The sequence below is a fragment of the Epinephelus lanceolatus genome, chromosome 21, assembly GCF_041903045.1.
Source record: "Epinephelus lanceolatus isolate andai-2023 chromosome 21, ASM4190304v1, whole genome shotgun sequence".
Taxonomy (NCBI): domain Eukaryota; kingdom Metazoa; phylum Chordata; class Actinopteri; order Perciformes; family Serranidae; genus Epinephelus; species Epinephelus lanceolatus.
Genome location: NC_135754.1, coordinates 22,973,759 through 23,117,937, shown reverse-complemented (window position 1 = coordinate 23,117,937; position 144,179 = coordinate 22,973,759). Strand labels below are relative to the sequence as shown.

The window sequence follows — 144,179 nt, the reverse complement described above, 5'->3', positions numbered from 1 at the left end:
ACTCCACAAGTCACTGCCCAAGCACTGGATTTCAACGATTTTGGAGTGACACCGGGCTGAAAATAAGTGTTAGCAATAGCATTGACTTCATTCAGTTATATAAAAAAGGACTGCTACCATTGCTGTTCTTTACATGAGCGTAGTGTTGGTGCTCTCAAGGTATGCATCAGAAAATAACCTGCTCCATCCCCAAGGCTGTGTCACATAAAAACAAATACATTATCAAGTTTTCTGATGCTACAGTCATGCGCAGGATACTGACAAAAGATTCAGACCATGTGGGGCAAACAGAACTCCACCACTGACCCAAAATAACCTCATAAGACACCTTTAAAACACTCAAATTCATCGGATTTACTAACAAAAATCATGCAAACAAGACAATAAAATCCCAGGCTGAGTGGCAGCAGGAGCAGCAGTCCCCACAGCAGAAGTCTCTCACCCCTGCTGCTGGCTCAGATGCTCCTGAGCACCTCCTCCCCATGCCAGGTGCAATGCACCTCGTTAGGCAATGCAGCACACCTGAGTAGATCTACAGAGGGAAGAAGGACAACCGCACAGAACACTTACGGCCTAAACACATAGGGGTAGATTATAGGGGATGCAGGGGGCATGTTCAGTATTTGGAACTCGTACATTTGCCGCCTTAAATAATAAAAAACATGAGAATAGCAGACTTTTATGTTGACGAACTGCTAGAACATGACTCATAGAAACAACAATGCCTCCCTTAAAGTAGCTGATGGCAGTGTGCCACCTCAGAGGAGATGATTGCTATCTACCATGAGACAGAAAGAAGATGACACAACTATGCACAGTTGAAGCAGGAAGCAGACATTTCTACCATAGATTGATGCAGAAAACACATAAATCGGTGCATAAAAATTCACCAGAGCGCAGGAAATGAAGGGTTTGACGCTCAAAATTTCTTGGGAGACCCCCAGACCCCTTACGTAATATGTGTCCCTCCATGTGTTGAAACAAAATCTACACCTCTAGACATTGCTATGTATAAGTCAGAGACAGGAGTTGTGGGTAGTAGGGTGGTCAGCTGGCTGGCAGTTTTTCTCCAGTTTCCTTTCGCAGTCTAAAGACAAGCAGGTCAGGTGAACTGGGGACTATAAATTGTCCATAGATGTAAATGGGTATCTGATTGTCCGCCGACCTGTCAAGGGTGTACCCCACCTTTCACCAATGTCATTCAGGATAGGCTTTAGGCCCTGTGCAACTCTGAATAGAATAAGCGGTTACAAATCAAATGGATGAGAAGAAGTTGTGCAATGGTGTGAGGGGCCCAACCTAAAGTTAAACGTTCAAAAAACGAAATAAATGGTCATCAATCTGAGGTCTGTTGGTGACCCCAGCCTTGCAAGAATCAACAGGTATTAACTTTGATTTTCAGTGACAGTGGACGCACCAAGTGAAGTATGTATGCTCAATGTACAGTAGATGGAGTGGATGAAAACCATTATGTTATCGTTGTACAAGGCAACCACTGAATCTATTATTCCTTATGGCATCATAACATGTTGAGAGAAATCAAATTACAACTAGAAAACCTGATCAGAAGGGCTGGAGAAAATAGCTGACATGCTGCTTCCAACGTCTCTCCAGGAGACATGGATGAAGCAGGGCTTTAAAATCGCCTGTGATCATGTATCTCTTACAGATGGATAGAAATGTCACAGCTGAAATGGGTTTTGCCTGTTTTCGCTGTCTAGTCTTATGGACATGTATGGAGGATTATTAAGAAAAAAAAACGGACCAATAGGGTATGGCGACAAATAAGTGAGGAGGCTAGCCCGCCAGGTGTGTAGCCAGTTTTGTGAAATAATTTGTTAAAAGCCATATGAACCACTTTGCATGTACTCTATATGTTACACAGCTAGCATGCTACCAACGTTAGCTAAATATACCATCGAACTTTTCACTTCACTTAAAATGACAGAATGAACTGAATGACATAAAGTCTGTTTGCTTATTCATTTTTATTCATTTTTCTGACATTTAACTTCCTGTGGCACACAGTGCATACAGTCTGTTTGAAATTGTCTGCAAAAGTTCAAAATTGTCAGCATACTCGAGACAAATGCTGGACCAAAGAAAAAATCTTTAATAACTCTCTGTGTTAAACAGCTAGCATGCTACCAAACTTTCCATTGAGAAAAAATGTAGCCAAGATATAGAATTAGTTCAAAGAAATAGCCTGTTTGCTAATTTGTTTTTTATGCTAACTTCGCGTGGCACACAGTGCATACAGTCTGTTTGAAATCGTCTGCAAGAGTTTTCAACATATTCAAGGCAAATTCTGGAACAAAGAAAAAAAAAACACGGAAGGAGAAGTTTCGTAAACACATCAGAGATCACAGTGGTACGGAGCTATGTGGAAACAAAGCATTACGGTTAGGGTAAGTCTCCAGGGAAATGAGTGTAAGTCAATGTAGCGTCCTCTAAAGTGATAATGATACTTATCATGCTCAGGCCATAAGAGTTCTTTCACACCCTGCCATTCCCTCCTTGCATGCATGCTCACTCTTGTTCTCTAGCTGTCATTTTCTGGGTCTGTCAATTGAGTCATCAGCTGATTTTACAATCAACCAATAGCACAGCAACACACGTTCTGTCAGCCTATCATCTTACTGCTCCTCGTTTTAAATATGGTTCTTTCTCTGCTGTAGTTCTTTCTTGCTGCCATCATGCTCACCTTCCACCTCCCCACCACCACCTAGTCTTTACGAACTCATCAGCCCCATCTGCCTCAGCAGCCATCATCCTCAGAGTCATCAGCCACCACCACCAGTGTCTAAACTCCATGGGGGGATTTATCCTGCTGCAGCTCAGATGTCCTTCGGTCACAAAATATCTCCCCCTGGTTTCCAATCGCCAAAGACTTCTGTTAATCTGTACACACATATTCCATATTAAATATTATCTTGACTTCATTCTTCTGTCTCTCCTGATTGAAATATTCTTGGTGTGAATTTTCTGGTGTATATTGATGAGTGTGTGTGTTACTGAACATTAATTGTACATGTATACAGATATATTGTGTCTATATAAAGAGGCTGTGTGCTGTTATGTCACCTGTCTCTTAAGACAACTTTCTCCTAAGGGAGACAATAAAGGCTAATCTTATCTTATGTACTGTAAATATATAAGAGGCAGTCAGTTGGGAAATTCATTGCCATGGCAACAAGTTTCTCTTCACAGTGTTGGCAGTCAGTAAGCATAGTGTGCATGCATGTGTTGGTGTGTATGAGTGCTGAAGTTCGAGGAAAGGCAGCTGAGGTAAGAGTACGAATTCATATGCAAATTTACAACAAAAAGAGACAGAGGGAGAGATGATGTTTGCTGCGTGTAGGTTAGCAGTGATGTACTGCTCTGATAAAGGGTATCAAATGATATCTGCTTTTAGTTTAGTATCAGTATAACAGCAGATAATATGATGGAGGTGTCTGACCACATGTAGACACAAATAACTGCTTCATAGTGTTGTAAGGAAAGTGTTGCATGGAGAGAGGAGGAAGAGGTGGTGCGAGGATTGAGAGAGGAAAAGGAGGGGGAAAAACAGGCAAGTCCTCATGGCTTAGTAAACACTTTCTCTCAGCTCTCATGCGGTTCGATAAGAGAAGCAGCACACCCTTCTGTACCCAGTGGGTCCTGTGTTTTGAGCCGCCCACAGGTTCACCCTGTACTGAAGTGAACTTGAAAAAGGCTCTGGATGTCTGCCAGCTCCCGGGAGAGTTGCTACTGACAGCACACTCAGACCTGCTGTGGGAGGTCTTCGGATTAAAAGTAAAACTTCCACCGTGGAGAAATGAAAAAAACACACAGCGTGTCTGTGGCTCGGTTCACTTTCAGTTCACCTGTTGTCCTTGAAAAAAAAACATACGGACTGTTTATGAGCACTTGCAGCAGTATGTACCTCACCTGAAACAAGGTGCAACATGGGGGTTGAATGAGTGCACATAAATGCACAACATCCCATGTTACAATCAATCACTCAGACAGCATTACATAATCTATAGGATTACAGTATTATCATCACAAAAGATGACTGTAAAGTGTAATCCATCAGTAATGTGGTGAGCACTGCTGTCTTTTTTAACTCCACCACTAGGAGGCGACAACCTTTTCACAACAGTCCCTCATGACTGACTGCTGTATAAACAGTGTTGGAAGAACTATTCAGATATTTCATTTAAAGGGCACCACACCCATTTTCAAAAATTCAACCATGTGATTCCCATGGTCTAAGACAGTCCAAAAATATTAGTAAACATGAACAACTCTCTTCCAAATCCTAAAACTAGAGTGCTGAAACTCTCATTTGTGGTGTCATCAATAAAAGCCTGGAGCTGCTCCATAGACAATGAATGGTGAAAGATATTCTAAATGACACCAAGAGCACCCAGGCGAATGTTCTGTTCATTGAAAGGACTAGATGTTGCAATCCCTCTTGTAGCACCACTTCTAATTCATGGGAAGTTCTTGAAAGATGGCTGCTATGAGGCTTTACCGCCGGGACACATCGTCAGTTGTGTACCTCAGCATCGACGGGTGTTTCAGCCATTTAACACAAGACACCCTCCACTGAGGCAGGCCCACCACAGGTTGATCAAGCCTGGGTGTGTGTCCGGGGGTTAGCTGTTTGCCTTAGTGGCCCAGATGGTGTCGTTTCTCTTGGGTCCATGTCATTGGTTTGACAGCCCATTGGTTCGACATCCCATTAGTCCGACTGTCCGCGGTGCTGAACGGCTCCCGGCGGGCGTATGGTGCGCCGCGACCGGCTTGAGGCAGAGCAGGCTCACGGCTTATGTGTTTGTCACTTTCTTTTTCATTTTAACCCACACCATGATCTTTTCCTGACCCTAACCAAGTGGTTTTTGTGCTGTGGAACCAAGGGGCAGTTCCCGTTTCTCTTCAACCACAGCCAATGACTCGTCGTCTCAGCAGTATTGGCCAGCTCTTTAATGGCCTGTCTGTAAGCCTGTCCCCTGATTCCAACCTCCCTAAGGAGCTTTGCTGTTGTACTGGCTACAAAGCCCCTGCATCCCACCTCGCGCACCTTTACTTTCCAGCCTCTGTCCTCTGCCTCAGCTGCTAACATGGAGTACCGCAGCTTCTTGCGCTCATACGCTTCTTCCATGGCGTCCTCCCAGGGGACTGTCAGTTCAATGATGTAAACAAGCTGGGAGGAATTAGACCAAAGGACGAGGTCTGGTCGCAGGGTGGTCATCGCGATCTCTTATCCCCCCGGAGATCGCGACAACCACCCTGCGACCAGACCTCGTCCTTTACGGATACATTTTCTGTTTCATAACTGAGAACGCTACAATAGAATAAACCTGATTTAGCTTTATAAAAGAAAACAACCACTCTTTGGGTTCATAAACTCCGTCTCCCATTCATTGTCTATGGAGGAGCTCCGGACTGTATACTTGATGACATCACAAGTTTGAGACTTACTTCCCTGGTTTCTGGCTTTTAGAGAAAGAGTAGCTCATGTTCACAAATATTGCTTGAGCCTTCCTAAGCCATGGAAATAACATTTGCAATTCTTAATTTAGGTATAGTTGTAAAAATAGTAATACCACAGTGTAAAAATACTCAAGTACATTACAGTACAGGCATACATCTGTGTGTCTGGGCGTGGCTCTCATCAGTCCCGCTACTAATCAGCCAGCTCACGTGAAGGCCATCCACTAATCAACCCCAGCAGCACAAACACCTCTGCTCTGCAGTCCAGTCTCTGCCACATTGTTCACTCTACCTATACTATCTACAGCCTACTTGTTGCTTACTGCTCTTTTTCCTCTTGGTTTTTTTGCCTAAACCTTGTTTCTCTGTGCCTCAGATCCACACTCACTGGTCACTTGTTTTGCCTGCCAGACTCTCTCCAGCCCTGCTCAGTCTGCCAGCCCAGTTTCTCCAGAGAACCTTGGATCAACCCAAGACACCTCATCTTGCTTTATTGAAAATAAATCCAGTTTAAACTGAACAGCTGTCTGAGTTCTCTCTATACTATACAACACATTATACAGAGTGGCCCATTTGAAATTAATATATATTATATTATTGAACTATAATTAGGATTGCAATAACATGCACGTATCTTTAATGTTGCAGCAGGTAAAGGGGATATTTTTGATTAGATACTGTTGGGCAGCTTAATCCATATCAATACATTACAATTCATTAGTTGTTTTATATTTTGTGTAAATCTGCTAAGTAACTGGTAACCTAAGTTTTCAAATAAATGTCCCACAAAGTACAATATTTGCCTCCAAAATGTAAAGTAGAAATATGAAGTATCATTAAATTGAAATGCTCAAATAGTGTACTTGAGTAAGTAAGATAAAGATAAGATAAACTTTATTGTCACAAACGGGAAATTTGTTTTGGGTACATAGTGCGACATAGCTGCATAGCAGATATATAAATGTACTTAAATACTTTCCACATAATATTAAATAGTATTTAAAACCAAAAACAAAAGCAATGAAACAACAGGTATATAAACTCTGTAAAAGTTCATGATCAGAATATACAGAGGATGGACAAGTCTGAAAATTCTTGTGGATAATATATAATTAGACATGTTTCATTTTATTTTGTTGTATTTTTTAAATAATGTATTTGTTCCTGAGTAAAAACATGAACCATTCAGGTAGCTTACACTAGAAAACAACAACAACAACAACAACTAGGGAACCAAGTGTCACACAATTGAGGTAGGTCCAACATTTCAAATAATATTATATTACTGTCAAAGGTCTGTAGATAATCCATTGATAGATACAGGTGGTGGGCTGAAAACAATTTTGGAAGATGAACCAGCATATTGTTGTCACACACTCATTATTACTAGAAAATGTATCATAGACAAAACAATATCTACATCACCTTACTATACAAGAAGAAATACTGGGGAATACTGAGATAGTTTAACTACATTTTGTATATATTCATATTGCATAGTAATTCCAGTAGTTAGGTTATTTTTTGCCATTTTTTGTGTAGTTAGGGTCCGGGCAGCTAAGCTGCCAGGACACTATTGTAATCCTAGGTATTCTTCTTTCTTTTTTCTTCTTTCTTCTTCCGAGGAAATCATACTTCCCATGGGTGAAAAACTCACCAAACCTTGCACAAAGGTCCAGTCTCATGCCAGATATCCTCAGCTGTAAACTCAAGCCAATAGTCCTGATGGTGGCGCTACAACAAGCGTCTAAAGTTCTTAACTTTGAAAATTCATAACAAATCAACCATACGTGCTACAACTTCACAACTTTCATCAAACTATAGCCCTACTACTGAATGAACTTTTGTACATTTAAACCTATTAAAAATTATGAAGTTCATCGCTCTGTTTTTTTTAAAAAACTGTAAAACTTCTTAAACCTATCTCCTCCCACAATTTTTGCTCAATTGACACCAAACTTGCTACAGAGCATCTTCAGACTGTCCTACAAAAACTACGTTTCTCAGATTTTTGATTTATCAAAAATTGAGCCTACAGTGCATCAAAATGTTTGACTGTAAACGGTACTGTAAACATATACATGCAAATTCTTGCTAAATAAATCTTCAATGTTCATGAAAAAAATGACAAAATTCTAGAGTCATGGTAGATGATGTGTGGCAAATTTCAGAATTGTATCTCAAAAACTGAATTTTTGACAGCATTTTGAATTTTGCTCTAATGTGAACAATTGGAGTCAATGTAAAAATGGCAATTTTAAACATCAGTTTTTCACTTATGGAGCAAATCAATCATTGTTACAAACAAATTACCAACATCTCCATGCTGTCTAGATGCAATATGTGTATTTTCAGATTTTTGTCTTAATAACTGAATTTTTTACAGTGGTTTCAAATCTGCCCTTCCATGCACGGATGGCTGCTTTCCTACACAACAGTGAATGGCTCACTCAGTTTGTGAAGCCACTGTTGAGTTGCTACTTGCCAGTTAGCTCAGAGCAGTAGATGACCGTCTTAGGTTCTGGTTGCTCAGAATTGCCTAAAAATGCCCAGACCCGACCCATCGCTGCGCAGCAGCTATAATTAACTACTGAAACTACAAACAATTTTGGGCCATAAAGGGAAAGGAATGACTTTATTTTTTACTTTACCATTGCTTCTCTATTGTAAATGAAGCCCCTCTGACCAAAATTAGCCATAAATGTTGATTTTTGCTATTTATTAACAAATGTTCACAGAGGTTGTTATGTTTTTTTTTTTTTGATATACTTTATTAATCCCCCTGAGGGGAAATTCAGTGTTTTCACTCTTGCTGTCAATTACACACCGGTCCGAACACACACATGCACAAACAGGACGTTGCATGCACTAAGTGGAGAGATGTCAGACTGAGGGGGCTACCTTGGTCAGGCGCCCTGAGCGGTTGGATTTGGGGGGTTTGGTGCCTTGCTCAGGGTGTGCCCAGGAGGTGAACTGACAACTCTCCAGCTACCAGTCCACACTCCATATTTGGTCCGGACAGGGACTTCAACAGGTGACTGACCCCCCCCCAGCCCAAGTCCCTACGAACTGAGCTACTGCTGCCGCTGTTAAAAGTCACTCAGTAATCCTGCTTTGGTGCAATACACCCACCTGGACTCTGTGTCTGACTGATGGACACTGTACACAAACCGAAGCTGACAATCCTTTCACTTTCTCATGAATAATGGGGTATTTTATTGTTTTGGTTTATATGTGACCTTTGAACAAGTGGGTACTTTTGCAATAAACTCAAATGAGTGGCATTTTTTGCTGACATGTGACTTTTTTTGGTCAATTTTTCTAAGTAGCTTTACTTAATTAAACTAGACTTCTCTCAAAGTTTAGCTGTAGCAGGGTCTGCAGGTCCTTAAAAAGTCTAAAAATGTCTTAAATTTTACAACAATAAGGCGTTAAAGTCATTAGGCTAAATAGTCTTAAACTTGAATTTGTGAGGTCTTAACTTCTACGAACATTTTATCTTTTTACATTTAACCATTTTTTATATTCTTTTTGTGAAAATGAGTGAAGCCTTTCTATGTAAAAGTCCACATTTCTAACGTCACAAATCCTTAACAGACTATAATACTGTCATTTTACTTCATACTTGTGCTTACACAATGTGGCACAATGTGGATCAACCTTACTCACTATAATAAACATATTCCTACGTAACACCTAACTCTGCACAAGACCACGTGATTTGTCCAAAAATCTGTCGTAAATTTGGTTAAAATTTGTCTTTAAAGGGTCTTAAAAAGCGTTAAATCTAACTGTCTGACACCTGTAGACACCCTGGTGTAGCTCACTCCATATCCACTTCAATACTGAGCAAAAGAGTGACATCACTCTCCATCATTTTTCCCCAAGACCCGCACTAACCTCTTATCACCACTAGATGTCACCCACACTTAGTTTGAGAAAGCCCATAAGCCAGAGCTCTGCTCCTGTGAGAGCTCAACCATACACCTCACTCACAATGTACAGGGCACATTATTATTATCTCAGTGTTACATATGGAATCAAAGACGAAGCAAGTATGACATACATTTTAAATTTCATACTTGATTTGCACCTTAAAACTCATCTTGACCTCAACATGCTTTGCTTTAAATTAAGCCAATCAAATCCAATCTGGGTAAAACAATACAACAAACCAGACTCTCATATAGGCCCTGGTTTTAATCTTAATTAATCTTTCATCAGTGGTTGGTATTAATAATACAGAATATACAACATGATAAAGAAAGCCTCAAAATGACAAAACTAAATCATTATATTCAAATCATTTTATTGGGGAACAGATTCACATCTTCAGCCCCTTATTTGACGGGTATATTTTTCAGTAATGACATACTGTATGAAATAAAGTGCCAGCTTTTCTGGTTAGTATTGTGTTTATATTATATTAGACTTAGAAATGAAGAAATGCCTCTGATAATATATGAATAAAGATGAATCTTTATCAAATCAGAATTTGTTTTGTTGAACAAATGAGCTGAATTAATCATATTTACTGTTCATTCTTTACATTTGTGTCCCTCAGGCTGATGACACATGAGCACCATGTTGGGCTCTGACCCTATAAGTCTCCACCTGGACAATCATGACCATAAATACATAGATCTATAATCAATCAAACAGTTTGGGTTGTTTCAATGAAAATGTATCAGGAGCCAATAAACATACTCCACCAACATCATGGTGATGATAAGCCTACCCCCTTTCTCCTTTTTCTCCATTCTTATTTCCTCCCTCTCTTGTCCTGCCCCATCTTCTGGCCCCTCTGCGCAATCTGTGCCTCTGCCACCTTTGGCACCAGCCCGCCCACCGGCACCTGTGCCAAGCCTGGCAACCCAAACCAAGACGCTCTGCTTGGCTCAGTTCAATTGACTCGTTTAGGCAATTGCACCCTGACTCTGATCTTTATGGCGGGTCCCTTATTTATCCCAGGCCTTTGTGTGAAGGCAGTTCTCTGGAAACTCTGCTTATGATATTTCTATAGGGATCTAATTGTTCTATTGGGGTGATTATTATAATTGTATCATTAAAATATTCAATACATTTCCCCACAGGGTTCATGCGGATTATTTGTAGCGTTTCCTTATCCAGCAAAATCATTAATAATCCTCCAACAATCCAATATTATTTAATGATATCAGTGTAAAATTGGTCATAATAGGATTGCTATAATTATTTCTCGTAAGGGGATTGTTTTCCTAAACCTCCTATATGAGATTAACCCCGTTTTCTCCCAAAGATGGAGGCTAACAGAAGCTGTTTGAATCCAGTGCGTTTTTTTGTGCCATTCACTCCTTATTCCATTTTCTCTTTCAGCTCAGTGACAGATGGCGAGTCCCTCTCCCCCAGGGGAAGCCAGTCTCTGTGAATGCGGCCGCATGTCAATCACCGGCTCTCATGTGATGGCTCTTGCCAATGACGTGCCAGCCATATGGGCCTGGCATCAGAGCTGGTATGTAACCCACCCAGTCCTGCCTCTGAGGTGCCACACGGATCCCTCCACGCGTTTGGGCTGGGGATAGCAGCAGCAGCAGCAGCAGCAGTGAGTAGCAGTGAGCAGTGAGCAGCAGCATCAGCAGCAGACAGAGAGACGGCAAGGAGAGAGGAGAGAGAGGTGTGAGAGCTGAACACAGCGCGTCGCCTGCACAAGCATCCGTGCAGGGCGTGTGGATGTGATGCCCACCCGGAGAGAGATGGTGTAAACAAACCCGCTTTGCCCCGTCACTGAGCTCCACCACGGAGGTAGGTTGCACATTTCTGAGCAGATATGAAGCCATCAGATATGGATAAAGATTTGTCTTTGTGTGTTAATGCATTGTGAGGGAGGAATTACAGTGGAAGAGTATTTATCCAAATATTTTCTCGCGTCTTTTTTTTACGCATGCGACGTGATCAGGCAGCTTTTAATCTCTTCCTCGGGCTCTTATCTCTGCTATTATCGAAGATTTTGCTCTAACTAGGTTTAATTTGATAGATTTTGTTTAAATAAATGTGCAAATTCACATTTATCCTAAAGCAATAAGCAACTTAGGCACCTTTGCTTTCATAATTTGCGTTATATTGCGTTAGAAAATGCGCACTGGAGAGTGTATTCTAATATATTTCATTAAAAAATCGTAGAATAGAAACCCTAACGCTGTGTGTGTGTGTGTGTGTGTGTGTGTGTGTGTGTGTGTGTGTGTTCGTTCCCGCACGACGCGCGTCAGAGCACTGTGGGGGTAGAATTCTCTATAGAGATGCACAGGCTAATTGACAAGGTATTGGTTGGCATTAATTACATTGTGCTTACAAGATTAGGAAAAAAATAACGTCCTTCGGCTCCACGCGCACAGCTGAGCTCAGAGTCCGTGAAGATTTGGGGATGTTGCAGCTTTTTATTAAATCATGCTTTAATAAATAACTTGTCTGTTTAGGCTGAATTATTGGTCAGTGTGAAACCATGGAAAATGTCTCCATAAAGTAAGAATTCAAACGGATTATGATGATCAGATATGACATTTAAAACAGCTTTGATTAATATGGAACTCGCTTTTTGAATTGCAGAAAAGAAAAGCGTCTGTGAAATAAAAAAGACAGTCTAGATTATTATCTAAATCTCATTACATCGCTTTTCTTCCAGGCATGACGGACCAAAATTACTAAAATGTCAGATACTGTTTTTTTATGTGGCCTCCTGTGCTGCCTCATGACCCTGCATAGTCTCAGCTCTTAAAGGCGCATTTAAATATCATTACTATAATTTAACTTTATGGAAAATCTCCGAATATTTACGCAGAATTGTGCGTATTTTTCAATCTCAGAAATCTTCTCATGTTGGTCTCTTTTTGGACCGGATTGTATAAAACCCTGTTAATTCACAGACATGACATTTTTGGGGACCCTGCGGTCCGGTGTGGCCCCTACTGTGCTGGAATTCCTCCAGGTTGGTAATTTATAGGATGGAGGAGGGACCCGCACCCTTAATGCGTCCCTGGGGTGCTGCTGGAGCAGGCCAGCACCGCTCCCTGTGCCGGGCTGCTGGAGGGCACAGACCGAGGCATGTGTGAAGGCCGAGGGGGCGGCCCACACTGTTGCTTTGTGCCACTAAAATCATAGGATGATATATATAAAAAATAAAGTGTCTCCATTAATTTGTGGGATATTGCTTAACAAAATAAAATCAGACAGATGATTGGTGTTTCAAGGCCCAGTTTTCCCAGCTAAGCCTCACAGGCTGTTAACTGGATTCATGTCAGAATAAACATGCAAACTGCATTTATAAAGCACACACCGTTTCATTTGTGTATGAAATATTCACGGAGTATTAATGGCAGTGTATTTAGCCCTGAGTGAGGGACGTATGCAGCCTACGGCCTTGTAGGGGCTCACTGAATCTGTGACAGCTCTGACAAGGTGCAAAGATCCAGGTAAAGTGTCCACTGTGTCTCCTGCAGGTTGTTTGCCACGATGTTGAGCCGCCTGTTCAGTGAGGTCCTGCCGGACGTCCAGAGGCTCGCGGCTGACTGGGTGGAGGACAACGAGAACGACGACTGCAAGGACAAGGCCGAAGAGCACGAGCCCTGTCACCTCGGGGACGACGACCTGGACGAGCCGCTGGAAGGCAGCAGCCGAGCTGAGTCCGAGATGGCCGGCGACGACGATGAGGATGATGAGGCCGAGGAGGAGGAGGGCGACGACGAGAACAGCGGAGACAAACCCAAGAAGCGCGGCCCAAAGAAGCGCAAGATGACGGCGGCGCGCATGGAGCGCTCCAAGGTGCGTCGGATGAAGGCGAACGCGCGGGAGCGCACGCGCATGCACGACTTGAATTCCGCGCTGGACAATCTGCGCAAAGTCGTGCCGTGCTACTCCAAAACCCAAAAACTCTCCAAGATAGAGACGCTGAGGCTGGCCAAGAATTACATACTGGCCCTTGGGGAGATTTTACGCAACGGGAAGCGGCCAGATGTGGTGACCTACGTGCAGATGTTGTGTAAAGGCCTGTCCCAGCCCACTACCAACCTGGTGGCAGGCTGCCTGCAGCTCAACACCAGGAACTTCCTGACTGAACCGTGCTCAGATGGAGCCCGCTTCCACATGCCCAGCTCTCCTTTCTCCGTCCATCCCTACTCCTACCGGTGTTCCCGCATCTCCAGCCCGCACTACCAGCCCGGCAGCGGGGCGCTTAACTTGCGGGGCCACTCCTACGGTTCTGGGTACGAAGCCGTGTACCAGCCGGGCGGGACGTCCCCTGACTATAGCAGCCCGGACTACGAGGCCGCGCACAGCCCGCCCGTCTGCCTGAACGGCGGACTGTCCGGGAGACAGCAGGAGTCCTCAGAGACAGACAGGAACTATCATTACTCTATGCATTACTCCGGACTGACCACGTCTCGGCCCGGCCACAGCATACCTTTTGGGCCCTCGGGAGCGCGCAGTGGCGGTGCGCACTCGGAAAACATTCCACCTTTCCACGACGTGCACTTGCACCACGACAGGGCGCCTCCATACGAGGACCTCAATGCTTTTTTCCACAACTGAGCCCTTACAATCAGTGACCCTTTAAAGACAATCCTATGATGTGTAATATTGTTTGGGAACCAAGAGAAGCTTCTGGAAGGATGCGGCAGAAAGAGTCCTCTGATTACCTTCTGTATTCTACTGATGTCATCCCTATACTGTTGTACATCCTATCGAAGTGTGTCCAGTAATATCCTGTATGCAGAATGAGTGCAATTGACATAAAAGATGTATAGGCCTAAACATGTTATGACACAAACAACAGAAATAAAAAAATGTTTTATAACTGTCTGACATGATCCAACAGCTCTTCTTCTCAGCATCAGGGGGTGTGTGGATGTGGAGGCCTGCAGCCGTGGCTCTGGCGTCTTCAATAAATAAACTTAGATTAAACAATATATACATATAAAAATAAAACCTGGGTTTAAAAAACGCGTCCACACAAATTTTAAAAACGTGACTGAAATAATGTGATTTGGATTTTTTTTTATAGGCATGTCAAAATAATCTTAAGATTTTCCTTTAAAAAAAACAACAACATTTAATCGTTTTCAAAGAGTTTAGCTTTTAAGGTTGTGCAGGCTTTAGTATTAATATGACATAAATGTATATAAAAGTGATTTTGCTGAGCTTGGTTTTCTGATAAAGATATTTAAATTAAATCTAAAATGTACCACATAGCATAAATGTGAAATCCTGACCTTAATTCTAGCACTGCAAATTAAACATTTATAGGCTTAAACTATATAAAATTAAAAGGTCACAGTCATGGATGCCAGGTGGAGGCACAATACACACAATATTATATCATTTTAAATTTATATTTGAGTGTAAATTAGCCTTTGGTATTTAAAATCTCTGAATAGTAGGACAAATAAACACTGATGGACAAAAATATGACAGTGTAGGCCTGCTGTGTCATCCAAAAACTGGAGTTATTAATTAAATAAATCAAGGAAACACCTGATATTGATACAGAAATCAATTAAATATGTTAAAGAAATTGACATACCTGGCAAAAAGGACACAAAAAATGAAATCAAAGCCTGTGATAAAAGAACCAGAGTGTATTTTTAGATGACGTTTTGTTTGCATCTCACTGAGGTGGACTTTATCATAACAAATGTGCAAAATATTTGTTTCCTCTGGCATCACTTTGGCGTGAAAGTACTGAAATAGTGAGATTTAGATGCAGATTATTCAACTGTTGGTCATGCACAGCAACATGGGAATACATACACATACTTTTTAATAAAGAACAAACTATGGTCATGTAAAGTATATTTGTAGATCTGTTTATGAGCGAGCTGCTACTAAGGAAGTGAAATATTTTATGTTTAGTTTTCTAGTTTAACAGAATGCATCAGAGCCACTCACACACTCAAGAAAACAACTGAATGTAGCAGCTGACCAGCTCATCACATGATTTCAAACTCTTAAAATCCAGTTAAGAGGTAGAAAGACATAAAAGCAATTAGACATTTTCCCCATTTGTTTCCTTTGACTCTCAGCTTTCAGTACATTCAGTAGAGTATTAGATGTGTTACGGGAGCAAAGGGCCTCAGCCACCAACATCACACACTTGACACACACAGGACATTTGTGTAGCTGCTCTGCACAGTGAGAGTGGACGCGGGCCTGTCACAGCAGCATCAAACCAGGCACCTGTCAGACTTCCCAGGTGAGTGTAAATAATACAGTTATCTTGTCAACAAGTCACATATTGATTTAATAAAATATCAGCAAATGAAGGACTGCTTTATAAATATTCTAGTTTCCTCCTGCTTAAATGTTTTAGTTTAAAAAAAGCTGTGTCTATATTTAATATTTTAGATACAAAAAAATCTATTTTAATTTCAATATTTGCCACCTTGAGTTTACACTGGTGAGGTCACATTACTGGTGATTTCTCAGATCACTAGTGGGAGCAGGCTCCATCTTTGGACCGCTGCCCTGGGTCCCATATGTTGCTGCGGACATCCAGGGGAAATCAGCACCGGGCACCGCGGGGTGGAAACTGTCCCATCCAGCACTGACCCCGGCACAAAACAGGAACAGAGGAGATGTAAGCAGATTCTGCTGCTTCTGCCACACTGATACAAATATCTATTTATTACACCTGTAATATTTTCATTTATTTATTCTTTAAACATTTTTAATTTGACTTCATTGTTGCCTAAAAGGCCCATCTGACTCACCACATCAGTAGAAGTGTTGGGCAGGTGCAAAATCAGGTGAGTCAATGGCCCGTTGGTTTGAAATGAAGAAGCCCAGGGATGGCATCATGCACACTCTCTCTCTCACACACGCACACACACACACACACACACACACACACATATACACACACACACCTCACAGTCCAAATGGTTATCAGCAAAAATAAATAAACAGACAAATAAACAAATTTGAAAGCCTGGTGTAATAATTGGAGAGGCTGTGAGTGTAGTGTTCGAGGGCACACAAGCAAAAAATATCTATTTTGATCTGATCTCAAAAATAATAGGTTTGCTTTCTCTAACATCAACAGGATGTCCTTCAACTGTTTAATATTGGAAGGGTAAATTAAATCAAAAGGTTTCAAGTGCAAAAATTAGCATCTTGACTATGCTAATTTAATTTTAACAATAATTTAGAGGGAATGAATAATTTATTTACACCACCAGTTTTTAAAAGGTGATTTTTTTCTAGTTATGGAGGCCACAGGTTGGTAAAATTAAAGTTTTGAAAATAAACTTAAGTTTACATTTCTTTCCTCAGATGGTGGGCATGCATTTACTTAAAAAAATGACATCATCCATTTACCAAAAACAGCATAACTCATAAAAAGCAAACGAAAAATCCACTTGTATGAGTGGCTGGTGCAGATATTGAATATTTAAACCTCTTGGTGCATTGTATAGATTAAAATGAGGTCCCTATATGATCTGTATCAATACAGCAGCTTCTCTTTTTTCCCAGCATCCACTCTGTTTCATGTTCAGTCCAGTATTTCCAGTGCTGTGTGAAGGGCAGGCCTCGGAGGACAAGGTGAGAGACACCTTTCTGATTGGACTTTCCGCTCTAAACCTCTCAGTTAGTTTTTTTTTTTTTTGTTGCTGGTGATGAGGAGGGGCGGCGGCTGGCAGAGGATTTGATGGCGGCGCGCGGTGCCAAGTCGCTAAATGTCTGAGCACCAGTAAAGCCAGAGACCAGTAAAGCCCACTATCACCAACCTCCGGTGCCAGCTGCGCCACGTGGCAGCCAGGCGGCCCCTGCCAAAGTGGCCCTTGTGGGAGGGACCCAGTATTTCTTTCCTAATTCACTCAGCATCTGTTCATTATTCTCCGCCGTTAAAGGAGGCTGAGTGTCCACGCGCGGCCCCGGACAAAAAGAGGAGGGCTTTTTTTTTCTTTTCTTTTTTTTTTCTGGTCACGCACTTTTGCACGAGACTGCAGAGAAACTAATGGCATACTTCCGCGTGTTAAACTCACCTGTGGGTCCAGACTCAGATAGAGAATCCAATTTAACCCAATTAATTATGCGTAAAAGTCACTATTGCTTTTAATATTATTATTATTACATGAATAAAAAACGCAAAAACATACATTAAAGTGAATTAACACTGCGTGAATCTCTGGCTTAACGAATTATTTTATTAATTTCTTACACAGCTCCCAAGTGGGCGCACAGCATCATAATATAGCCTAACGCTTATTCTAAATATCTATGGCAAATTGGGTTTAACTGACGTAACCAAAGCCCATAAAATCAATTAATTGGGATCCCATTCAAGCGTAATTGTCCGAGTGAGTGTTTATAAAATACCGTGCAATTACTGTAATTAAATAATCTCCGTTCAACTGCTTTAAAAAGCATCAACTGATCCGCTGAAATCGCAGCAGCAACACTGGAAACACACGACACACAAAGTAGGCCCAGGCCTCAGTGCACACAAATCTCCATCTGGAGAATTTGACTCCCATTTATCAGATTAGGTTAACATTTATCGGATTAATTATTTTGGGATTAATCTGGAGAAGAAGAAAAAATATTTCACGGGACTAATCAGAGTCATAATTATAACACAGGGGGGGGAGGAAGGAACCGGAAATAAAGCAGAATGAAAACAGCAATTTGGATATTAGAGGATGATGACACAGTCCTAGCAGGGTGTGTGTGTGGGTGTGTGTGGGTGTGTGCAGGCAAGGGTTGTAGGTTTCATTTCAACATTAGATATGAAGTAAAATTTTGAGCATGCAACACTTTATTTTCTGCATTCTGCTGAATTTTTATCCAATTTATAGATTAGATATCTTTAATTCTGTCAAAATAAAAGCCCTCTGCTACTTTAATACTTTGATTTGATGACACACATGCACCCGTTTTCAATATTGAAGTGTGTGTCCCCTGCACCCTCCCTTAAATCAGCACTTATGTGTGTGTGTGACAGGAGAAACCTCCATGATGTATATGCAACATGTTTTAGGTGTCACACACTCCCCCTGTTTCCCCCCACACACACACCAGTTGAAGAGAGGTCAGTAAAAACAAAAACCACCACTTAGACGAGCTTGTCCGGGGTGCACGGGAGGCTAAATTTGGGAGTCACCTCCACGGCAATGGACATCGGGTGCCACTGCATCATGCTCACCCACCCTCCCACCATCGCTGCCACCCTGCCAGCCTGAGCGCCACGCCCCGGCTCTGTGAGGAGAGATGGAGCTGGCATAGGGCGAAATTCCACTGCATCTGTGGAACAATGGTAGAGTGTGTGTGTGTGTGCGTGTACTCCCTCAATGCCCGTCCCTTCTTGTGGCTCTTTGTGTGTTACAAGGGGATAAAAAACACGCAGAAGGTGTGAAAGTATCAGACCTCACTGTGGGTTTTTGCACACACACACACACACACACACACACACACACACGCTGAAACACACTGAAACCACTCACAGACTTGCTGTCGAGTATAAAAGCACACATGAGCCCATGAGTGAGGATTTGTCATGTTTGATGTGTGTGTTTGCCCCAAGTGTGTGTGTGCAGTGTACAGTCTGTGTTGTGCATGGTAGGGTATAGAGGTTGTTGTCACTCTGCACAGATGGTGGGAGTGTTTTTTATTTATTTATTTTTTTGGGGAGGTGGGGGGAGAGAGTGTGAGGAAACGAGTAGGGGAGGGAGGTGGAGGAAAAGGGAAAGGAGAGGCGAGGCAAGGAGGAGGGTTGCGTCTCTGATGCTGCCATGCCACGGTCACGCGGGCAGCAGTAATTGGCCTCCATATTGAGGGGTTTTGCGGTGCTGCGGGGTGGGCAAACTCCCAGCTGGACCTGTCAGATGGTATTCAATCCAGCTCATTGCCCTCGCTCCTCTGCTCCTTTCTCCTCTTTTTCCCTCTGTCTCCTCTCCTTCTCTGGCATGTTCGCTTCTTTTTGTTCCCCTGCAACCCCCCCTTCATCCTTACACTCTCTGCTTCATCCCACACAGAAACTTACTCCCTCTTTCTTCCATCACACACACCCATCACTTATCTCTCTTCTCACACAGCACTTCTTCTTCTTCTTCTTCTTCTACTATTTTTTTTTTTTTTTTACAATCCCAGCATATCACTTTTTTTCCTCACCTTTCTCTTCTCTTTACTTTCTTCTCTCCAGTTTTTCTCACTCATGGCACATGGTCACTTTCTATCTAACACGTTCAACTTCTTAAAGTACATCACACCCTCGCCTGGCTCCGCCATCGCCGGTCACCCACATGCACACACATACACACACATACACATACACACTCTGTCTTCACATAAACACACCCCGGAGACACACAGAACATTCCCACCCCTGCAATTGTGTGTGTGTGTGTGTGTGTGTGTGTGTGTCTGCCATCTTAGAGTAAGTTTGACTGAAGTCACACTGCGGTCCAAGAACTGTTGTATAGCATAGTGTGGTAGAGATGTCTCGCCAGATGTGGATGCAGGTCAAGTTAGAGGTCAGGAGAAACAGCTGGATGGCTCGCCAATTTTTTTTTTTTTTGCATGTAAGTATTTCTAACATGCTATAACTGGCATATATGTTCATGTATGTCTCTGTGACGCTGCCATCACGCTTCTCTGGGATGTAACAGTGCGAAACGGTCGCCATATACTGTATTAGTCATGTACAGTCGATTCCCAGGCTCGCTGCCAAGTGTGGTGTTATCGGGACATATGGATGATAGTACGGACGGGCTGATTCTCAAAGGTGAAGCGCAGAGGTGGTAGCAGTAAGGTTAGAGAGGCGATTTTGTCACCGTGGGTTTAAATCTCCTCCCAGCTGAGAAAATGTGGGAAAGTGAAAGAGGAACATTTTCTCTGAATCCTTTAAAAGCATCAAAGTGCCCCAAAGCTTCTAGATTTGACCTCAGCTGCTCCTGCATTGAACACAGTGATGTCCAAGATATAAGAAAGAACTTTATTTATCCTGAGGGAAATTGTACGGTGCAAAAAATACAGCTAGCTAATGGTCCAGTGAATCTAACTTGCAGAAAATGCTATGGTTTCTATTGGTCCTAATACCCTCCTGTGTCATATATTAAAAGTATACCTTCATGGATTCGGTGGAACTTTCTTATTTCAAGGTCAAAACAAATCAACATTTTACAGTGACATGGTCTGAGCGAAATGATGTTAATATTGGAGGGTCTGTGTACACCTATCTAACATATTTGGTGTCTTTTCCAAATTTTTTGGGATCAATCTTTTCAATAAAACACATTCAAAGAGGATAATCTGATGTATTGTACCTGTATTTGAAGCACTACTACCCAACAACCATTTTTGTTTGGCCAAATTTTCCACTGACAGTTTGTGCCACACTGCTCCTATGGGTGTATCTGCATCTAAAGTGGGTATAAATTATTCTGTATGTCTTTCATATCTATTACGTCATCATTCATTGTAAGCTTGAGAGTGATGTGGGGGACTGTTGTGCAGAAGGGGTGAAGGGTCTGGTGGACGTGGAGATACAGAGTGTGTGTGAGCTGACTGGTTCTATCAGCAACTATTCTATTAGCATCTTTACTCTTATTGTCATCATCTTATTTTTTTTTAATTCACTTTAAACAATTTATTTAAATTTATGGAAATTGCAAAAGCAATATGGAATTCTGTGTGTCATGATGATGTACCAGAAAAAGATGTCCTGCACATCTTAGATGGGATGTAACAGGAAACACATATTTGTTACGGTCCAAAACATTATGGGAAATCAGTGGTGATTGTGTTTTACGGGTCCAGTCTGTGGTCCCAGGTCAGAACTTTAACTCTTGGTACCACCCAAGTGGCAAATTCTACTTTAGTATTATGAAAAAGTCTTTATCTCTAGGTGATATCTCAACATAATAACCCTTCCCAGTTAGCAGCTTAGTCAAAGATATCATCCTTCAGTGGCACCAACAGTCAGACCAAAGAATGACAAAGCTGAGGCATGTTCCAGGTTTGGTCTCATTTAAGGTCTCAGTCTGAGTGCTGAGTACAAACTTGTATGTGCAGAAAACTGAATGATAATATGCTTTATAACCTAATTTCACTGACGTTTCTGACTTTGTTTGGATTCAAAAAAGGTTATTTTGGGGTACAGGTACCCCCTAAGGTCATATCTGATGGTTGTGTGTGAAAGAACATCCTAAAAAACTAATGTTTAAACATACAGTAAATTAGATTAAAATGTCATGTTCAGAAGAAGAGATATGCACCTCTTTGTGTGATGCTGTGACATAATGGCATATGCAGTAAGCCATATATAATGGTATACCTTTAATATGTTATTTGGGTGTCACAAGAGATCACAAAAAGCCTTGAGTGATCACTATTGCAGTGTTCCCTGGGTCATTGGACTATTACAGACAGATGCAAATAAGGTGCAATACAATATATACAATATATATAATGTCAAAAACAGGTAACCAGTGTAGATGATAAATAAAGAGAGGGTGCTTATTAGTATTTTTTACAGTGTAAAAACTGAGGTAGTTGGTGTGAGAGGCTTCAAGTGTCAGTTGTATGGTTATATGTAGCAGCAGAGCTCACCAAGATTAGTCCAGACTGACGTGAAGCATTTGGAGACAAACCCCAAATAGTAATTTCAAATTTAATATCCACAATTTACAGTGAGACTAACAAAATTACTACTGGATGTTAGGCCTGGGCCATATGTTGAAAATAGAACATCGCAATATTTTGACCACAAACCTCAAAATTGCTATCACAACCATATTGTAAGGTTGGTGCTTTCACAAAATATTTACACAATGAGTTTTTTGATAATTATGGTAATAAATAATGTGGATATAATGACTAAGTGGGTAAAAGCAAATAAAAGATTAGCTAGAACTTGAAAGATTTTCTCCTACTGTCGTCCCTGGGCCAACGAGTTGAAATCATTATCTTATTTGAACAACTTTAAACATTTATTTTCCAGAACAGGTTAATCTGTGATATGCAGGAGATTATTAGAGAGATGTTTCGCATGTTTAGAGAAAAACAGTTTGTTGATATTTGGTATAAACCAAAACTACGAACTTATTGTCTCATTAGAAACAGCTACAGTGTGTAACCTTACGTGAAGTATAATCTAAACAAAAGACAAAGATCCCTGTGTGCACAGTGGCACTCAGGAATGTTACCATCAGCCTTAGAGACTGGAAGGTTTAACACCACCACAGAGAAGGACAGAGTATGAGGTTCGCTTCTTGTTTTACTGTCCTGTATATGAAAACATAAGGGATGTACTTCTCTGTAAAATGACCTCTTTTTACGTTGAACTGTTTTGGCTGGATGATCGTGAAAAAATTGAGTTTAGTTTCAGGAAGGGAAGTTGTAATATTGCCTCAAATGACCAAAAAGGCTTTCATTAATTTACACCATATATGACTTTTCTTTAAATTATCTCCACTGATTATGATGAAAGTCATGATCAATCTGCTGCTGTTAGCTGTGAACAAATACAGTTACTTTTTCACATGAAGGTAAAATGCCTTACACACACAGTAGGAGCACTGCGTTCACAGGTTTTGTGTCTTTATGCTCTGACTCCCAGATGAGTTTCCTCGCAGGAATTTGATGGAGGGGAGAAGTGAAGAGAAATGAAGACAGGATACAAGCTGTCTCTCAAATCGTGTTTCTTCAACTCTAATATTCCTCTGTTTGCTCTCACTTTGCACATGAACTCTTAAACGTTGTTACATGTTTTCTGGGTTGAACATTTCCATGCAATGAGACATTATAGTTACTTAATTTAATTTTTTTCACTCAATGTAGTTAAAGTAGAACATTTCAATGTATGGAAATATTTAAGCCCGACTACAAAAACACATCATCAGCCCCTACAGGGATGTGAATATATACAGTGCACTGGGGCCTGTGGGGACAGTGGGCCCTTGCAAATGATTCAGGAAATACACCTGCGTTCAAAGAGGAGCGATAAAAAAGAATGTAAGTAAGTTAAAAATGGTGCAGTTTGCAATATAACCTCAAAAAGGCAACCCAGTCTCCATCATGGTTTCCTTTATTTTATTTTTAGTTTATTTTACTTTTTAAAAATTTAATTTAATTCTATTTTTTAATTTAATGTAATTTAATTTAATTTAATTTTTTAAAATAGTCCATAGCAATCTGTAACAAAATTATCTGCTTATTCATAAAAACTTTAAACTCACTATTCAATAATATTTTCTTTCTTCCTTTGAAATAGTGTCAGAAATACAACAAGGATTGCTACGTAATGTGCATGTTGTTGTTTTCCAGTGTCGAGTCTTCATTTAATCATGTGATGAGATGATACGTGCATGACAGCGTGCACTAGGTCCGTCATAATAGCATACAGTGAGATACATTGCAACTACCCTACGCCACTGCTCAGGCCTGTACTGTAAGTACAGTACGACAGGTATGTGCCAGGTGTGAATATTTAATTTAAAGTTCAGTGGAATAGACCCACGCTGGTCACTGTCCATATGTTTCCATAATGTCCCACTCACACACAACAGACAGCCCCCAGATGCACACACTGCACAGCAGATACAACAGTGAATTTAACAGTATCAGGAGAAAAGGGACAGGAAAACCTCCAATTATTTTAATTCCCACTAGATTGCATACGATGACATTTTGTCTTCTTCATAATAATCTGTATAAGAATGAGAATCTGTAGCATAAAGACAAACAAAACAAATATAACTGCCAGGTTTTCCGCAGCGATGAAATGTGTCTTGTCCTTCCCGTGGAGTTCGTGCCATCGTCTCTTTCTGCTGGTGTCTGCTGCTTTGAGGAATCAGCAGTGTGGGGTTGTAATGGACTAATGAACAGCTGTCGCTGAATTTAAACACTCTCTCACACATACAGAGACTACCACGGTGTCCCTCACACAGATGCTCACAACACACACACACATACACACACATGCACACACACACATGCATCTCTTTAGTCGCTGGCCTTGACTTAGCAGCCACCCACAGGTTTCGACTTTGTGTGGGTCTGACCTCTAAATGTGCATTTGGCCGTGTGTTTATTTTGTGCATATGTGACATTTGTATAGTGTTTGATGTAAAAACTGGTGAAGACTAACAACTTCAAAATGATTCATTTCTATGTGGTTATAGATCTGTTTTTATCTCACTATTAATACGAGCTTTATATTTAACATTTAGAGGGAAATGACATCATGTACACTGAGTTCAAATGCAGAGGTCTGACAGTGACTTCACACATTCACATGTTTCTTCAGCACATTTACAGTAATATGTATTACAGCTATAATTTAATTGACCATTTTTTCCCATTGACATCAGTTTTTGGTATTTCTATTTTTGTTTTAGTTGTGACTGAGTCATATTACGTGATTTATACAGCTGATTTCTGAGAGCTTTAGCGAACGGTTTGGTCTATAGTTGTAGAGGAGCAAAAATGATAAAACAGACTGACTAATTATGCATGACAAAGGCTACGGTTACATGATAGCTTCTCATTCGGAATGAAATAAATCTGAATGAAATCATTTGGAATTAAAGTCTTTCCAGGTAGTTTACATGGGAAATATTCATTCCGAATGAGGGTTTACATGGGAGATCAGTTCAATCGCCTTTATTCAGGTCTGTGCAAGGTTTGGGGCAGGGAAGGTTTCTGATTGGATAGGGGGCGGGGCGGATGTTACGTGTTTACTTTACCGGAAGAAAGCACTATAGTCCTCACTCCAGATAACAAGATGTTTGACGACGCCGTTCTTAGTGCCTTTTTCAGGCTTGTTTTGCTTATATTCTTGAAGCAGCAGTACGACAACAACCTTGTTCTGCTAATGCTTCGTCTGTTGAGGAGGAGAAGGGAGGTAGAAGGTCGAAGAAGGGAGACAGAAGACCGTGCTGTGGCGAATGGAAACCGGTGAGTGCAACAAGTCCGACTGCTCTATCTCAGCTTGTTGCTATGCAGCCCGTTGCTATGCGCGCTATATACGTCATCGCACCAGAAGGGCAAGGAAACGAGCATGCGCAGAAAGACCGGAATGAATTTAAAGAGGAATGAGTGTATACATGCACACAAAATTCTTTCATTCGGAATGACAAGCGAAATAAACCACCCCCTTTAATCGGATTTAATTTTCAATCGGAATGACCGTTTTTCAATCGGAACGACCGTTTTTCAATTGGAATGACCGTTTTTCAATCGGAACGACCATTTACATGACCACTTTTAATCGGAATGGCCTTTCATTCCAATTAAAAGTGGAATTAAACTGTGCATGTAAACGTACTGAAAGAGCAGTTAAACCGAAGAAAATAATGGAAGTTAATAAAAATCTTTTGGTTATTTAAGCACCAAGCTCACCTGTCGAGAGAGACACACACATTTGTGTCTACTGGTGTCCATATGACAAAATTATGCACAGGTAATAGTCAGGCTCATTTTGTAAATTCAGCTTGAAATAATCTACTGTATCTTCTTGTTCTGCACTGACTTTAAAGGGACAGTGCACCCCAAAATCAAACATACATATTTTGCTTCGTACCTGTAGTGCTATTTATCAGCGTAGATTGTTTTGTTGTAAATTGCCCGAGATATCGACCGTGGAGATGTCTCCCTTCTCTCCAATATAATGGAACTAGATGGCAAAAAATACTTTTTACGCAACAGCATCTCCTGGTTACTAATGTAAGAACTATTTTCTTTCTACCGAACTACATCCACCAACCATTTTAACAGCAGAAGGAAGCGTGCATCAGAGTCCTGTGCTCGCTGATACCTGCAAGTATCTGGCAGGTGACCCACAAATAAGATGATTTGCTAGTGGTGTTTTGTCTTAATTTTATGTCCGGTTTAGATTCTGGGATAAAAACATTAACATGCAGGTTGCATCGCCGGTGTTGGATGACAAATATAAAATAAAATGAGAGGAATAATGATTTTATTTAATGTTTTTATCCTCTGATTGTTGACCGTTATTTTAATGTCTTCTTCTTATATACACATATGCCACCAGCCTGCCAAGGACTGCAGATGGATATGGCACATTTACGTGAGTTAAGTGATCAAGTAAATTAATGTGCACTGTCCCTTTCTAAATAAAATAAACATAAACACAAACTTTGTGTGTGGGCCTTGTCTTCTGGGCCAGCTGTGAGAGCTGCTTCAATCAGGTGCAGGCACGTTAACTGTGGAGATGTGCAGCTCAATATTATGAGAATAACCAAAAAATGTATCCATTTAAATTGTATTTCTTGAATTACCTTTGTTTTAAAATGTATTGTCAAAGTTTGACATGTATGAAATATCACTGTCTAACCACATTATTTGAACAGCTCATCCTTATGATAGGATTTGCAGTTTCGGGAAGGGCCGCAGATCTTTTGTCAGCAGGTGAGGTCGGGTTGCGGATGTAATTGGTCATATGGGAGGGAGAGGTGAGTTATCACACGTTGCAGTTCTGGTTTGCAAGCAGGAGTTAAAAATCAGATCTGTCCATCTACTGCTAGCTTACCTATCACCACTAAGCTAGCTAACGTTACAGCTCAGACGTGACATCTCTGTCTCTTCTCCATGAGTAGATGCACGCTTCCTTCTGCATGGTGATATGGTTGGTGGATGTAGCTCGGTAGAAGGAAAATATTTCCAACATGAAACTGTTCACAACAAGGTCTGTGGATTATCTTGAGTAACCAGGCCATTGTTTCTGGAAAGAGACATTAATGTTGAGTTTTTCAAATGTATATTTTGGCACTTTGAGCACCACAAGCTGAGTGCCATTTAGTTCCATTATACTGGAGAGGAGGCAGACACCTCTACAGCTGATGTCTCCAACACTCGGCAACTCACACCAAAACAATCAAGACTGATAACAGCGCTACAGGTAAAAGGAAAGATGTGTATTTTTGAATTGGGGGTGAACTGTCCCTTTAAAAAAAATCAAATCTATAGACATTGTAGTATCTACTCTAAAGTTGTCTGCAACAGATATACTTGAGACAGATATATTTGAGAGGTGTTGTATGTTTTGTACTGTATGTCTGAGCCTGAAACAAATGATAATCGTCTCTATCGTGGTTTTTGATTACATAATCCTGTGTACAGATATGGGGCATTGTGAGGTGATGGCTGTTAATAATCACTTTTATCCTGATTATGATGAGTTTGCCAAAGCTTGATAATTGGAGCTGTGCTGTATTATGTAAAGTAGCAACTGACAAACAACTGGCAATCATGTTCTGATAATTAGTTGGTATTAACATAACTCTCTCATGCCGTTTATCAGAAGTCAGATATATGTCACTGCCTTTCCCGTGGGTTAGTGCCCACTTTCTCTCCTACTCTTCTTTTTACATCTCTCTCTCTTCGCCTTTCTTCCTCTTCTTTTTTTTCTGTCTTGCCGATCCGTCTCCCTCGACCCCTCTTTGGATGCAGAGAAGAAGTAAACAAAATGGAGTGTGTGTCCCTGTGGCAGCCTTGAGACGAGGTATTGACATAGCAGCCCACGCCTGCTTTCTCAGATTAAAAGAGATTATGAGAAGAGGAATGAAGAGCAGAGCTCTCACTTCCCATCACCGCATGGGGGGAAGGAGAGGAAGGCAGGCGGGGGTTGGGGGGGGTCAACCACTGAATTGAAGAGAGACTTGAGGGTCGTATAGAGACATGTTGGTATGGAACACATGCTCATGCATATGCACAGATGAATGCATCGATGTGTATGCGGACATAAATACTAGCAGAGGACTGGTACCACTTCAGCTGCGAGTGAAGTATCAGATTCTCATGATCCAATGAAAATACACGTTTAACAATGTTCAATCTTGGAGCCCATCAGCTATCGGTCTGACGACTATAAGCCTCTGGGAGCAAGGGCCAATATTCCAGGCTGATCAGATGTAGCCAGCAGATATCCAAGCCAAAACATCCTCTTCCATGCGTCAGTCATTTTGGCTAATGTCCATAAGCAGATATCTGCATAAGAATGCAGATTAATTAAAAATAAATAAATAGATAAATAAAAATAAATCACTATATCATTGTCTGACAATAGTCAGTGGGTTCCAAGATTGCTTTATGGTCAGTGCATTCCACCTTTCCACATGGACTGTTTACCTGCTGCTCAAACGTGATGAGTCAGTACCTCTTGGGTTACAAATAGAAACCAGAACACTTTCAATACCAAAATCTTGTCCCGTTGCATACCAGTTCTGCATACATTTGCTGTTTATAGAGATGAATCTATGTCATGCAATAAGTAGTGATGAAACATAAGTGGATATAGGTCATTTCATAAGTCAACATTTTCTCACTCTCAACTCATCAAATACTAAAGCTTGGTCAGTGACCCTTAACTTCAAACTATGATGCTCTACATACCCCTCTAGTATCAGTTTTGTGTGTGTCAGTTTCCACAGTTTTACATGCATAGTGTCTTGAAAATAGACCTCAGTGTTCACAGGAAGTACTTGGTTAGGTTTAGGAAATGATTATGATTTAGGTGAAAATAAGGATGTCATGGTAAGTATGTCATGTAAGTTAAGTACATTATGTTAGCGAACTTAGATACGTAAGTTAAAATAGGTTAACGTTGACTTTTGGTTTCATACGGGGCATGAACCACGGTCTCTTAGGTGACAGTCATATGTTTGTTTTCACCCACCACAACCTCCTCCTTACGCAGACTTTGTTGCTCTTTACACTAAATCACCTGACTTCCTGCTTTGCTCCTGTCATTATTTCTACAGCTATTACTACAAATGTTACATAAACCAGAGTATATTGCAAATTTCTTGGTGGACTATTTGTAGCTACAGATTAATACACACTTGGTGCTCTAGTAAGTACTCATGGCAAAGGAGGAACAACTGTCCTGCTAATGGGGGGCGTCAGATCAAAAAATACTTGTATGCATTGTTCTAGAGGCCATGTACAAATTACGTACTTTGTCATTAAATCTGATGGACATTACCCACTTCAAATGTTATCAGCCCATTAAAAGGCTGTTATCAGTTGTCAATGGGAGCAGAGATTGACCAAACCAAAGGAGGAAGTCAGGTGACACAGTATAAAGTGCAACAAAGTCTGCATAGGAGGAAGTTAAATGGATCGATCAAACAAACCCAGGACTTTCACCCAGGAGAGCGCCGTTAGTGTCCCCTGTGAAAATAAAACTCTACATAATGTACCTAATTGATGTTACTTACATAACATAAGTTAACTTACACGCATAATTTAAGTTGCGTAACAAACATACTTACTAGTCCATGATCTTTTCCTAAACCTACCTGAGTTTTGGTGCCTAAACCTAACCTACTACAACTGTTTCACAATAACCATGTGTTGAAAACGTTTTGTTGGATATGAACCTTCTGGCCTACTGGTTGGTGCAGTTTGCCCCATCCGAAGGTCCAAACACATGAAACTGGCATCAAAAAACTAGTGGTGACGAAGGTGGACTATTATGTCGCCTCACGTCCCCCATGTCTCAGCCAAAATGTTGCACTTGAACACACTGCAAAGACTACAGCCAATGGCCAACTAGCATGTACGTTCTGTGCCTGTGTGAGAGGACATAACTCTCCATACCAGCTGGCAACGGTATTCGTCATTCAAAAAGGGAAACTGGAAGGCCAACAGCACTGATTCAAGATGCTAGTTAGCCAGTTAGCACATTAACAACACAACCTGATGTTGAAAGAACAAATGATATTCACCGTATGCTAGCTAACAATAACACAAACAGTTACAAATTGTTTCTGTCAAAGAGTTTAATGGCTAAGGCTATTGGTTAATCTTACCTAGTATAAAAAGGTTGTTTTGATATCAAGTCCTCTTGACTTATTCCATTTGTTTACTTTCCTCATTTCCGTTTCTCTTGTCATGTGCTGAGCTGGTGGTGGCAGTGGAATTTTTCTGACAGATGGGCTCATCAACTCCAATGCTGATTCAGCATGCTACTGCCAATGGTGCAGGACACACCACAAAAACTACGACGACAGACACTCACCGACAGTTGACAGGGAGTACGTTTACATACACAGTTAAGTCAAGCTACGGTTATAGTTTGACCAGGCCATTTAATTAGACTACTGTCTTTGTCCCAGTATACAAACGGGAATCGATTTATTGACCGAAGTATGTCTGACTCTGCTATGATAGGTGGTGATATGACCACTTTCAACTCATTAGTATCGGACCTGTTTCTGGTTGACCTATTATGCCACAGACTAAACAATCTACAAACAAGTTAGCTACAGTTAGCTAGCGGCAAACTAGTACTTTGGTGGACAACTTTACAGCTCTGTACATTTTGTCTGTCCAAAAATGCATGGCTGTGGATGTAGATTTCACCATGTTGTTACCGGCTTCTTCTTCTGTTACGCATTTAATAGTATTCAACTTCTGGGTCAAAGCCTGGGGCAGAAACTCTGGAGGGCACCCAGGCCGTTGGTAGTGTTAGTCTGACTTTCAGAAATTTAATTTAGTACGATTTCAGTTGGACTAACACAATAAATCGATTTCCTCTAATGATGTGTGTACTGTATGTACGGAGTGACCAACAGCTGACTATTGGTTTAGTGTGTCAGTCCTGACGCATTATAATGGTAGTGATAACAACTGATAACGTCCATTTAATGGGCTGATAACATTTGAAATGTGTGACGTGTTATAGCAGCAGGATGGTGTATGCCGGATTGACTCACTACTCACTACAATGCCAGTTTTCCTTGTGATGAAGAAACATGTCATCATCTAGTGCAATATTGTGGCTCATTTATGTGCTTTCAATCGTTTTTGGACGATAATGCTGCTTAATGGCAAGAAGGAATAACTTCTATCTGACATTTCATAATTCATTATTTGGTTGTATTTTTTCATGGGATTCAGTGATGATGAGAAAAAACAGAAAACATCACTAGACTTACCCTTTAACATACCCTGTGATGAAAATAGAGAAGCACAGCGGCAGCCCCAGCAGCAGCCACATTTCAACAGTGACACGGTTTGAAAAATGAAAACCAGTCAGCGAATGGGCAGCCATCACAGTCAAACATCAGAGCGAATGAGGAAGTGCATCAGCATCCACCAGGATGAATAAATCAACACTTTCCCCTGAATTAATCTCTCTCAAGTTGAAATTTTATTACAGATGAGCTTGGACATCTCCATGGTAACAGGAATTCCACCGCCATTCCCAGGTGGATTCACAACCAGCATGTATGGACTGACAGCGTGACACGCCGCATACACCGTACACCTGCGCAGACATACAGGAGGCACACACACATATTCTCATCTTCCACCTAAACACGCTGGACATTTTAGTCATTTTTAATGCTGCTGAATAAAATGTCAGATTCTCCTCTTCTTCTGTTCTTCACGAGGAACAGTCACACAGATTGACAGCTCAAGTTTTGCAGCGTTGTGCTTATTCAGGTGCACACACACACTTCCAGACACACAAAGAAACAGTCCACTTTGAGTCTGCTGTTTTCTTGGTCTTTCCAGTTGGCGGTGGCCAGACGCGGCAGAGTTGGCACAGCCAGAGTCGAAGTGCCAGGGGGAATGGAGCGCCACATGGCACGTTCATGGCAGGGCCAGCTGGGGGGGAGGGAGACAGTGAGGGTTTGTGTGTGTATGTGTGTGTGTGTGTGTGTGTGTGTGTGTATATGTGTGTGTGTATTGGATAGGGTGGTGGTGGAGGGGTGCTTTTGCATCTTAAATTCCACAACATCTGTTCAATAGGCAGCATCATATATACCACTGAAGCTGGTGTGTTTACAGGCAGCCACTGTAATTGGGGGTTGGTGTGTGTGTTAATGTGCATGTGTGTGAGCATGTGTGCCGTCTGTGCATGCATAGGTGTTGTCGAAAGAGCGGAGACAAGAGGAAGGGGGGGAGCAGTTCACCACAACAACTGGGTTACGAGCAATTTCAGAATCATCCTCATACAGACTCGTTGCCTGTGAACTAGCTGTGTACTGGTGCGTGGGGAGTCATCACTCTGTTCTCTCTTCTCTGGAAGTCCGCAGACAGACACTGAGTGGGCATGGAGCACCGGGGCAAAGGCTTCTCACCTCACTCGACGAGAAACTCAAGTCTGAATATGGCTCTTCCTTCACACATGGAGACGCAGGCACGCTCGTGCAAACACGCAAACACACACACTCATGCAGCCAGTCCCCCTCCTCGTCATCCCTGCTGGCACTTTGGGGAAAAGTACCCCCTCCCACCCCCATTTATCTGCCCCCACTCCACCCCCCCCCCCCCCCCCCACCCGTGGCAGCCGACGTCCCTCGCAGCGTGGCGTACCATCTGTTGCCCCCCCTCCCACCGCCCCACACCATTCCACCCTTCTCCCCCGAACCTCCTCCGCCTTCCTGCGCCATCCTTCCATCCTACACCTCTCTAGGCTGGCTCCACCAAACACGAGGATTTTAAGCCTCACTTTTAATGAAATTACACACACATATATACCACTTCAATACACTATATTTCGCAAACAGCTCACTCATGCTTCAGTACAGGAAATTACAGTAAAAATAAAATGCAAGTGCACCACTCGACGGCGTAAATCTACACGAACGTGACGCTACATGCAAAGCTCAGATGAAGTTGTACAGCAGGAGAGGACACATAGGGTCTGCTGATTGCTCTCATGAATGTTTAATCTGCGAGGCTCTAAAAAGGGATGAAGTCTGTAAAACCTCCTCCAACACCTCCAGGCTAAAAGTGAAGCCATGCCAAAAGCCTAATTAAATGTTTTTTAAACCTTCCCCCTTGGAGAGGACACAGAGTAGTTTCACCCCAAAGTGTGTGTGTGTGCCACTGAGAGGTTGGTTATTATGGACTGTGTGTATCCAGCCAGCTTCAGAGGGGCAGTTCATGATATTGTTGTGTACCTGGGTATGCTAAATGTGTTAATGCTCCCTTCACTACATGATCTTTATCAGCGATTTTTGAAGCAGGAGCAAAAATAAAGTGAGTATTTGATTTTCTTTGCTGGATGCAGAGCTCATTATTATTCACAACATAATTGTTTATGGGCTCTTTTGTGGTTGCTTTTTTTTAAGAGAACGTAGTAAACACAATATGTTAAATGCATGAACTTAAGCTTAACTTTTTAATGATTTCTTATATCGTGATATCCTTTCAAATCCACATAAAATGTCAAGCTGATTAAAAACTTTTCCAGGGTTTTAGCAGCTAATTCACCACAGTAGAACTCAAGCATCGATAAAGCCATGCCTGAATACTGAGTGCCGCCGCTTGGTTGTGATTTCCGAAGAGTCACGGCCTGAACAATATGCCAAAAAACACTGAAGTCTGCGGAAAGACGCTGGCAATCAGGCGCAGGGTCATTCCAGTTGATTCAACTGATTAAAGCGACAAATTAAAATTTATACGCCGCATTTGCCAAATTAAAAAAGTGGAGAGACTCCTGACCTTCGTGAACAGTCTTCCCTGTCTCTGACACATGGTTTGAAAAGAGCTGGAAATATGGACTGGGAGAGTTGACATTCAAATGTGCATGTTTGGGCGTCAAATTTAGACGGACATATTGATTTGACACTGAGCAGATACTGGCCTCTCATCAGTTATTGCCCAGTCTGTGCAATCTACCTGCATTATAATGCAGATTCCTCCTGTCATCACGGTTTAATAATAATAATAATGATGACAATTTGTACGACTTAATTCTACTTTTGAAGTCCTTATTTGTGTTTTTATTATTGAACGTACAGTCGGTTATCCCACTGCCAAGCTACATCTCATTGGTTTCCCATGTTGTAAATGATTTTTTTTTAAATCATTCCAGCAACAATACAAATCCTGGGAAACACTGAATCCTCGCCAGGTTTTTGGCATTAAATGGTCAAATCAAAAATACAGCTAATGCTGGCACAAAATGCTGGCGACTGGCAACTTGAGTCTAAAAATAACGGTATTAGTCTTCAAAAACTCATATCTGACGAGCCCCTTGTGTGTGTGTGGGCGGCGGATGAGTGTGGACAGCAGAATGTATCTAAACAGAGGAAGATGGATAGACAGCGAGAGGGCCACTGCTGTTTGTCCATTCATCTCAGGTGGACGTGGAAGAGCTCAACAATGACAGCTCATCCATCAGCCACAGGGGTACTACTGAGCCTCCTGGAACACTCCCAAAAACCATCTTTATCCATCATGCATCACTTCTCCTCTTCTCTTTGGTCTCATGTTTTTGTCTACACGTTTTGTAGAATATTTAATTTTTTGGAAAGGGGGGTTAGTTTTGGGTTTGCTTTTGTGTCTGTGTGTGTTGCTGACAAGTGGCCAAAGCTCAGCTCTAATGTGTGGAAGGGAAAAAAGATTGGATATAGACAGAGAGGAGAGGCCCAGGAAATGGTTAAAGTAGACGGAGAAACAAAAGTGAGAACCCAAGGGAGCAACAAAGACAAAAGTGAAGGGTCAAGGAGTGAATTGAGGAGGAGAATGACAATAAGAGTGTGTGAAGAACACGTGTGTGTGTGTGAGGGAAGGAAGGGAGCGAGCGAGAGCAAGGTAAGCAGCGACACAGCAGCTGTCGACCTAATTCCTTCTTAACGCAGTGCTTGTGCTCTGATTAAGAAAGCGATCTGGCCTTTAATTTCCTCCCGACACCGGCTAATGCTCTGTATCTCAATCGCCTTTCCTGGCCCTTCCTCTCAAGACTGCTACACAACAGCCTGCATCAGCCTGCGTTCAGCCAATCAGTGTAAGAGACACAAAAAAGGAAAAAGCAAAAATGTAAAATTATGATACACATATTTCCAAAACATAGAAAGACATAACATGGACGGAAGTCAAAACAGAAGTCCTCCGTTAAAGGGTGAAATATTGTTATGTAACGACAAATTTTAACCCTGATAACTAAAGGTGTCAAAGCCACAGCAGTGTGATAGCAAGACAGATAACATCTTAACTGTCTTCTGGAGGGAGAACCCATTGAGCCTGGTAATATCTGGTATTAACGTGTGTCTTGACACCATGTCAAGTTCTCTTCTTTCAAGATACACGTCCGTTTTCACAGGAAATTTACCGTTGACATACAGTCTCTTTCAAAATAAACACACTACATTGGTACAACACTGCAAATTTACGCCTTTTTTTCCTTCAACAAAAAAAACACGTGGTTAGGTTTAGGAAAGAAGAACAGGGTTTGGCTTTAAAATCTTACGGGACACGAATACTGATCTCTCAGGTGAAGGTCGGTGTCTGTTGGACCCATTCACCATCTCTCCTACCCACCCTACTCAGACTTTCGCTGCCTTAACTTTCGTCTTTGTCCTGCTGCGTTTCCCCCTAACGCCACCGGACGCTGTTATGCTATAACAGCAACCGGATGCGTATCATGCCGTCGTTAAAGGACGCCTTTTTTCGTTGGTTTCTGACGCCGCAAGTAACTGCCCAATTGCCGGATTTCGACGACTTCGGAGTGAGACCGTGCTCACTAAATACAAGCGTTAACGAGATCAAGATGCATTCGGATACGATCACTCAAACCACTTGCTGAGATGGTCTGGGACACATTTAACCACATGTTTTGTAGCGTAAATGCTAATGTGTTCTGATGTGTCACCCACAAGAACTATGTCATCAGAGCAGGATGTAGTGATTGTTTTGGTCACTATAACTCAGCCATTTTACAACAAGTTGAATGAAGTTTTTCATGACCTTTTGTCGTTTTGCTCTGTGAAAAATGGACATAATTACTGGGACCCTTCAGCCCTCAAGCTTAAGTGATGTTGGCAGTAACAAAATCTGAACACAAGTGGTCAGGGGAGATGCATGACAGACAATGGCGAGCCTGTTTATACCAGGTATAAACAGGCTCACACTCTCTTCCATGTAAACACAATCAGTGTCTCCAAAAGTGTAAGAGTTGAATCTTTTTCTTTGGCACGAGTAAAACTAAACAAAACTCAAGAAAGACCTTCGAATTTCAAAGTCATCACATGGTTATCAGTGTCAGACCATTAGCTGGTACCCTCTTGCACCAGTCGAGTTACACAGTCACATTAAATCATAGTGTGGGTGGGCGCAGAGAAAATTATTTAGTCCAGACTCATCTAGGACCTTTAGATTGTCAAATGCTTGCAAAAAGTAGTTACACAACATGCTTGCACCACAATTTACTCATACAACTATTCACCGACTAGATGACCTTATTTTGACCCCACATGTGTTGAATACTTGTGATTGGGTGGGCCTGATTTTTCAAGTTGGATTGCCCAACCTTCAACCTTAAGTTACACAGCAATGCATGAATCTGCAAGAACCAGTAACCAGTAACCTGGTCACTTTATAAGGTAGCTACTGTGCTTTTTATATTGTATTTTGTACTATGCAGTGTGTACATACCACCTCTATTATGCTAGGCACATTGATTTACTGTAGTCTGACATTGCACCTTGAATTTTATTCTTATTTATTGCGTCTACTTGTTATGTGTAGGACTACAGATGTAAGTGATTAATGTCATTGCACATTGTCCTCTTAACTAAACTAAACCTGCACAAATAAGACAAAAAGAAACTGTGTAATTCTCATAGCCTCTACCAAGGGTGAAATGCACCCATAACTGCGTTGCCAAGTACATAGCATCTCGGGGTGCCTGCGCTATTTACACGTATTTAATTAATATGTATACATTTGGCACAAAATTAGCCCCATTTTATGCAAATGAGTCTCACTGCAAAACCAGTGCAACTCACAAAGATCAGTGCTCACAGGCATTTATAGTGAAATTCTTAGTGTTTTCAGAGAGTTGGTGTTAACTGAGTAACTGGTAATCATGCCATCTTCTTTTATAGTCTGACGGTGTGCGTTTGAAAACACCAACAGCACTGACAGACTGGGATATGAAATCCCAAATACAGTTTTTCTGTTATGTCCTGAAATTTTGAAAAATGCTTCAGCAGCTCATCGGTCAGGATCTGTTGATCATTGTCTAAAACATTTTTTTTCTCTCTGTGTCATTGTTCTGCTGTAGTATATTGCTGAACTCCTCTGCCCCTACTCCAACTCTCGATCTCTTAGAGCCTCAGAACATTGTCATTTAACTGTCCCGCGATCAAGGCTGGTGGGTAAGGGAGATCACGCCCTTGCCGTAGCTGCTCCAATGGTTTGAAATAGTCTTCCACTCTCAATCAAATCCTCTCCCTCCACTGACACTTTTAAGACAAATCTTAAAACGTACATGTTCTCAATGGCCTTTGGTTGTGTAGAGTGGTTTAATATCTTAGTACTAATCATCTTTTTTACGTACAGTATATAATTGTTCTTACTGGTGCTATTTTGTTTTGTTTTAAATTTGTGTGCATTTTATATTGCTATATATTTGTTTGTCATTCTTGTATTTTGTGCAGCGCTTTGGTCAACTGCAGTTGTTTTTGAATGTGCTATATAAATAAACTTGATTTGATTTGATTGTTCGGTCTACTTTGTACTGTGTTCACAAAGACAACATCTGAACCTTGATACATGGAAAAGTGTAATCAGATGCAAAAAAAAAGGGGCAAATTGCACTCAGTTGCAAAATTTTATGAGCATGTTTGTGCTGTAATATCATTAGATTAATATATTTTACTAATCAGACCTTAACAGGTAGCGGTAGCAAGTGATGTGCAATTCATGGTCAGTCTTTGTGGTTTCATCCTATTTTGTATAAAGTAACCAACTCCTACAACACTCTGACTATGTGGCCAGCATGTGATATCAAATTTAAACAGACTTAAGACGCCACAGCTGAAGAAGAGACAGAGAGACATTCAGCTCGGTTAGCCAAAATCCAAAGAGGTGTTAAACTTGTGCTTCTCACCACTGGAACTGAAGAACATTGTTTGAAATACAAGAAAATCCATGCAGCACACACACATTCAGAGAGGAAATGTCTACACCTGAGTCATGGGTATGGTGAAAAGCAAGTTAGGGCAAGAAACATGTCGGCCTGTGTGTGTCACAGCACAATGAGTGAAAAATGACAGAAGAGTTTGCTCGATGAGACTCACATATCCATGCTACTCTATATAAAGAGAAAAAGTGTGGTTGAGTGGACAGCCCAAAGAGTGGAAAGATAGGGAGGGTTACTATTAAATACAACAAAACAAAGGGACACTTCCACCCTTCATGCAACACAACATTGTGTTGCCTAATCACAGACAGGGAGGTCTCACTCTGTTCAGACAGAGGAAGAAACTTGCAGCCCATCAAGCTAATCCCTAATGCCACAGAGCACTTTCTCAGTTTATGTTCCTGCACAGTTTTGCATCCTCACATGGATGCTAAGGACAAGAGACAGAAAAGATGCTTCAAAGTAAGAATCAGATCCTGACTTGGCCGGCAACGAAAAAATGGAAAGTCCACAAATTTACAAGAGAAACAGCGTATCATGTCCAATTCTACGCAGGGCCGCACATTAGGGGGCAAAAGGGGAAAGCTTTCAGGGACCCAGATGCAAGGAAGGGCCCATGGAGATTGGTCATAATCATGTTCATCCTAAAGATAAACAATGATAACTAAATTTTATTTTGATCCAAAATATTCACCACCACTTTTTAAGCAACAAAAATAAACATTGTATTTATTTGCATCTGTTTGTGGAAAAATGTAGGCAGAGAAATTTACTGTTAATCGGTAAACTAAGTGAATTTCCTTGCTATGCAAGGTCCTGCACATAAATCAGAATGCCAGAAAAAAAGATGGAGCTGGATAGATTGTCCAAAACTGTAAAACATTTTTAGAGAATATTAAAAATGAGATAACAGTCATTTTAGATGTTGATTTACCTATGAATCCACTGAATTATATGTTCACTATAGGGGTAATTTGTAAGGGTGCTATACTACTATTTTCAATTGCAAGGTAGATTATAACTAGTTCTCAGATGCAAAATCAACCTGTGGACACTGTGGACTAAGAGACTGAGACAGGTGTACGTAATGGAAAAAATGACTGCACAACTGCAAATGCAAAAGGACATTTTTGTACGGAGTTGGATGCCTGTAATTCGGTATCTGACTGAATCGAGGAATACATCTGCCTTTTTCAATTTCTGTTCTCTCCTTTTTGCTAGTGCTATTTTCTTGAAATCGTGTTTTTTTTCCCTCTTAAGAACTTTGAATTGAACATGTTGAATGAGCTTTGTTGCCAAGGAACATCTGAGATTGTATGTGATCAATGTCATCTCTTGGCACTACATAAAATAAGTTTAAAAAATAAAAAGAGGAAGCGGGAAGGGGCTTTAAAACTAAATAATAATGTAATGACCAACTTATGTCAGTCAGCTCAGAAAGCTGCCCACAGCCAGGCTAACGAGGTGAACGATAGCAAGGAGGCTAATGCTACAGCTAACGTTACTAGCAAAGAGGTAGCTAGCGTCACGTGTGTGTTTCGTAGGAGAGACAGAGTATGCACATTTATTGATATGAGTAGAGCAGAATTGGGGAGGGCCCATTCATTGGACAAGGTCCGGTAAATCCAGTCATTTCTGTGGGCAGGCCTGAGACTATAGCAGGGCTTGATCGTGAAATATGTTTAAGTTTTGAGGCATCAATGTATTACTGAACAGGGACCCAAAGTGTCAAGAGCCCCCTTCTGGCCTGCGAATTGTCACTTGAATTAACACATGCCAACCAGGACGAGACTCAAAATGACCACAAAGAGATGTGAAGGAACTGCAAAGAAACATTAAATAACTACAAAGACACACAAAACCACAAAAAAGAGGCAAAACCACCACAAAATCTGTGTCTTGCTACTCTACAGAAGAGGTGGTGGGGCCTTTTGCGTATCTGTGCACAGAGGCCCACTGTCTCATAATCTGCCCTTGTCTTGAGGTGCATGTTTCTTGTCATCTACATAAAAAGAGAGAGTAGCTATAACTTCTAGGTGATATAATAGAATCATTTCTCCTGTGTTAGCATGGAAAATCAGCTGCTTTAGATGCTTTGGACTGTCAGTCCTCCATGGAAATGTTCACAAATGTCTCTCTGATGAAGTAAGGAACATTGTGAACACCTTGCAAACATGTAGCCTACTTTCTGTGTGTATGAAGCATCGTCATCCCAATAAGTGACAGCTAAACTGTAAAACAGGATGGGAAAATTTTGGGACAAGACTTTTGAGACATTTTCGTACATGTGTAATAAAACTACAGACCCAGAGTTGCAGCTGGCAATATATGGTGTCTCTCCCGAGCCCAGATCCCTGCTTTCGCCTTTTTTTTTTAATCACTGCTAGCAAGACGTCTCTTTCTGTACAACTGGAGGTCTGACTTGCCCCCTCTGTTTGGATGCTGGGTCAATGATGTCATGGCTCACTTTAAGTTGGAAAAGCTCAGAATTACCACTCCAGGATCAGTCATTGAATTATATTCCTGGACTATTATAATGTCTATACTTCAGGAAATGTGATTTAATGCCTACGTGTGCCTATTCTAGTATTCTTCACTTGTTCGGGTCCATTCTGTTGCTGTTAATTCACTTGCAATACCTGATTATTATCATTAGACAATCTTGACTCTGTATATTTTGTATATTCATGTGAATTAAGTGTATTTAGCTGTGTTCATTTGGGTTTAGAGTATATATGCACCATGTTTCTTGTGTCTTGGTTGTTCTAAAAAAAACAATAAAAATAATTGAATAAAAATAATGAAATTGTAAAACAGCGAAAAAATGGGAGGATAATAATGAAAATGTGACAATTTTAGGAGCTTAAGCATAAAGGAAATGCAGAAAAGTCATTTGAAATGCACCTGTTTAATTCATAAAGCAATATTCCGAACAATAATAAGAGTAATAAAGGGGATAGAGTGAAATATAATTGCCTCTCTTAGCCTAGACATTATTTTGTTCTGCTTAACGCTCTGAGACCCACAGTAGACCCATTGTTGTCTTGTTTTTGGGGAGGACAGGTAATCTTTAGGGGGAGATAGCAGATCAACAGTGTCTGCCGTGTAGAAGTGATATACATCACCTGAGGGCCGGGAACCTGAAGATTCATTTGAGCTGCATTTCAAGTTTTTCTAGTACAGGGGCTTAGAACATTATGATGGAAGTATATGATGGCCGTTTCCATGTTTAATTATGTCTCACAAGTTGTTGCAGCAATTGACACCATTTGTTACACAGATCTGGTGTGAAGTTGAAGCGTTTCTGACCACTCGAGAGTTGATAAAAACTGTCAAAAATCCCTCCAAAACACCACATTAAAACAAGAGGTGTATTGTATTGAGACTCAAACTGGAACAGAGCGGTATCGAGAGCTTACACGGTTATTGAATTTGTCATTTTTCTTTTGTTTCCTCTCAAAGTGGCAGAATAAACATTCAGCTTATACGCTGTGGACCAAGGATTTATCTCAGCACAGACACAAATATAAGAGTGGCGATAAAGCTTTGGTAAACACGAGGTGTGTGTGTTCAGTACACACACACACACACACGCATGCACACGCGGCATTCGGCCGGCCATGTGGAGTGTATGTGAGAGAGGTGGCGTTGCTAGGAGCACCAGGTTGTGTGCAGACAGTGGTAACAGAGTAGAGACGGCAGCAGCAGCCTGGCAGTGGAGAAGAAAGGAGTGGAGCAATGCCAAGAAGATTCCCCCTGAGAGACTGTAGGACGGGGAGAAAGAGACAGACAGACAGAGAGGGAGAGAAACACGGAGAGGGCACGCTGATATGATCATCCACTGAGTGGTATAAGAACAATTTACCAAGGCAAACATCTGATGGGTGATATCCCTGCACTCTGACTTGGATATAACTCTAAAACGGTCATTAAAAAGCCAAAAAAAGCCCACTTATTATGGCATGGATGCGAGGAAATGGTGATGGCGGAACAGCAGGAGGGGGAAGATGGCTTACAAGGTTGACTGGAGGGATGAGAAAGAGAAAGAGAAAGAGAGAGATGGAGTCAATCTGTTGGGGCTCATGTTCGCCGTCCCTCCTCGTGTCACCCATCCGTCAGATAAACTGTTAGCCTATTTCCAACCATGCCCACGTCACTTCCTCACCTCTGTGTGTCACCCTGCTGCGCCTCTCCCTTGTTTTCTATTTGTTGTCTCCTTTTCCAATTTCTCTCTTCCCTCTTCCTCCTGTGCTCTTCCTTCCCTTATTTTGTCTTTAAATGGGGAGTCGTGTGAACAGGCTATGCAAATGAGATGGTTATTACCCCACTGCTCATCAAGCCGCGCAGAGGAGACATTAATAGGCTGATGAATATGCATGTGAATTTGTTAATTAAGTTAATTATTCTGCTGAAAATGCATTCGTCTTCCAAGGACATCTTCCCCAGGATTTCAACCTGCTCCACTCATTAGTCATGCGATATTTCATACACAGAGTGAGAAAGAGAGAGGGAGGCAGACAGTGGGAGGGAGAATGAAGGGGAGAGGAGACAATGCTGTTTTTGGAAAGTGGGTGCCATGAACAGTTGGGGTTGTAAAAGTATGGGGTAAAAATAATGTATCTTAATGTCATCGGTGCTCACAATGGGATGTGCAGTAACTACCCATAATAGCAAACCACATCCCGCTTTCCAGATATGGCACATTATTCCCAAACGCTGGAGTTTATACTTTCAGAGTTTTCAGCATCTTTTTTCGCGGCTGCTGCTACCTCACTGGTTACTTCTCCCTAATTGCTTATTAAAACCCTCTTAAATGAACTTTTTGTGCCAACTTTCCAACACATTAATTAATTGTTGTAGCCAATTAAGTGCCGTTGTGCAAATGAGCCTCATCACAAATGGTCCTATAGGGCCGACCCCTCCTTTCTCTCTCCCGCTCCCTCTGTCTCTTGCACTTCCCTCCCTCTACCACCCTCCCAGCTAGTCTTCCCAGCTGCCCTTGCACTTCAAGGCACTCGGTGCCAAAGAAGCAGAAACTGTGTCCTGATAATGCTTCACTGTTTTCTAGACCGTTTCCAGCCTTCAGGGCTCACTGATCTCCAAACTTGTATGATAGGTGAAAAGCAAAAAAGGCTCAGTGTATTCTTTCTGTTTGGCACGTTCACACAAGAATCAGCTCAGTAAAAAAACTGCTTGTAAACCCAAACCGGCAAACCATATCTGTTATTTTCATTGTCTGGTTAATTTATCTGCCATCCATGCATCATCCAGGAGGCAAGTATGCATCAAATAGCCTGTTTTTTTTTGTTTATTCACATCAGGTAAAATGTGAGTTCACCTAGAGAGATGGTGGAAAAAGGAGGGTAGTCGACTTCAAAGCGCTCAATAAGGTTGCCAAGCTGTTCACACGTCTCCATCCCCTGTGTTAAAACTGGAAACATGCAGAGGAAATCAAATACATGTGTTCATAGAGATGTTACACAGCCGTCTCCTTCAGCACCATACGATTTGACAATATAAGGAAGTCAGGAACAAAGGACGATCAGATCTGTTTGTCCATCTATGCACAATATGTAGGTGTATGTATATTCACCAGCACATATTGTTCACATGTAGGTGTATGTGTGCATGTATTAATTCACCATTTTACAGCCGGGTCTCTTGTGTTGTGGTATGATCAGCCATTTTTATCTGGAGTAAATTCACAATAGAAAACAATGTAAAAATGTGCTATATGTAAGAAAATGCGGTCATGTAAAGGCTCAAAGTAGCAATCAGCGTAATCACAGAATTCAGACAGCATATGGTGCAAAATGTGACGGACAGATCGGCCTAATTCTGTTGAATTATTTCCAAAGCTATAAACAAGAGAGCACTAAGAATGTCCAGGTGATAGAGTTGGAAAGACACCATGTTTGGTCAGTCAACATTCCTTAACTTCTTTTTTTTTTAATGAGAAGCTGTGGCGTTATTAATCCGTAGTTAGGTAATATTACAAAGCTGTAGCCATTGGAGTCAACACCCAACCCCACCTACTATATGATATTATTCATCAAAAGCATGCACAGCTATACAGTATATTATAAATTACTCATACGGCGCAACATAAATGACACTTTGCGCAGACTTCATGTCAGCTATCTGACAAATATCACGTAATAAAGGCATTAATGTTAGTTGAATACGCCTGTTCGCTGCATTTTTCTGGGGTACGACAACACCACTCTGACAGAATTGCAGCACACTGTAAAACCCCACCAGTGTTAATAATAATGGCAATTTGTTAAGTTTATTTATGATTATGATTACATTTGCTAATGATTATTTCTGACAGTGGTGCGTGGTGCCTGCTGCAGAACAGTTTCTTTTGTTTGTATGTTTTATCAATATCTTGGGAGGGTGTTTGAATATCTGGGGGGATTTGTCTCTACATATGTGTATATATATATATATATATATATATATATATATATATATATATATATATATATATATTATAATTACTACCTTGTGATGAGGGTTGCAGAAATTCATTGAAATATGATTCAAATATTACTCATATTCATATACAATCATATTCCAGGTGTAAGGGAACATGTTTATTTGGTGCAGACCCCAGCAAAAATCACATCATCATCATTTTTTCAGTGAAAATAAAAAGCAAATATTACAATTTTCCCCTAAAATTGCAGCTCATGTCAAAATATATGCTTAAGTAGTCCCAATATGATTTTTCTTTGCATATCGTGCAGCCCTACTTCACATTTCTACATCATGATGTTAACAACATGAAGTGACACCTCTCTCAGAATAGGGGCTGAACTTTCTTTTCTTTCCCCTCCATGTCTGGCTCTGCCCACTCCACTGCCATTCGGACGTGGCACTGATACACCCACCAGGAGGATTAGGGAAGGTTTAGCGATGGTGCCAGCCTCGCTCCCTGTGCCACCCCTTCCCTCGGCACAGAAGGGGGTCCCGCTTGGCATGGCAAGGTGAACTAGCCTCTGATTGATGGGCATGGTTTCAGCCCGCTACTGTGCTCCCCAAGGCCCGTGCCTCCCTTTCCTTTCTCCTACTGCTGTCTTGGCAGCGGTGCCCACCTCCTCTTCCATGCCAGGCAGCCAGCTAAAGCTCCTGGTGGGCACATCAATTACATAGCGGCACCTCCCCTCTTTTCTCATGTCTATCTGTGGGTCTGTCTACTGTCTCAGACGATGCCAATCTGGTCCCTCTCCATCTCCACTGCTGTCTATAGCTATCTCCTGTATGTGTGTGTGTGTGTGGTTTTATACCCATGTTCACAAATATATCTTTGCATATGCACAAATGCACATGTATTCATGCACACACTCGTGCTCTCTCTCTCAGGCAGGTCATAATGGTTGGTGGGAAAATCCTCCCCAGAGAGCACTCATTGCCACAGGCTCAGCTGTACAATAGGCTCAGGTGTGTGCATGTATGTGCATGTGTGTGTGGTTGCCTGTGCATGGCTGCTTCTTGCTGTTTGAAAATGTCTTTATCTGCTGCTTCATTATCTAATGCCTGTGATTTATAAATGAGGGTATCAAAAGTACAAATTGTAGAGGAAAAAGACAATCATCATGTTCAGACTCTGCTTTATTCTGATTCTGGAGTCGATTAGCATGAATATTTCAACCTTCCTTTGGATTTTGGCGGCTAGTTGCTCTTGGCATATCATGAATCATTTACTCGCGGCGATCGTACGCCATCTGGAGTCTTCATCAGATCATTGTATTTTATTTTAAGCAGTGAAGTCAAGGGATTTGATTTGGTTTTAAAGGCATAAAGGCAAAGGCATTTTTCTCTTTAAATTATATTGATTAATAATCAGAATTAATTGCAGAAACGCTGCAATTCGGCAAATAAAACCTGCATTATTATAATAATGTTCGGCTAAATTAGTATATTGATTAAATAAACATATATAGTGAAGATAAAGACACAGTTATTGACAAATTAGCTGGACTTTAGTGGAAACACATTAGCAAGAGAAACGCGTTTGTCACTCACCCGTTTAGGAGTATGGTACAGTACGGAAGCCCGGACGGGGAATCTGGGAATCCGAAGCGGGGAAACTGAAACAGCTAGCGGGGCACAATGGCGGCGGGGCCTGGTGTTTCTATGCAGAGCGGCAGCCCGGCGAGAGAGCTTTCTCTGTCGGTGCAGCAAGCAGGGAACCAGACTCATGGAGAGCGGGTCAAACCTGAAGATATAACAGGTAAGAGGGTGCTTTTATTTTGTTTGTCTGACTCATTTTAGTCGCAACAATCTAACTTGTTGGATTCGGCGACTTAAGCTAACGGTGGCTAACAGCTAACGTAGCCGAATCTTTAACGTTAACGTTTCCTGTTACGTGTGTTTTTGACATATAAATTAGGTGACTTTACATCACCCTGTAACTTATATATTGGAAACGCTGTATCAGTGAAACAAAAGACGACAGCTCTGGACAAGGTGTCATAATTTGGTAAAGTGGCAGCTAGCTTCTTGTAGTTAGCAAGTAGTTAGCAGCTTGCTAACATCAACTTTGCAAGACACTAACATTAGAAACCTAATAAAGGTCTCTTAAAGTAATTTATTGGCACCAAACACGTTTGCCGTACTTCAACTAGAGACTAGTTAGTGTTGAACTAAGAATACAAGTCGGCTAACCTACCCAATTTGAGCTAACAAAGCTGTAGCAATGTAAATTAGTAGCAGCTCACTATGACAGATCATGATAAACAAAACATTAGCCTCTGGTTTCTTAACACCTTTTGTAGTTTTAAGTGATGAATGGTAAGTGTTGCGGTTTCGGGATGTCACGTGACTTGATTGATACATTTATTTATGTTTAGTTTTGATTTTCGGGTTGTACTCATTGCGAGAAATGCTATTAATGCCCCCGATAATCACAGTTTACGGACACATAATTATGAACACACACATGTGTGAACTGTACTGAGAGAAACGGTGGTGCCTTTGTTTTGGTTTGTGGAGTAACCAGTCATGTTTAATTGCTGCTCATAGCCACCCTTCATTTACGTTACTTACTACCTAATAGTGTGTAGTTTGGATTCACTCAGCTGGGATTCCTGCACTCAGTTCAGTTGCTGTTTTAATCAAATTCTATAATCATAAATAAATAAAAAAAAAAACTAGAAACTGCATTTCCTGAGTTGATTGCCCATGTAGCACATTATACACTTAGTTCAGTTTATATGGTACACCTAGCTAAACTTCATGCAGTCTAGCAATCCTGCAATAAATCCAACTTTCACGAAGGTAGTAGTGTTTTTGACAGGTGGTGATTTAACTTGATGATCATTGTGGAAGGGATGTAGTTTGTGGTGTACCTATTAAACTAGCAACTGAGTGTATTTTGTCTACAGCTGATTAAAAATAAAAGTACTTCTTCATATACACATACTGTATAGGGTATATCTGTAATGAGATGGTTGGTTGCATCCTGTATACTTGGTTATGTTTGTTACAATAACGTCTTAGAAAAAAAGTGCTGTGGATGAAGAGTGGCTGTCAGTCTGTTACAGTTATGTTGTTATAGCATGATTAGATTTTCTGTAGAGATGTTTATAAGATGTTTGAAACTTGTGATCAACAATGATTAATAGTTCATTTGAAAAGCAAAGTGAAATTAACATTAAGGGAACCTGCATTTAGCTCTGAGCGTAGATCATCCCCCAATGTATTTAGTTTAAAAGGACTGAGATGGAGTGGTATTTTGGGGCTCGCTGTGAATATCCTTAAAATTTAGCACAATCAATGTGTCAACTTGGGTTTTTGTGTACCATGTATCTTGTGAATTGCATCTGCTTTCAGAGGCGGAGAGGCAGAGTCGCATGGCTGCTTTGCTGGAGAGGCTTCATGCCAAACACAACGCTTCACGACCATGGCAGGAGACCTGCAAGGTCGTGCGTCAGGCCATGGTGAGACAGAAGCATCTTTCAGTGAGAGAATGATCTGTTTGAGTCACAAAGCTCGTCTTTAAGACTATGACATGTTTCAGTATTGAACATTGCCTTAGGATCTGTATGCTCCTCAGATGGTCAGACCTGAAATGACAATGTGAACTTTAACAAACAGCAAGCAGGGCGGGGAAAAAGGTCAGCAGGGTTGCAAGATCAAGCTGCTAAAGGTGGCTTGCTTCTTACATTCTTTCATCATGAAAAGGCAACAACCAAAACTTGATAAACAAGAAGTCTCCCCCACACATTCTCACTCCAATATTAGAAATCAGATTAGCTCTACATAAGGTGAAATGTACAGTATCTATTCACGGTAGTATAGAAATGCTGTGTCTCCCCTTCATTGAAATACATGGGGACTGATTCAACCTAAGTTTTATTGGGATCATAGTGGCAGGTACTACAGGTAGGTCACAAACTTAAAGAAAAAGGTTTTTGTCATTCCCTTGGGGGGGGGGGGCGCGCACTTTTCCTGCACCAAAAATAATAAATCACTTCTGTTTCTCCTTAGGTGAGTAAAAACATTCACACAAGCACTTTCTAAAGACCCTGAAAATGCCATGAACACACATATAATATCCATAATTAATCTTTAAAAGGTGTATTTGACAGTCCCTCATCAGTACCCATGAGAGACTCACCACCAACCTGTTCAATAGACATTAATATCAATTTATCACTTAAATTCACAAACAAGTTTTTACTTTAATAACTTAGGTGCTGGGCCTCTGAAACTAAAGTAATGACATTTAAATCCCTGAACTATAGTGCTGAGTAAGGCAGTGAACAAAACCTGAACATCATCTTGTTGATAAAGCACTTTTGTTTTGTCTCAGCTATTATCTTATGCCTCTGTTTTTCCTCATGGTGTCTCAGGAGAAGCGCGGTGCGATGAATGCTGCAGGTCACCAGCTCCTGCTCACCTGCTTGGAGACCCTGCAGAGAGCGCTGAAAGGTGAGGCTGTCAACTCAGAAACATAAAGGAGAGCAGGGCAACATTTTCCGTTAGAGTGTGTGTCTTTGCATCATTAGACAGGAAAACACAGCTGTATTGAGACTGAGATTAAGTGTTGAACATTGTCATCAAACTAACAATGTAAAAGTAATTTCTTATAACGAATTACTGTTAATTTAAAGCAGCACGTTGTGTTTGACTTTTGCTTCAAATGTTATGCATGCAGGCATGTCGTGTCTTTAGACAGAAGGAAAATAAGGCAACAATTTTATGACAGTCTTATTACATGTCTAGAAATTATCGTTCTTCTCTGCCTTCTTTTTCAGTCTCATCTCTGCCCTCCATGACAGATCGTCTAGAATCCATCGCCCGGCAAAACATGTGAGTTCTTTCACTTTTGATGATGTCTAGTCATCCTCTCCCCCTGTTCTCTTCTATGAAACGATAGCCCTTTTTATACAGCAATCATGCGATAGAGCTGCTGTGAAATCCCTTTTTTTACACTACCATTGCTTTTTTTTTTTTAAACACAGAATCAATCAATGGTGGCATCATGCCGCCCTAGTGTGTGATATAGATAGTGTGCCGGTGACACAACAGTGTCAGCCTCTACTGTGACATATAACATACGTGTTGGCAATGCGTTCTAATCATTAAAAATAGCATAACATAGCTATAATAATCATTTACCATCCCTGTTATATGGTGGTTAATCTCATCCTCTGCTCGAAGGGTAGGAGGAGCTCCTGGACCTTATTATCGCCCCAGTTTTCTGACATATTTTGCTGCTGTTCTTCGTCTTTAAGTTAATTGCTAACTGCTGTTTGCTGCACACACACATAACATGTCGTCACAACCTCACCCTCGTCCCATCCTGCTCTTTGTCCCTTTTACACAGATGTCGATTCGGCACTGTTACTACCTCCTCTGCCAGCTTAAAGGCGAGACAACTCTGTTCCCTATTCTGCGATCATTTCTTATATAAATAACAGTGAGGCAGAGTAACGGCGCCTTGAACACGCAGTGTAAAGGGGGCTTGTGACTGAGTCAGGCGGTAACCCTAAGTACAGGAAATAGAGGCAGATGGAGGATGGAAGGGTGTTTGAGTTCAGTTTTTTGTCGAAATTCAGATTAAAATAGAAATAAAACACCTTACTGAGGATCCTCATAAAACATTGTAGCTTGTTGATGTTGTCATTTGTACTATTGTCCTTGTAATTATCCATTTCGTGGACTCAGTCAGCAAGAGTAATTACTGGCATGTTAGATACAACAAAACCTACTCTATCTCTGTCGTTTTCTAATTTTTTTTTTTGTCTTGTGCGAACAGGCTTGGCTCTCACCTCAGTCCATCAGGAACAGAGTGTTACATCACATCAGACATGTTTTATGTGGAGGTGCAGCTGGACAACACTGGCCAGCTGGTGGACGTCAAGGTGGCTCATCAGGGAGAAAACCCGACGGTCAGTTTACTGTAAATTCCATATGGCTCTATGAACCTGAGAAGAAGTTATCAAATGTGTGTTACATTATTCTTTTCTTGATTTGTCGGTCACAGAGTTGTCCTGAGCTGATTCAGCATCTAAGGTGAGTAGAAATCACACACTTGACTTAACGCTCCCGCATGATAAACAACACAAACTGTAGTGTTTTGTGCAGTGATACAGGCCCCCATGGGAAATACTTAAATTTGTCTGAAAGCTGTCTAAACCACCTTCTCTCCTGGTTCTCATCAGGGAGAAAAACTTTGAAGAGTTTTCCAAACATCTGAAGGGACTGGTTGAACTATACAAGCTCCCCGGGGACAAGTAAGTGGACTTGTAGGTTGTAAGGATTTCTGATTGAAGCTAAACTAAATCCTGTTTAAAGACAGCTGTTTAGTAAGACACTGATGTCACATGTCTTTTTGATTATTAATGTTTTCATGTCGGTTGTGTTTGATGATTTTACTTAATTTCTGTGTTGCAGTAAGCTGAAAACAAAGATGTATATTGCACTGCAGTCTTTGGAGCTTGATCTCACCAAGATGATGCACATGTTTAGGTACGTTCACAAAATCAGTTTGTTGTTGTACATTATCCTTAGCATATTTGGGCTTCTAGTGTTAGGCATATCTATTACACGGGTTAAAGTTCTCCGGCACAGCGCCGGACTTCCAGCATGGCGAAGTTTCTGTCCGGCACGGGCAGAAGTGCTCTACTGTGCGAGCATTTCACTCACATTTGCCCCTAAAAATATATATATATGTGCAAACCGGGAAAATTATTTAGGCGCACAGTGTGCGAGTAAACACAACCTACTCTTTACCATAATCGGCATCAGACGTTTTTTCATCAGTAATCGATCAAATAAATTTATTTTAAAAGTCGCTCCTTTGGCTCTGATACAGCCGTCTCCCTACCTGCCTGCAGTCCCCACTGCACTGGGCTTTGTAACAATGTCCTGCCTACAGCCCCCCTCTGATTGGTTACACGGCACAAGTGATAGCCAATCAACACTGACGCTTGTGCATGCTTTCACATCATGTCACATTGAGACAAGGAGCACAGACGGAGTGGGAGAGGCTCCGGTAAGCCAGCGGTAATTTTGAAGGTAAGGTAACAGAAACCGGACAGAAACGAAAGTTGCAATAAAAATCCTCTATGCTGAAGTTTTAAAGTCACCACCACAGCATTATATGATCCATTTCAATGATGACATGCTTGCCCAGAGGTGAAATTTCGACGTAACTGCCTGTTTAATTCACATCAAGCGCGATACAATTTTGCAAATAGCCTAAATGATTTAGCTTCTAAAAATAAATAGCACCAAGGCAAAAAAGAGATGTAGGTGCTATAAGTCAAAAAGTCTGTTAACCACGGAAAGTTTTATCTTTATTTATAAACTCATTATGCTATAAAAGTGTAATCTGAAAAGTAACTACTAAAGCTATTAATGTAGTGACCAAGGTTCCTGCCACTCTCTTTATCTCTTAATCAGGCTGGATCAGATGCTTTTGGTTTATAGATAATTTAACGTATTTATTAAAGGCATTTCAAGTGAGATTTGTGTTGGAGTTTGTGTTGAGTTGAAGTATCAGTCAAAATAATCAACAATTAGATATTTATTCAAAATCATGCCACCCTAATTAAAATCCTACTACCAGCTAAATTTACTTAAGGTATTAAAAAAAGTACTTTTTTGTAGAAAATGGGGTGGTCACTGATATGTTAAATAACTCAGTACAAAGTACATTATTAATATTGGTAAGTCAGTGCACCAAGCCCCCTGCTCCGGAAAAGATTTCAGATTTCAGGCACAAATTTTTTTCTTGCTTTAACCCCTGTATTACATATATGTTTAATATTGTTAATGGGCATGATTGCTGATTTTGGAGTGTGTACTGTTAACAGAATCTAGGCTAACCAATGTAATACATTTTGGAGTGAAAAGCGTTTTTTTTTTAACATAATAACCTTTTGATTGATGTGTGTTTTCTAGGTTAGCAACCAATGCTAATGCAGTGGAGACTATTCTTCATGGCAGTGTGGGCTTGCTGACAGCCAGGAGTGGTGGCCATCTTGTTACTCTTCAGTGTTACGTGTCCCCATATGACATATTTGAGGAGGGACCAGGCACGCAGCTCAACTTACAAGATGGCAATAGTAAGTACATAGATAAGGTGGATTAATTCATAAATATACACGACACTAGCGATGTGATTGACTGAAGGATCCTTGTGTGACCTCTGTCACTTGTCTTTTTGTCTGGACTCAGTGTGAAGTGTAAAAAGAATGAGTTTCAGACCTGTATCAGGAAGTCAGAGCTAGTTAAAGGCTAAAGTGAATAGATACGTTTTTAGCTTTCTTTTAAATATATTTAGCGAGCTAGCTTCCCTGATATCTATAGGTAGTGTGTTCCATACCTTTGGGGCGTAGTTGACAAATGCTGCATCCCCAATCTTCTTCCGGCTGTTGCTGGAAACCTCCAATAAACTAGCAGCAGATGATTGCAGTGTTCTGGGTGGCAAATGGTCAACAAGGGAGTTAGCAATGTAGCATGGACATGGCATTGTATATAAAGAGGAGGGCTTTAAAATCAATTCTAAAAGTAACAGGAAGCCAGTGCAGAGCAGCTAAGACTGGCCTGATGTGCTCTCTCTTTGATTGTCCTTGCAGTTCCACGCTCTCTTGGTGTCAGTGTTTCTGTGACAATCGAGGGAACCTCCGCCGTCTACAAGCTCCCAATTGCTCCGCTCATCACCGGATCCCACCCAGTGGACAACAAGGGGTAAGACAGTGTATCTTTATTTATCAGGGAACTTATAAAATCCTGCAGTGAGCAACGTCTAAATCTGTGGAAGAACTATTGTTATGCAAGAGAAAATAGAGATTTATAAAACATACATAAATGCACCACTCTTTGACATAATGAGGTAATCATCTCATCATCTCGACAGTTTTAGTGTCCCAGTATAGATCTTGTACAGAACACAGTGAGACAGCTGATGAATTCATTGTGGTGTATTTCAGGACACCTTCCTTTTCCACTGTGACCAACTCCAACTGTGTGGACCTGCCAGCCTGTTTTTTCCTCAAGATGAACCGCCCCATGCCTTTCTCTCTGTCCTTTATTCAGAGGCTGGGAAATGCTACTTGTGCGTATTTTTAAGTTATCTATAGACAGTTAAAGGGCAGTGCTTGTTTCATTTGTGATAATGCTGACTTCAGTGTTTCTCCACTTCTTTCACAGCGATCCCAGTGTTTGAGAGCTCTCCCAGCCTCTCGCCTCTCTACCAGTTAATTGTCCAGAGTCAGCTCCAGCTCCTTGAGGAGGGCGGCTCCACGCCACCGCCCCCACACAACATGCACTTCTACTCTGTGAGCAGAAGCACACATTACTGCCACACACGTCATTAATATGATCTCTTTGTATTCATTTTTTACAACATCCACATTGTTGGACTAAGAGTCTCATCCTACTTTCCTTTCATGTATGTGTGAGCTCAGTCCTGTGTGTTCTTAAATGAAGCAATAGGAGAAGATATTCGGTCTCAGTCAATGCAGTTTTATTAAGCTGTAAAGGAATAAAATTTCAGAGCTCTGGGTCTTTCTGTCAGTCCCTGACAAGCAACAAGTGTGTCAGTTCACGAAGTCTGACTGACTATCTCTCCCTGACCCAACATGTTTACGCGTAACATGAGTCATTGTGCATGGAAGGCGTCGTCCTCTTCTCATTGGTTGTTCCATTTCCTTCTCTGCTGCACCACGCCCCCGCCTCGTGTTAATCTGACTCCTTCCTGATGACGGGTGGGGCGTGGTTCCTGTTTTGTGAGACAAGAGAACAACAGCACCTCCCTACACCTGCAGAACTCTACTATCTGTACATCGTTCTTTTTACTGTATATGGAGCTAATTATCTAAGTATTGCGATATGCACTCATCTGTCTCCGTGTCTCTTCCTCTCCTGTACTTCTCCACTTCTGCAAAGCAAGCACATTTTGATTAGCCGAACTCATCACAGTATTTAACATCAAGCCATTACCTAAAGTTCAAATAGCAAACACATTAAAATCATTATATTCCAACAACATCTTGGTTGCTCGTGATTATGGTGCCCTTTTGGAATTTAGGCCATCAAGTAAAAAAGCTAGACACAGCCAGAACACCACTTTATAGATTGTTAATTCACAAAAATCATTGTTTACTCAATAAAACTGCTGTCTTTATGCTTTTACAGGTGTTGCCAGATCAGCAGCATTGTTACTTCCTGAATGGTGACGCCCCAGTGCAAGACGGTCGTTCTCTTCAAGGAGCATTGGTGTCTAAGATTCCCTTTCGCCACCCAGCACAAGTTCCGCTGCTGTTGGATATCATCCGGCACCAGGCAGCCTGTAACAACTTGATTGGGAGCTGTGTGAGACGAACTACCATCAAAGAAGGTCAGTGTCTTTCCTCTGGTTTACTGTATTTGGTCAATCAACAGCATGGATTCTGTCATTACAGTAATTATTATATTTGCTGTTGTTCCCTCAGACACTGCAGGCTTGCTGCAGTTTGAAGTATGTCCTCTCACCGACTCAAGTTTCAGCGTCTCTTTCCAGCATCCCGTCAATGAGTCATTAGTCTGTGGTGAGCACTCACTTTTACTAAATCTCAGTTATCTATCATGTTGCTGTTACTTAAACTGTATCCTTGGATGATGGTGATATTACAATGTGTAAATTGTGGAATGTGTTGCAGTATCGATCTTTTGCTTGTCTGAGTCCTGTGTCCTATCTGACCTTTTTCCTTCAGTGGTAATGGAGGTGATTGACTCCAGACAGGTATCCTGCAAGCTCTATAAAGGACTGTCAGACGCTCTGATCTGCACTGATGAATTCATCACCAAAGTGGTCCAGAGGTGAGTTTGTTAATTCCTCCTCAATGCATAAATGTGGATAGTTTTTTTTTTCGTATTCAAATTTTCCAGGCCTGGAGAAGTCATAGAATTAGTAAAAATCATTAAAAGTTGTGGAAACCTCTCAAACATTTTGTTGTGTATAATGAAATTGATACAGTAATCCACCATGCATAACTTTCCACATAATGTAACGTAACACAAAATTTATTTCGTTAGCTGACAGGGTAATGTGGCTGTAATGTGCGTCAATGTGACAGCATTTTGTTAACCATCACATACATTTCCTCATTGTCTCCTCACATTTCGTGTCCCTCTTCATGTATGCCTGTTAGATAAAGTTATATTTAAATAGTTGGAATCTGATATGTTTGAAAAAACATTGAGTGAGTAGAACAAAAAAAAATTATTAGGGTCCTTGAAAAGTCATGGAAAAGTTATGAAATTTTGTCATTGGAAAATGTGTGGGAACCCTGTTTATAGTCATTGTTTTCTTTCCACCGTAGATGCATGTCCATTCCTGTAACAATGCGGGCCATTCGGAGGAAAGCAGAGACCATCCAGGCAGACACTCCAGCCCTCTCACTGATTGCACAGACAGTGGAGATCATGGTGAAGAATAACCTGCCGCCCTCTGGTAGTCCCTCCTACACCATGGCAGCAGGCGACGCAAGTAATCCTATGGGACTGCCTGGGCTTACAGGGGGCAACACACCTACTGGAGGAGGACCCCCTGGGGGGCCTAATTTTGCAGGTCCAATTACTTCTCTGTTTGGGGTTTCCCGAACAGAAAGGCAAGTCCAAGGAGGAGACTGTCTAACCCAAGGAGGGGTGGCTGGCCAGCAACAGTTGCAGCAACAGCAACAGGCCGGTCAAGGCCATTCAGATGACTACAACAAAGTCACCCAGAATCCCATACTGACTAGTCTGTTACAGATAACTGGAAGTGTGGGTTCTAGTCCCAGCTCCCAGAATGCCCCACCACCCCACCAAACTCCACCCCCGACATCCTCCCCTGCCAGCAACACCAAGAATCATCCTATGTTGATGAACTTGTTAAAAGACAACCCCACACAAGATTTTGCCACTCTTTATGGTTCTAGTCCATTAGAGAGGCAGAATTCTTCATCTGGCTCCCCACGGACTGAGAGCATGGGTGGAACCTGCCCTGGCGGTAGCACAAAAGGGAAGAAGAAGCGCCCACGGGGTACAGAAAAGGGTGCCGCGATGCCTGGAACCGCCGCAGGTGGTGGAGGTGGTGGTTTAGGCATGAAAGCACAACAGGGATCTTCCATACCGCAGCACCACCAGCACCATCAAGTCTCACATGAAGATGACTTCCATCGTGAGCTCCTCTCTATGGATGTGGACGCATCTCAAAATTCTATTTTCGATGTCAACCTGACTGGTGATGGCCTAGACACGCCCCATAGCATCACTCCGGCACCTAGCCAATGTGGAACACCACCCTCTGGCCCCGGCATGCCTTATTCACAGTCTCATGTCCAGTCTCAGCAACAGCAACCACCAGGTGCTGTACCTCCCCGTATGGTGCGCCTCTCTAGCTCTGATAGTATCGGACCGGATATCACAGAAATCTTGTCAGATTTACCCGAGCAGACAGGCAAAGGAAGCGGTGGAAGCCATGGGCAACACCCCATGGGTAGTGGCGGGGAGGATGGAGGCCCCCTTGGGACCCCCATCCGAGACTCCTCCAGCTCGGGTCAGGGCAGTGCAGTGTTTGACTCAGCAGACATTTTCAACACCAACAGCAATGAGAATCCTTTTACTGATGCTGCTGACCTGATAGCTGAGGCAGCTGCAACTGCCGCCACGCCCACCAGCGATTCTTCCTCCACCAACTTCTTCCCTGATGCTGCTGACTTCAACCCTGACCTCCTGACCTCAGGCCATGGCTTCTCCCAGAACTACTTTGATGATAGTTCTCCAAGTGCAGATGGAGACATGGATCTTGTCAAGGGTTTTGGGGGAAGTAGCCAGCAGAATACCCCGTCAGGAACACCTCAGAATCCCACTCCACATGGGCAGAGCACCCCGGAGCCCTCACTGAAGGACCCTTTTGATATGGGGATAGTTTTTGGAGGCAATAGCGGTGGTGGTAAGCCGCTTCTGGGGCAAGCTCCTGATCTGGGAGATACACATGGCGGAGGGTCCCAGAGCCCCCTCATAATGGGTCTCTCATCAGCGTGTGCTGACTTTAAAAGTGCAGAACCCAAAGTGAAACAGCAGCAGGGACTCATGCGACCAAAGGATGAAAATGGGGGTAGTGGAGGAAGCAGTTCTGGGATGGGGATGGGGAGCAGTTCAACAGAGGGCAAACAAGTGAAACGTAGTAGAACCCCATCCAGTGAGGGAAAGTCTAAAGAGAAGCCTCCCAAACGAAAAAAGTTGGACCCTGATGGGAAGTCCCCCTCTCACAGCTCAGGGGGACGGCCATACACACCTCCTAGCGGTGGCTCAGGCTCTGGGGGAAGCATAAGTGGAGGAGGCTCCAAGTCTCCTGGTAGTTCAGGACGCTCGCAAACTCCTCCCGGTGGTGCCACACCTCCAATTCTCAAAATCACAATTCAAATCCCAAAAGGGACCATAACTGGTGGAAAAACATCATCCCATAGTGGCTACACCTCCAGCAGCTCAGCCACAAGTAGCACAGGTGGAACAGGGGGAACCAGCAGCAGCAAAAGCCATCATTCTCACTCATCATCTTCTGGGAAGATCAAGTCCAAAGAAGGCTCCACAACACAAGGCAGTAGCTCCAAACCAGGGAGTGCAGGAATGGGGACTGGTGGTGGGCCATCTCAGTCTAAAGGCTCCTCCCAAGGAATGGGTGTTGGCAAACCGGGATCATCCCCAATTACCAAACATGGGCTGTCTGGGCCTGGAGGTAGTGGCAGTGGAATTGGAAGTGGTAATAAAATGAAGCCTCAGGGGGGCAAGCCCTCTGGGTCTCTTATGAATCCCAACATAAAGCCCAACATCTCCCCTTCTCACTCCCGCTCCAGTAGCTCTGGTGACAAATTGTCCTCCCCTATGAAAATGCAGCAGTCCCAGGTTCCAGGAACACCTCCTTCTTCAAAGGCAAAATCGCCAATGGGCTCTGGAGGTGGCAGCTCCGGAGGGTCCAAGTCTTCCTCTGGTGGAGGCATGAGCTCCCAGAAGCCAATGGGTGGAGGCTCCTCCTCTGGTTCCGCATCTTCCTCATCATCCTCCAGCTCCTCCTCGTCATCTGGCTCCATGACCTTCTCAGGAGGCTCTCAGTCTCAGTATGGGAGTGGAGGAGGTGGAAGTGGAGGGGGAGGAGGGGCAGGGGGTGGAAGTGGAGGCAGTGGTGGAGGGGGAGGAGGTGGAGGAAGTGGGGGTGGAGGTGGAGGCAGTGGAGGGGCTGGTCAGAACAATGCAAACAACCCCAATGCCAAAGGGAAGTCTCCCAGTCGGAACAAGAAACCCTCTCTTACAGCAGTTATAGATAAACTGAAAAGTGTCGGTGGAGGAGGAGTCGGGGAGGATGGTTGTGAGGTAGGGCCACCAGGAGGGGGAACTGGTTCGGGATCTGCTCCTGGTAGTGGTGGTCCTGGAAATGTTCCCAGCAGTGGACCTTCAAGTATGGGTTCTTCCAAGCATGCCCCAAGTGGGGAGTATAAGCGGGAAAAATCTGATAAAGAGGCAAAAGCAAAAGTATCTGTTTCAGGGGGAAACAGTGGGGATAAAAAGTTGATGGACCCAAAATCAGGAGGGGGGAGTGCAACTGGGCTGGCCAAAATTATCATTAGCAAACCTGATGGCGGGTCACCAAGCATCAAGGCCAAAGTGACCCTACAGAAAGCAGGGGAAGGGTCTGGTGACTCTATGCGTCCCCAGATTTCTAGCCTCAAAGCTTCCCCCCTCTTCAGTGGCTCTACTCCCAAGCATGACCGCTCCTCCCCGAGCCACAGCCGCTCGCCAGGATACACCCCGCTCAACCATGACAGCGAGAGCGAGTCGGGCAGCAGCTCAGTGGCCGAGAAGTCCCACCAGAACAGCCCCAGCTCGGACGACGACCAGGCCATTCGCCCGCATCCTCCCCAAGACTACATGAGCTCCATCCCTCTCAGCTCGGGAGAGAAGCACAAGAAACACAAGAAGGAAAAAAAGAAGCAGAAAGAGAGGGAGAGAGAGAGGGACAGAGACCGAGATCGGGACAGGGACAAAGAGAAAAAGAAGTCATCTATGTCCATGGGGCCATCCTCACATCCCATAAAAGCAGACAGCTGGTCCCGGTCCCCCATCTCAGCGTCAGATTCATCTTTGTCCATGCTGGGTTCAGAGCGTCCATCCCGGCCCAGTCCAATGTATATGAGAAATGAAGACGATGACCTCATGGACTCAGCCCTCACTGGCAACATTTAGTTTTATTTTTCTTACTCATGTTTTTAACTCATGCCTTTTAACATACAAAGTAAACCCTTATTTATTTAACTCAAGCCACAAATTGGAACTGGATACATGAATATTATGTCTCTCTGAGCGATCACTGTCTTGATCGACTTGTATTTTATTATCATATTTTACTGTTTCAGTATCAGTGTATAATATCTGGGCTTTGAGGTGACAGTGTTACATTAAAGTGGTTGCCACACTGTCATACAGATCTGCCCCCAGAATACCAACTCTCTTAAAGGTATTCAGATACTTTAAAGTGGGGCTGGGTGTAGAGTACTTACTATAGTCAGTGTATTTTACAGAAGATGTCATTTGGCACGCCCCTATTTTGGAGAAGCAGCAGGAGTGCTGACAGGGAAGCTAAGTAATGTACTGCTATGGATTGGGGACAGCAAACAAAATGTATTTTAGCCACCTAAAACAGTCTCACCTAAGAAAAATGATAGCAGTATAAGTGAAGTCTACCTTTAGAATGTTTTCACAGTTTTACCTTGACGCAGACAGCCTGTTCAGACGAGGAAGCTGGTAACAGCTTCAGTTCACCACGCCCTCATCAAAGCCAAAAGACTCCATTGACCAAAACGATAATTTTAGCCCCATTTCCACCAAACACTTTTGGTATGGTACCTTTGGAACCAAAAGTAACCCTTCAGACAATACCTAGACCCTAGGCCCATTTAGCGTTCCCACCACAGTAGTACCCTTACATATGGGCAGGATTGTTGTCACTCACTGCTCCCTCCAGCACTCACTGTATTTCCTCCTTTGTCAGTCTGCATTTAGTCCTTCTAAGGTAAGCTCAGGGGTTTATTGTTGCTAGAGCCCACAGTAACGGAGCTCGACAATTCTTTTTTTTCCTCTGAGGAATAAAGATTGCTTAAACGCTTTAAGATTCACTCATTACTAAAAGTCTATGTCATCCAAGAGAGACAATAAAGACTAAAGTAATGGTCGAAGTTGTCACATTGAAATTTAAGGTGTGGCTATGGATTCTCTTCATCAACTCACGCATGCCAGCAGTTGGCCCATGAATTAAGATATTTTTTCTTCGTCTATAGCTGCTGCAAGAGGCCCCAAAACATCATTTCATTTTATAGTTACAGTTTACTAATAAAACTCTCCACAGTATGAACACTGGTTACATGAGCCTCAAAACCAGCCACAACTCAGCCCTGAGCAGAGTGACCGTCTACTATTGACCAATCAACAGACTGCAGTGTTCACAGCTCCACCTTTTAGTACTAGCTCTGTGTGCTAGGTACCCCAACAGAGGGGGGACCAAAAATGGGGTCAGTACAGAACAGTTCTATTGGTACCATCCACAACTTTTCACAGTGGAAACGGAAAAAAAAGTGCACTGAACTGAACTGAACTGTACTGCTTTGTAGAAACAGGGCTTTTGGCTCGCTCAACATGAGAGCTGCTATTTTGCTGTCTCAGTCATGTTATTGTGTGGCGTTTGTGACTGAGCTAATCCTTTTAAATGCTAAAGTCACACAATACCACAAATAAAATAACTGATTGAGGCAGATGGAGATCAGCAGCTCCTGTGTTTAGCGATGTTAAATCACTGTTTTTGTCAATGGAGTCTCGCTGTACGGCTTCATTTCCCTGTTAGGAATCACTGTCTGACAGTAAGCTAAAGCAGTGAAAATATTCTGAATAAAACACACAATATATGCTTAACCGATGTTGATTTTTTTTTTTTTTTAAAGGTGGTACTTTTTTAGATGGCTAAAATTAGTTTTGTTGCTGCCCCCATCCACAACAGTACAGTGCTTAGCTTCCATGTCAGACTCCAGCCTGCTTCTCCAAACTGGGCGTGTGCCTATCAACATGTGCTTTATGTAACACACTGACTGTGGATAAGAACCTCATACAACCGCACATAAAATGATCTGAACTATCCCTTTAAGCTTCATTAAGAAAATGGCTTTAAATAGTATATTTTCAGACAGACATTATTTTTGTCTTTCCTGTGACGTCAGAAGGTCTTTTCTTTTCACATGTAATACATTCGCCGCTGTTCATATGTTATTGTTGTTAAAAACATACCAGATTGCCACTAAATAAATATGTCTGTTTTAAAAAAAGTATTGTAAAGCAAGAAGGGTACAGTGTTCAGTTGCCTTGTTTTTCAGATACAACTGGGAATTTTTAGATTTTGATATATTTTAAACAGTTGATGTGTAAATTAGTGTCTGTAAAGAAGACAGAAACTGATGAAGATGATAATGGAGGAAAAAAAAGACATGCTGGTAATTTTCTAACTGTAGAAGTTTTGGAAGGTTGAAATAAACATTTCACTTCTGGAAAAAAAATTACTGTCATGTTACTGTATTTTAAGTTTGTATCTCTTTTTGTGCATCTCATGTAGTAACCCATCTGTCTATGTTGATTTAATGTAACCGTTATCTGAATTTTGATCATTTCACTTCCTAAATGTTGAGTGAATGGGAAGATGTGTCAATTATGTATATGTTTTTGGTTGCTAATGACTCAACCACAAAGTGACACTAGATGGCAGCAGTGTATCAGGATGCTCTGTCACTGTTAACAATATCACATGGTGCTTTTGTGCTGAGTTGCACACTCCCAGAGGTAATGAACAGAGGTTAAGTGAATTTTCACGCCTTTGTTCACAGGTATTAGACAAGAAAATTTGTAAAATGGTGATGCAATAAGAGGGACAGAACAGAAGCAAACAGCTAGAGATGCACAAAACAAATCAGTTTGGATGGTCACAAGGAATGTTGTCATCAAATAAAATAAAAAACAAATGATTAAGTGATCTCACTGTATCATCCAGGAGACTTTACTGTGTGGGCAGACCAAGATACAACAGGGTAGTAGTCTAAAACAGCGATGACAAACTCATTTTAGTTCATGGGCCACATACAGCCCACCAATATTGGGCCGGACCAATAAAACCATTGCACAATAACCTTTAAGGAACATGAGCTCCAATATTTCTTCTTTTTGTGTGTAAAGAAGCTGCTCTTGATTGGTCAGAATTTCCATGCGGGAAAAATCCAGGAAGTAAACAAAACGTTGAAGAAGAGTACACTTGCAAGGTAAATGTGACACTTTCTAATGTCACAATGGAGGGACAACTACGCAGGTTGATTTTAGCGCTGCTCATCGTGGACTATATTGCTGTCATTGTTCATTTTAGTCAAACCATACAGTTTGAAAACGAGGCGCGGCTCCAACTAGAAAACAATGTTTTGATACATTGGATGTGCTGAATGTGCATATTAATAATCCTCCAGGACTGTAACATGCTCATGTTTAACCCAAACAATGTGTCATGTGACTGCAGTTGGTTCAGATCCAGGTCGGAACACGTTCTCACCACAAACGAACTGCACCAGAGTTCGTTTGTAACCAGACATAGACCATCTCTACAAGAAGGTCTCGATCCAGTTGTTTTGGTGTGCACCTGAGTGCAACTGCTGTGTTCACACCTGCCCAAACGAACCGCACTTAGGGGGCAAACGAACTTGAGTTCAATTGAACTGAACTAAATTGGGTAGATGTGAAAGCACCCATTGTCTTGTCATCTAGTGGACCAGATTGGACCTTTTGTGGCTGGTTCTGGCCCCCAGGCCACATGTTTGACGCCCCTGGTCTAGAAAATCATTAAAAACACATTTGTTGAGACAGCCCAATAAGGATATGGTGGTTGTATTGAGTGGCGTGCAACCTGATGTTACACAGCTTTGTAGTACAGTGGTGATTTGGTTGTGAAATTTAAAGTCCGTTTTTAAAGATACTTCATTTGCTCCTTGTAATGATGTAGACATAATAACCACACACATTATGCTTATGTCAGAAAACTGGTCACAAAACCTAACTCCTTACATAATGTCTGCTCAGGACTCGTCTTCACGTCTACCAGTTGTGTTTATCCACAGAGTTGCATCGATCATTTTCAGTGGTAAACATAGTCTGAAAAAATAAGCAAATATTGGAGGAAAGTCTGCTTTCATATTCTGTTAATAGCTTTCTTAACCTGCATGTTTAAATTAACTGGTTTAGATGGGAATGGTTGTTCCTTGTCGATACGTACAGTCAGAAGTGGAGATGAAATGCAAGCATTGCAGTGTAGTAGTAAATCAATAGAATATTGTCCTGCACAGGCAGAAAATTGACATTCTAACCTTTGTCCTTTGTCTCCCAAGTGAAACCATACGAAACCAAATGAGACTCCAAGGCTCCCAGTCAGCTGATCTCCTGACCCATCGCCTCTCTTTCCTCCAGCTCTGCTGACTGGGCTGTTTTCTCCCAGCGGCCCCGCTAAACTGCTTAGCTGGCACTAATGAAAGGAGTCTCTTCATATTAAAAATAATATTTTACTATGGAGTCTTCAGAGAAATGTGACATTCAGCTCAAGTGGCACAAGTGCATCATGAACCGTGTGCACTTTAATAGGTGGCAGCTCATTTGGGGCAGCTGCTTAGTAGTTGGTTGGATTCCCAGCAGATTCCCGAAGCTCCCAGCTGAAGGGCCCCCGAGGGAGGTCCTCTAACCCTTTGTACTGTATGTGTACAAACTCGCCCCAAGGATGGATGCTGAAAAGTGTCATATTCAGCTAAATACTATACAACAGCCCTGCAGGAGGTTGCTTGAATGTCACTGCCATTGTGGTTTAATGTGTCCTTGACAAAACACATCACACGTCTTCCTGCTATTGAGCTGCAGCACAGTCTGCTCCTCGACTGTCTCAGCTTTTAAATAACCTTTTACGTTTGTACCTTTTTACTTTACTTTAACTCGTCGCCAATTATGTTGTAGAATAAAGAGACTCAAAACACAGGATTGGACATTTGACACCTACAGCTTTCCAATGCAATTAAAAGGTGTTTCCTGTCACTTAAGTGACTGTTTTTCAATCACTTTCCTGTTATTCAGACAACCAGCTTCACCTCACATAACCAAATTTGGCCAGAATCAGATCATTCAGCTGAAGTCACATCAAGCAAGTTGCGAATAATATGTTTATGTCAGGTCATGTATACAGTATATTCACACAATAAGAGTTTATGCCAGGTCATCTACACTATAGCTTACACCTGTTTCTTGTGATTGGTATGAATTCAACTCTTGTGTTTTCTTCACATTGACTATACTTTGTCATTGTTTGGGGGGTCCACAAAAATTAAGCCAGGCTTTGGCAACCAGTTTTTGCTGCGAGATCAAGTGTGCGTTTTAAGGTGTGCGGTTGAGTTCATGCTAATTGGCTAAAAAAAAGAGGCGTGATAATGGGAGTGGCCTATCACAAAAAGGCACATAACTTCCAAATAGATTTACAGACTTGCACAAGATTTTGTGGCAACACATGGATGCATGAGCAGATGTGGCCTCAGGCTGGGTTTGCACATTTCATCAAGGTGGCAAATTACATTTTTAAAAAATGTTCATAGCTGTGTTATTGCACCAATTACGGAAACGGTGCTGAACCTAGCACATTCAGCGCCCTAGGAAAGCTTCCTTATAGGAAGATCCACTACTGTAAGGACATGTTTTATGTTTTATATGTTGCATGAGCTGTGCATGAACAATTATACGTTCCTTTAGCCCCGTTTCCACTGCACAAAAATCAAACAAACGCCTGGCTTTTTTATTTAATGGGAAAGGTTATGATTGACATTCACTCCCGTATCAAATGACTCTGCAGTAGTCACCGTTATTTATTGACTCCAGGTCTGATCGACTTCAATTGGCAGTGATAGAAATACAGCACCAGGGTGGATGCTGTAATTGTAGCCTCTTTGCTGGTGCTGCCAGAAAAGATGTCCGTTTACACTCAAGCAGCACCCAGACATTGTTCCAAATTAGTCAGCACCAAGTTTGAAAGAGAGACTGAATAAATAAGTGGTATAAAATTAGAAGAAGCAAACCTTGTATAATTTTCACTGGCCTGCATGCTGTAGACAGTAAAAAAACAACACAGAAATTCCTACTCATCGAAACAAAATTTGGCTCCATTCCAACTTACAAGGTTCACCAACAAAACAACTGTCTTATACTAAACAGGTTTTTCCAAACAAATACAACATGCTAATGTTATTAGCACAAGCCTATGGCATTTTACATTGTATAAATTAGCCTAGCGACAAGCAGAGATTTTCTCTACTCATATGAAGCCAGAATAAATTACACAAAAGACTTAAAATGTCATTTTGTGGAGGCTTAATTGTGAGTTTATGGTGAGTCTGCATTTCTACCACCTACCACCACATCCTCTGCTCCTCCTGACCTTAAACGTTAGAGGTTGCAATGAACAGCGAGCCCTCTACAGGGGACCACACAGTTCTAAAATGGTGCATGAAAATTATGCAACACAGCCTCTAAATTCCAAACTGAATCAATAATTCACATGAGGGTTTGACTTTGTCAGCTTCATTCAATCACATTAGTGGAATAATGTTAGCTGAAAAGGGCTTCAGGGGAAAGAAGTACACAAGACAGGTAGAGGTGATCCCAATATTTCTCAGTCCATTTGCTCTCAGTGCAAACGCTGGCGTACTGGAAAAAAAGACGGCAGAAGAAAGTAACATGGAAGCCCTTAAATATTCTTGATTTTTAAGTTAGTAGGCCTTTCTGACAGATGACATGCCACTGCAGGAAAAGAACAGGTGTTAATAAGATAACTGTTGGCTGAATTCCATTTAGCTGCTTCTGAAAGGCCTACGTTACCCTATGTTGTTCTTTTTGTAACACTCAGATACCACCAAGCACTTCATTACAATCAGTGTACTCATTCCTGCCAGGCCTTTCGAACCAATTTGCCAAATGCCAGGAAAATAAAAGAAAGCCTGAGACTGCAGGCTCCTCTCCTCGTCTCTCCCTTCTGTAGCTCCTTGACTCTATTCCCTGTCAACCTTTTCAAACTGCTGAGCCTCGCTTTTCTTCAGCACGGCTAATTTCTCTATTGTCGACCCTGCCACTCAAACTTTCTGCCTGGCTTTACGCTCAATCTTACTGCTTGGAAAATATCCATATTCCTTTTTTCCCCCCCTCTCACATCCTTTCATCCTGTGCGTACTCTTTCATCGTTTCTCAAACACAAGCCCGAGGCTGACTGCAGGTTTCTCTGATGTTACTGAGCAGTTTTAGATCTACTCGGCTGACATACATACCGCTTTTTAAAAATACTTTTTAATAATTTCCTCTATTTTAAGTCCTATGATTTTATATGGATCATCACTTCTTTGCTCTTGGCAAAAATTATTTTCGAAATGTCTCGACTGCTTATGTTTGTCTCGTTGTTTAATTCTTGCTGTTTAATTCCACTTTAGCATATTTTAGCCACGCTAGCAGCATGGTTCTAGGAATCCCCATGTTGGTCTATCCACCACTGTGGTCCTGGACTGAAATATCTCAACAACTCTTTGATTAATGGATTGCTGTGAAACTTTGAACAAACACTCATGGTCCTCAGAAGATAAACCCTGAAGAGTTTGGTGACCCCCCTGACTTTTTTTCTAGTGCCACCAGCAGCTTTACATTTTTGCTTCAGTATGAAATATCTCAACAATGATTGAATGGATTGCTGTGAAATCTGCTGCAGATACTCAGTGTCCCAAGAGGATACCTTGGAATGACTTTGGTGGTTTGTCTAGTTGTCAGAGACTTACCAATGTGCCTTAGCAGCCGTTTGTGTTGCATGCTAATTAGCAGTGTTCAGGGGTAACGCTTCACAAAAGTAAAGTGTTACAATAGTATATTAAGTTTTAGCAATGTGTTACCAGCAGGATTTCGGGTAACATTATTACATTTACAATGTCACGAAACATGTTACCATCCAAAATAACCAGTTTATTGTTTTCACTTATCCACACTGATCCATACTTCTCCACTTCCGTCAGTGCACTGCCAGAAAAAATATCATCCAAAGTTAGTTGTGTCTTGTCATTACTCTAAAGGTATTTTTTCAGGGGGGTTTTGCCTTCAGTTGATAGGACAGTTGTTAGTGTGAAGGCGGGGAGGGGACCAACAAGCAGCAAAGGGTTGTAGGAATTGAGCCTGCAGCAAAGACAGTGCCTTTGTGCATGGGGCATCTGCTCTGACAGGGGAGCTAATGGACACCCCTTGTCATGTCATTACAGACTACATTAAAGAAGGGTATCAGTGATCAGCACATCTGGGTTATGCTGTACTGTGCGTTATCATGTTCAGTGTGTTTTCATTAATATACCTGTAATGTCTACAATGGATCCCGTTCTGCTTTTGCATCCTAAGGCTGGTAGACAGTAGCTGGGATAAGGGGGTGGCATCTGGTTTGTGTTTTCTTTGTCCCAGTGATCAATTAATTCAATTTCAATTTTATTTATAAAGCCCAATATCATAAATCACAATTTGCCTCACAGGGCTTTACAGCATACAACATCCCTCTGTCCTTATGACCCTCGTAGCGGATAAGGAAAAACTCCCCCAAAAAAACCTTTAACGGGGGAAAAAAAACGGTAGAAACCTCAGGAAGAGCAACTGAGGAGGGATCCCTCTTCCAGGACGGACAGACGTGCAATAGATGTCGTACAGAACAGATCAACATGATAAATTAACAGTAATCCGTATGACACAATGAGACAGAGAGAGAGACAGAGAGAGATGCAAGACAGACGGTGATGACAGTAGCTTACAACAACATTAATGAAAGTAATAATTTTATAATTATAGTTCTGGCTACTGTGGTACAATATGTTGAAAGTATATATTAATATCTGGCAGTATACCTATGTGACAATAATCATAGGTGTATAATAACAGTAGAAGTATGATTAATGACTAATGATGGCAGCAGCAGCAGCAGGAGGCATCTGGCAGGACCACAGCAGCAGCACAACCACACACGTCATGCTGTCCAGGCACCGCTGCGATATGAGTTAATCTGAGAGACAGTGGAGCACAAAGGCTCCAGAGAAGAAGCCGAGTTAGTGACATCCAGAATGGCCGAGTTAGCAAGATGCAGTAATAGAATATGAGAGAGAGAGAGAGAAAGAGAGAAGGTGCCCGGTGTATTATAGGGGGGTCCTCCGGCAGACTAGGCCTAAGTCAGCCTACTAGGGGCTGGTACAGGGCAAGCCTGAGCCAGCCCTAACTATAAGCTTTATCAAAGAGGAAAGTCTTAAGTCTAGTCTTAAATGTGGAGACGGTGTCTGCCTCCCGGACCGTAACAGGAAGATGATTCCACAGGAGAGGAGCCTGATAGCTGAAGGCTCTGGCTCCTGATCTACTTTTGGAGACTTTAGGGACCACGAGTAACCCTACGTTCTCAGAGCGCAGTGTTCTGGTGGGATAATATGGCACTATGAGCTCTCTAAGATATGACGGAGCTTGACCATTTAGAGCTTTATAAGTTAACAGTAGGATTTTAAATTCAATTCTGGATTTTATAGGGAGCCAGTGCAGCGAAGATAAAACAGGAGAAGTATGATCACGTTTCTTAGTTCCTGTTAGTACACATGCTGCTGCATTCTGAATTAGCTGGAGAGTTTTTAAGGACTTACTAGAGCTACCTGATAATAGAGAGTTACAGTAATCCAGCCTAGAGGTAACAAAAGCATGGACCAATTTTTCTGCATCTTTCCGGGTCAGGATAGGCCTAATTTTCGCAATATTACGCAGATGGAAAAAATGCAGGAAAAAAATGCAGTCCATGAGGTAATCAGCACATCTGGGTGATGCTAGTATATGTTGGGTATGTTTCCATCCACATCCCCTACAACTGTAGAGCAACGCCGGCACACAGTCCGGTTCTTATGCATAACTCTCTCTCCAGTGTTGATGATGGCCTGACGGGCACACTGTGAACTGGCAAGTGGGTCTTCTAGCTCCGGTGTATTAATTTGCACTCGTCATAATCACAAATATTTTCTTGTTACTCTGTGTTACTCCGTATTAACCCAGATTAAAACCAGTCACAACCTCTAAAAGGTTATCTGTTAGGGTTTCCTGTTTCCCCTTCCTTGGCTCTCATTTTTGTTTTCAGTCTCACTCTGTATGTTTGCTGGACGTGGCCTTCCAGTTCCCTCCTCCTGCCAATCCTCCTGAGCGCCAGCAGCTGCTGAACCTGCACACCTGAACCTCATCTACAATCACTGCAGTATAACACCCCGGCTCAGATATCCAGACTCTGCCCGATCGTTCAGTCAGCTCTTTGGTAGAGACGCAAAGGTAGTCTTATTTTTGCCTTCTTCTTCTGCTATCTCAGCTAGATCTCAACTTTCTTCCTCCATTGGCAGCTTTAGTTTTGCCCCACAACTTACTTTAAGCTTTTTTTTTTGTCTTCATGGATCAATGGAGCTGAAGTTGGCTATTATGAGACACAGCCACGCTCATCATTTTCACTCGCCAGTGTGTTTTACAGTCTCACCACTTTCTTCTCCAGTCATACAGATTTATTACATTTCAGGCATGCGAGACACAAAAGATGCAGACAGTGAGTCAACTTTATGTGTCGACACATAAGGAAAGGCTGCAGCTCATGACTGTCGATGAGCCGTATAGCATGGAAATAACCTCCCAGCTTATCCTGTAGATAAGCAAGCAAGAGGAGGCAGTCATTTGCCAGTTAGTTAAGCTTTATAGCTGCACACAGTTAGCTTTGGGAGGCAATGGATGGAGAGGGGGGAGAGCAGGGGGGGTGAAAAGAAGGAGGAAGTAAGAATAAAAGCAAAGGAAGGAGGGAGGAGAAAAGAGTGTGGATGTATTTTCAGCCTGAGAGTGCTACATCCTTAACTAAGGATATTATTATAGCGAGGAACTCCAGCTACGCTCTCTGGAATAAGGCGGCAGCTTACAGCATGAAGGCAGCGCAATGTTTTATCTTTGCTTTCTGAGCACACCGAGTCTTCAATTTATTAACAACTACTGAACAATAATAGAAATTCAATGGTGTCACTGTGCCACTAATTTGTATATGCGTGTGCGTGTTCATGTAGATCGGCATCCAGCGCTGAATAATGATTGTTCTGACAAGTAACAGCAGCCACAGCTGAATGGACTGAGACTGAAATTTAATTTAACACACTTTTTGATTTACAACTTCCTGCAACTGAAGCATGAAAATTGCAGATTAATTTGTTGATGTTTAATGTATTCCTCAAAGGAAAATAATTGCTTTTGTAAGTTCATCGGCATTTTCATTTTCCTCTGATATTAGAGTATTAAAATAACTCTCGTTTGAACTGGAAGAAAAGTGGCATGTTTCCTTTGCGTGCTTTGTGGGAACGGTTTATGGTTTTGTGGCTTTGCAGATCTTTTTTAAAATGCTGTGCTGAGGCAGGTTTCCCTAACTGCATCAAGCTTTAGAGTTATGCTGAGGCAAACTGAAGTAAGTGGCTGTAAAACTGTATTGCTTGCGAAACATCAGCAAAAATGAAGGAAGTGAAGGTACACCTAAATTCATGGCTGTGAAGTGTCAACACTAAGCATTTCACTGTAGTTTCCTTTCAATATTTTGAAAGTAAAACCATTGCAACGCTTCTTAAAAATGAAAGATGTAGCCAGAACATGTGATATGAACACATATGCATGGCTGTTAATGTTACAATATTGTTAATGTAAAATGTGTGAATGTTTTAAGTTTTTTTGTACTTTGCAGGACTGAAAGTTTTCACACCCTTTACTAACATGAAAGCTTATTTCACCTTACACCAGTTCCTTCAGGATGTGGCAGGCTTATTTTGGGATTGTTACAGCCTGAAGTGTCTGATTCATGGCAACTTTTCCAAAAAACTGTGATACATGTGGAGGTTTTTTTCAGCCTTTTTGCAATTAATTTACAGGAGCAAAGTAGCTGTGATTTTTGATTTGTGATTTAAACACTAACAATATAACTTACCATGCTTATTCAGTGTAGGGGTGCTTTCACAGCTGCCCCATTTGGTTTGGTTCAATCAAATTCAAGTTCATTTGCCCCCTAAGTGTGGTTCGCAGGTGTGCGTACCAAAACAACCAGACCGAGACCTTCTTGAAGAGGTGGTCTTGGTCTGGTTACAAACGAACTCTGGTGCGGTTCATTTGTGGTGAGAACGTGTTCCGACCTGGATCTGAACCAACTGCAGTCACATGACACATTGTTTGGGTTAAACATGAGCATGTTACAGTCCTGGAGGATTATTAATGTGCACCTCCTCCTGTACTGCCTTAATATGCACATTCAGCACATCCAGTGCATCAAAACATTGTTTTCTAGTTGGAGCTGCGCCTCGTTTTCAAACTGTATGGTTTAACTAAAATGAACAATGACAGCAATATAGTCCAAGGAAGGAAATTCACTGTACTTAAAAATGACAGTCAATGCGAGTCACTTGTGGCCCATTCAGAATGGACCTGCGACCCACTTTTGGGCCCCAACCCACCAGTTGGGAACCACTGATCTAACTCACCTTGATTCTTTCATGATGTGTAATGGATCTGGTTGTGACAACCTCTGTCCTGGTGATTTATCTTGTCAGTTGTCCACATGTTCCAGCCATTGACTAAGAGTGTAAATCAATGTAACATCAATGTTGTTTGTGCTCCACCACAACATTGCGCACCATGCAAAACAGTTTGACCCCGTTTTCGTGCACAACATCAGGGAATTGTCTTGCACGGTCTTCAGCGGTAATTTTTATTGGTCAATTTTATTGTTCGCTGCCAGCACCTAGAACACCTGCAATGTTTATCTGCGCACACTGCGATGACACACAGCTGGTTGAATATCAGCAAAGTTTCTCTGCTTCCCTTCACTGGTTCCTGTACAGCAGGGTTGGTCTTTGTTTCACTGTTATAATCATTAAAAATCATTTCCTTGTACAAGATGTTAAGATTGAGGGTCCATAGCTCTTCTAATCATAAGGTCCACTCACTTGTTTTTTCCCAGGCTTTCGGCCACATCTCATGGCCTTCATCAGTTAAGAGAGGTTGCTCAAACTGATAAGCAAACTACATCTTCTCCATCTTGAAAATAAAAAACAGGCAAGTGGACCTGTGTTTTAGATGCTGTCAGGTGATTTTATTTACAGCTTATCATCTCCTAGAAGTGCCCCTGTGCATTATGAGAGGCCCTGACATAAATAGCACAAGGGCACGAGAAAATTCCATCATCCTTCACTTATTTTTATGCAGGAAATTATTTTCTTCACCTCTTCAGGGGCAAGCAAGCGATCACAACCTATATTGCAGTTACCTCATGTCCAAAGTAGGGATGGACTGTACCAAACTGTTTTTAAATTCTATATGATACTGATTATTTCTTAAATGACTATGTGATTTTTCAATAAATGGCCATTAAAAAAAGATCATAACCCTTTATCATTAACTCATTACAGGTACCTTTTTGTCCCAGTGCATCTTGCTCTATTTTTTATCTACAGGTGAAAAGTGGCACCACACGACGCCACCTTTCCTTCCTGCCATTCTCACATGTTGGATGTGGAGGAGTGCGACTGTGCATGGCTGCATGCTGACACAGGTTTCCACAGTCATGTGTCACAGGCCAGCTAATTATGCCAGGGCTATATCGGCACAAAAGTACCACCTACGTTTTGATATCTTTTAAAGGATTCGATACCAAATGAGATGCTTGTGGTTGCTGAGGTACCGATCCGCCCATCCCTAGTCCAAAATAAGATGTCAGAGCACAGGATATAGATCCCCTTAGCTGTAGAGATGTCTAAACCAAAAGTAATTGTGGGTAGTAATTTAAAGTAACTGGCTTTAGTATCTGTGGGTCATTTGGCCTGTGTCCTCCACTCGTTTCTCCTGTCAGTAGCTGTTTTCCCGCATGATGATATGTCTGTAAGGCTATCTGTAGCACTCATTAAAAAGAAATGGAGGTCTGTTGTCCCTATAATCCCCGTGGGGCCGGGGCGTGAGTCAGCAAATGGCAGAGCCAACCTCTTTTGGCATGTCCAACGCAAACCCCAATGTCATTCTGGCCACCTGCCCATCCTCTCTGCACCCCTCTCTCTTTCCATCTCGCACACAGAATCACCGCTGCTGATAATCCATCTTTTTCTGAAGTCTCTCTCTGGAAAAATATCACTGTATTACTCATGTCGACACTTACAGAGATGTACTGTGAGTGTGCTGCTTCGTCGTGGGTTTACAGAGACTTTATTGTTCTTTATGTCTCCTGAGGGTCTATTGTATTGCTCCTAAGAGGATTTTAGTTCTGCTGTAACATTTGTGTAATATCTTAAAATGTAGTATTATTATGCTAAAATTGACTTAAAGGTCATAGTGATGTCCCCCAAGTGTTCTTGAGATATAAGTGAGCTTTAGCGCCGCATTTCGAAGTGCTACCCATTTAGAAATTGAGAAATTTTATTGTCTTGTGGTGTAAATGTTTTGCCTTTTAGTTTATTTTTAATTGGCTTTGCTGACAGACAGCTGGCTAGCCGCGTCAAAATGCATAAACAGTGCCCACCTCCAGTCTCAATTGGTTAGCTAACGTTAGCCTTGGCTGCTCTGCTCTGCGCACCACCTAAGTCAGCTAGCGTAGCTCATTACTGCGCATAATGCTAACCCGGTGGTGGGCCAAAGTTGCTGTGGAAACATGGCGGCCACCCTCTGGTCTCCCTCCAGGTCACCCCACTGAGTAAGTTGCTTCATTTTGAGCCACAAACCCCTCTTAGCATTGTTAACTATTTTAGCACTAGCCCTGCTAACACTGCTAACAGTGCTAACAGAGCAGGGTCGGGATAGCATTACTAGCAGCAAATGAGCGCGCTGCTAGCTAGCTCCCACCAGACTTGACTGGTGCCCAATGCAGAGCGGAAACCAAAGCTAGCTAACCAGTCGAGAACGTGGGTGGGCAGTGGGCACTATGTTTCCACACATTAATGTGGCTGGCTGTCTGCCTCCCACCAGATCTGGGGGATGCGCAGTGCAGTAAACTGAAGAGTTGCACCACTAACCTAGACTATAATCTGACGTGTATATTCTCTGCAGTTAACTGTTGACATCCCTATTTACAATATGTTAAAGGGTTTTTACCCTATTAACTATAACACTAATGATGACTATTATAGTAACTATAGCTTGTGTATATTGTTCTTTTAAAACGAGGCTTAAGACTTTTCTGTTTACCATCACCTTTCATTCATTCATTTTCTGCATCTTCTGTAAGCCCAAGAAGCACGACTGTCAAAAAAGTGGGAGCTGTGGTCACTCTAGTCGCTCATCACATGAATCATTTGAACGCTCGATCGTGCTTGTCAATTTAAAGGAGCCACAAAGCGGACTACTGGCTTGAAAGCAGTGTAGTTGCTGTTTGCTGTTGTCCAGTCAAAAAGTCAAATAAAATGCTTTGCTTTGCAGTATGTTAACCCATTCAAACCAAGCAAGAAAGACTTGCATGCTACGTCGCAACATTAGCCTGCGATTCTCTCCTCTATTACTAACATTACACACTTTAAAACTCACCAGACCAACCAACTACCTCCGCGTCGCGGTCCCAAGCCCCATTCTTTTTATTTTGGTCTCTATAACTGAACAGCGACACATTATAAAGGACTGAGTGGGCGCTAACGCAAGCAATAAACTTCTTGATATCCACTGTTGGAACAAGTGTGCTGTAGGAACCAAAGTTACATGGCTTGTTTTTTGGGACCCGTTTCATCGAAGCATGTCAGCATGACGCGTGATGACCAGGTCGCCCAAGTCACCCAAGTTGGCGGGCTCTCATTGGAAATTAATGACTTCTGCCGTTTTGGAAACTCTGGTCGCTGTTGGTTTGAATGTACTGTTAGGGGTCGCTGGAGCCTATCCCAGCTGTCATTGGGTGAGAGGCGGGGTACATCCTGGACAGGTCACCAGACTATCACAGGGCTGACACATAGAGACAGACAACCATTCACACTCACATTCACACCTACGGCCAATTTAGAGTCACCAATTAACCTGCATGTCTTTGGACTGTGGGAGGAAGCCGGAGTACCTGGAGGAAACCCACGCTATGCTGAAGTGATAATTTTGTGGATGAAGTATTCCTTTAATGCCTTTCATACCTTATGTAAAGCAGTTTCGATTTCCCCTACTGTTGAAAGGTGATATACAAGTACGTTTGTCTATCCTGTACGATAAAAATTAGTCTCTAAATTGAGCTCCTTCTCTCCAGGCTGTCAGTGGTTTACATTCAGTCCAATACAATATGGAAATTATTAGATTGTAATCAGAATTTGTTATTGTGTTATCCAAAATGAGAGAGTGGCTGTAATTGCGAATATGGTCAGTGGTCACTTAGATTTGGCCTTGTTCCGTGTGAGTAGACACACACACACACACACACACACAGTTTCCTCAGTAAAAACATTAGTTTCACAACCTTGACCCTATAATGAGTTCCTGGTCCTCAGCTCTTAAAGCAGTAAGGACCAAACCAAACATCCTGCCAAAAAGACTGAGTTTCCAACTGGCTCTCAGAAGGAGAGAAAACAACAGTGCGTGTGTTCATTGGCATCCAGTAGTCTTAAGTTTAGCTCCCAGCATTTACCAAAATGATGACAAGCAGCCACACGCGTCGTCAGAGACCGACAGTCTGTGAAAAGACACCACTTGGCACAGCAGATCTGCCTCTGGAGCTAAATATAGCTGTCACATTTGCTGAGCAAATTATTCTGACTTTGGCTCCACAAGTGAATCAAGATATCTGTCTCATTTGTGTCAAAACTTGCAAATCTGTATCTGCAGTGGAAGAAAATCTGTCTCCCTCTGAAATGTAGCAGAGTAACACTCAATGAAAGAACTGTAACAGGACTTTTTTGTAGCCAGAAATACCTCAACAACGGTTTCCATGATATTCTGTACAAACATTCTCATATCCCAAAAGATGACTCTTAATTACTTTGGTGATCCTTGACTTTTCCTTTAGCACTCTCATTATGTTTGTTTTCAGTAAAATCTCAACAACCATTGGATGAAGTGTAGGTGAGGCAAAGTGGTTTAGGTGTGATAGTCATTACCAAGGTGTGTTGATCAAACACAGAGGAGGCAGAGCTTTCCTTTACCAGTTTATAGGCAGGCAGGTGAGTGTGTGGTCCGCAGGAAACAAGCACAAGATCCACAGAGAACAATCAGGTTACACCTTGTATGCAATCATAACCCTACAGACTTTAACTGACCATGAATTGGGCAAGCACTTGGAAAATGTGGTGAGTTAAGCCACCAGTTACTCTCCATCAAAATGAAGTTTCATGACATTAAAGCTATCTCCAGAGAAATGTAGCAAGCTATGCTACGAGAAAATGGCAAAGGTAGCTTGCTCCTCTAAAATAAGGGTTTTCTAAGTACTAAAAAAGTGCATCCAAAAGTGCTTCCCTCATCCCTCGTACCATAGAGAGCATGTTAGTGCACGTTCAACCCAGTCTCACTCTGAAATCCTCGAAATCCAGCGCTTGGGCAGTGACTGAAGAGAAAAGCTGCCCTTTAACGTCGGCATGATACGTAGCTGGTTGCCGTCATAGTGTCACACGGTGTCCCAGAACATCAACAACCAACACACCCAGGGTACCTTTCAGATTGTATCTGGACGTGGAAAGTCCATTACCAAACTTCGATATGTGACGAGGTCGGAGTGAGAATGTGTTGACATGTTAGTGCACGTCCTGTGAGGCTGTACTCATGCAGATTATGGAATCTACATTATAATAATGTTAAGTGTTACTGGCATTGCTAACCTGAAACAACACAGCAACACAAGGCCTCTCCGACTGATTTCTCCCATATATGTACAGTATAAACACATAACACATAAGGGGAGGTGTGTCTTGTATACAGAGGCCACATGTTCTCCTGGTTAACCACATTATATTCATCTTTGACTGCTCACTGAGCGTGTAATGATGCATGTTATTTAGTGTGAGAGGCAGCATGTAATATGTTTCCTTACTATAATCAGGTCAGAATCATTTGGATGTAATCAGGTTAAGGTCAGACGATTTCATTTGTTGTTGTTATTACGTTATAATCATTTTATTTTCTCATAATGAGGTTAAAGTGTGGGTGTGATCGCTTCACCTGCCACTGCGTCTCACTGTTTGCTTCAGCCCCAGAACACAGACACACAGGAGACTGGATCTTTTGATTTATCTCACCATCAGAGGCTAGCATCTGTTGTTCAAAGGTAACACTCACACCTTGTCTTTGATGTTCACAGCATTTTGTAAGTTTTTACTGCAGAGAAATGTGCTGATCTTACACTGCATAAATATTATTTAACATAGGCTACTGTTTTTAGGAATATGTGACTTTGCTTTCCATATATGGCTGTTTAACAAAACAAGAAGTATCTCCTTTGACTTTGGGGGTTTTGGCTGATTTTAAAAAGCAGATTAATTTGCAAACGTTAAAGGTCTGGCTCAAGGGCGTAGGTTTCATCTCAATATTGGTGGGGACACATGAAACAGGTGGTTTGGGGTCCTCTGGCAGAGAATTTTGAGCATCAAACCGGTGTTTTCCTGCGTTCTGGTGAATTTTCATGCACCAATTTGTGCCTTTTTTGCATCATTTTATGGTGCAAATGTCTAATCTTGTCAAAATATAAGTCCTCTGCTACTTTTATGTTTGTTTGTTTTTATTGGGGGAGACAAATACACGTGTCCTAACAGCCTGGTCTCACTCCCAAATCACCAAACACCGCTACTGTGTCACTGGCTACCAGTTAAGCGGGATTTATACTTGTGTGGCAGAGCCTACGCCTTAGCCTACACACGCCACTATGCCGTTGTGAGCATGTATACTTGGGCGGTGGTGTCTGTGTCACTCTGCAGTTCCACCTCCAAAACACTAGTCGGCGACAGAAGTTTCTGTGAAGTGCTGTAGATTCAAAACACACCCAAAACACACATTAAACATGGCTTAATAGAGACAATTTCAAACACAAGTACACAAATTAGCTTAACTATAAGTCGCAACATTCACAGACAAACACTTGTCTTTATCTGGACACATTTTCCCCACAAATACAACATGCTAACGTGATTAGCACGAGCCTATGACATTTTACATTGTATAAATTAGCCTAGCAGCTAGCGACCTTTTCCTCTTCTCATATAAAACCAGGAACAACAGCAACATTTAACAAAGGTAACGGTACATAATTTGGCTCCATTACAACTCACAAAGTTCACTGACAGAACAACAGTCTTATACTAAACATGTTTTCAAAACAAATACAACATGCTAATGTTATTAGCACAAGCCTAGGGCATTTTACATTGTATAAATTAGCCTAGCGGCCAGCAACCTTTTCCTCTTCTCATATAAAATAACAGCAACATTTAACAAAGGTAACGTTACAAAATTCGGCTCCATTACAACTCACAAGGTTCACTGACAAAACAAATGTCTAATACTAAACTTGTTATCCAAACAAATATGACATGCTAATGTCATTAGCACAAGCCTATGACAATTTATATCATATAATTTAGCCTAGCGACGAGCGGAGATTTCCTCTGCTCATATGAAACCAGGATAAATCCCCAAAGGATAAATCACGACTTAAAATGCTATTTTGTGGAGGCTTTATTGTCTTCACAATTTATTGTTTCTTATATGTGAAATTAAAGTAAATAAAAGCTTTGTTTCCACTGAGGGATAGTTCCATTTCTGGGGAGGTGCACACAAGAATGCGTTGGTTCTGAATATTGAGGGAGACGTGTCACCTTTGTTCCCCCAAAATATACACCTGTGGTCTGGCCCCATGGAAATCAGGATTTCTATCCCTCTCTTTCTTCCTCTGGTCTCTTTTGCACTAAACTCTCTCCTCATATTTTCCTGACACCCTGCAGGCCTTGCCTGTGCAGTTATTTCTGCGATATCTCACACCTTTGCATATTTCATAATTCACAGCTAACCTGGTAGAGAGGCTCTAACATTAGCTGTACAATGGAGACTCAGTTTGCACATTGTCATCAAATTCTGACACAGTGTAAAATGCCTCTGTCTTGCCATGAAAATACAGAAACACACAAATGTCTGAAAGTTTTTTTAAAAAGCAACATGGATCCACCACACAAACAGATCCATGCTGAGAAAAAGTGGGCCATGTATTCCACAAGGAGCGGGCTCACCGTGAAAAACTCTTCAAAGTAATAAATAAAAAACAAGGCGGCTTTCGCACATGAGCAAACGTTTGCTTGTTACATCATGAAAGAGATTTGTCTCCTATCAGGAATTAGTAGGTTAACGTTTGACCCAGATACAGCAGGGATCTGTGCATGTTCGTTACATCAAAGACTTTAAATTAAGCTTTCTCATTTAAATAGAAAAGGATCTTTAAAATAACACGCTTTTTTTTCACCTAGCGGGCTCACAGCTTCAAGCGAGGCTGAGTGACTTGAAGGTTTTTGTCGTCATGAGACAAGGATAAGTCGTTTCTCTTCTTTTCTCCTCTCATATTCAGATTCTCAGTAATCTTTAAATTCGTGTTGCCCTTGAAACCTACTGAGCCTGAGTGCCCAACATTGATATTTTATATCATTTTACATTGTGCAAAGACAAAAAGAGGAACATTATATCAGCATGTCAGGTGTACACCACACATTTAATGACTAGTCTTGTTTGCATTTCTATCAGAAACCAGCTACACCTACAAGATCACATACATCTGTCAAGATTCCAGTCAAAAGTTCACATCACAATGGCGCTGACAGCTCCGAGGCTCAGTCAGGAGGCAAAGGATTTGCATCCTAAACCCTGCTGCACACCACAAGATAACATGTGGCGACTGTCCGCAGTGACATGGCCGATTTTGCACAGGCCAGCTCACACTCTCCAAGATCTTGAAAATCTGTTGTTATGGCCAACTCAGGATTATAATCACAATCTGTATCATGCAGTGTGTGACATAAAGAAAATGTGGGTGCTGCTATGCGCGTCTGGCACACATGACCAAGACTGAGAGGAATCCATTGGAATGTAGCTGCTGAATCACATGCTTAGTTTGATCTTTGACAGGGCGCTCCATCAATTTAGGATTGCACTTCCATAACACTGTCGCACTCACGATGGATAGTTTTAGAAACATTAATGTAGCAGAACCAGAGATATTGTCTTTTATGTTCCCTGCATTCTGGTTCTGTGTCAAAACCTGCAGCCTACATGACCCATGAAGCCAACTGCCAGAATAAATGTTGGCATTGTATGTTCTGAAAACCATGGATACAATACACTTGTAAGGGATATATTGAAACCTCACCACAGTTTACATGTGCCTAGGTTTAGGCACAAAAAACACTTAGGAAAAGATTATGTTTTGGCTTTAAATACCCGGTTTTGGTGGTGCAATTCCAGCTGGAAACACAGCATGGTCTCAGTAGAAAACAATCCCCTTTCATGGCACTATCCCTGCAGGAAGCACAGGGATGTCTCAATAAAAAAACAGCTTTTTGTGGCCACTACTGGCAGGAAATGCCTTGGTAAAAAATGAGTGCCTTTCATGGCACTATCCCCGGTTTGAAACCCTGCGATGGGTTGCTAATAACCGCCTCATGTTTGGTGGCGAAAAAGCCGCTGAAAATGTAGCAAAGACTCACTAAACACTTGAACAGTGGTCTGCAGCTTGCCAAGTGTCTCCCCTGGGTGTTACACCATGTACCATCCCTTTCCAACCCAGTCTCACTACGAAGTCCTCGAAATTTGGTGCTTAGACAGTGACTTCCGGTGTCAGGCACCATCGAAAAAAGCCGGCCTTTAACGTCAACGTTACTGTTACAGTTTAACAGTGGCCAGCGGTTTCAGGGGCAAATATCGAGGGACAAGAACAAAAGTTAGGGTGGCGAAAGTCCGAGTAGGGTAGGCGGGAGGGGTCGTGGATGGGTCCAACAAACATCGACTTTTACCCAAAAGAGCGGTCTTTGTGTCCCGTAAGATTGTAAAGACAAACCCTGTTCTTTTTTCCTAAATCCAACCATGTGTGTTAGCTGTTGAAGGAAAAAAACGTCAATTTGTGCTATTGTACTGACATAGTGCATTTATTTTAAGAGACTGTATCTAAAAAATAAATTGCCTATGAAAACAGAAGTGTATTTTGAAAGAAGACAATGCATGTAACAAGCAGAACTTGACACGGTGTCCCAGAACATCAACAATCAACACACTCAGGGTACCTTGCACATTGTATCTGGACGTGAAAAGTCCATGACCAAACATCCATATGTGATGACTGGGAGGAGGTGAGAATGTATTGCCCCTCCACCTCCCAATAACAAAGTCAGAGCATATACTACGCTTTAGAAACGTTGATATGATACGGATGAAACATACAAATGTAACGTATCTGTGGTTTCGGAAACGTAGAACACCAACATTTTCTACTGGCGACTCAATGGGGTCAACAGCCAACAGTTTGGTTAGAGATTTGTGTAAATCATGCTTGTAGCAGTGAATGTAGCTTTGAGCTGCTAGCCTGAAGCTGAAATGAGGAGTGGACTACAGAGGTCTGGTTGACTTACTTCTTTCTAAATCTACAGCCCTAAATTATTTTAATTTTCAAACTTCAGTCACAACTGACTCAAGTGACATCACTTGAGGCAACTTATCATTTCACACAGCTCTCTCTGGAGCCACAAAAAAGCTTTATACAGCTTTTCTCATGTATCTCGTACTCCCCAAGACCTCTAAACAGACTTTAATGTTGAAGAGTGGTGATTTCTCTATAAACCACCAACTCCCCATGAAGACTGCGACTAGACAGAAAGTTACAGATAATAATCGCTTCTAATCATATTCTATTTGTTTAATTATTTTACATGGATTTGTTTGAGGGTTTAATCAATTGGTCTGTATCACATTTATATTAGATTATTCTGTTCAGTACAGCCTGAGGACATACCCAAAACCCAAGACTGTGGGTGCATTAAATGAATTAAATAACGAACATAATGATCAGATTTTTCTTTTACTAATTCGGTCATTGGTTTTGTCATGTAACATCCATGAGCCAAAGCTGCCCTCATCACTGTAGTTCTTTTTAGTCTCAGTATATGGAAATAAGCACATTATGAAAGACTTTGACTTAATTACTATTATTACCTTTACTTCCACAGTTACCTTTACATTTCACACTTTGTTGCATTTTAAGAAGTTGTTTTTTTTCTTCTGAGACCAATAACACATTTAGTTCGACAAGGTCAGCAGCTAACTGATGCATTTATCACAACTTAATGTTCCCCAGATGAAATCTGCGATGTACTTTTCTTTAATAAAAATCTGTTGGGCACCATGCAGAGAAGATCCCTGAGCCCTGGGTTAGATGTGTGCATACTTCATTTACTTTCCTGTACTTCCTTTAGAAGTTGGGGATAAGATGATAGCGAGATAACATTTGCATTAGCAAGGTCATTTCCCAGTATAATCTTCTAATTATGGCCAACGTGTCCCTTTCAGTGGAAATGAAGAAGGATAAAGCATTTGGATTGTGCTGCTGCAGCATGAGAACAAGCCACCAAAGTTACTCAGGGGATGTTTGGTTTATGTAATAGTTTTATGATTAGGCCTATCATAATGGTGGATAAAGTATCTGTATATGTATGCAGCTAAAGCACAGGTTTCACAAATCTAAGATAATCAGCATCACCAGCTCTTCCTCTATTATTATTGTGGAGAAGGATCTGTGCTGAATTGTGGCCAAGCAGCACCACATGGGAACCTGTCAGATTCCAGATAAACCAGGCAGAGCTGAAACCAAAGCCTCCCAAACTAAAATCTCTGGCCACCCTGCGCTGAGAAACAGCTGACGTCAGCTGTCTCCCTGGACCACCTGCTGCGATATGGCTCCTTTTCCTCTGGAAATAGATGAGAAACAAAGTTGGCATAGATGACGAGTGATAACAAGCGAAAACGAGTAGGGGAGTGTGCGGAGTGATGGATTTTAAAAATGACAGAGGAGAAGAGGATGGAGGATAGATAGAGTAGAGAGGGAGTAGTTGTTGACATGGGGGAAGCGTAGAGAGAATAGGCCTATTCTCTCTACGCTAGGGTTATGCTAATTTGAGCGGATGGGGAGATTAAATGGAGTCATATCAGGTCATGTGCCTTCCAGAAACAGGACCCTAATCCCCCTTGCTTGCTCCTTACAGCTCAACTTTACACACATACAGTAAACACACACACTCACTCTCACACAAATGCATGATCCTGTACTGTAGATTGTGTGCAGAGGATGGTGCAACATAGATTTCAGGTGACAGGTGTGTAAATGCAGCTGATTTTTGTTTGCAAATGTCTTCAGAATGAAACATTTCCTTGAGTACTGCTCTTCAAACAGAGTGGTATGAGTGTGTGTGTTATAAAAGAGACAGAGAGCGAGTGAGGGAGTGAGTGAGTGAGTGGATGGAGGGTAGCGTATCGCAACTAGAGCGAAAAAAGTTCCCCCGAGCAGTTAATAAAAGATGATGCTGCAAAATGGATACCAGCTAGTGCTCCGACATGACATGAGAGAAAAGGATACGACTGTTTTTCCTTCTTTTTTATCTGTCTTCCATGTGTTTTGTTGTGAAAGATTGATGCTGTTTTTGATGTTTTTCAGCGACCAGCAGTTATGAAACTTGCATGCATAATACACAAATGGCCACCGGGCATCAATATCTGAAAACACCCTACAGATAATCACTAAAACATTGTGTGGTATCTGCTCGAATGGAGGGATTTGCATAAGAGGAATGCAAGATGAGAGCAAATTAGATCAATAACAGGCAAAGAAAACTGCACCACTTTAAAGCATTACGACACAGTGTATAATACAGTATTTATATGTAGTATGTATATTTATGTATGTGCAGTAAGGTCACACCCTGACACTAGTTACACCGAGAAGCCCTTGACAAGTCCTCATCAGCTTTATCATGTATTTATGATATAATAATACAGCCTTTCATTTACATAATTACCTGTTGCACCACAACACGATATTGTTTCACTGATGGATAATGGCAGCAGCTTGTCAACCTGTTCAAGGCCAGCCATGATTGTTTCAGACAACCGCCACTAAAAAGAAACTGGGACATGATGTACAGAGCTGCCTCTGAGAGGAAAAACCGCGCTCAACAGAGGAAAGAAAGATGTGCTTGCATTTTGCTTGTGACACTCCCATGATGATATGCTAATTGCAGGTAGACTATATAGATTTCTGCTCATGCTTAAGGATGAAGTGGTATTTTGATATCCATTGCCCAAGGCTGAATTTTAATAGACGCTCGATTTCCACCGTCTGCCTTGTTACTTCTCAGGCCACAATTGTCCTGTTAAAGTCACATTATGTGCCTGGGTGAGAGGCAGGAAATAAAAATAGTAGTCAGCATCTTTGTTCTAAGTTGTTTCTATATTTAGCTCAGGGTGGTGGAAGACACATACTGCACACAGGCTGTTGATACACCAACAGAAACGGAGTGATTAAGAATAAACACAACATGCAGGGAAGGCTGATAAATAGTCTCTCACGCACACACAAAGGCAGGCAGGCAAGCAGAGAGGAGCTGTCCTTGGTGCTGAATCAGCCACCCGTGCTTGGCTGCTGGTGCTCTATGTAGACTGTTGTGTCTGTCTGGTCGCCTGTGGCTCTCGGCGATTGTGTTACACACCAACATTGTTGGTTTTTAATGTTTTACAGTGTGCTTTTAGCTACTGTTAGATTCATTTCAGCACCAAAAAGAGTAGTAACAGTTATATCCTTTGATTTACGCATAGGCTAAAGTGTCAGGGCCCCCACCTGGCCTTCACCTGCGAAATGTCACTCAAATTAACATGTACCATCCAGGAGGAGACTCAAAATGATCACAAAGAGATGGAAAAACACTGCAAAGAGATGCAAAGGAATTTCAAAGAGACAACTACGCAAATGGGCAAAACAACCACAGAGAGACTCAAAACAACAAAGAGACACACAATGACCACAAAGAGACACAAAACAATCACAAGGAGACACGAAATGAAAACAGAGACACAGAACAACCATGAGGAGACACACAATGACTGCAAAGAGACACAAAACAACCACAAGGAGACACAAAACAACCAAGGAGACATAAAACGACAACAAAGAGATACAAAATAACAAAAACAAGTCAAAAATGATCTTGCACAGACACAAAATTGCCTCAGTAAGTCACAAAATGACTACAAAGAGACACAAAACAACTATGAGGAGACACAAGATCACCCATTGGGCCCATTGTATCATAATCTGTCCATGAAGTTACTGTTAAGTGCCTACCAGATTTAGATAGTTCTTTCTTTTGCTAGTTGTTTGTTTTGTGAGAATTAAGTGGAACTGTTACTTCCGGTTGCAGCATTTATGAGTTCTTTGTACTATTGTTTGCTTGCTTGCCGAGGATGAATAAACCAAAAATAACAACAAGTAAAGACAATGGATGCATTTGCTTGTATGTAATTAATTCATTAATTCATCATAAGATAAGATAAGATAAGATAACACAAGATAACCCTATTGTTAGTCCCATGGCAGAGACATGTGCATCGTTACAAAGGCAAAGGGAATACTGCAAAACAAGAAGCATCATTAAAAAAACACAAAGCAAAATAATAAGTAAACATCAGTTTAAAAGCACAAACAAAATACAAACAGTAGAAAAAAAGCAAAATATAATAAATAGACAGGCTCACTGGCGAAATAAACATATGTACAACATAAATGTGAATCTTATTATTTATATACCTTAAATTAAAGATGTAAACATTTACAGAGCTGCATCACAAAAGTTACATACTGTACAAATCCATCTTCAATCTTGCACCGCCCACTTCTCCCTCTGGTGTATTTTGAGCCGTCTGGACCAATCAGAACGAGCCTCGCACTCCGTCACGGCGAAATCAAAGTTCTTGTAAGAGCGCGTGTGTGCCCCGGTGGATGAGAGAGGCTCGAGACATCGGAGAGAAGTGGACAAACCTAACGGCTGCGGGATACTGGATATTTCCTCCCGGTGAATTAGTCATTGTTACCCGTTTCTGCGTTGATTTAGAGTCTTAAATTAGAGTTAAGAAGCATTTTTTCCGACGGAATACCGTTTTACACCGATGAAAGATGACTTGACAGTTGAAACTAGCTCTACCTCCTCGGACTGTAGCGATGTTTAAACCTGTACGTGCGTAGTTTCCCACCACCGCCACCGCCACCATTCCTCTGTCACCGTGGACTTATCAGTTTGTTTCGCTTTTGCTGTTAAGGAACATTTTTTGAAACGAAATGACGGAAATCAGCGAGAAGGAGAATGAGCCACAAAACCGGGACCTTCACCGACCACAGGCTACCGTGCCCAGCCAACCTGAGTCAAAGGTAACAGCACACCTGTGTAATTACGGGATTTTTTTTATCCACTTTGAAACATACAGCACGGGTAATGGCAGTTGGAATTAAAGCAAGGGTGTCTCGGAAGTTGTGGTGCTCATTTTTAAGTAATGTTTTACACCAAGTTTGATCCTTATTTCTATTTTGGACTCCTTTAACCGTTTGTTAGAGTGTGTTTTCTGGCTTACAGGGCTAATAGTGGCTGCAGGTGTTGCATAACAACTCTAAGCCGCTTTAAGTCTCCTAACTAGCCTGACTTTAAAGTTAGCACAGGGCAGAGATTACACCAAGGTGTGCGTGCAGATTGTGTCTGATCTTTTTGTGGCATGTATGTGAATGCACGGAATTTGCAAGAAAGAAAAGATCATGTTTCTTGCAGGTTATTCAGTGAAAGTTAAATGAGATGCAGGTAGAGGCAGGCAAGAAGGGTGCTTTGAGACGGCGTTGCTGTTTGGCTTCAGCTTAAATTAAAGGCAGGCATCCAAAACAATAAATGCTAAGAGGTGCAGCGTCCAAGCAGAGGAGTTGTAGATCTGTTGATAAACCCAAGGCATCACAACACAAGGGGTGGCAAACATGGTAGAGGCATGGACAAATTAACCTGCTTTGAGGCTGCTGGTCACCTCTATTAACTTCACATTCCTCCCCTTCTCTATGCAATGTACATTTTTTCATGTGCTTTCTCTGCTGGAATATTATCTGCCCCCAGATCTGCTGCAGGGGTAGTTTAACCCCTTCAATTATGTTACACACCCATACTGTAATGGTGGATTTCTACTCTAAATGCACTCATAAATTATTTCCAGAAATAAAATTGATTAGGATACTTTATGAAATATTGTTGGAGCCATGATGTAGTTTTTGCTTGTTTTTTTCTATCCTCTAAACAAGGTAAATATAAGTGTACACATGCATTTATGAAACTGAACACAGGGTGAAGCATTATGTGAAGTGTATAGGTAAGCTTCCGGTAATGGGAATCAGTTGTGTGGAACGGGAAGCAAACAGTTTTTGACTGTGTTATGGAAGCATGTCAAAAAGCAGGAAGTTTTGGCATGTAGAACTGAATTTGCTGAATGTATGTAATGATTACATATGGACAATGCTTTCGCTCTTCTGTATTGTGGTGAGCATGTGTAAATTGTATTTAGAATAAATGGATGGCCAAACCCAAAGAGATAACGCACACTGGACATTGGGTTATTCTTAGTCCAGAACACGCGTCTGGAATAGGTTCACCCATTCGCCCCTCAATGGCTTGTTTTGGTAAAAGTCACTACATCTTATTTTATCTGTCCATTCTGATTAGAGTTGTAGTGATATACCAGTTTTGAGGTATACCGTGATATAAAAGTTGACGGTTATCATACCGTGTACATTTTCTTATCTACGATATTGAAAGAAATGCAACTGGATGGAGAACCTCCCCTTTTATTTTAGTTATTTTCAATGGAGAGACTCTTTACACACACTGCAATTAACAAAATGGTTTCAAGTTTCAATTATAGTAATAAAACGTTTGTTTAACCAACAGTAACCCACCATTTTCATTCCTTTAAGGGTCATTTTGATTGATAATAATATAAATTCTGTAATACTGTGATACCATGAAACTGCAATCTTTTTTGAGACGATTATATTGTGAAAATCTCATACTGTTGCAACCCAAATTCCAATGGAGGAAGACTGTTTACATAGAAAACGCATAATTGAAAAAATCACAATAAATAGTCTAAACAGATATTTTTTCAACAAAAGCATGAGTTTATTTATTATGAGTAGTTACCTTATATCAATTAAAACGTGATGCTTGTGAAAACACATTACATTTATATTATGTATGTAAAATATCCTCAGTTTCGGAAGTATCTCCAGAAAGCAGTATGTTAAAAACCTCCAGAGGTTGATATTCTGTGGACAGAATCGATTTAATGAGCTAATTTTATCATTAGGAAATTAAATCAAAACAGTATTTCCCCTAGATATGTTCCGGTGACACTGATCTGCCACTGACCTGCCGACCATTCCAATGGACAGATATTTTTGAAAAAATCCAGAGTTAAAGCTATAAATCTTTCATATGATTTTTTTGACAAATTATTTACTTTACAACAATATGATTAATAGACTGAAACTTTCAGGACTGTTGTAAATTCTTTGGTAAATTACTGCATTGTTAATTGTCACTGTCACTTAACTTACTGTTAGGCTTGTTTTAGCATTTTTACCTGTAAATATTGTTCTTTCTGTTTCTGTTTTCAACCTTTTTATGCTGCAGTCTTGGCCAGCCCCTCATGCAAAATAGACTGCAGCTAACATTCCTAACTCCATAAATACAGTGCAAAGCAGCTGTGATGAGCTAGAATATAGCAGAATATCACAACAGCGAGATTACTTGCAATAAATAAACAGATACTAAAGTGTACTCAGTTTGGCCGTTCTGCTGCTGTCAGTATACTGCTGAGAAACAACAAATTGCTTGATGAATTTTGAAAAAAGGAAATTATGTTTTTAATTGCCAACATTCTTTTTCAAACAAATTGAACATTGAACTGAACACAAAAGGCACCAGTGAAAAAAGAACGATCATTGCATGTTAAAGTGCACTTTTCGACTAATACTATCTTTCAACTAACTCCAGAAATCCTTGAGTGCAATATTGAGGTCCTTTGTGATGTGTTTAGTGCACAAGTTGAAATTGTGGTGATGCTGATGCTCAGAATGTTACATACATAATGTTTAAGGCATTTATCATGTCGTCACTGGTGCATTTTCCCAAACATATTTTCAATTCTACTGGCACAAATTAATATACAGTTTTTCTTAAAATCTCGGCAAGTCAGAGGAGTATAATAACCTCAGTCTAATCTCAAAGTATTTCTTAAAACAAGGTGGACTTGTTGTTGCTGTTTGATCTTTTTTGACGAAAAGTGGAGCTGAACTTCAAACGGAGACGATAAATTCTCACTTACTGACTTGACCTAAATCTCCTGCATCACATTTACTTTTTAACATTTTCCAAACACGCTTCAAGAGCAGCCTTAATTGCAGCAGCAGTCAAAACAGTAAATCACATTATGGCTGGCTTTTGTTGGTCATCACCACAGGGACCTGGAACAAGCCCGGCAAGATGGGCCTCTTGTTGTTTCTATTTGACTACAGACAAACACAATGGATGGTGGGTGTTGAGGTGCTGTGTGGATTTACGAGCCAATCAGCTAGCAGATGTTTGCTGTGTCTTGCTGGGGGCTGGGTCATAATTCACACAAATGGTCGGCCAGACAAAAAACAGAACTGGGAGGAAGCAATCCTCCAAGCTGCGTCAGCCTTGTAGCTTCTGTGTTTGCCAAGCCCCTGCTGGCAGCCGTGACCGCTCCACATCCCGCAGAAGAAGAATGAATAGGAAAGAAAGATTAAATGTACGTTACAACTGCGGGGTCTCTTTCAGAGTAGTCTGCTCGAGGGGATCTCTAGAGCTTCACGTCTCTCTGTCACTGTCTGTCTTCTCACTTCTGTATATTGCTGTATTCATTTCATTACAGTTTCCACTCTTTGTTTTCCCTCCTGCCTCCATGTCTGTCTCTTTCTCAGCTCCTCTTACCGCCCCTCTCTGCAGTCTTTCTCATCTCTTCATCAGCTTTTTCTCCTACATCTCTCACTCTCCATTCCCCCTCTGTCTCCCCACCGTCCCTCGGCTCTCTAAGTATTTATTACAGTGATAAGTGGGCCTACCAGCTTTTCTAGAGTGCTTCTAATAGATGCTGTGACAGAGCACGAATAGTTATTCCACCTCCAACACCTACGGGCAAGGTGATAGCTCCAAAACTATTATTATTCCTCGCTAATCACTTGGAGAGTATGCCACTCAAGTGTCTCGCATTAGTGAGGAACGGTAGAGGAGATGACGAGGAAAGTTAGGAGCAAAGAAAGACAAGCAAAGGTTAAAGGAGTAGTTACACATTTTGGGATACAAGCCTATTCACTTCCTTGCCAAGAGTTAGATGAGAGGATGATACCACTCCAATTACTGTACACTTAGAGGTACACTATGCCGGATTATCCGAAAACAACAATGTGTAGTATGAAACACAAGTAATCTCTCAGTCATCACTTATGGCCCACTAGAAGTGTGTGGCGGTGTACGAAAACTGGGGACACAGTGTGGAAGAAATGCAAATATAGTGGGAGGAACCACCAAGGGGACAAAGCATGTTCCAAAACGAGAGTGACTCTGGGGTTGGCTTTCACATTTACTCCTGCAGGTGAGCACTGAAGGAGAGAGTGGGGCTAAAGAGCGACATGGAGTAGGTCTGTTTTCCGTTGGACGGTTTGGTGCTGGCGGTCAGCGTAGTCAGTTTTGTGATCCTGCAATAGTACAGTAGCTTGCAGTGTACAAACAAGCAGTGTAGGAAGGGAGGGGCCAAGTTTGAATGCTGTGTTTAACAACAATTCCTGTGTAGTATACCTTCATTATGAAGTTACAGCCAGCAGCAGGTTAGCTTAGCTAAGCATAAAGATTAGAAACAGGGGGTAACAAAATCTGTCAACTGGGACCTTTAAAGGTCACTAATTAGTATCTTATTTGTTTAATTTATACCAAAAGCTAAGTTTGATACAACATGCCATTTTCTTGGGGGTATGTGCCAGACTGTTTCTTGGCAACCATTAGAGACGCCAAAAAATTTACTGGTCTAAGCCAAGAAACAATCTGGCACCTAATCTCAAAGATATGGCAAACTGTCATTTTTACATTTAAGTTTTTGTGTATGTGTTCATTTATGAGCTTTAAGCGCAGTTAAGACCAAAGATTTATGACGAGACGAGTTGAAACCTGCAGCTACTTGCAATACACCATTCTGCAACATCCTGAAAACCTAGCCTAGTCAGAACCATCATGATGACGCAAGCTTAACATTCTGTTTTGCTTGCTGTATCAGTCGGGCCCCGCTGCAGCCCCAAAAACTTTCAGTTGGTGGGAGTACTCAACTTGAGAAACTCCTTTAGCCAGTCAGTGTAACACAGGACTGGGAAACATTTTCAGGAAGGAAGGAACAACGAAAAACTTCTTTTCCTCAAAGAAACTATGTGAGTGCATACTTCTGTTCTTGTTTAATTAGTTCTATTTTTACTTTTTATCACTGTTCTGCAAGCTGCTGCCTGCATTTTACGTCATCAACGACAATGCAGTCCCTGACTGGTTGCTTACGTTGTCAGCTATGGTGTGCATCCCTGATTGGCCTCGATTGGATTATACACAGAGAGCAAAACACAATGTTGAGCTCACTTCATCAGGATGGTCTTACCAGGCCACAAAAACCTGCCAGTTTACACCAGTGCAACTACATAAGATGGTGTATCGTCTACATAGCAACGACTGTAAATACTTGTGTTCCAGGTTTATACGCTTATTTTTGTATAATTTGTAGCTTCTTAAAATATGAATGAGGAAAGTGATAGTGAGATAATTGTTACAGTTGCATTTCTAGTCGTGATGAAACAGCGAAAGCATAAACAAAATGATCTGTGCTTTAGATGGACTGTATTCATAATAAATATGCCACAATATTTTAAATAACCAGCGCCAATTACTTGTGTGATGCATGTGTGTATAATATGTGCACATACAGTGAGCAGCAGCAGCAGCCCACCGTCTAACCCGACACATTGTGTGGACGGAGACCAATGTACGTGTCATACATGACAAGAGCTGCAGGAATGTAAATGAGTTAGACTTGGGCTCAGTGGGGACAGAGTGCTGTTGTCAGAGGATGCCACAGCAAGCAAACGTGCCGTCTGCTGACAGTTTGTAAATGACTCGGTCAGCAGACTTTGCCACAAGCCAACTGGCTGTTAAAACAGGTAACATGCTTAATGTTATAAAGCCAGCCACTGGCGACTGGACAAGCTAAGTTGTACATGACACCATTAGCTGGCCTGAGTCGAGCTGAGACAGGCCAGTTCACACCTCTGCAACTTTCCCTGCAATGTTCTGGCTGTTTTCGCCTGTCACCAGTCTTTATGCAAAGCAGAGCTAACTGGCTGCTGGCTGTAGCTTCATATTTACCACACACACAAAATAGTGGTGTTGATCTCCTCATCTACTACTTGGGCATAAAAAACAAATATTTCACAAACTACTCCTTTAAACTCTACAGTGTTTATCAGTGGAGAAAATGAGCGCTCTGCTCAGAATCAGCCGCTACATAAAGTTTAATATTCACCAAAGACAGTGGGTGTAAATGCTGATAATGCAAGGTGGTGCTGTGCCCCGGTCCGCAGGGCCTCCACACAGCCCATCGCGTTCTCAGCCAACACAAAGACGTTTTTATGTGGTGAAATGATGGCAATGGTTTCTCTCCGACTTTGCCCTTGACACTCACTTTCTCAGCGTTCTCCTCCTTCTGCTGTTCTTCTCACTTACTTCCTTATCAGCCCTTTTTTCTCCTCTCTGCCTCTAATTAATTTCTTTCTGTCCATTTAGAGTATGTACTTCCCTGTTCTATTGACTGTAGCCCTTTTAAATGAAACCCAAAACCTTGTCTTTTTCCTCCCGCACTTCACTCCTCCTCATCTTTCTCTCTTTATGTTTCACATTCCTCCTTCATTGTCTTCTTTCTCTATAGCTCTGAGTGTCGGGCTGTTGATGGTTGCCTGAGTGCTTGAGAGGATAAGGATGATTTAAGAATAGGATAGCAAGCCATAGGTCCTGCAAGAAATTAGAGAAACAGAGAGAAAGAGGGGGAAAGTGAAGTACAAGTGTGAGAAGAGAATGCCAAACTAAGACAAGAGAGGAAGAGGCGAGTGACTTTGAACAGACACGTCTCTTCATTTGTCTGAGCATTACATAGGACTTGGGTGGCCAGTTCAGTCAATTAAAGCAAACTACAGTGCACACTCTTTTTTGATTAAGACCTCTCCACTTAAAATTACCTGTCATAAATGTGTCAATATGAAAATTTATTGTTACAGTTGATAAAAATGATACTGTTTTATTTAATTAGTTTTGGATGAGTTTTGACATTTAATTTCCTCGGTCAACTTCTGTATTCCTATGTCAGATGGTAGCTAAACTTCTTTAATGAGCTTTCTGATGTGTACCAGCACGCGTCTGTGCCATTCATATGATTATACCGTGTGTAGATGACATATCTGAACAAAGTGTGTTCTGCCTCCTTGTTTGTTTCATCCGTATCGCTTTTAGCAGGAGGATACATCAGTCACTTCTGACAGATCATGATATGTTTGTGTTTCTCCTGCCAGAATGATTGACTTGTACCACTGACCTTTGAAACAAACTATGGTCTGCACTGAAAACAGATGAAGGGTTACAGAGAGACAGACACACAATGAGGGAGACAGGTGGAGATGGATGTTCATACAGACAGAAACACACAAAGAATAAGACATCAGCACTGTCTTATCTGTACATAAATGCAAACCAGCTTTTCAGTGTCACTGTAGCGCTCATGTATCCAGTGTTGACCCAGCGCTGGTTTGATTAACGATGAAGTCATTAAATTACTGTCCTTGATTGAGTTCTCAAATGCTGCTGATCCAGCAGAGTCCCATGTGCAGTGTCAGGGTTGGAGTGGAGTCAGTTGGGAATAAGTACGGACGTTATTTAGTCCTTTGTATAGCACTGACCTTAGATTGCTGCTTCAGAGATGGTGGACTTCTGAGGTTACTTTGTTTCCCCAAAGGCAAAGCTGTCTGATGTAATGGAGTGGAAAAAATAAAGTTTTCTAATGATAGTTCTGATCTTTAGCTCTGAATGGCAGATTCACCTTGAAAAGAACTCAGGAAAAAGTACACATTTGACTGCATCGAATACTTAATGCATCAACAAAGGATTATTCATAAGGAGCTTGGGTTGCTTGGCAACTATGATGTAATCTTATTATTAACTCTTAAAGAGTGTACTGCTCATAAGTTACTGGCATTTAAAGAACTTTTGAATATTTAAGTTAAAAGAATGAGACGCTCTTCACTGCAGTTTATTAACTGAATAATTCATCCCTGTATTTTTCCCTCTACATTTGTCCCTCATTTATCTGAAATGAAGATTTCTGAACTGACCTTAAGTCCATAATGATGGTTATGCTTTGAATATGAATACAGCAATGTTGTCCTGCATCCTGCACATCTTACTGTTTCTCTCTGCCCTTTAATTTGAATTAGGAATGACAGTTTCTGTTAATTGTCTTTTGATAGCCCAGCCTCCATTAATCAGTAACAAACCAGTTAATTCTTAAGAAAAAAATGGCAATGACATGAAATATAAGAATCCTTTCCTTTTTGACTCAGTGAGCTTTAGCGCCACATTTCAAAATGCTATTCATTTAAATATTTTGTGCTGTAAATTTTTTGTCTTATTTTCTGTTGGCTTTACTGACAGACAGCCAGCTACTCACATAACATGCAGAAACATAGTGCCCGCCCTCTGGTCTCCACTTGTTAGCTCGCCTTAACTTTGACTGCTCTTCACTGTGCACCATCCAGGTGCAGTGGGAGTGGGCTGGTAGTGACATTCATTCAGTGATTACCGCTGGTGACACTGCCTTGGTGGTTAAACGGCATTGCTCCAGAAACATTGTGCCCACCTTCCGGTCTCCCCTCAGGTCACGCCACTGAATAAGCAGCTTCATTTTGAGCCTCAAGACCTGTTTTATCATTGTTAACAATGTTAGCACTACTAGCTATGCTGACACTGCTAACGGTGCAAACAGAGCTAACAGTGCTAACTTGGTTAACAATGCTAGAGGGGGTTCAACACTGAGCCACTTACCGTTGTGACCTGGAGGTAGACTGTAGTTTGGGATGGCGTTAGTGGTGGTAATTCCCAAATGAGTGGCACCACTAGCTGGCTCCAACACACGGTTGGTATGCAGTTAACTGAAAAGTGGTGAAGATAACCTATAGACCAGTGGCTCCCAACTGGTGCAGCCACGGGGTCCAGATTTCTCCGTAGTCATTAGTTCGAGGTCCCACAGTTTAATATGTTCACTGTCATACTTGTGTTTGAACATGTCGTTGAGCTAGTTTGCTGTCCGTCAGTCACTCACTTGCTGCGGAAAACAGCGCTTCAAAATAGAAGCTCTGTGCTGAAAATGTACTTAATATAAAGTGTGGGGGGTTTTTTTGTTTTTGTTTTTTTTTACAAACTTGACACATTGGTGAGTAGGGCTGAACGATATGGAGAAAATTTCATATCTCGATATTTATGCCAGATATCTCGATACCGATACGATATGATATGACTATGGGTTCAGTGAAAACTAAGCATTCTTTATAAAAAATTAAAAAAAAAAAAAAAAAAAAACGAGTCTGAACCATTTTCTGGAAGCCCTCTTTAGTGACTGAATACACGGGAATCATGTGTAGCAATATGGTACGTTATAGCATTTGTAATGTCTTTGTGCCTGCTGGATTAATGGCATTATGCTACTGAATGCATCGGCAATCCGACCTTGCTTGGGCTTGACACAGGAGGACCCAGATGTCCCTGCCGTATCTTTTAATGCAAGGCACTGTTCATACAGTCCTCGGTAGTGTTGTCACGGTACCAAAATTGGGACCCATGGGACCATACCAGTGAAAGTATCATGGTTCTGAGTAGTATCACGATATCACAGCCAAAATGAGGCAGATGTGCCTTTTGTCATTTATAAAAAGATAAATCACTTTTCTATAATACGTCAATGATATTTCAATGGAATAAATTACTTACTGACTTATTCATACTTCAAAAACAGCATCAATCAGTGATTAACATAGGGGGGATCAAAATAAAATAAAAAAATAAAATAAAAATCAACCAGCCACCCTCCTCCCCTGACAAGTAAAGAACAGTCCCTTCATAAGTAAAGAACAGTCCCTAAAGTGCGGTGAGGTTTGTGGAAATGTTAACGGTGTTGCACCGAAATCTGTGACCGTCGGACTCTGTGACCGCAGGGGGCGATGTTGCACATTGTCTGCGTGTGTGTGGCCATCAACAATGGCAATGGAAAGTAGATAGCCTTAAGGTAGATGTTGTAAATTACTTTTATTATAACAACGTTTTGTGTGATAATGTATGCACTGTTTAATAAATGAGTAAACATCGACACACGTGCTCTGTTATTGCCTCAATATTTGGACAGATGTATTTTCATTTCAAAGTTCAACTGTAAAGAGCTAGATGCACATCAGAATATGTGACCTCACTGAATCTGCATAATAATGAGTTTAAACCTCAAAATAACTGTTTTCAATCCTTCTGTCATCCTCTCACATTAATATGGACACATATATTTGTATTTGGGATCATCACAGAGATAGAAACACAGAGGTCACATATTCTGATGGCTGTACAGCCGTCACAGATTCCGACGGTCACAGATTTCGGTGCAACAACAGCTCGTTTCTCCTCTGACACGTCACATACCTGTGTGCCGCTATGGCTCAGCTGTTCCGGTACTACTGAGCAGTCATGACACCAACTTATTCACCTGGAGCCGGGCTTCTCGGTCGCCGATAGCCTCGCGTCACCAGGCTCTTCACGTACGGCGAAACGCCGGTAAACCACATTATCTTGCGGCGGCCATAGCGCTCCGCCGTATTCCCGTCTGTGACCCCCGTTCAACCCACAACCGGTAAGTTTCGCCTTTCGTTTCTGCTGCTGGTTGAAATCTGTACTCACACAGTGTGCTGACTGATTTAATTTGCTCGAACAAAACTATTTTTAGTCGCAAATGTGTTGTGTGTACTAGCAAGTTGCTAGCAGCAGCACGTCTCCCTCGCTCAAGGGGATGTTTGTGATTGGCTGGCTTTGTTGTCAATCCAAGGCAAGCAGGAAATGAGGTTTGTGATTGGCTGGCCGTAGCTGTACATTTAGGGCAAGCGTAAAAAGGATGTTTGTGATTGGCTGAGCTGTACATGCAGGTCAAGCTGGGGAAACTCATGGGGAAATTATATCGTCAATATCGTTGCCTTTTGGGATATTAATATCTTGCATGTTCATATCTCGGTATAGATACGATAACGATATATCGTTCAGCCCTATTGGTGAGTCAATTTTTGTCCATTCAGAATGGGCTCTTGACCCACTTTTGGACCGCGGCCCACCAGTTGGGAACCACTGCCAGCGACTGATATGTGTAAGGGGTCAAAATATTCTAGGCAGCTAATTATTTATAAGTTTACTGTTGACATCCCTAATTTGAATTGTCTTATAAAGACATACAAAGGCATTGACTTACAGTGAAACAAGTTACTTGACCTACAGTACTGATTCATTTAGATATAGCCTACACAAAAAACAGGATGATATCAGTCACTTGTCTTGCTGCATGGTGGTTGATGCAACCAGCCACCCTATCAGGGCTGATAGGGTGGCTAAAATCCAAATATCTCTTAGTAACCAATAGGCCTTCTTTACAATTACCAAGTATATAATCTAGAGGATCACAGTTTAATGTATTTAAATGTAAGACAATATAGCCGTAGTGGGCAATCAAAGGGTAACCGAACTGTTATGAACAACACAATGACTGTTTTTCTTTCACCACTGTGTGGAAATCAAAGAGCCATTGTGGCAGTTACCTAATGCTAACTGCAAAAGCTCCTTGTGCAGTTAAGCCTTTTAAACGGCTGGATTTGGAAATGCAAGCTTCTTTTGCTGCACACTCAGGCAGGCAGCTTGTGAGCTGGCGAAGACTTTGCTCGCAAGAGGCTCATGGAGCACTAAGAAACAGCCCTTCAATACAGCCAGATATTTGGGAGCCACACACAGAGCTGTGAATGTGACAATGAGAGGAGGATAGGAGAATATTTTTTCTTGATTTACACCTTTTTCTTTCACCTAAGGTATTTATATACAGTGTAATAGCTCATAGAGACACGTCTGGTTCTTAGCTTGTCCTTCAAGCTCTGAGTTTGTAATTGCCTCAATCTATAATCTCTTTAGTGATAAAGTTTTGACATGACAGTAATTTGGTAAGTAATACAGCGGTAATCAAGGGAGCCATATGTTTGATTAGGAGAATCTCTGAAGTGGCTGAAAAATGTTGGACAAAGTTAATGTGATTACATCTGAATGCTTTTACTAAGAGCTTCACCTCTCATAAGGACTCTTTTATAGCGAGTTCCCTCCTAAAATCTGTAATTAAACGATCAATTCTGCACCATTCTAGGAAGTTTTCAATTTGTTCCAAGCCCTGTGAAAGCAATGCAGCTTGTGCAGTGAGGCGTTAAAACTTTCCATTCGCACAAAAGGTCGTTTCAGTAGGTGCACTTTTACCTAACAGGGTGCAGTTGGAACAATGCCTAATGAGGTCTCCTTTAATTTAAAGCTCAGGTCACTGCAAGAGGAACGCCAAACTTAATCAGGTTCCTGTGTGTCCAGAGATGATTTTTAATATCATGAGCAGCCAGAGATGTCCAGAGAAAAACACTGCAGTGGGCATGTCATGTAGAAGAGCTGGTGGACATTAGGGAGTAAGTTGCTCAGCTCATAAACAGATGGAAACTGGTGCACTATATTTACACTGTCATCTAAACTGCTCAGTATGTCAGTATGTAATGAGATTAGGAAGCATTTTGAAATACGTGGGAATAACAGGGGTCTAAATCAAAAGTTTCAATGCAATGCGATATTATATTGATTCTTTGGACAATGATACAGTATTTGCTGATATCACAAAAAGTCTGCCACGATTAGATTCAGGGGTCTGCAATCAATATGAGATGACGTCAGTGCATATCCTCATTGTCTTTTTCTTGGCTGCTTGCTATTATCAGCCTGGCACTAGGTCACAAACAATGTTTAGGCAGGAGGTGAGCTTGGATGGAAATGATGACACAAACGTGCTGTGGGAACTTCAAAATAGAAGCATGTCTTAAAGATGACAGTTACACACATAGAAAATAACATGCACAAAACACTCTACATATTATATTGTAGGATTTAAAGTAATGAATTTTGGACCATACAGTGTATTTGATCAATGCATGTTTCATCAATTAATAGTCTGGTACAGCTTTCAGCATATAGTGGAGCACACTGCTGTGTAACGGCTGTGCACAAGGACACAGAGGCAGCTTTGGCACTGCCAAGGATGTCAGGTTTGGTGCCAGACCAAAGGTAAAACAAGCATTTCTTACCCAAGCCAGGCTTTTAAACCTAATGTAGTGAGTGCTTTTTTTATATTTCTATGACTTAAAGTGTTTTTATGAATTCTTGTAAATGCAAGATCAGACCACCAGACGAGATGTGCAAACTATTTGGCAGCTGAAACAACTGGCAGACGTGTAGTGACAGGACTGTTATTATTTTCTATTATTATTATTATTATTATTATTATTATTATTTCTGTAAAGAAACCTGTAATTTCAGTCTTACAATACACCATGAATGGTTTGAATCCATGTATAACTCCAACTGGCACAGTTCTATAGACTGAATTACTGTGATGTTGCACTAACAATAACAATCACCTCCAGGTAGAAAACTGGCAATTGATTACAACTATGGACATTTGTGGAATCAGCGAACTTCTTGGTTACCGTTGTTGTTTTCAGATGTGGTGTTTAAAGATTTGTAGTTGTGCTTATTTTATGTACCGTGCTGCTTTCCAACTGTCCGCCGTTTGAATATGATAATGTGCATAACATGAGGATTTTCTATTGTAAATAAACATTGTTTATCACATCATTTGGTCTGTAGCAGCTGCAGTTTCACTGACAATGTTACCTCCACTATTTTGTCAGATCTGTGACCATGCAATTGTTAACAAGCTTCTTTAATCTACTCCGCAAAATGCCCTTGTTGGAGCATTAGCTGTAGGTAGTCTTTTATTATTTGTTGTTTTTGGATTAATATTTATTAAATATATTTTTCCTGAAATCAGTTTATTGCTAACCAAGCTAGCCCAGGGTTTCCCACACATTCATTTATTTATGGAAGCCCGCCACAATAACATTATCTGCTGCCACATATTGATTTTTTATTTTTGGAGCTGGACAGTTCGTTATGATTGCTGTTGGTATGTATACAGATTAATTTTTTCATTTGCTCCACACCCTCGCAGTGCAGAGTGTACTCTGGGCACAGACAGAGCAGCAGATCGCCAGGTGCGGTAAAAGTGAAGCCTAACTGTACATTGCAGTGGGTCTAAAGGTTTGCATTCACTAGCGTCTGTAGCAGCTGCTCCTCTCATTCATCGATCTGATCTGATCAGCTGTGATCGGATCGACTGCTCATATCCACCCCGCAACTTAAAACTCCACAAACTGCTGCTGTGGACAAAAATAACTCATGAATAGTACCCTGCTGCGTTCACGGACCCGCAAAAAACTCGAATGATACAAAGACACTAAGACACTTTGCTAACGTCATTTGTTAAACATTCTTGTTCTGGAAGTCAGTCCCCAGCATCCCCTTCCTGATGACCTCATATGTCTGGTCGTAGACCAATGTGTAGTCTGTCATGTCTCCAAGTAATGTCAAGATTTAATGACTCTTTTTTGTTTAATCGGATACAGTGACCATTGTAACAGGCAAAAATATGGTGTAGTCTGAACCTGGCATTATACTCTTTGCACTCTTACTGGTGCGGACTCTGTATGTTTATTAGATTACTCACTGTCTTGTACTTTGGGAATATAATGTTGATTTTTCACTAGTGATATTGTGCTAATTATTTCTACAGTACCTTTAGTGTAACTATATAGTGTATTGTAATCTAAATTGTTGTCAGTGCTGTTTCTAGTTTAGATTACAATACACTATACAGTAATCTAAATTGTTGTCAGTGCTGTTTCTAGTTTCACAATTGCGCAGATTAAAAACTATTAACCTTTTACTGAAAGAGTTTTTAGCTCACTGCATACCTGTGCACCTGCACGCTCAGCGAGGGCAGGAGACCACGTTTACAGATTGATCCAAAGATGGAGGACACTGTGTTCAGGTTTAGAAGGTATAATCCTCTCTCAGCAAGATTGCAGTCAAGAGGTTAGGAGTGTTTGTTTATGTGTTTGACAACAGCAAACAAAACATTATTACTGCAGTATTAAACTTAAACATGTGTAAATATGTAGAACTGTTGGCTGGGAGAGTTTTCTCGGGAGATTTTTCCTTAGACGCCTCTCTTCATCACCTCTGTGCTGTAAAAACAGACAGTGTAGAAAAGCATGGGCGTTGGGACTGTATTGTAGTGGCAGCAGGATGACTTTTCGCCTTTCACAGGCATCTTGTGTGAACGCCCACCCCCCCACTTCTTAATCATTAATTTATCCAGGCATTCCTCACAACAGCCTATTTATAGAAACCTTCACCAAACATCTCTGCGCTCTGTGCTCATTTTCAAACGGCCAAAGAACAAGGCTGAGACGTCTGTTCTGTCTCCACTGTAACATTTGTCTGTCAGAGGGGTGATAGAAAAAGGCCCTGGTGCATTGGGCTTTCAGAGACGGAGGGGGGTTGATGGTGGTGGTGGTGGTGGTGTGGTATTTTCAGACTATCTGTTCTCTGTTTCACCTTTTTTTTCCTTCAATTTCTTTGACTGCCCTATTATTTTTTATTCTTTGCTTCATCTTCCTCCTCAAACACCAGTCTGCTCTAGTACAACACACTTGGACTGTGATGAGCTAATTGCCGTCAGTAGTTCAGAGTGTGATGGGTCTCCAGTTCTGTGATCCATAAATAGACTTTTCAAAACCTTACAGAGAGACACAAGAGTGCCATGGAGAAATGTAGAGATTTGCATTCATTAGAGCCCTGCCTTTGATTTCTGTTCTGTTTTCAGCAGAGGATGTTATGGCATATAAGAAAACCCACCAGCAGCTATACTTACACACTTGCAACATAAAGCCACACATATATAATTAGAGTACCATTAAGGATATGAGATGCTTAAGATAGTGGTGTATGTGATGCCCTGCAGCTCTCAAATTTAGAAAGCTGGGGCAGCTGCTGTTATATTGTCATTGTATGAGTACTTGTACTGTGCACTGATAACAAATTAGATTGAATTTGTTTAGTGCTTCTCTCAACAGACTTAACTGTGTTAAGACAACACCAGCTTCACCACTGGGAATGCGTCCACCAAACTCCTTTGGTAGTGATGTACATGCTGTATGATTATGACGCTGTTAATACAAACCACAGTGCAGTTATTGAGCCGGTTGGAAGACAGAACTTGTAAAGAGGAACTGACCTTGGTCCTGAATATGGAACCACTTGTGTGTATGGCCCAAAGTATGTGCAATTCAAGTATGTGGACACCTGAACTTTAGAACATGTTTTTATTATTGTTAAACAATTCCATTCAAAATCAAAGACATACCATCTGCTCCTCTAAGGAAGGCTTCCCATAAGATTTTGGAACCTGGCTGCAGGGATTTGTTCCCATTCAGCCACAAGAGCATCAGTAATGTTGACCATTAAGGCCAGCTCGTAGTCGGCATTTCACTTGTATGAGGTTGAGATCTGGCCAGCCAAGTGGGACCTCTCCGTGTGCATGAGGGCTTTGTCATCTGAAACAGGGAAAAGAGCCTTTTCCAAACTTTTTCCACAAAGTTAGAAGCACATATTTGTCTAAAATATCGTATACAGTAGCATAATATCTCCCTTAATTGGATGTAAGGGCTCACACTCGTGGAAAAAAACAATGCTAACTAGAACTATATAGGGGTCTTAGGCTCGTCCCCATCGGAGAACCCTTTTTGGTTACTTGTAGAACCTTTAGTTTCGTTTCCAAGAAGCGGTACGGTTCAGTTCAGTACGCTTTTTTTCTGTTTCCACTGTGAAAAGTTGTGGATGGTACCAATAGAACCGTTCCGTGCCGTCCCCATTTTTGGTCCCCCCTCTGTTGGGGTACCTAGCACACAGATCTGGTACTAAAAGATGCAGCTGTTAACACTGCAGTCTGTTGATTGGTCAATAGCAGACGGTCACTCTGCTCAGGGCTGAGTTGTGGCTGGTTTTGAGGCTCATGTAACCAGTGTTCATACTGTGGAGAGTTTTATTAGTAGACTGAATGAAATGGTTGTTTTGCTGCCTCTTGCAGCAGCTGTAGACTAAAACCTTAAAATACATTCCCAGACAAAAGTCATACAAATTGACAAAGATGTCCACATACCTCTGAGCAGTTAGTGTGCTTCAGCTTGGCCTCATGCCAAACTGTGAAAATGCCCAGAGTCGTTGCCAAGCTGCAAAAACCACATTGCATCTTTTGTACATTTTGGTCATAAAACACTTTTTCTGGATTATTTCTTTGACGGTGCTTTCGCTTAACCTTTATAGGACAGGGTAAATGGGATAGTGTAGATATAGAAACTGCTGAATAACAGATCCACTGATGAAGTGTTTAAAACCACACACTTAAATTTTATTCATTCAGCAGTTATTTATTGCTTTCATTAGTGCAGGTCAGTGGTGGACGATACAGATTTTAATGGAAGTTAAACTGAGTGTACACTGAAACACTGGAACATGTCAATATGAAAGTCCGATTTTCATTACTCAGCCCTGTACAACTACTGAAAACTTAGCTTTTATTCTTTTATCTTGTTTATTTCTGTGTTTCTTTAATCTTGTAAAAGTACCAGGAGGTATATTAAGCTATTGATTATCAGTCATGTGTTGCCTAGTTTGTGCCCGAAGGAAATTGTTCTTCTCCCCACGGAACTGGAGCAAAGAAAGGCGTTTACCACAGGGAAGATTAACAAAGTCAGACAAGTTAAAAATCTAATACAGAGGAACATCCATTACAGAATGGGCCACCAGTCGAGCCAAGAAAAGGCCATTAAGGAAAACATGGACTCAGCTCCCTGTAGAAAACATTTACGAGAGGCACTCGCTAATGGGTCAACAGAGAGGACGCTTTCATCACTCAAACTAATTGGCATCTGTGAATCTGTGGCTTAAGGAAGAAAAAGAGAAACCTGCTCAGTGTTATTGATGGGATTTGCTGCGAAGGAGTGCGATGGGCCATGCGGTGGCTTTCAAAGGTACAATAGATGTAATGAAGGTGCTTCTTTTCCACACATTTTCCACTTTTTCTAGACTCTTTGCTACATCTCTATAAGATAAAACATGTTTATACCACAAAATAAACAAAACAGTTAAGAAGTAAATAAACTCTGTAGAACTTAAAAGTTTAAGGCGGCACTCTGGTTATCGACCCAGTCGCTAACACAGACAGATAATGAGCTCTGTGTAAATTGAGGAGGTGCTCTTCAGTCTCGGGGACCTTCTTGTCCTCATTCTCCAGGCCATTCTCTTGATATATGAGTTCACATGGTTATTATTTCCATATATTGGATCCCATCACTCCTAAGTCCCCGTAATTGTTTGCCATTATCAGTTCCTCTTTATTGTAGCCAAAAGCACTCGGTGGCAAGCTAGTGGGAAATGGGGGCCGGCAGAGTAAAAGATAAACACCGTGTTTGCCGTGCATCACTGACTGCATCAAATGCGAAGGTGCAGGCCGCTCAATAAAACTAATCAAACGTGAATTTTAAGGGGTATTGACTCGCTTGGATTCACAAGGGATGGCAAATTTGTGAACTAAGGAAAAGGGGGGAAAAGCTAAAGACGGGAGATCAGAAGCCAGCCTGGCAGGGCAAGGACAGTCAGAGGGTAGAGCTAACAGTCTGTTTGTTAACAGACTGATTTCTCAAACACTGCATATCCCCTCCAGCTGGAGAGTTTTTGTCATTTCAGAGGCCACTTCTATTGTTCCTATTTGAAAATTTCACCCATGCCACAAATAAAAGAACGGGTTAGTCTTTTAGTTTTTCAAATGGTAATCAATCATCACTGTAGAACTTTTAACAGTGTTTCTGCAGGTACAGTACAGGCCAAAAGTTTGGACACACCTTCTCATTCAATGCGTTTTCTTTATTTTCATGACTATTTACATTGTAGATTCTCACTGAAGGCATCAAAACTATGAATGAACACATGTGGAGTTATGTACTTAACAAAAAAGGTGAAATAACTGAAAACATGTTTTATATTCTAGTTTCTTCAAAATAGCCACCCTTTGCTCTGATTACTGCTTTGCACACTCTTGGCATTCTCTCGATGAGCTTCAAGAGGTAGTCACCTGAAATGGTTTCCACTTCACAGGTGTGCCTTATCAGGGTTAATTAGTGGAATTTCTTGCTTTATCAATGGGGTTGGGACCATCAGTTGTGTTGTGCAGAAGTCATAATACACAGCCGACAGCCCTATTGGACAACTGTTAAAATTCATATTATGGCAAGAACCAATCAGCTAACTAAAGAAAAACGAGTGGCCATCATTACTTTAAGAAATGAAGGTCAGTCAGTCCGGAAAATTGCAAAAACTTTAAATGTGTCCCCAAGTGGAGTCGCAAAAACCATCAAGCACTACAACGAAACTGGCACACATGAGGACCGACCCAGGAAAGGAAGACCAAGAGTCACCTCTGCTTCTGAGGATAAGTTCATCCGAGTCACCAGCCTCAGAAATGGCAAGTTAACAGCAGCTCAGATCAGAGACCAGATGAATGCCACACAGAGTTCTAGCAGCAGACCCATCTCTAGAACAACTGTTAAGAGGAGACTGCGCCAATCAGGCCTTCATGGTCAAATAGCTGCTAGGAAACCACTGCTAAGGAGAGGCAACAAGCAGAAGAGATTTGTTTGGGCCAAGAAACACAAGGAATGGACATTAGACCAGTGGAAATCTGTGCTTTGGTCTGATGAGTCCAAATTTGAGATCTTTGGTTCCAACCGCCGTGTCTTTGTGAGACGCAGAAAAGGTGAACGGATGGATTCCACATGCCTGGTTCCCACTGTGAAGCATGGAGGAGGAGGTGTGATGGTGTGGGGGTGTTTTGCTGGTGACACTGTTGGGGATTTATTCAAAATTGAAGGCACACTGAACCAGCATGGCTACCACAGCATCCTGCAGCGACATGCCATCCCATCCGGTTTGCGTTTAGTTGGACCATCATTTATTTTTCAACAGGACAATGACCCCAAACACACCTCCAGGCTGTGTAAGGGCTATTTGACCAAGAAGGAGAGTGATGGAGTGCTGCGGCAGATGACCTGGCCTCCACAGTCACCGGACCTGAACCCAATCCAGATGGTTTGGGGTGAGCTGGACCGCAGAGTGAAGGCAAAGGGGCCAACAAGTGCTAAACACCTCTGGGAACTCCTTCAAGACTGTTGGAAAACCATTTCAGGTGACTACCTCTTGAAGCTCATCGAGAGAATGCCAAGAGTGTGCAAAGCAGTAATCAGAGCAAAGGGTGGCTATTTTGAAGAAACTAGAATATAAAACATGTTTTCAGTTATTTCACCTTTTTTTGTTAAGTACATAACTCCACATGTGTTCATTCATAGTTTTGATGCCTTCAGTGAGAATCTACAATGTAAATAGTCATGAAAATAAAGAAAACGCATTGAATGAGAAGGTGTGTCCAAACTTTTGGCCTGTACTGTACTTAAAAAGTCTTTTAATGTCTTAAATTCAAGTTTATAAATATTAGGCTTTAAAAGTGATTCAGGCTTCAGCGTGTAGGATTTAAGGGGGACACAGCAGCAAAAATGGGATATAACTGCTTTCTTTAGTGTATAATTACCTTTCGGCACAGATAAATCCACGAGATAGCACTAGAGGGAAGGGTCAAAAGCTTCAGACAACCACAAATGCGACGGTGGAGGAGGTCATTATATTGTGCCTTTTAACAGAGGCAGCACTGTAGACAGCAGTGGCCTGTGAGGCCATTAAATACACTGCGGTATGTGGATGGAGAATTCTTTTTGCTATATTACTGATATGTTCGTTCTGCCATTAGTTGAAATTTTTGTTCATTTCCTGCGGTCATCTCTCAAGGTCCAGGGGCCTCATTTATAAAGCTTGCTTACGCACAAAACGGGGCTTGGAAGTGGCGTACGCCACTTCCCACGCAAAGGTTGTGATTTATAAAAATAAACTTGGTGGGAGAATGTGCGCACCTGTAAGCAAACTCTGAGTCATACATGCGCACATTTTGGAGACACTGAGAAGTGGCGACACAGACGGCGAGGTGGAGAAGGGGAGTCAGATTTTTATTGATGTCTCACACAAATTTAATGTCACGCTATATCCACCTTAGATCCATGTTATCATTGAAATTAAATCCAGCAGCCTTATTTTGCGCTTGGAGTGAGGGATAATTGTTTCATAAAAACGTTGTAAAATCCAACTCAAATCCTGAACTGAAATTCTTTCTAAATACGTATTTAATCCGCACTGCCTCTAACGTCTCATTGTCCACTCTGTGAGCGCAGGAGGGGGAGAATATGGCGCGACTGCATGGAATATATTTATTTATTTAGCTAAATATTTCCAGTGCATTTATCATGTCTCGAAATACAGCCATTAAGCACAACTGTTACACTCATTTCATCAGCCCTACTTAGACATTTGCTGTTCATGACAAAACCGCCATGAAGAAACGTGTTCGCCTATTACACTTTCATCTTTGAATTGTATTTCAAATTACACGTTGTATTTTGGGACAGGAATACCACTGGTTCATGCTGTAATTCAGGCCGGGTGTCTGATCAGACTAATTGCCATAAACATATAAATACTGTGGTGACCCTCGTGCGTTTTTTTTCCTCTGTCACTGTCCATGCAGTCCCACAGACACAGCTGACAGCATCAGCAGCATTGATGTGTTGCCACTTTTTTTTTGCTTTCTTTTATTAGTGATCCCGCTGCTGTGGCCACCAAATAAAATCTTTCTTCAGTCCTCCACCTCCCATTAAAGGGTCTCTAGCTCAGTCTCCGTTTTTTGGTTCGTTTCTCACACCTGTCGCCGTGACTCACACAGTGAGAGAACACTCGCATGCCGGCTTATTTATATGCAGATTGCATTCATGAGGTGATTTGCATGACCATTTATGGTTGAACTAGGGCGTGTAGAGGGCGGAATATGAGGCGGATCTGTGTGCGCACAACTCCAGGAGGTCTGTGATTTATAAAGAGAACATTGCGTGCAAGTGTGCGTGCGCACGGTTTTATAAATCAGATTATTTTTTGGCGCACGCCATTTTCAGCTTTTGGGCGCATGTCAACTTTTAGTATGAATCCTAAGCACTCTTTTATAAATGAGGCCCCAGATGTGTAAGCTTTGAAAACGGGCACAAGTAAAGACGAATCAAAAGTACGGACAGAAGGCTCCATCTGTCTCCTTATACATATCTAACGTTGAGTATAAATGAGCCCTTAGAATAAGCCATTTATATCTACATAGGGAGCAGGTCCACTGAGTTGGCCATGTTGTACTACCATGTTTCTACAGTAGCCCAGGCCCCTAGACAGGGCCATTAGCATTTTCATGTCGACAGCCATAGTCAACAGTCCCTCCATTACGAGCTGAACAGTGTCGGAAAAATAGGGATTTTTAATGTGAAACTGCTTTATTCAGTGTTTTCAGCGGTTTAAATCAGCCGTTTGTTTTATAGAGGAGGAGACCTCTGTGGATAGTTTTGCTCCTGGTAACAATCTCATGAACAATGAACACTTAAAAGAGAGAAACACTGATTTGTAACATGAAACTGCCTCTTTGTTTTGGAGAGGAAGAGACCTCAGCAGATAATTTGGCTCACATTTAAAACCTCCTGAACCATGAGCACTGAAGCAATTCTAACTGGTAGTTCATGCTAACAACATGGGAGAAGTTTTATCTGGTTGTAATCTGCAACCCTCACTGCTTGATACCACTAAATCCTACACACTGCTCCTTTGAATAGTCTAAAATTAGAAAGTGTGAGGTCTTCAGTGTCACAAAAAATGTATCTAATTTTATTTATCCATCTTTTAATTTATTCTTGTCAAAATGAGTCCACCTCTTCCGTGTAATAGTCCGCATTTCTGATGTGACAAATATTTAAACCCCTGACCTAATACTGTCTTTTTCCTTTATACTTGCACTTACCTTGCACCCTAGGTGGATGTGTTTGCTGTTTTTAGTTAAACAGTAACCCATTATTACTGAAACTGGTTATAATTTCTTTTCCCCTTGTTTGTCTTTCAGTTACAGCGGTTGAAGCGCTCCCTGTCCTTCAAATCAGTCATGCGCAGCAAGAGCATGGACAACTTTTTCCAGCGTAGTAACGGCGAATCCCGCCACCCCTCGGCCCTTATCACCACACCTCCACCCCAGCTGTCTCCTTCCCCCATCCCTGAGTCCCCCCTGGCCTATGATCGCTCTCCGTCCCACTCCCCGTCCACCAGTCCCAACCCCTCATTGTCTTCACACTCACCTGCAGTCAGCCCCTCTCTGTCTGTGACCTCCAAAAGCCAGCAAAAGTCTCAGGCCCAGCCGCTCAAGACCCACTGTTTCCAGGAGCACGTCTTCCGTCGGCCTACCAGCTGCCAGCGATGCAAACACATGATCCAAGGTAGGTCAGTTTTGCCAGTTACTTCAACAGCATTTTTGTTACTTTCCTCACTCCCATGGAGGACATGAATGTGTTCAGAGGGGAAAACGTCAGTGGTTACAGCTGAATGCTTTAGGCAAGCATATTCATGCTTAACCAGGGTTTAGTCAATCTACTGTATCTAGCTGAAACAAGGTGCTCCTCATCAGTGTGCAAAGATATCAGTTAAAAATAGGCTTGGTGTAACATCAGCTTTAAAGGGAGCTGCAGATATTTTGAGTTTATTTGCTGAAGTGTTTCCACTAAGAATCCTGCCACTTTACCCCAAAATAATGAAGCAGTGTTTCTGGTTCTTAAAGGATGAAAAATCAATACTCAGGATCATCCACAAATCTTACTGTGAATCGTTTGCAGCGGGTCTATTTCTTCAGCAGAAAATTGTCTCAGGGAACATTATTGACAGCGAGCTTTGTGGTCCAATTCTGTTTCCATGCCTCCCCTGGGAGTTATATTCCCTTTTCTTACAATTAGCATGCTGACGTTTCTCGGCCATACCTTTCATATAAACCAAGTCAGTAGGACGGGTCAGCTGGTGTACCAGAATACTCAGCTACTGTTACAATTAGGATGGCCAGAGTGATTAAACAGAAGTCACATTTATTACAGTATATGCAACAAAGCCTTGGCCAGTCAAGAGCCAAACTTAGAATTATAATCATAGTGTGAACACGTCAACTCACAGCTTAGAAATATTTTTAAGAACCTGGTGTAGGATCTGGTGTAGCGTTCACATCAGCTGATTCAGTCCTCTGGCTGCCTGTTGATCAGGATCAGTTCAGGATTGTGATAATTGTGTACAGGGCAGCGACACATTTGTGAGCTCTAAATGCTTGATTATTGGCAAAACTGTTTGGCCTTTTGACCACTCTGGAAAGCACATTGACCGGCCAGGACCAGGATCTTAAGTGCTTTCATCGTTGTGGCTCATGCTTTACGGCTTAGACACACCCAACCGTCATGAACAAACTAGTGGCGACGAAGGCTGACTGTGTCTCGGACAGACGGTTTGCCTCGAGCACACTGCAAAAACTACAGCCAATGGCTAACTAGCATGTAGCTTTGCTTTTGCTTGCAGGTCTCCATACCAGCAGGCGACATTAGTCTGTATTCATCTTTAAAAAAGGGAAACGGAAGACCAACGGGATCGATTCAAGATGCTAGGTGGCCAGGTAGCACATGAATAACGCAACTCGATGTTGAAAGAACAAAGCATAAGCACCTTGCAATAGTGAGCAATGACACAAACAATTACAAACCATTTTTGCTAAAGAGCTCAACAGCAAAAAACATAATCTTACCTCACATTATGAGTTTGTTCTGATCTCACACCCTCTTGACTTAAAGGTGCCGTATGTAAGAATGTGGCCAAAACGGATACTGCGCTCAAATTCAAAATACTGACGCGGGTCGTGTCCGCCCCCCCCTCCCCTATAGATTCGAGGTTGCTGGACAGCGGCACGCTGGAGACTGATTTGTTTGCCCACGGGCGGCTGCCGTGGCAGGGCCGCATCGCCGTGTCCTTGATCTTTGGTTTTCCAGCGGACCGTTCGAGCAAGTCCGGCTTCTCTGCTGCTAATGCTGCTGCCAGGATACAGCTGAGGAGGAGCCGGCTGCTAATGCTATGTACCGGCACACTGCTAATGCTGCTGCCAGGATACAGCTGAGGAGGAGCCGGCTGCTAATGCTATGTACCAGGACACTGCTAATGCTGCTTGCCGTGCTGCTGTAGCTCAGTCATAACTGTAACTGATGCTGAGACTCTACTGACTGTGTGACTGGTAGACGGCGGTGGGTGGCGCAACAGGCCAAAACACAAATTCAAAACATAAACATGATTTGTGGACCGTAAAAATGTTTTTTAAATGCGAATATTCTGGCTGTACTATTGTTGTCAGTGTGTTCAGTATGTTATATGAACATTATTCCTTAGTCTCTGTGACATATTAGGCGGATTTTACGACTATTTGCTTTAGATTTCTTACATATAGCTCCTTTAAGCAGTTTGTTTGCTTTCCTTACTTCAGTTTCTCCTCCTGTGCTCGCAGCTCAACTGCCAATTAGAGTGATTTCATTCACAAACTTCTGCCTCCAGCGCTGATTTAAACTGCTGAATCGACCAACAAAAAGCTGACAATGGCTAACTAGTGCCAACACCCTGCAAAGGGCCCTTACATGAGTTTTCCTGTAGAAATTACCATAGTTACCAACGTGGACTGTTTTTAATTTATGCATAAAGGTAATCTCTCAGTGACAGTGTGTTAATTGTGTGTGAAGAATGTCTGTCTGTTTTTAATTTCCTTTATCAAGTAATGTAGCACTTTGGGACATTTGCTCAAGGAAGGAGCTGCACCAATACATTTAACATGCTGCACTTTACCGTTTGACATACATGCCACTTGACTGAGAACATTCTGCCTGCAGAGCATGAAGCGTGTGATTGTCAGAGCTGGTGTTTGACAGTTTATTTAAAACGTGGGCTGTGCGTTCAACATGTGAGGCACAAATCTGGTGCACCTAGTTTTTTGCTAAAATAAACTTGGAGCAATTCAGATTCAAAATTCAATCAAGAAGCATTTCTGAAGAGTCTTTTGAAATATTTGAAGCACCTACCATTGCACACCGTACAGCTCAAAGAAAGGAAAAGAGACACAAAGCTAGGGAATGTGGCTTGTGAATACTGTTCATGAAAAACTGGCAAAAATGCAGCCTTTCCAATAATCGGGTTATATTTTACTCATGAAGTATGCAAAAGATAAAACCACTCTCCACCACTTTTTTCCCCCATCTTTGTTGCCATTACCTCACCCTCAATACCCATTACCTGTTGGGTGATAACAGAAATATTGACACCTGTCTTCAGTCTACTCAGTAGTGTTTAAGTGAATTGTCTGGTGTCTATACAGGGAACTCCAAGCAGGGGCTGCGTTGTAAAGCCTGTAAGCTGGCGGCCCACCTCTGGTGCTCGTCGGAGCTCTCCCAGCAGCCCTGTAACGGCAAGGTAAGAATTCCTTAGACTGACCTTTCATTAAAGGGATACTTTGCTGATTTTCAACCAGCTTTGTGTCATAACAATGTGAGAAGTGTGTGTAAATGAACTGTGGTAAACTTCCCTCCATCATACCTGTATCCAGATCTCCCTGCTCATCTCTCTCTAGAGCTGTTGCTCAATCGACAGATTATACTTTAGCATTTTCATATGTCTGACACCACAGACACAAAGAGTATAGAAGCAGATCAAGAGAGACAGCTGCCCCTTTTTCTCCCTGAAATCAGATCAAACGGTAAAACTAAGCAGTACTGATCAAATATAAAACAAGATTCTGTCACTGTATTGCCTATTTCTAACCTAAAATGTCATCAGAAACATATTTTAGTGCACCGTTTGGTTGTAATATGAGAATATGAGAATTTGTGAACAGGAAGTGGGCGCCATACTGTGTTCTGTAATGTCAGAAAAGGAGGCTGAAAGTAATCAAATTGTAAAACTAGGCAGCACTGATCAAATATAAACCAAGACTCTGTTACTGTGTTGGCTATTTGTTACTTAAAATGTTTTCGGATACATATTTTAGTTGACTGTTTAACTGTAATTCGAGGTCATTTGTTACTAACTAGCTGACATATTATATCCTGTGTCAAAACAGTCTAGCTTGCATGTAATCACGCACCAATGGGAGCATTTATCAGTCTGGTGCAGTGCATTGCATTGTGGTAGTTGTAGGTTTTCTGCCCTTAAACTTTTTTGTCCACCTGCCCCTGTGTGCATATATTAGCAGCATTTGAGTGATAGCTTGTGCAAATTTCAAACCCTGTACCTCTTGAGCAAAAGTAAATGCCACAGCCTTTCTCCTCTGTTTTCTCTGGTCACCAATTTCAAGCATATTTGCATCTTTCTACTGTATGGACAGCTCAGTTTTATGAGGAAACTATTTTTTCAGTGGTGAAATACTTCTTTAACTGTAACTACCACACACTATGCACCTTTTATGAAGCAGTTACACCTTCCTGCTGCATTTGCTACCTGGGCAGTGAACCAGCAGAGAAATACTGTATGTGTAATCAACATTATTATTACTACATTGTTATATTTTCTGTTTTCTCATGATTTTGAAGCTCTTATTTGCCTTACTTAAAAAGGGACATTTTTAGAGTCATGTTATATTATTGTAGTTTCATTCTATTTTCTTGTTGTCCTGAAACCTGTCCCTGACTTGTGAAAGTGAACAATGCCACTCTTTAAGAGGCTCTCATTAGCACAGAATGCTTAATTGGTGGTCAGGGTCACTTTGTTTTAATTGATGACATTAAAGCTAATATACCCTTGTTGCTTTGCTCATTTGCTACAGTTATCTCTAGTGACAAAACAAGTATTACACTTTTTTGTATAGCGGTGCATTACCTAATTTAATTTCTCCCTCTAGAAAGTAATTTACAGTACTCCACAACATCGCCTGAGACGCATTGTAACGTAATTGCCAGTTAACAATAGTTTAATGTTAAACCTCACGTATGCCCACATATCCACAGTTGTATGACCTGCACTTGTATACTGCTTTTCTAGTCTTGCAACCACTCAAGTGCTTTTACACTACAAGTCACAGTAACCCATTCACACACACAGTCACACACTGGTGGCCAAGGCTTCCATACAGAGTGCCACCTGCTACTCAGTAACCATTCACACATACTTGCATACCGATGAAACAGCAAACAGGAGCAGGAGTTCAGTTTCTTGCCCAAGGATACATAGACATGCAGACTGGGGGAGAGGGGGATCGAACAGCTGATCTTCCAGTTAGTGGGTGACATGCTCAAAATGAAACTATGAAACTATAAAAGAGGATGGCCTCCTAATACTGCATAGTACAAATACTTATTGCCTCAAAAATATATTAACAGGCCTAAATAAAATAAGAGACGAGCCTTCCTAACATTATTAAATGATGACAGCCTTAAAAAGGAAACAATGAACTGCATTCAACAGGCCAGACACACTCACTGGAGTTGCTCACTCACCAAACCATGGCCTTATAACTGACTAGTCCAGCTTATTTGACGTATTTATAACCCAAGCAGTAGTTCCACCTCATGAGAAAGAGATGCTCAAATCGTTTTCAGACAACCTGCTCCTCCTCAGAGTCAGCACAGACCGCCCAGGCTGGAGAGTCTCTTCACACGAACACTTGACAGCTTCACTGTTGTCAGCAGGTTTATTATTTTCATCTGCCCGTTATAGAGATACTTAAAGAACTTATGTAACGTAGGTAATGACATAATTGTTTGATAAGTAATTGTAATGTGATTACTGACTTTGGAACAGTAATGCATTACGCTACTACATTACAGATGGATGAAATGGAATTAAAGCAACACAGGTTATCTCCCAGCAGCCCGGCTTACAATGGGCAAAAATGTTTCTTACACAGCTAATTACATTTTTATTTGTTGTTCGTAAAATGTACTGGAAATGCATGAGTTCTCTGTGGGCCAGAGACTTACCCAAAATGCATTGTGTCAGCAGAATTAAACAGCATCTGGATGCTGTAATTGTCTCTGTCAGTCAGTTGGCATAGCTGTTAGTCCTGGTAATGTGCTTAGCCTCTGAGCCCCCGTCTTGTTAAAAGAGGATAAAGCCCTTTTCAAACCAGCAGAGACAAAAAGGTAGAGATTATAAATGGAACGTGGATTGACCAGAGCTTTGCAAGGTAGACTGAGACACTTGGAAGTGTGCTAAAGGGTAGCAGTGGGATCAAATTATCTCCCAACTACAAATGCCATAGGAGGAGCAAACGCTGAGGAGGATGACACTGATAAAGTTTCAGTGGCCAGGTCCCAACATTTTTTCACTCAGCCTTTTTGTCCTTCCTCCTGCATGTGCTGCTCTTCTCACATAACGCCCTCTTCTCTTCCTCTCTCTTGTCTGGGTGCTACATTTCCTTCCTCCCCTCTCAACTCTGTTGGAAAATCAATATCTCCCTGTACCAGCTGGTCTGGCTAATTCAGTGTGAAATTCAGTGTGTTTGAGGCGCACACAATCCCTCGAGGATATGACACGGCAGGCTCTCGCCAAGCCTTCGGCGGTGTCCTTTTCGATCACTGCACACTCGTCAAAGCAAGGATTAGGCATTTTACTGAAAGTGGATGGAAATCGAGGCTCCTTCTCATACGTCTACGTAACGTAAGGTCCAGGGTTCACTGACTCTCAACCAAAGTGCGTCATCCAAATTTGCAAAAGGTTGCTTGTGAAATTTTACATGCTACTTGTTATTATATTTGAAGTGCTGTTATTGCTTAGGTGGTTTTTGGATTCTTTTATTTATGGGTTTGTCTTCCTCATACACATTTAATGAAATGGAAAAAATAGGTGTATTTACATGGACCATAATATTTCAGCATCAGAATAATAGCCCAATAAGGATAAAAATGTCTCACATAAACCTTTAATAATTTGTTCAGTAGGAAAAGATTAGCTCCTAATAACCATGCGAACACTTAATGTGATTGTTTCTCTCATGTTGGAATAAATACAAAATCTTTCTGCACATGTTTGCATGTTTGTAACATTAGGTGACAAAGTTGCTGGTACATGTGCTGCACACAACGTACTGCAACAGCTATTTCTACATGCCTCCATCTGCTGATTTTGGCAAAGAATCATTCATGAATTAAAAAAAATATTTAGTGCTCTACAAGTGCTACATTCTTATGTGAGTGCTGTGATCAATAAATGTACAAATTGAAAAACAGAGCCTTATGTAAAGTTATTGCTACAGGCTGAAATGTGGAGTCACTGGACATAACACTCGTCTGTCACTACCAGTAGCTGTCATCCACATATGAGACATTTAGGGAGCATCTGTAAATTGTTGCGTCTCCCTGTAGTCTGCATGTGAAGTGTTTAGGGAGCATCTGTAATTTGTAGCTACAGAAAATAACCTTGGTTACACATACATTACTTTCTGCTAAATTGTATTAACCACTTCTTCTTCTCCTATACTTTATGAATAAACAACAACATTAAGATAGAATAAATGTAAGTCTTGTGAATTGGTGGGGAAAACTTGAATGTGTGAGTAGACATGCCAGTTGGACTCTTGGGATGACTTGAGGCCAGGCATAGCAGTGATGTGGTTGCTGCGGGGAGTGGAGAGCAGAGAGTTCATTAAAGAGCAGGAGGAGCAGGAGGAGAGGACCATCTTAGTGTGACTAATCATGAATACAGTATATCAGTACAAGTACTGTATGAGTCATTCACAGGGGTGAAAGGTAATACTTATACCAGTACTATACACTTCTCAGGTGTTTGTGCAATATTAGTATATAAAGTAACACAAAATAGAAAAATGTGTAAAGCACTTTTAACTGTATCTTACCAACTCATTTATGTCTGTGTTTTTTTATTTTTAAAAAAGTGAAACAATCTTCCTCTATGATGACATGATCTGTTTTAATAGAAGTTACCAGGTGTGGTGAATTTTCCAGATTATGGTTTAATTTTGTTATTCTAAAGCAGCTTTCTCATCTGTCAAGATTAACAGATGAATTTCTAGAAAATTCTCTATAGAAGTTGAATTCTACAGTAAACAGGTTGACAGATTGTCTTTTTTTGAAGAAAAAAAGACACTTATAACTCCATAATTAATTCAAATGTTTTTGCAGAGCAAAACGTCACTGATCATTATATATAAAACAGTTAATATGAGCATCACCTTGATCAACGGCATCATTAAAATGCTGGTGAAACTGGTGAAATGCAAAGGTAATAATGAACTACTAACAGCAATGGTACTAAACAGTACCCAAAAGCAGGTCATTGGCTCAAAATCATACGGGAACCTGTTTTGGTGCTATATGGCACTCATCTTTTAAGGATGCCATACAGCACCTTTGCAAATAGTGCTGCATAGAACCATTAGAGGTGCTATATAACACTATACTGTTTTTAAATTTTGATCCTGGGGGCTCTTGAATGATGCCAGAAAATACCATGGATGAGCCAATATGCTTCTAAATAACACTTTTACTTAAAATAAGAATGATTATTAGTCATTTCTTACAAAATGTTGGCTTAAACGATTCAGATTCATTTGATAATTGCTCACTGAGAAACACAGTAGTTTACCTTTTGAAACCTGGAATACAGTGCCCTCCAAAAGTATTGGAACAGTGAGGCCAATTCCTTTATTTTTGTTGTAGACTGAAAATATTTGGGTTTGACATCAAAAGATGAATATGGGACAAGAGATCAACATTTCAGCTTTTATTTCCAGGTATTTACATCTGGATCTGATACACAACTTAGAAGATAGCACCTTTTGTTTGAACCCACCCATTTTTCATGAGAGCAAAAGTATTGGAACATGTGACTGACAGGTGTGTTTTGTTGCCCAGGTGTCTCCCAATTACATTGATTATTCAAACAATAAATAGCACTGAATGTCTGAGCTCAGTTTCAGATTGAGTATGGTAGGTTTTGCCTGTGCAGACTGCATTTAGAGGTGGAACCAACATGAAAACCAGAGAGCTGTCTATGGGTGAAAAAGAAGCAATTGTGAATCTGAGAGAAGATGGACAATCAATCAGAGCCATTGCACAAACATTGCCCATAGCCAGTACAACCATTTGGAATGTCCTGAAGAAGAAAGAAACCACTGGTGTACTAAGCAACAGACATCGAACAGGTAGACCAAGGAAAACATCAGCAGTTGATGACAGAAACATTGTGAGAGCTGTACAGAAAGACCCTAAAACAACTGTTAGTGACATCAGCAACAACCTCCAGAGGGCAGGAGTGAAGGTATCACAATCTACTGCTCGCAGAAGACTTCATGAACAAAAGTACAGAGGCTACACCAGAAGATGCAAACCACTCATTAGCAAGAAGAATAGGAAGGCCAGGCTGGAATTTGCCAAAAGGTACAGAGATGAGCCTCAAAAATTCTGGGAAAAAGTTTTATGGACTGATGAGACAAAGATTAACTTTGTCCAAAGTGATGGAAAGGCGAAAGTTTGGAGAAAGAAAGGATCTGCTCATGATCCCAAACATACAAGCTCATCTGTGAAACACGGTGGAGGGAATGTCATGGCTTGGGCTTGCATGGCTTCTTCTGGGACGGGCTCTTTCATCTTCATTGATGATGTAACACATGATGGCAGCAGCAAAATGAACTCAGAAGTCTACAGAAACATTTTGTCTGCTAATTTAAAGAAAGATGCAGCCAAACTGATTGGGAGATCCTTCATCATGCAGCCAACAACCCAAAACACACTGCCAAAACAACAAAGGAGTTCATCAGGGGCAAGAAGTGGAAGGTTTTAGACTGGCTAAGTCAGTCTCCAGGCTTAAACCCAATAGAGCATGCATTTTACCTGCTGAAGAGGAGACTGAAGGAAGTAACCCCCCGAAACAAACAACAACTGAAAGAGGCTACGGTGAAAGCCTGGGAAACCATCACAAAAGAAGAATGCAAAAGTTTGGTGATGTCAATGGGTCACAGGCTTGATGCAGTTATTGAAAGCAAAGGATTTGCAACTAAATATTAAGTCTCATTCACTTTAATCTATTTTAAGTTTATATGTTCCAATACTTTTGCTCACCTAAAAATTTTGTGTTCCATTACAAATAATGCTATCTTCTAAGTTGTGTATCAGATCCAGATGTAAATACCTGGAAATAAAAGCTGAAATGTTGATCTCTTGTCTCATATTCATCTTTTGATGTCAAACCCAAATGTTTTCAGTCTACAACAAAAGTAAACGAATTGGCCTCACTGTTCCAATACTTTTGGAGGGCACTGTACCTTTGTGCACATGGGGGTAAAAAGGTTGAGACCCACTGTTTGTAGGCTATTTGAATGTAGTATTTTTAAACTAAACTAAACTAAGCTGAAGAACCCCTAGAGAACCTCTAAACAACCATGCATGGAGTTAAAATGTTCTCTACTGGTTTTTGAGTATAGTACAGTATAGTACAGTGGAGTTCAATTTAGTTAGTTTACCAGGAAAAGCACCAGTATAAAACCTGTAAAGAACCATACAGGGGCTCAATATGTTCTCTACTGGTTCTTCAGCTGAGTTAAGTTTAGTTTACTGGGGAAAGAAGCCTGCAGAGAACCTCTAAACAACCATTCAGGGGCTTACAATGTTCTCTATTTGTTCTTGAGTTGAGTTCAATTTAGTTCAGTTGAGCTGAGTTTAATTTAGTTTAATTTATTTCACTGAGGAAAGAACCAGCAGAGAACCTCTAAACAACCACACAGGGGCTTGAAATGTTCTCCACTGGTTTTTGATTAGAGTACATGAGTACAGCAGAGTTCAATTTAATGTAGTTAAGTTCACTGGGAAAAGCACTAGTACAAAACCTGTAACAATCATACAGGGGCTTAAGGGTTCTCCTCTGGTTCTTCAGCTTAGTTTGGTTTAGTTTACTGGGGAAAGCAGTAGAGAACAGTAGACCAGTAGAGAACAATACATTGGCTTAAAAAATTCTTTGTGTGGCAGCAGTGCTATACAGCACCTCAGCACAACGCTAAAAGAAGGCTGAGGAACCAACATTTTTCTGTGTGTAATCCTATAAAATATCATTTAATATTTAAACACCAAGAATGGGACTATTCTGTTTAATGAGTACTTTTAACACTTACAGACTTTTACTTCAATAAAATTTTAATGCAGGACTTTTAGTGTAACAGAGGATTTGCACAGCCTAGTATTGTTCATTTTACTGAGTAAATGATCTAAGTACTTCTTCCACCACTTCTCATTCACAACCAACAATAAAAACACAAAGCTAAGCAGACCCACGTTGCCCAAGCTAGAGCTTATGTAAAGTGGTGTAATTAAAAATGAAGGAGGAATATCGATGGCTGCAGTTCCTCTGGCTCGCTCTCAGCCCATTTGCTGAGTGCACCCATATATGACCGATCGCTCTAAAATATCTCCAGAATCAAGCAGCTGAAAATTGCTTTGGAATCCAGTCAACATTTTGCTAATCAATGATAATTAAACTTAAAGATGTATTACCGTTTGATTTAAGAAATAGTGCCTGCTGAGCACGGCACAAAATAATTGGCTTCTGCAGGAAGGCTTTACACTCACACTCATCCTCATCCGACTTTGTGTGAGTCTCCTTCAGAGTCCAGTCTTTCTCTCTGTGGAGCACAACTGAACAAAGAGTGAAATTTCAGCTTATGTGCTGTCTTAAACCATCTAGTCATGGTCCACATTAGCTATTGCTGATATGCTGATGTGTAATTGTAGAGGTAGAGTTTGACAGCTGGGTGTGAAAGGGATGCTGCTCATGCTGAGGAAATGATTTGTGTACCTCCACCTCTGAGCACCTCTGTTTGTTTCTAACTGGAGCACTGGCGGAGGAGATGAGGCCAACTGCCACTCATTAATTAGCATAATTTAACAGTAAGTGATGAGTTTGCTCGAGGTCGTCCATTTTGTTTGTGCCTTGTGTTTCCTGTGAAGCACTTTGTGACAAATGGATTAATAGGAGGATGATGAAAACAATATTCAGAACAAAGGCATCACAGGCTCCAAGGCAACACGCCACAGCTGCATGTTCATACACTAGAGCTGTAACAGCATGTAGATAATCAGTTATTGGATAGACTGAAATATCATACTTTGGCAACTATTTTCATAATTATTTGATATTATATGATAGTAACTGCTGCCTTTCTTTTCTTCACATCATTGCAAATCAAATGTCTTTGGGTTTTGGACTTTTGGTTGGACAAACAAAGTAGTGTAATGGCATCAGGCCCCATTTAAACAATATTTAGGGTCTAAAGTGCATGATTTTGCTCGTTAAACAGCACATAATCTGGATGCCAAGGAAGGTGATAGGGGTAAAGGAGTTGTAATACAGTAAGTTCCTAAATTAATCTTGGGTGTGTTTTCAGTATAACATAAATTCAACTAATCAGTGTCATCTCTCATTCCCCTTGAAAGCCAGATGTACTTTTACATAGCAGATTTGGCAAATTGGAGAAGCAAGCTTTTTTTGGCTGATGGTAATCAAGGAGAGAAAATAGTATTTATTTGCACGTGCACAAAAGTATGAGACATGTGAAAACTCTTCGGCGATCAGACCCCATCGTGATGTCATCTTTTCCAGAAGGGTGGTAAAATGGTAGATTAGGGAACCTCTCTATAGAGACTAGATGGTGGTGGTAGTGGTGGTGATGAGATGAAGAGGGAGCTGAAGACCTGGAAGTGAAGAGGAGTTGGCTTTTGATGAGCTCATCCTGGGTGCTGGATAAGGTGACTGGAGATGAACAGGGTGGAGGAGGGCGCAACAATTACACCTGAAATAACAGCTGACACGAGTAGACAGGAGAACAGATTTAAAGTTTGGCAGCAGCAACATGAATGACTGAAGGAGATTGTGGCAAAGTGAGATTGGCTAACTTGGAGAGGGAACACCCATAGTCAGCTGATTGGTGTAAGTGGTGGGAGTGAGACAGAGAGAGAACTGTGAATGAATAATACAGCATAAAGAAAGTTCCTTATTGAACTATGCTGAGCTTCATTATTGTCACTGCAGTAAATATAGTGGGACATTGAAGCAACAAAACTAAAACTGTAGATATAAAGCCCTACTTACTCATGTGAGCACCTGTTGGCTTTTTGAATGTGTAAAAGTGCTAGATATCATAGTAACCTTTGAGTTTGTACGGGTGTCTGAAATAGTCAGTCTTGCATCATAGGTTAAAAATAGATTTATCTCTTATGAAATCACACTATTCAGTTGTGTTTTATCACAGAGTTTCGTGTAGCTATTTCAGTGTGGAGGTGACGTTTGTGCTCCGTGAGCAAAGAGATAAGGAAGAGATTCTGGGCAAATTCTTGTCTGTCAGTCCTGAGCAGCCATCACACTCCCTCCAAACCTTAAAGCAATGTCTCACTTTCGGGTGACTTCTGTACTTTTTCAGAACAAGACCTGTCAAATCGTCAACGCAGTCATTTTGATTTGTCTCCTTTGATATACATATATTCCCTCACTTTGACTTTCAGATACTTCTAGATACAAGTGCACAAAATGTTCAAAACTTTGCATGCTTCCTTTCTTCAAGTCATTGACAGTCAGTGGGGAAATTATTTTGATATTATGAAACTAACGAACTAGAGCTAATGAAAATATTTCTTGGATTAAAAGGAGCAAAATAAAACATGATCCTGTAAATGCTGTTTTATTTTGATATTATGAAGGCAGTTCACCCTCTGAATGTACACACAGGTCGGCAGTAAAATAACTCAAAGACAAAAGACGTTTTCCTGATGACATGTTATTCTCAGCATGTATCGCGCGCTGTAAAACAGATAAAACAAGATACAGAGATCAGACAAAGCTGAGATACTATCTTTATAAACAGTTTCTATTTGGAGAACACAGCAGATTCATCACAGCCTCTGTCAGAAACAAGACTTTGTAATGTTATCTCTTGGACTGATGAGTCATCTACTGTAGCTAAACATATTTCTCTCACTAAATAAAGAAGCGCAGTCAGATATCAAAGTCGTACAGTAGCCGATTCACAATTTCACAGAGACAGACCTTTGTGGCGCCTCAATACGCAGACCACATGGATAATTTAGCGTGAAGGCAGTCAGGAAAAAAGTTCAGTCACGCTCCATTAGGCATACAGCCGTGTTGGGGCACATCTCCTCAGATGCTCCCTGTTACTGTAAAACTAATGGTGAGTGTATTATTGCCACCTTCAGTGGGTGATAATGCAGTCATAGATCATATTAGCTGATCCACCCTGCAGGTGTCAGGATGATAAAAGTATGTCAAAGGTATTCATTTGGCCTCTTACAGTTTGTATGTATATCACATGATGAGAGGTTGTCTCGTTAATCAGGTTTATGTTTTCTGTCACACTGTTGTTATTAAGGGGAAGCATTATTGACCCACACCTGCTTATTCATCATGACTTATCTTCTTCTTCCTACAGTCCATAAACTGAGAGGCTCAGACAAAAAACTAAAACACAGCTTGGCATAAAAAGAGCAAAATGTTTTTATGTGTCAAACTTTTGTGTATTAGTGATTTACCGTCAATGCCAGGTGTGACCTTCAGTTACAGAAATACTTCACCTGCAATTGTATAACTTGTATAACAATTACTCACTGTGTTACCTTAAATTCATGAAGAAAACTTTGCTTTTTCAAGCAGGGTCTGCAATTAACAACAGCTAAACTATATCAAAACATTAATTTACAAACTCTAATGCGGTGTAATCCAACAATTAATATTCCTGTTATTACTACTCAAATGGTCATCGCTGTCAGCCGTCATTGCAGCTTCTGAGAGCTGTCAATCAGCGTTCAACAAGCTGTCATCTGTTAGTCAATGTGGCATATGGTCCACTGCACAGAGAATTGTGGGTCAGAACAGCCAGATAAGCATGCTGGTTTGCATACTGCAAAATATAACAGGATGTAGGAGAACATCCTGGTGTTTATGGCAAACTGCATTTGACATACTACGTATTGGGACATACTAAATCTTTTTCTGGATACTATAAAGTATGGTAGTATGGGGATTGAAACTCACAGCAGGTCTCATTTATCCAGTCATATGCTCAGTACTTCAATTGCAGCAGTAAATCGGTTTCACTTTCAATTATAGTAATAAAATATTTGCTCAACCAAAAATAACCCTCCCGTTTTCATTCCTTTAAGGGTCATTCTGACTGATAATACTATAAATTCTGTAATACCATGACAGCATGAAACCACAATATTTTCTGAGATGGTTCTCATACAATGACAATCTCCGTTGCAACCTTACTTGGTACTTCCCAAACACGTTTTTGCTTAAACACAGTTTGAACCATAATCATTCTCAAGCATGGCCGAGTAGCCTGCCTGGGCATACACATGCATTTGAACTCTGCTCAAGGAGTTCAGACTCCTGGGAGGACACAGGCACGCTCAGCACACGCTACTTGTGGGCAAAAGTGTGTAACACATTTGGAAAGCACAGAGTTTACGACTAGATAGATGAGACTTAGGGCTCTAGTTTCCTGGCGCAGCGCAGGGTGGATGCAGGGTGGCGAACCCCGCACAGAGCTAGTTTCGAGCAGCGCAACCCAAGGCGCGCTCAGTTTGGTAGTTTTGCAGACCGAGGTGCGCTGAGATGGGTGTGGTGGCGCAGCAGGGGGAGGTGTCGACAGATCCAGCTTGGCGCAGTGACAGTTTCATGCCAAAAGGCTTCGCCGAAGGTGCGCTAAAAGCTCACCAGCTGAAACCAGGTCTACTGTCAGCGCAGGCGGAGCGCAGCCGGTGTAAGACAAAGTTTGGCTGACCGGCGGACACTGCGCACACGTCACCAAAACCTCACAGGCAGGTTTCCAGAATATCAGGCACATTAACAATGCAATAAATATCAAAAAAAAAAACACTATTCAATGCAACTATCTGCAATCAGCACATAAATGTATCTCTATATCGACTGTCCCGTCATATCTGATGTCAGATCAAAGGAGATTGGCACCGTTTGGCACGTTTGGCACACGTAATGGAAACCCAACCTGATTTGATTAACACAGCTGCAAAATAATGAGTTCACATCTCTCTCAGCCAACCACAAGCAGCCACAGCATCAGATAGGGAGTATATATTCAGCATCTGTCATCTTAGAAAAGTCAAAAGAAAAGAAACAGAGTGAGACTGAGAGAGAGAAAGAGAGAGCGCGTGCGCACGAGAGAAACGCAACATTGATTTACAATTGTGGTGACCTCCTCCCAGGCTACCTTTGCATCATCAGCCCGTGGAGGTCTGCTCACAGTTCCGTATATTTGGACGCTGCGAGCTTGGACCTCCCAGACCAAAACATCAGTTTCCTCCTGGGAGAAGTTTGGCCGTCTGACGCTGCTGCTCTCTTCTGCCATGGCGAATTGAGTCAACTCTCATTACGCCTTCGCGCGGCGCATTTAAGGGCGAGGAGAGGGGCTCATTTGATTGGTGTGATGTGTGTAAAACCCACTCCACACCTTCTCTCCTCCCTCTTTCCGACTTGCGCAGGTAGGAGGGACGGAGGTGGGAAAGAGGAGTAATGTGCCAAACTTGCAAAATCCGCCTGGCCACACCCAGCTGGCGAAGCGCAGGTGCGCTGCGCCCCTGCCTTGCCCGGTCTGCGAAACTAGAGCCCTTAGATTATTGAGTAGAGAGTTTGTAAAAGGATGTTTTGATATAGTTTTGCTGTTGTTAATTGCGGACCCTGTTTACTTCAATTCATAAAGAATATACGCCTTTTTTGATTCTGTGTGGAGGTATGCGAAAAAAACACATTTCTCTTCACGAATTGAAGGTAACGTGGTGGGTAATTGGTAGGGATGCACTGAATATTCGGTAACCGAATATATTCGGCCGAATATTGCAAAAAAACACACATTCGGTATTCGGTGGAATAAGTTAAAAGCAAGGCCGAATAATAGTGGCGTGTTTTGATAACGCAATCAAACAGCGTGCCGTGACCGGCGGAGTAAAATGTCGGCAGTGTGGCGATCTGTCCATCACCGCACTTGCATTTGCAACTAAAAATAGTTTTGAGCGAGCAAAATAGGCTTAAATCATTCAGCACGCTGTGCGAGCAGCCTACAGATTTCAACCAGCAGCAGAAATGAAAGGCGAATCCCACTGATTGTGGGTTGAACGGGGGTCACAGACACAGACAGTAATGTATTCCTGTCAAATATGGCGGCCATAGGCTTACCGGCGACGGAGGAGTCGACTCCAATAATATCCTCTTCTTGGCGTGTGGACTGCCCAAAAGTACCTGAACAGCCGAGCCAGCCGAACAGAGGTATGTGACGTGTCAGAGGAGAAACGAGCCGTTCACGGCCCACAAACCTCACCGCACTTTAGGGACTGTTCGTTACTTATGACGGGACTGTCAGGGGAGGAGGGTGGCTGGTTGATTTTTATTTTATTCATTTATTTTATTTTATTTTGATCCCCCCTATGTTCATCACTCATTGATGCTGTTTTTGAAGTATGAATAAGTCAATAAGAAATTTATTCCATTGAAATATCAATGATGTATTATAGAAAAGTGATTTATCTTTTTATAAATGACAAAAGGCACATCTGCCTCATTTTCGCTGTGGTATCGTGATACTACTCAGAACCATGATATTTTCATTGGTATCGTACAATTTTGATACCGTGACAACACTAATCTGGAGGGGGTTCATCTGCAAAAACTAATGAAAAACTAAACAGCAATATTCGGTATTCTGTACTCGGTATTCGGCCAAGCGTTTAATATTATTCGGCTTCGGCCACAAATTTTCATTTCGGTGCATCCCCAGTAATTGGTATAAAAATGGTCAATTTGCAGGTGAAGTCCTCCTTCAAGAGCCGTAACACTTAAAGTCATGGAGGTGAAGATGGAAAATGGGCATGAGTGTTTGCCTTAAACAGATGTCCTGGTTTCACACCCTGTCTAATAGTCAGCTTTGACTTTTGTATATGTACTGTATATATGTGTTTGTAGTTATTTTGGATGGCATTTTATATCTTATTAGATAGCTGACAGTAGATAGATGATGGGAGGTGCACACCAAAATTCAGTCATCACCTCAGCTTTGAGTTACAATATTTTACAATTTTAATTTTTTAGATTCAAAATCTCTTTTGCAACATAGTCCTGGCCACGACAGCAGCATAAAAAGTTTCATATAAAAGAACAGACTAAAAGCACAACAGCAGATATTTAAATAATTATTATTTCAAGGGTAGATTTACAATAAATTGCAGACTGAGTTACTTTTACAGCTTATACTGTAATCCTCCAATGACTAACTAATACATCACAGCCTGTATAGGAACATGTAATCCTTCAAATCAAATTTAAAATCACCAGAGATAAAATAAATACTTGAGTAAAGTACAAGTGACACCAATTTGTACTTATGGACAGTACTTGAGTAAGTGTTCTTAGTAACATTAGTCTCTTATGCTGCAGATTTTTATTACCTTCAGATAAATAAAATAGAAACAAGGTGCCTTTACATTTTCCCCCAAAAGGCTTTTCTGTAATGCAGAATATCTGTATCAAAGTCATTTGAAGGAGGTTTCAGTTGATACGTGCACATGTTCAGATATTCAGCTTTTATCTCACATACTGTAGGCCCACCTCCCCCAGATAAAACCACACAGGTATTGTCTTTCAGCAGAATATTGCACATGCCCTTTGCCTTTTTTCTGCCTCAAGTAACGTTTCTCCTCCCCTTGTCCTCCCTCTCATGTCGCCCTGCGTCTCTGCCGGCTTGTCAGACGGGCGCTTTCAAGAGAAACTTCAGCTCTCCTCTGTTAACCACTGATACGCTGGGTGTGGTCAGAGAGGCTCCTGCTGCTCAGGGTGAGTGATGGGAACGCTGGCTGATTTCTCACAGCACCAAACAAATAAAATCTCAGGATGACAGATCACCATGTCTGTGGCCTTCGATCCTCGACGCCTGACAGGCCACTCTGTGTGCGTAGGGCCGTGTGTGTGTGTGTGTCAGTATAGTGTGAGCTATAAAACTGTGCATGTGTTGCTCTGTGTCTGTGTGTAGAGGCAGATAATGGCATTCTTGACCCTGTGTATGAGGCACTGCGCTATGGGACGTCGCTGGCTCAGATGAGTCGCTCCAGCTTCAGCAGTATCTCAGAGTCACCCTGTCATGAGGTAAAAAAAAACACACATAAAACCCCACAGTCATTCATATAAATTCATGTTGACATTAATCATACCAAGAATATGCTGACTCTGCTGGCTGCAACTCTTTCTTCATAATAGGAGGAAAAACTGCAAGACAAACTGGAAAACCAGCCAATAGCTGAAGAGGAGCACATCCCAGGAAGTAAGTCAAACTCCTCTGAATTTCTGGCTGATAATTGGCAGATTTTTAGATACATCCTGAAAAGGCTCAAGCCAGGTGCACTCTTGAGGATTTTCAAGTCAGATATGGTTTAAAAAAATGTGTGAGACCACAGACATAAAGACAGATTTAACCGATTTTTAATAGCTTAATTATCAGAATGCACACACCACATGATTCAGTCAAGACGCAGGACAACACAAACTTGGCGTTTATGCTGAACAATTTCAGAATTATGATTCCGGAGACTTTGGATCTTAAAGAAGTTGCATGATCAAATGTAACTTCAGAAAAAAGGTATTATTGTTAAGCCCCTTTCCCACTAGACGAATATCCTACTAACACCTGGCTTTTGTATTTAACGGGAAGGTTACAATCAGCATTCACTCCTGGGACAAATGTCTCTGCAGTAGTCATTGGTATTAATCAGCTCCTGCTCCCATCAGCTTCGTTCAGCGGTGACGGAAGTGCAACACGTGGGTGGACTTCCTAATTTTGCCCCTGATGCAAAGACACATCGAAACAAATTACCGTCGGTCTCCGTCCGAGCAGCACTCTAACATCTCTCAAAATTAGACTGCACTGAGTTTAAAACAGACACTGATTGAGTAAGAGATATAAAAAAGAAGTAACCACCGTAACATTTTCACTTGGCTCCATGCTGCTTTCTTCTGTTTACGAACTCATTTTTGGCACATTCATGAAGCTGAAGGCGACACATCAGTAAAATAATGAGAAAGGTGTCCATTGCTGATTTTAGTGGGTTTTCCCACATTTAAAACCCTGCATGTGTGTGCTAATTTTGTTGGGAAAAAGCTAACATTGGCAACATTCAGTTCGTGACTCTTCCTGATCAGCTCAGTCTCATTGGCTGTTGCAGGGTTCTACTTAATTCTCCATCGCTGTTCCTTTCATGCTACAGGATTTCATTTGTAAATATCAAACATATTTGAGATTTATGATTTGAAATTGAGGAGACTTTGATCCCGTCGATAACATCATGTAAATGTCTGTAACCCCCTGCAAATAATCTTTTCAGACCAGCCTTGACTTGGGACTCCTCCCTTTAGATTGTCGAAAGGGGAGAAATTGGACCCAAAATTTCCATCTTCAAATCCTGTCTGAAATCACACCTTTCAAGCTGGTATATTTGGTCTGATCTAACAGTGCCACACATTGAGATCTGCACTGATGACGACTTTATGATGATGATTTTATACCTAATTTTTATAATTATAATTTTTGTCCATTTATTTTATGACCTTATTACTGTATATTCTTGATTTCTTTGACTTACTGATCGGTGGATATACTGCCTTGTAAGGTGTCCTTGAGGCACCTATAAATAAAATGCATTATTATTATCATTATGAATGTAAAATCTGCCTAATATTTAGTATGGGACCAGCATTATGCTAATAATTAAACATTTTGGGAAATATGCATTTGCTCTGATATTAGAAGATATTGCTGTCATATTTTACAATGGTTGTGATCTTCTTATTAAAGTCACTGCAAGGAAGAAAATGTGGAACTGTTCCTTTTAAAATATCACTTTCTAAGCTGAAAATCTCTAAAATCCTGTGATGTAGATTTGGCAGAAAAAATGCATTTACACTACTAGAAACAAAGCAGTTCTCCTGTAAACATATCATTCATCAAATTCAAATTATTGTCAGTGTTTCATTCAAAAGATTACTTAACATTTTGATGCTGAAAAAAAAACGGTCTGTGTATCTGGAAATTTACAGAGATACATCTTACTTCTAAGGTATATAAAGTACGAATGTTGAGATTCTTTGTGACACGTTTGCAGATAAACGTCAGAATGAGATAAAGTACGCCATAGAGGTGACGTGTGTGTTCTCCCCACAGTGCTTTAACCTCTCTGTCTTTAGTCCCAGGAGAGGGGATCATCACTGTTTGTACTGCTGCCACTTTGCAGTAAATGACCTTGACTTCTGCCTTCCTTCTGTTTGCCGCAAAATGACAAGACCTCTCTGTCTATCCCTCCCCTTTTTTTCTTTCTTTCTCTCTGCATCCACACACTTTCCCTTTCTCTGTTTTTCTCTTTCTTTCTCACATATTGTCTTTCCTTCTCCTCCTCCTTTCCCTCTCTGTCTCTCCAGTGCTCACCCCTCCTGAAAGCGAGAAGGCTGATTCAGAAGACAGGGTCAGCCTGAAGGTGTGTAGTCAGCACTCCTCTCCTCTTTCAGCCTGTTTTTCTTGGCAAAAATGCACTCTGTCAACCCTCTTCAAACTCTTCATCCTTTTCTCTGGGTTTCACATGAGAAAACATGTAGATAACAATCTTCTTTCTTTCTATCTTCCTTTCATCAGACTCCTAAGAAAGTCGAGGTCCACTCCATCCACACCTACGTGGCTCTCTACAAGTTTCTGCCTCAAGAGAAGAATGACTTGGAGCTACAGTCAGTTTAATTTCTTTAAATACTGTACTACTGATTGTGTACATGAGTGTAATCTGATGTAAGAGGAGGAAGTGTGTACCTGGCCAAAATTTACTGACATTCACACACCATCTGCGTCCTCAGCGGGATGATTGTAGGGGGGTTGCAGGATTCAGATTGGGAGGAGGGAGCATGCTGGGAAGGACAAACAGCTGCGCTGAGTGTGTAACATTACGAAAAAGGTTCTTTGTATATTAGTAGTAGGTGTGGTACGACACCCACAACTAATCTGGAGGACACGTCTGTGCAACAAGACAGCATATGAGGTGTTTCGTCACATGGACACTCCAGTTTCCCCAGAAAAATAACTGTCATGGTGACATTTGCAGTATTACACATAAAACATGAAAAATAAGTTACAAAACAGCACTTTAGTGACATCAGTGCTGCCTGACTAATGTCGCCTATTTTCTGACCTATATGTGAGACTCAAATTTAAAACGTAACTGTAAAAAATGCTACTTAAAGGGTGCTCACTGTGACATTCATTAGATGTTTTAGGACCAAACCAACCAAAGAACTGTTCCTCCGTTTGCATTTGCATCACCAATAAAAACGCTGAAGTGACGTAAGTCCATAACGAGCAGTTGTTTGTGTTTTTAAAAATGTGAGTTGCCGGTGCTGCATTGGGTCATGTGTTTGACCAATGTACTTACGTCACTCAGGAATTCCTCTTGTGATGAGAGAGTACCTACTCTTAAACAGGTCCCCAGGAGGTGCACCAGGATTTGAAGCCAATTTTCTTAGTGGCCAAACAGTGTAATTACATCACCACATGAAATCCTGTAACCCATCATGAGGGTAATTTTATACACAGCTGTTGAGCTTTGTGCGCCACTGAGCAACTTTCATAGGAATGAATGGGGTCCTGCCTCCAACACTGTATCCAGTTCTCTTCGTATATTCACGCTCTGAAATGGGAGCTAAAAAGTCCCTCAAAACTGGGTTCTAAAAACTACAATCCTTCCTACTTCTTGTGGTGCTGACATAAAAATAAAGGGGATGCTTAGAACTATGAAAATGTTCCTCCAGTCAAAAAACACCAGTTGTCACACTTGCTGTAGTATGACTGTAACATTTTTCTGTTGATTGAATATTTTTTGGGAAATACTGTTCATCACCTTTGTGCCAAGAGTTAGTCAAGAAGATTGAAACTACGTTCATATTTGTACACTTGATAGGAAGCTAGAGCCAGCTTAGCTCAGCATCAAAGACTGGAAGCAGGGGGATATAGTTAGCCTGGCTCGAGCACCAAACTCCCAGAAATTGTAAGTTTTTTTCTTACAGATGAAACAAATAAGAGCCAGGCGTAGTGTTTTCCAAACCTGGTCTCACTCCGAAGTTGCTGAAATCCGGCACTTGAGCAGTGACGTCCAGCGTCAGACACAGACAAAAAAGGTCGTCCTTTAACATAGGCATGATAAGCTGCCGGTCGCAGTTATAGTTTAACAGCAGCCAGCAACGTCAGGGGGAAACACGGCGGGACAAGAGGAAAAGTTAAGGTGGCGAAAGTCTGAGTAGAGTGGATGGGAGGGGTGGTGGATGGGTCTAACAAACACCAACATTCACCCAAGAGAGCAGTGTTCGTGTCCCCTAAGACTCTAAAGCCAAACCCTGATATTGTGAGAATGTGTTGGTTTTACTCTGCTAACAGTCTTAATGCTAAGCTCACGTTTGCTGGCTGTAGCTTCCTGTTTAGCACAGAGACATCCGACTCAGCAAGAAAGTGAATAAGCGCATTTCCCTAAATGTGGTTATATGTCTTCTCATTGAGCACTTTGTTTGACTGTGTTCTTCCTCCAGGCCTGGCGACAGAGTTCAAGTCACAGATGACTCCAACGAGGACTGGTGGAAGGTGGGTTGTGAAAAAAAAACTCTATTCAAATGCACTTATATGAATAAAATCTTATCACTACAAACCTCCAGATAGCCTTTAAATAGATACTACAGTCACATACGGACTCCAGTTAGACGCTCGTACAATCATTTGAAGTTCTTCCATTCAAAGCAGAGCTGTTCAGAGACGGTGAGAGCTGGTGGATGTGCTTGAAGGACTGCAGGTGTGGGTGTTAGCAGAGCTGGTTGTCATGAAGAGGGAAAGACGAAGAGGACAGATTGCAGTCAGTGTTTAATGAGGCAGCTGAAGATCTTAACCTTCGACTGCGGAAGGACAGGCAGGTCTTTACATAACCAAAACACAAGGGAAAAGTACCCAGATATCTACTTCAATAAAATGGTAGCATTGTGACCATATTTTTATAGCTTATATTACTAATGCAAAGAGCTTTACGTCAGAGAGATATAAATGGCTTGTTTCAAACATACATAAGAGTCAACTAGAAATGTCTTCGACATGAGTTACAATCTGATGACATAACAAAAAGAAACTTATGTTTTCTCAAACTTTAATCACTGGGATTTAAATGGGCTATAGTTTTAAATCACAATACATGTAAATATATGTTAAACAGCAGATTTTAAAGTACAGTTATACAAAAAAACTTTATGTATTGAGAGTAACTGCTGTTTAATAATCTTGGTGTGATCCTAGATTCGGTACTAAGCTTCAAATCCTACATTAATAACAAGGTCCCTTTTTCCACCCTAGAAACATAGCTTAAGTACAACCACTAATAAATCAAAAAGATGCTGAAAAAAAAATTGATTCATGTCGTCATTTCAAGATGACTCCATTACTGTAACATACTTTTTCCCTGGCCTCCCAAAAAACTAAGAGAATTCAGCTCGTTCAAAACGCTGCAGCTCAACTATTAACCAGAACCAAGAGGAGAGAGCACATCAGGCCAGTCTGAGCTGATCCGCACCGACTTCCTGTTACATTTAGAATTGATTTTAAGGTCCTCCTCCTTGTATATAAATCCCTAGCTTTAAACAAGCTGCATAGCTAGCGAGAAATTTAGGCATCACTTTTGATTCTTAATTGAACTTTGAGCCACATGTCAATAATCTCATTAAATCCTGCTACCTCCACCTATGAAATATTACCAAAATCAAATCAGCTGTGTCTTTTCCTGACCAAGAAAACCTTACTCATGCTTTTGTATTGTCATGCTTTGAGTACTGTAATGCACTGTTAACATGCCTCAGTAAATCTTCAGTAGCTTGGCTTCAACTAGTCCAGAATGCTGCAGCTCGTATTTTAACTGGGACGAATTGAAGGTCACATATCACCTCAATTCTCACCTCCCTCCATTGGTTGCCAGTTAACTTCAGAATTGACTTTAAGATTCTTTTATTTACTTTTAAAGCTCAACATGGTTTCGCCCTCAGTTATAAAGCTGAGCTTCTGGCTACTTATGCTTCAAGGCGTGACCTGAGATCCTCAAGTCTACCCTCACTAGTTGTTCTTAGATCAAGGCTGGGAACTAAAGGTGACCGGGCTTTTGTCTTTAGGGCCCTGAAGCTCTGGAATTCTCTGCCTGAGGAGATCACGCTGGCTAGCACATTACCCATTTTTAAATAATTGCTTAAAACATATGTTTATAGGAAAGCTTTCCCTTTTTTTCCTGAGTTGTACTTTTTGATTTCTAACTTTTGTGTTTTATTTCCTTTATATTCTATCTATCTTTTGCCTCTGTACACACTTTTGTTCTTGCTTATAAATTGTAATTTAATGTCCTTTTTATGTTGAATTGCCTCGTTGGCCTGTTTCATGTCCACTCTGTCTTTTCATGTGAAGCACTCAGTGCATTTAATTCCCTTATTGTTAATGCACTTAATGCTGCATTCTGCTTTGAGTATAAAAGGCACTATATACACATGTGTAATATAATATATACATACATACTATTCATGTAAACCCAACCCATTAGAGAAAACTGACACTTCAACCCCCCTCCTGCCACTTCACTGTAAACACGCCTCCTGCTAAATGTGGAGGAACCAACATCTGGACATGAGCAAAATAGCTAACTGTGCACCCAGGGGCTTTGTTCGCCTCTGTGCCAGAGTCTCTGAAGAGAATAGTGGGGGATTAGGGCTCTACACATATACATGCTTTTTGGTCCAGTACTGACGTGGCTGATTAGGGAACAAAAACATTCCCTTTATTTCTATTTTCCAGCTAATCGTGATGGTTTATTTAAATTCCAATGTGTTACTGTGATATAAGTGTGATGCATATTTAGGCAGCTGGCCAAGTAAACAGGAATGAAAACACAAAGAATCTAATTGCGTATGCTCAGCCAAGGACTGTCAAGGACTGGAGTGGGTGCTCGCCGTGTTGTATTTGGTGTTTGTGTTGAGACGTAAGCAGGAAGATGATTGAAATACAGTAGTATTACAGTAGTTTCTCTTTGTCAACAAGGCGGCACATTGTGGTTCATCACAGGGAGAGGTCAGCGTCAGATATTTGTACTACAAGCAATTAAGAACCTTTTTTTTCCCAATTTAGCTGCAACAGAACAGAAAATATCTATTTTTAACTCTGTGTGTGTGTGTGTGTGTGTGTGTGTCCATGTTTGCTTGTGTTTACCAGGGGAAAAGCAGAGACAAGGTGGGATTGTTCCCGGCCAACTTTGTGCAGCGGGTCCGCCCTGGCGAGCGGGTGTGGAAGGTCACCGGTGGTTTCCACGGCAACCGAGACAAAGGCCAGATGACTGTGAAAGAGGCCCAGGTGAGCACACAGTTTTCCTCTCTCTCTCTTACACACACAAACACACACACACACTCTGGATACATTTTTTAAACGTATGCAAATTCATGCAGAAAACTGCTGAGATTACAGAGGACAGAATGTTATGGCTTCCAATGCAGCTCACTCTTTGCCACAAACTCACTTCCTTCACTGAATGTCACTTGCTCCTCCTCCTCCTCCTCCTCCTGCTCCACGCTCCTCTCACCCCTCCCTCTGCAGATCTGTGTGGGGAAGAACGAGGAGGTTGACGGTTTCCTCCGGCTGAGCAGCGGGAAAAAGCGGGGCTTGGTCCCTGTGAAGTATCTGCTAGAAATATGATGGCAGCGCTCTCATCCTTGACCCTCAGTGTGACAGAGAAGTTCACTATGACGGAGGAATACTCAGGAGTGTTTACCCGACACCTCACTGACCGCCAACCACCCACCTCCACCACTCCAGAAAGTGGCAGTGAATTAGCAGCTTGAGTGGACCACAACCCACAACTTTGCTTTTTACTGCAGAGGCTTTCAAGACTAAAAGGAGGCGGCGGTGGTGGTGGGGGGGGCTCCTTCAGAGTTCTTTAGAGCTACTTTTCTTGTAGCACAACTTAACTCTGTGTGCTTTTAAACACACTCACAACCGAAATGTAGCATCATGTTGAAGAGGGGATCGTGTGCAGGAAGTCTGGCTACCTCACTAGCCGTTTCCATTGGTCATCCAAAAAATGGGAGAGCACTATGTCACTATGATGTCAAGGCGTGTCCGAGCCTTGTGAGTCTTCATTTAACTGTTTGTGTAGAAAAACAAGACGTAAGAGATCGTGAAAGATTGTAGTTGTTTGTTGTAGTAGCTTGTTTCAAACCTCCAAACAGATTTGGTTTAGTAGATTCAACGGAGGGTATGATGATCCAGTTTTGTATGTGCAGACTTTCAGCTCATAACATGCACGTCTGCTGTTTTGTTATGGATTCATAATGTGCATATGTGTCTCTCCTGCTCCAACTAGAAAATGATTCAGGTATTACATTGTGTGTAATTTAAAAAACAAATGCTGTCTCTCAAATCGGATACTACCAGTTGTACACTCACATGCTGTACACTGTGTACTATGTGCTTGTGTAGTGCGTGAATTTTGACAGGGTGGTGCTGTCTAAAACAAACAGCTGTTGCACATTTACCAGAAATGACGGTCAAAAGATCTGACAACTCTTCTGTACGTGGAACATTATCCCCAACATTTAATAAGTCACTCGCTAAAATATATGCTCGCTATATCTGCTTGTTTGCTTGCTTGTCTTCTTCTGTATTTATTTATTTATTATATTAGAAATAACGTGCGTTTTAAATGTCTGTGGCTGATACTGGCTGGCTCTATCACCAGCTGATCTCAGAGTCAATGACAGCCGCTGCAAAAATTTACAACCTGTCAAGCATTTGACCACAGATCTAATATTAAAAACTTTTACAATGAAGAGAACAGTTCAAATGTACAAACACCAAACTTCACTTACACTCAAATGCAGTCCCTCCAGGATGTTGTGATCTCAGCAATTAACTCAAAGTCAGCCAGTTCAATTTTGTCCATTTACCGTAACGTTACCACAGATTTGACAATTTAAAATGGGTAAAATCTTATTTAATTGTAGAGCTGCGTGCGGTGTATTGATTCACTCAGCTCCTCGCTTTCTCTGTCAATCATGAAACTATCTGCTGTGGAGCTGGAACTCTGTACCCGGGACAGAGTCACACACACACACACAGTGACACACCGAACTGTTAGTATTACATGGCAGGTTTAACAACAGAGATGCACTGTGTCAGTGTCAGGTGAGATCCACAGCTGGGTGTCGGATGTTAACTGCTGCTGTTGGGCTTCAGCCCAAGCAGCAAAATGTGATGAGTAAGAATGAGATCACGTTATACTCATTAATTGTATATAAAGATGGACGACGCATGTCCACACATGTCCCCCACTGCACAAAAATTAAACCAAAATATCCTGGGTACGACCGCTGCCATCTTGCACTGGTGATGTCATTTAGAGCCAGGGTCTGCGCAGTAGCGATCTCTGCGACATCGAGTTCCTGCCCAACCACCCGTCTGAACAATTGCGAGCAGTGCCGGAGCACTCCGAATGATGTTGAACCTAATTTTTATAGTATCAAATAAATATTTAAAACTAAACTAACCTGAAAAGTTAACACTTGAACATACAGAAATATGATAAGAACTACCTAAAATGACAGTAACCATCTTTGGTAAAAATTTACTTTGAGTTTTAAGCGTAGCTCATGTCCCATCCGCTAACAGGGAGGTGGTGCGCTTTATGACCAGTACTGCAACCAGCCACCAGGGGGCGATCGGGATATTTTGGCTTCACTTTTGAGGAGTTGTCATGTCATCTATCTTTTTTATACAGTCTATGGTTACGCTGTGTTAACTCATGCTAGCAGAGAAAGCAGGAGGAGAGTGCTTACCTGTTAGCTAGCTGGCAAGCTAATGATAGCATTCGCACTATTGTTTGCAGTACCAAATTATTGCAGAATTATCCTGATAATAAACTAATGGATTATACCCGACAACAGCGTAGCTGTAGTGAAATATACATATGTATATTTGTACATTGCTTTGCCGTTTGTTGGACATTTCACAAGTTTGATATGTGTTTGAGGGTGAGAAGTGTCCAGCCTTCCACACTCAACAACCTGACCATATTGAGTGCACTATCTGGGTACTCATAGTGCTCTGCATTTTGCTGGACTTCTCAGTGTAAATGCACCAATGCACTCACATTAGTAAGTACAGAAGTATCTGATTTGAGACACAGTAACCGTCTTTTCTGCTACATCCTGGTCAAATGAAAGTCATAACACACACACTGGGAATTTTTTTGTATTTCAAACTGCTCTCCAGTGATTAGATTACTGTACATTTGTGCTCTTCACAGCTCTGATGTGACAAATGCTTTGCGTGCACCTTTGGGAGCGTTTTTTTCCTCAGTATGCCCTTCAGTGACACTCTTGCTACACACACACTAACACACAGAGATTTTTGTAGTTTGTTCTGTCCCATGTAACTCTGACATCACCCCTCTTGAATCTGCTTCCTGTCATTATATCGTCAGCGTTGTTTATCTGTATGTAAAGTCCTGTAATATTCGCTGTCATATTCGGTCGTGTCAAAATTTCTGAGCAAAGACATACTGTAAGTCAGGCTGATGGATAAAAAACCAAACTCAGTGTTGTTTGTCAAAGAAAAGAACGTTCAGTCTCTCATGTTCCAAACGTCACCTGTCAAAGATGTGCTGAATTTTTGATGAACGTCTAATGTTTCTCTCAGCACACACGATTACTTTTAAGTAACTCTGAGGGACTGTTTCTGTGTTTTTTTTGAGGTGATAAAAGGCAAAATCAGTGCACACTATTTGATTCACTGCTCTGTCATAAACCAGAAGGCAGTGACAAACTGTCTTTGTTGCGGCAATAACTGTAAATAAAACTATGACAGTATTTGTAAATAGCCTTATGAAGATACTGTATATATTGGCTCTGCGTAGCGCTCTGACCGGGAGGTTTGCAGCTATCCGGGAGTCAACTAAGGGCATTAATCTCACAGTTATAAATTACAGGAGATCATTATTTATCGTCTCACTTACAGTACCAATGTATGCATCTCTTTGCTCAATTAACATCTAGCCCTGTCAGCACAAATCTCTTCAAATACTATGCACAACAGTTCTAGTCACTCACTTTATTTTGTACTCAGCTTATTTCCAGCGTAGCCACACACACACACACACACACACACACACACACACACACACACACACACACGTGTCTGTATAATATATCTGTGCTTTTGCAAAGATTGAAATTTGGACTCCAGCTTTTTACACAGTGTCCATCTCAGATCAATCTGCACCATGCTAATCTTAAACATTATCATCACTGGCTAGAACCAAGATTGGCTCAGGATCAGTATTACCCAGGTGAACTCTCTTTCTCACCGTAATGCACACTATCAGGCTAGTTCTCTGCATGGCTAGCTGCCCCTAGATCCTCACATCTCTCAATAAAGTCAGATGAACTGTCAAAGTGTCTGCTCTCTTATTTGAGAAATAATTCATACTTGATTCCTCAGCTCTGTTCAATGTGTCTCTGTCGAACCATGTTTTCACCTTTATAAATGCTGGAAAATAAATGATAAACGGTGGAAGAAGTACTCAATTACAATCACCGTGCTCCGTAAAAGTAGCAATACCACACTATAAAAAATACTCCATTACAAGTAAAAGCCCTGCATTCATTAGTGTTTGTTTGCCACAGAGCTCAGTTTCTGCAATAGTCGAAAATCCAATTGAAATTTTTTTTGACAACACCGAAACCGACTGTTTTTGCGATACTAACTTCTAAATCGGCAGACAGGAAAACGGGGTCCCTGGGGCACTCTATTGTTGGCTATTGTTTGTAAACACAACATTTAAATTTGGCCCCTTATTCCTACTCGTCTTGTAGTCCTACTGACAGAATGGTCTCACATTTAATCCGCCACAGGAGTTAGTAACAGCACCAAAACAAACGGGACAGTGTTTGGGATGGGATGGGATCATAAGCAGCACAGGTGATGTTTTGAAGACTGCAGGGTATTTCAAAAAGGAGCTGTTAGCAATTAGTGGCTAACTCAAAGAAGAAGAACATGTCTGCAAACTGGGAAAACAATGAGGTGTAGGAGCTGCTTACCTTCCAACAGAGGACCAGATCAGTTGCCATATAACAGAGATGGTAAATGATTGTTAATGACGTCAATGTCGTCGTTGTTTAGAAAGCACATATGTTATATGTCACACTAGAGGCTGACACTGATGTGTTACATGTTATGCCTGTCAAGCCTCTTGATTCCGCAAAGCCATGATGCAGTGTGTAATCACATGCATACAGCAGTCCTTTTTTTATGCCTCCTTTGCAATAAGTAGTTACTATAGCAATGAAATGTTGTGGAGTAAATGGTACAGTATGTCCCTCTGAAATTTTGTGGGAAGAAGTATAAAGTAGCAAAAGATGGAAATACCGACGTAAAGTCCACTGTATAAAACATAAATTTTGAAGATCACTCTGGCATGGGCTCATACAGGGATACTGGATGCTCACAGTGACCGTTTATCTGTGTCCCTCACCACTTACACATAATTTTTCACCCCAGTTAAGACCATATGAACTATGTTCTGTCCAGTCACTGGTCCATCCTTGATTGACACTAATCAGACGGTGACTCTGGCATTAATTAGTAATGCTGTCACCCACACTTCTTCATGACTTGATGTGATAAATGACAGGAAGATTGGGTGTCATATTTCACTGTATTTAATCAGTTTGTTGAAGACATGAACCCAAACAGTGACCTCACGGTGAAGGCCATGAGGATATTACCTCCGACTGAACAACTGACAAATGACCAATGCCACAACCAGATTATATTAATGAAACTATAGACTGTGCACATTTTTAACAAGAGTCTAAGACATGCCAGCAGCTCCGAGAGGCTGTGCATAGTCACAACGGTGCTTTAAGGGCCCTGACACACCAACCAACAGCTGGCTGTCAGTCATAGCCTGGTTCCAGACCATAGACCCCGCCCACTCAACTGAGTAGGCTTGCATCTCTGGTCTGGCATACTTCAATGAATTTGCGATTTATCTCGTCCAAACGCTGGACGGACCAATGAACGCCGGGGGTCTAGCGATTAGCCAATCAGCGCCACACTGATGTCCAGCTGTACGCCGGTGGGTAACTGGTGAGGATAGCAACAATGGCGACCGCTACAGATCCTACAGACCACATTGACGATGCTATCAAGGTATTTCGCCACTACTCGCGTTAATGGAGGACCAAATTAAGGAAGCTGCTAAACTGGATTTAACGGCGATGCAGCTGGGCGTGCACGACGACGGAGACATTTTAAACGGGCAATGCTCGCTTGTCTTCGGCACCCCCGAGGCATGGATACTAATGATGTCAGATTCTGGGTGAGTCATTGATCTCTACTGATTGGTTAGGGAAAAAATCAAATTCCCTCCCCCTTGTAAATCGCCTTCAATGGAAGCCATGTCAGACTGAAGGTTCTGGGAGCTTCAGTCTGACACTCAGGCTATGTCAGTCAGTGTCAGGCCATCAGTGAGTGTCTGTTGCCCTAGTTTTTGTGGTGTGTCTTGCCCTGTTGGCACTAGTTGGCCCTTGCAGGCTGTTTTTCGGCTGATTGAGCATGTCGAAGATGGTGGAGCACATCAGTAAATGAAATCACTATGATTTGCACACGAGCACAGGAACAGAAGTGAGGAAAGTAAACAAACCGCTGAAGTCAATAGGGCATGACATTGAAACAAACTATTGGTAAAAAATTTTTTTTAGCTCTGTAGCAGAAATGTTTCATAATTGTTTATGTAATTATTCGCTGGCACATGATAAATATCCTTTGTTCTTTCAACGTCAGGTAGTGGTTTTAATTTGCTAATTGGCTAAATAGCATCTTGAATCCTTCCTGTCAGTCTTCCAGTTTCCCTTTTTTAATGACGAATTCAGACTAGATACTAGTTGGCTGTTGGTTTTGCAATGTGTTCAGTGCAACACTGCTGACATTAGGCGACGCGTCAGCCTTTGTCGCCACTAGTTCTTTGAAGTCAGTTTGGTGTGTCTGGGCCTTTAAGCTTAATGCTAACAGCAGCATGCTAACACGCTGATTTTTAGCAAGTATAATGTTTACCATACTAGTTTATACATGTGATGTAGAGTTTAATAGATGGGTCCCTACTGTTCCTCCACTCTGACACTCAGCACAGGAGTCCCACAAGGCTGTGTGTTGAGTCCATTGCTTTACACTCAGTCCACTCATGACTGTGTTCCATCCCATAACACTCCCACCTTAGTTAAATTTGCAGACGACACAACCGTGGTGGGGCTGATCACCAAAGGCGATGAGTCTGTCTACAGAGAAGAGGTAGTGAGGCTGACAGAGTGTTGTACAAAAAAACCCCCTAATCACAATATAAAGGAAACAAAAGAACTTGATTTCAGGAAGAAGCAGGATCCATTCACGCACATCAACGGGGAGAGAGTGGAGAGGGTGACCAGCTTTAAATTCCTTGGCACACACATTTCAGAGGACCTCTTATGGACGACGAACACCATGGCCAAAGTCAAGAAGGCACGAAAGCAGCCATACTTCCTGAGGATGCTCAAGAACGTAAACCAGTCATAACAGCTTATGGTGTTGTTGTGCTGCTCCATTGAGAGTGTCCTCAGCTGCAGGTCTTACGCTACAGGTCCATCAA

At 41.5% G+C, this 144,179-nt stretch overlaps 3 protein-coding genes across 4 annotated transcripts; all 3 read left to right on the top strand.

The window, feature by feature from the left end:
- The first annotated feature begins 10,746 nt into the window (after positions 1-10,746).
- LOC117246943 (neurogenic differentiation factor 2) lies at positions 10,747-14,310 on the top strand. 2 transcript variants are annotated; one of them, XM_078163643.1, is made up of 2 exons: positions 10,747-10,972; positions 12,954-14,310. In XM_078163643.1, exons 1-2 carry the CDS (start codon positions 10,848-10,850, stop codon positions 14,038-14,040), a joined length of 1,212 nt encoding a protein of 403 aa, XP_078019769.1. In that variant the 5' UTR covers positions 10,747-10,847; the 3' UTR covers positions 14,041-14,310. The 2 variants fall into 2 exon arrangements, with proteins under 2 accessions (XP_078019769.1, XP_033466874.1); XM_033610983.2 differs by having other exon boundaries at positions 10,837-11,262.
- A 32,119-nt stretch (positions 14,311-46,429) lies between these two features.
- Positions 46,430-60,662, top strand: med1 (mediator complex subunit 1). Its single transcript, XM_033611822.2, has 16 exons — positions 46,430-46,595; positions 48,197-48,303; positions 49,219-49,297; positions 49,624-49,678; positions 50,628-50,760; positions 50,856-50,884; positions 51,034-51,105; positions 51,266-51,340; positions 52,778-52,941; positions 53,455-53,566; positions 53,809-53,933; positions 54,029-54,156; positions 55,016-55,217; positions 55,312-55,407; positions 55,573-55,678; positions 56,182-60,662. Exons 1-16 carry the CDS (start codon positions 46,475-46,477, stop codon positions 60,080-60,082), a joined length of 5,505 nt encoding a protein of 1,834 aa, XP_033467713.1. The 5' UTR covers positions 46,430-46,474; the 3' UTR covers positions 60,083-60,662.
- A 26,334-nt stretch (positions 60,663-86,996) lies between these two features.
- LOC117247727 (SH3 and cysteine-rich domain-containing protein 2-like) lies at positions 86,997-140,949 on the top strand. The gene is made up of 11 exons (XM_033612351.2): positions 86,997-87,407; positions 110,462-110,828; positions 113,771-113,865; positions 129,165-129,249; positions 129,446-129,558; positions 129,670-129,733; positions 131,881-131,936; positions 132,092-132,180; positions 134,023-134,074; positions 136,718-136,855; positions 137,096-140,949. Exons 1-11 carry the CDS (start codon positions 87,318-87,320, stop codon positions 137,192-137,194), a joined length of 1,248 nt encoding a protein of 415 aa, XP_033468242.1. The 5' UTR covers positions 86,997-87,317; the 3' UTR covers positions 137,195-140,949.
- The last annotated feature ends 3,230 nt before the right edge of the window (positions 140,950-144,179 follow it).

Bases quoted from the DNA above. Each gene is read 5' to 3' on its own strand.
- med1 (XM_033611822.2), top strand. From the start codon at position 46,475: ATGGCGGCGGGGCCTGGTGTTTCTATGCAGAGCGGCAGCCCGGCGAGA. The intron at 49,298-49,623 runs GTGAGGCTGTCA...CTTCTTTTTCAG, and splicing joins CCTGCAGAGAGCGCTGAAAG to TCTCATCTCTGCCCTCCATG. The intron at 53,934-54,028 runs GTGCGTATTTTT...CTTCTTTCACAG, and splicing joins GAGGCTGGGAAATGCTACTT to CGATCCCAGTGTTTGAGAGC.
- LOC117247727 (XM_033612351.2), top strand. From the start codon at position 87,318: ATGACGGAAATCAGCGAGAAGGAGAATGAGCCACAAAACCGGGACCTT. The intron at 129,559-129,669 runs GTAAAAAAAAAC...TCTTCATAATAG, and splicing joins CAGAGTCACCCTGTCATGAG to GAGGAAAAACTGCAAGACAA. The intron at 131,937-132,091 runs GTGTGTAGTCAG...TCCTTTCATCAG, and splicing joins AAGACAGGGTCAGCCTGAAG to ACTCCTAAGAAAGTCGAGGT.
- LOC117246943 (XM_078163643.1), top strand. From the start codon at position 10,848: ATGGCGAGTCCCTCTCCCCCAGGGGAAGCCAGTCTCTGTGAATGCGGC. The intron at 10,973-12,953 runs GTATGTAACCCA...TGTCTCCTGCAG, and splicing joins TGGGCCTGGCATCAGAGCTG to GTTGTTTGCCACGATGTTGA.